The sequence below is a fragment of the Semicossyphus pulcher genome, unplaced genomic scaffold (assembly GCF_022749685.1).
Source record: "Semicossyphus pulcher isolate SPU_LCO1_2020_fin unplaced genomic scaffold, fSemPul1.0.p SCAF_9, whole genome shotgun sequence".
Classification (NCBI taxonomy): Eukaryota; Metazoa; Chordata; class Actinopteri; order Labriformes; family Labridae; genus Semicossyphus; species Semicossyphus pulcher.
This window is the reverse complement of record NW_027211770.1, coordinates 1,942,493-2,074,317: the sequence shown is the minus strand read 5'-3', so window position 1 is coordinate 2,074,317 and position 131,825 is coordinate 1,942,493. Positions and strand designations below refer to the sequence as shown.

At 40.2% G+C, this 131,825-nt stretch overlaps 4 protein-coding genes across 6 annotated transcripts; 2 read left to right on the top strand and 2 right to left on the bottom strand.

Annotated features, from left to right (window-relative positions):
* The first annotated feature begins 25,861 nt into the window (after positions 1–25,861).
* On the top strand, positions 25,862–95,646 carry LOC138583792 (dolichyl-diphosphooligosaccharide--protein glycosyltransferase subunit STT3B-like). The gene is made up of 16 exons (XM_069655788.1): positions 25,862–26,427; positions 64,473–64,581; positions 65,343–65,630; positions 68,431–68,496; positions 70,564–70,663; positions 76,736–76,834; positions 77,762–77,908; positions 79,717–79,765; positions 81,188–81,342; positions 85,156–85,367; positions 87,245–87,432; positions 88,384–88,555; positions 90,070–90,243; positions 90,533–90,646; positions 90,815–91,024; positions 92,199–95,646. Exons 1-16 carry the CDS (start codon positions 26,144–26,146, stop codon positions 92,277–92,279), a joined length of 2,448 nt encoding a protein of 815 aa, XP_069511889.1. The 5' UTR covers positions 25,862–26,143; the 3' UTR covers positions 92,280–95,646.
* Positions 95,647–98,661: 3,015 nt separating this feature from the next.
* kiaa1143 (KIAA1143 ortholog) lies at positions 98,662–101,527 on the bottom strand. Its single transcript, XM_069655491.1, has 3 exons — positions 101,337–101,527; positions 100,472–100,616; positions 98,662–100,385 (listed from the first exon to the last, which is right to left on the bottom strand). The coding sequence occupies exons 1-3, from the start codon at positions 101,448–101,450 to the stop codon at positions 100,156–100,158; spliced, it is 489 nt and encodes a 162-aa protein (XP_069511592.1). The 5' UTR covers positions 101,451–101,527; the 3' UTR covers positions 98,662–100,155.
* Positions 101,528–102,080: 553 nt separating this feature from the next.
* Positions 102,081–106,016, top strand: LOC138583599 (transmembrane protein 42-like). Its single transcript, XM_069655492.1, has 3 exons — positions 102,081–102,244; positions 103,011–103,157; positions 103,307–106,016. The coding sequence occupies exons 1-3, from the start codon at positions 102,083–102,085 to the stop codon at positions 103,448–103,450; spliced, it is 453 nt and encodes a 150-aa protein (XP_069511593.1). The 5' UTR covers positions 102,081–102,082; the 3' UTR covers positions 103,451–106,016.
* Positions 106,017–106,116: 100 nt separating this feature from the next.
* On the bottom strand, positions 106,117–123,957 carry zdhhc3a (zinc finger DHHC-type palmitoyltransferase 3a). Of its 3 annotated transcripts, none has more exons than XM_069655489.1 (7): positions 123,876–123,957; positions 121,700–122,123; positions 121,373–121,497; positions 121,014–121,110; positions 120,470–120,551; positions 119,157–119,287; positions 106,117–108,946 (listed from the first exon to the last, which is right to left on the bottom strand). In XM_069655489.1, the coding sequence occupies exons 2-7, from the start codon at positions 122,042–122,044 to the stop codon at positions 108,740–108,742; spliced, it is 987 nt and encodes a 328-aa protein (XP_069511590.1). In that variant the 5' UTR covers positions 122,045–122,123; positions 123,876–123,957; the 3' UTR covers positions 106,117–108,739. The 3 variants fall into 3 exon arrangements, with proteins under 3 accessions (XP_069511590.1, XP_069511589.1, XP_069511591.1); XM_069655488.1 differs by having other exon boundaries at positions 123,760–123,894; XM_069655490.1 differs by lacking the exon at positions 106,117–108,946 and adding an exon at positions 110,471–114,840 and having other exon boundaries at positions 123,760–123,894.
* Positions 123,958–131,825: the final 7,868 nt, after the last annotated feature.

The window sequence follows — 131,825 nt, the reverse complement described above, 5'->3', positions numbered from 1 at the left end:
TTCAGGTGGTTTTGAAAAGCACTTTGCTGCTGTTTCCTGCCCGAGGATGACGACTAAGAATTCTTCAGTCTAATTATTACTTTCATTAACAAAAAACATAAATTCATCGTTAGTGTTAGTCTGTTTCATTGTTCGATATGATGAATGAAACCTGAACCAAAGACTTTCCCTCACAGGATATACAAAGGGTTTTAGGTTTTTTGGTCTTTATAAAGGTAAAAAGTCACAGGACTGTTAGAGAGGTAAGCAAAAGCTTTTAAAACGAAACATGTTAGCGTATTTAGACAGCATGAAAATAAGGTTCTATTGACAGAACATATAACAAACGATGATTGCCCTGTAGCCCTTTGAGGCGCAAAGAAGTGGTTTGTATCCAGAAAATTCTACATTTGTTTATGTTTGATTATTTTGCATTGACATAATTACTTAAAAGTGTGCTGCCTTTTACTGCCTAGTTATGAGCAAGTGTCTTTTTTAGAAGAATTTAAACTTTAAATCAAAATCCAGATTCATCCAAGTTATTGTTTTCTATCAAACCAGAACATGCAGAGGAGATGAACGTATTGAATCAGCTTCATCAACTGTCTGAATTGTGTAGTGTAATGCCCACATTTATTACACAGCTTTATTGAACACTATTCTGATTCTTTGATGTATCATTTCTGTAAAAGGCCGCCCCTACAGAAACAGTCTATCTGATCACAGACTCGGGGGACTACGTCCAATCATATTAATCCGCAATGAGAAGTTTAGTGAATCAAATCAACTGATATCAGAACTGTACAACAGAGACTGATATAATCACTCAAGTCTCGTACTGGTTGCACTTCTAAGATATGAAAGTCAGCCCGATTACTTAAGATAAGATAAGATAAGATAAGATAAGATAAGGCTTTATTCGTCCCACAAGCGGGACATTTACACTGTTACAGCAACAAAGTGGACAGTGCAACATTACAATAAAGAGCACATAAAAATAAGTAAACAAGTGTATCCTAAAAAATATGTACAGAGCTAATGAGATAATACGGAACAGACCAATGACAAACCAAGTCAGCAAGTGTACAGCATGAATGAATGAACAAAAGGACCACCTGATGTAATAATACTTCTGCATTTGCTTCACTTTTAAACCCAAGAGGTTTGGTCCACTTCTTATATACAGTCTGTGGACTTCATACACTAATCAAGTGTTGCATTTAAGAGAAGCTGGTGTGTCCAAGTTCCTTTGAAATAGTATCTATATGTGTCGGCCCTAAGCTGTCGCAGCACGATGTTCCCTCTGTCTGCTGCAATGACTGTATAAATGGACGATGCGTCTCCGTCTGCTCAATTGATGCCAAAATAGCCCCTGTGATAGGCGCTGCCATCTTGCAATGGTGACGTCATTTAGAGCCAGAGACTCCGCAGTAGAGATCAGCAGGTGGAGCCGACCTAGCTTCTTCCGCTAACCAAAACACACACTTAACTTACCGAAAACCAGCAAGGATGGTAAATGGACTGTACTTACATGTCACATTCACACACACATTCACACACTGATGGCAGAGGCTGCTACGTAAAGTGCCCAACTGTCTGACCGACACTACCACTGAGCCACAGCCGCCCGAGGATCTCGCTCGCCGGTGTGTTTAACAACAGAACAGCTTCTCTGTGTTGGTCTGAGGTTAACGTTCACAGGTATGGAAACTTCAATGACTGTAGTGATTGTTTTAGTTACGTTTCCTCTTGACGATCGTCCTCTACTCTGCTAATCCAGAACTGATCGGCTGCAGGAGCCGTATTGATCAACAGAGCTGTCAATCATCCTTTTTATAGCATCAAATAACTTAAATAAACTTGTCAGAAAAATGAACAATTGAACGTAAATCAGCATGATAAGAACTAACTATAATGACAGAAACCATGTTTGATAAAAATGTATTTGATGTGTATTTTGATTTTATAGTTTGACTCATGTCCCACCTGTTAACATGGAGGAGGCAGGCTTTATGACCTATACTGCAGCCAGTCAGCACGGGGCGATTGGGAGGGTTTGGCTTCACTTTTAGGGAGCTGTCATGTCGTCTATCTTTTTATACAGTCTGTGGTCTGCTGCCATTAAAGTGAGACTGAATCACCGGCAACTTCTGGAGACCCAGCATACACACTGTTTGTGATACGTTCAATGTGTTTCTATTGAGGGAAAAAATCGAATTTGTGTATAAACATCCTGCTTCATCGGTTATCTTGAATGTGAGCGATCATTGAGCGGGTTGAAGACAGCCATGACGATCTTGAATAATTCAAGCAATGAGCACAGGAGAGCGCTTCGTAGTGAAATCTTAATTCATGTGTGTGTGTGCATGTGTATATATGTGCAAGTGTATGCGTATGTGTGTGTGTCTGTGTGTGGTGCAGACATTCCTCTGCAGACCAGAGTTTGTGCCAGAGAAATGTAATGACAGGCCTGGTGGGCCCATGATCCAGCTCTGGTACAAGGAACAGAGGGTACCACATCACATGTTCTTACACACACACACACACACACACACACACACACATGCACGCACTGCCCTTTTCTCCTTCCTCTCCGGTTCCCCTCCTTCTTTCTCTTATTCTTTCCATCTTAAAGCCTCTGTCCTCCTGCTTCTGTCTTTGTTGGTGTATTCCTGGCATCACTGACTCTCCTCGGGGGCAAACATCCCGTGTCCAGAATTAACTCCTGGCCTTGTTCCCTTTCTTTTATAGGCCTCGGTAGCGCAGCAGTGTTTTGTATATATTCCAGAGGCCTCTCCCTGCCCACTCGTTGTGTAAAAACCACCAGTCTGGATCAGTCTGCCTCCCACTGTCACTGTTTTTGCAGATTATTTCCAGGTGTGATGCACCTGCATGGCACAGACAGTGGATATGGGATTACAGCGTCATTTTCCCTCACAGTGTTTAGTAAATGTAGTGAAGGGAACCAAAATAATGAGGGCAGATCCAAGATAGATTTCATGTCTGCCTTCAGGGTGTAATCACTGAAAGATTACCAGCATGGTATTACTTTACTGCAGTCTGCAGGGAAACAAATGTTCTCTCTAAGATGACTTCCCATAGTTTTCCAATACCTCATAACTGCTGTATGAGGGAGAGAACAAGTCTGCCCTCTAGTGGACAAAACACAGCCAACAGTCACAGTCAGGCTTATGTTATTCTCCACAGCACACATTGATTATCATGAAAAAATGCGGCCTCTGTGTGATACAGTCCAAAGCAAGAGTGCTGCCCGCAATTTGATACAGTTTGTGTTAAATATCCAGCATTCAGCTTCAGTCTGCAGCCATTAGAAACACAGGCAAGTAGAAATGCTTGGTCGGTAATTAATATCTAATATTTCAAAATATGCATGCATCAATACTGTCATTTACATATTACTGTGCACATGTCAGTGTTCACAGACATGTAGGTGTAATGCAATTTCCTACCTGTGCTTTTATTTTACAGTTAAACAAGTTACATGAAGTTCTACAAGGTTTTCTCTGTTTTGGCGAACAAGTATTAGTCCATATTGAAGTCTTTTTCCCAAAACTCCTCACACAGTCTGAACAACCAGCATGCATCTGGGCCAGTTCATCGATCTCACCTCCAGAACTCAAACCACCAAAGATCTCTTACATGTTCCTAAATGAGCTCGATGGAGCATCAGAAAGCATCCAGTGGGATTCATGACACTTAAAGTCGAGGTGAAATGAAAAATGTCATTTTAATCCTTTTAGATCACATCCCCGGTAATATTGTGCATCTATTTGACAACATAGGCCAAAAAAAATTCAAATTCAGTCATACTCCACTGCATCGTCCATAATATCCTGCACAGACTCATCCCCGAGTTCCAGAAACAGAGACACATAGTAGGGCAAGATCACAGGAGCATAAATGATGTTAAGAGGGCCACAAACAAACTCCAGCTCGCTTTGTGTGTGGAAAAATCACACCAGAAACTCAAAAGAGAACCAAACCACCACAAACATGGTGCGGCACCTTTGGGAGCATTTACCCTGTGGAGAAAACAAAAGACAAAGCGGGTACGTTTTACAGTCTTTGGTTTCTTTGACTCCCTGGCTGACCCTTTAAAACCCCCTCTCAGGCCCCTGGAGGTGGCTGCTGACTGATGCCTGACCTCCTTCCTGCACCTTTCTTGTCCCAGTAAAGTCCTCATCGTCGCTGGAGTCAGAGTCCAGGTCAGAGCTGCTGTAAATCTTCTGGCTACCGTTAACAATAATTCCTGTGTCAAACTGGCAGCATTACCCATGAGTCCCCCTCTGCCCCCAACGAAAAACAACTTTAATCTCTCGATGGTCCAAAACTCTTGTGCTAGTTAGATGTATACCGTCACACTCCCCCGGTTCTTCCCAGCATCCCAAGCTGCTGAGCTAAGTAGCTAACAGCCACTAAACTTGAAGCAGCACTTACTTTAGAAAAACATCTGTCCATCTGAAACCATTCTCCATGAAGTAAGATCCAGTTTATTCAAAATCAGAGAATACAATTCATTTAAGTAGGTTTTTGCTCAATTTAAAAATGTGTGTTTTTGCACAAAAGTCTGTGAGGCACAGCCCTCAAAAAAACTCTGCTCCGTCTGTCATTCTGTGGTCTAATGATGAGTTAATCAAATCCAGTGCGTGGTCTATCTCTCTCTCTCTCTCTCTCTCTCTCCTATTTAAAAATAGAGCTGTTCGACTAAGCATTCCCCCTAAAGCCTGCAGGCTTCCATTGTGATGGCTACATGTGCTGCTTTTTTCTGTTGTGTTTGTTTTCTGGATTTCTTTGCATCATTTATATATTTGCAGCTTGTTTGCTGTCAGTGCATTTATTATTGCTTTCTGTGGCACGTTTGATCCTTTACAACACCTCTCAGTGTTGGACTTGGTGTATGTGTTTTTGAATTTGTATAGTCGAGTGCAAGTTTAACATACCAGGACATCTTTTCGTCTTTTCTTCTGTTTCAACAAATACTGTTGCCCACATGGATTAAGACATATATGGAGAAGTTAAAAGTTAAAAACATAATCCGGGCAAAAGGCCATACAGTCGCACCTGCTAAATGCAAAAAGAAGCTGGCAAACGATCATTTATCCATTTAGTATCCATTTAAACATTCATTCTGTATGCAAAAGCTCAAGAGATTCTACTTTAAATGTCAAAGAGAAAAGGAATGTTAATGTAATTTCTAAAGGGGCTCAGAATTTCATTAAACACGGCTGACTACAGTAATCATTGGAAACACAGGTTGCTCTGTACTACTGCTACGGTCTGAAATACAGTACAAACATTGCTTTTATACATTCATACCTCTGCTTTATTCTTTTGTATGTCTGGCATGGGGCTGGTGCACAGGTTGACCACAGTGAGCACCACCATGATGACTGACAGGAAGGTAAACACTTTTCTTGCTACTCCTGAGTGAGGGCTCTCCACTGCTTTTGCCAAGAAATTGAGGATGCCCTGAAAGGCCAATGGGTCATGGTCAAAGAAGAACTCATGGTGCATCTCCTCAGTCATCACAGAACTCTGATGTCTCCCTCAGCATGGTGCAGGAGCGCAGATGATTCAGGCGGCTCAGGGGAAAAACCCGCAGGGTGCTCTAGGGGAAGACATACAGGGTCCTAACTATGTTGATGAGGGCCTGCTGGGAAGGATCAAGTTACTTGTGTGATGCCTCTGACCCACGCACCAGAGCATGCTGATAGTACAAACCTTTAGCTGTGGGTTTCTCTGTGTCTGTGAAGAAATGGTTATAGCTGTCGTGACTGCTGAAGGACTGCTCATCAAAGCCAGCACTGCTGATAGCCATGGTGGGAGGATGGTATTTGAGCGAAGGACTGCAGCGTAATTTATATACTTAAAATTTCTGGATAAAAAACGTGTTATTTCTATGAAAGCAGAACAGTGGGAAGGGCATCTGTCCCTGTAACATCCAACATCATAGCACTAACTTTTGTCTAATCTGAGCTAAATAAAATAGAATATTATTTAACGATTCATTAAAAATGTAAACATAGTTGTGGAGAATCAATACAGTAAAAGAAAATATTATATCGCAATATTCAAGTGATTCAGTATTTTCTTCCGCACCTGGTGTATACTAATGCAATAGCACTGTTTATACTAAAACCAGCACTCAAGCGACAAACCATCGATAATTATATCCCAACATCGCTGTTTCCACTACAAACGTTGTTTGAATAAAATGGAAAGAAAATGAAATGTTGAATTGATAAAATATAAATAATAAAGGTTAATGACAGCAGCAACATAACAATGAAAAACAATGATATAGGATGCAATATCAATTAGTAAGAAAAGTAACATGTTAAACAAAATGTGGTGGCAATTCATGGTGGTGAGATCAATAAAGTTCTTTGAGAAACAAAGTTGTCTTTTGATGTCTTTAACTGAAGAATAATAGAAGATGAGTATTTCAATCAGGAGAGACTTCATTTAGATTTGGAAAGTTTGGAAAGAATGAAATGTGTTTTAGCGATTAGACTCCATCGTGATGTCTTCATGTACTTGAAGGGGTAGAGAGACCAAGAGCAGTATAGGATGGAGTCTAGATACTGGTGGTGGTGGTGGTGATGCTGAAGACAGGATGAGCTGAGGAGCTGGACTTGGACATTGATGAGATGGATTGGAGGTGCACGGGGTGGAGGAGGGTCACAATGATCGAGCTGAAACGACAAACTGTTTGCAGAAGAGAGAACAGCTTTAAGATTTGACAGCAGCAGGATGATTGGTCGACAGACGTCGAGGATAACTCTGGATGGTTTAGTACTTAAATAGTAACGCCCATAATCAGCTGATCACCTGGCTGTAGGACAGAGAGGGAGAGAGAGAACGTGAAATGAATGAGAAGAACAGAGCTGTCTAGCTGACAAAGTGCCTTAAAAACTGGATTTTAAAGTGAATATGAAAGCTAACAGGCAGCTAGCACAAATAATTGTTCAAAAAGATGTAAAGCTGCTCTCCTTTTGCTCTTCCTTGGCGCTCGTGCTGTAGAGTTTCGAATTAATGTTAGCTTGTGTGTTGTATTATGTAGGCGTTCAGATACACAATTATTATACCAAGATTTTTGGTAACTTGTATTTCTACAGCGGTTTTGCTTAAGCACTGTCAGTGAATAAAAGTTTAAACTGTAAATGTAATATCTTAGCAACAAGAGTCCATAAAGACAGAATCATTCATGACAAATCACTGACTTTAGTTTATTGTACTGCGCAACTCACCTTAAATTAGTATCAGGTCAAACAACTCCTCTCCGAATAATGTTCAGAACAATCCTCACAGAAGAGCCACAAGCTTCTGCATGAAATTAATATTATAAGGAAGTGTTGGAGAAAGAGGATTGTTCATAAGATCAAACGCAGACATAATATATATGTAACATCAGAAGTTAAAGGAATGCACAGGGCTTCACAGTGGTGTAGTGGTCAGTGCTGTTGCCTTGCTGCTAGAAGGTTCCTGGTTCAGATGTAGGGGGCCTTTCTGTGTGGAGTCTGCATGTTCTCCCCATGCCAGCTCCTGTGTGTATGTGTGCGTGAAAGGTTGTCTGTTCTCGTTGTGTCAGCCCTGTGACTGACTGGCGGTCAGTCCAGGGTGTACCCACCTCTCGCCCAATGACAGCTAGGCTCACCCCAAGTTTTTTCAGGTCTGATCTAAATTGTTTTCACTTATGTCGTTGTAACTTCAGAACAGGTGAAAAAAACGTAAACTTAAATACTCAAGGATTATCCTTTGTTGAAAAACCTTAGACAGATCATACTGAGAGAACTTTATTCATGAGCACAAGAAAGAAAACACGTAGAAATATTAAAGTTCAGTGGCTTTTCTTTACATAAGTAGTATTACACTAAACTTTGAAATGATGGCATTCATACCATCGCACATATCTGGTTTCTTACAGGTACACATATGAGGGGGCTCTAGTGTTTACACCGATGGAGGAGCTGATGGAGATGAACCAAGAGGAAGGAGATGGTAGCTAGAACTACCATCTCGAGCTAACTTGAAACTGAAGTGCAGAGGATGCTATGGATGAGAATACATTTGTAGTGTGGTAACCATCCCAACTCCATAATCAGCCTTTTTGTTTTGTCTTAGATTGATACTGACAACAGAATAAAAAGTCAGAGAATTCTTCAGTTTCATGATGATGCATAAAGTTTCTTTTTGTACTTTAAATAAAATATTTGGAGTGTTCATTCTAGCAACGCCATGAACTCTCTAGTGGTTATTCATAAAGTTACCACTAGAGTGCACTGTCCTCAAGCTAAATCTAATCTACCCCAGGAAGTACATCTGTACTGTACAATACTGTTACTGTATTATAGATGATTTATTTTTCTTTATGTTTAAAGTGTAGTTTAAGTTAAGCATACGAGCTCATTTCAGCCTGTTATAATAATATAACCTTTATTTTATTCAAAATCCAACTTACAAAGTGCTTTACAAAGGCAGCAGAGCAAAACAGACAGGTCATAAAATCATTATCAAAAGGCCAATATAAGAAATAAAAAATAAAAAATAAATATACATATTTGATTCATTTAAAAGAACTCGAAAAGACAATTATATATAATATAATCATATTTTTTTGTTCTGGTTAAAAGCCTGGCAGCTGTATTCCTCAGTCTGCATCTAAAATGATAAATGTTAAGTTGCTTTAAAAAGGACCACTGGCTCTGTAATTTGTTTCTTATAGGGGCTCTGAAATTGGACTGGAAAACTACATTTACCTTCACATCTGAAGAATTCAGCACTCACTGTGGGGTGCCACAAGGGTCAGTTCTAGGTCCACTCTTATCCAGTCTTTACATGATCCCTCTTGGTACCATCATACAGAAACACAACGCTTCATACCATTCCTATGCTGATGATACAGTTTAATGTCTCACTTTCCCCTGATAACCTCAGTCCTATGAGAAAGCTGGTCAGATGCATTGATGACAAAAGCTTATGTCCATTTCATCATTTCATCATCAGCATATAGTGAGCATGTCAGAAACCTGGGTGTTATAATGGCCTCTGTCCACTTATGGAACTTTTTGTGCTGGCAGCGCCTACTTTATACAGAACCAATGTAGTTCAGCGTCCTCAGCGCTAAAACTCCCTCGGAATCAGCTGTTTTTTCTCTCAGCGCTCTGAGTTGAAAATAGTTCAACTTTTGTAACACTGCCACACTTGTCAATGTCACTTCTCCCTCACCAACCAATCAAAATCAAGAAGGGGCGGGACTTCAGATATCAACTTTGTTAACAACAATGGAGGAGGAGAAGTTAATCCTTTCGTTTTTTGTAAGTACAATTTTCAGGTGTAGAGCTGCTGCTAACTCCAGGACACGATTCCTTTCCATTTTTTGTGTTTTCTTTGTAAAAGTTCCTTGTAAAAAAGCAAATTGAGTGCGACTGAACAACTTTTGTAACCTAGCAAGAGTAAGCGCCGGTGAGAAGCTCTCTGAAACTGATGTCGTGTGGGTGCAAAAAAGTGGACACAGGCCCTCATCAATTCCAATCTCAACTTCCACCATCACATAACAGCTATAACAAAAACTGAGATGCTTCATGTCCCAATCCGACTCTGAACAACTAGTCCATGCATTCATCTCCAGCAGACTAGATTACAGTAATGCCTTCTATGCTGGACTTCCCAAGAAGTCAATACACGAGCTGCAGCTCATCCTGAATGCTGCTGCCAGACTGCAGCACCAAGACAATAAAACACATAACACCTGTGTGTGGTGTGTGTGGTGTGTGTGGTGTGTATGGACTTGTGTGGGTTCCTGGCTTAAACCTGTGTGTGTGCGCGCTTTAATAGGGATAGGTCTGGGAGCATAAGACCTGCGCTTTAAGTATATGTGTGTGTTGTATGGGTTGGGTCCTTTTATAAATGCGTTTTGAATTTTATATTTGTGTTTCTGGATTCCTTTGTTTACTTTGTATTTTATTTTATTTGTGTTTGTTTCTTATCTTCTGTAAAGCACAGTGAATTTACATTTGTATGAAATGTGCTATACAAATAGAATTGTACCTCTGTCTGCTGCCCCTCAGACATGATGCTCGCCGTCGCTGACAAATCTCCCTCCTCAGCTCTGCTCAGTCAGCTCAGATGAAAAACTACAGCATGGCTCCAGTGAAGTGTGCCTGTCATGTCTGCCTGAGGTCAAGAATGAGGGTATCTCTCCTTCATCTGACTGAAGAGCACACATGTTGCTCTGTCTAACTGCTTATCGCTCTACATGCATGCACACAAACAAGTCAGACTGGAGATTCATTGTCACTCAGTTCTGAACTTGGTGGTAGTGAGATGATTTATGAAGAGGAATAACCATAATACAATATATAATAGAATAATCCATGTCCTTGACATATTTTATAACTTACACCAGCAGTTTCTGTCTGTTGTTCTGGCTTCCACCGAGGGAAGGGGAAACTGAGTGAATATTCAGAGCACAGAATGTATCATGAGCTTGACTTTAGTCTTTTTGCTGGTTCTTTAACCCTCTTTTCTCCTTAATTATGCGTAAAAAAAGACAACTGACAGACAATTTGTCATGCCTAAGTATGCTTGCTGGCCTTCGGGAGTTTTCTATTATAATGTAGTTCATAGTTTTCTGACAATAAGGGTTAGTTCTGCATAGGTATGATCTCATTTTAGGGCTATATAGGGATAAAAAGTGTAGAAAGAGATTTCATCAGGTGTTCAGTAAGCTTGTCTTACCAGTTTGTATCTGGGCTGTAAAGCACAGATGTCTTCAGCATCTTGTGGGTGTTCCAGTGCACAGAGTTGCTTCTTATCAGGCACAAGCTGTCACGTTCAGACAGACAACAGGACCCAACTGAGCAGACCTGAGACAGAGCAGATTCGTTTAACCGTTTATTGGCAGAGTTCGGTACACAGGAGATCAGTCAATGAGGCAGCAGAACAAAAATCGGAAGGCAAAGTCGTAGTCCAAAAACAGGCAAAAGTCAAAACCAAGGCAGCAAACTAGACAGGCAGAAGCACAAAAGCGCTGGACAAAAAGGAGAACACGAGGAAAACTGATCATACACTGGGAAACCAACACGAGGAATAAACGCCGGAAAACTACTCACGAAGGATGCAGACAATCTGACAAAGACACACTGGGGAAGACTAAGGCTAATATACACAAGAGGGGAAGAGACAACGAGACACAGGTGAAAACAATAAGCAATCACACACACAGGGAGTAAAGAAACCTCAAATGAATGCAAACAGGAAGTGGGAGATTAACAAAATAAAACAGGAAGTACAGACAAAAACATCTAAACACAACGTGGCAAACAGTGACTCTTCATATATTTATACAGCAACAGACATATGAATTATAATATCTTGGAAATATTCCATCCATTCATTATCTATACCGCTTATCCTTTTATCTGCTTATAATGGGGCGAGAGGCAGGGCACACCCTAGACTGATTGCCAGTCAATCACAGGGCTGACACATAGCTCAGACAACCTTTCACACTCCCATTCACACCTACGGACAATTTAGAGTCACCAATGAACCTAACGAGCATGTCTTTGGACTGTGGGAGTTAGCTGGAGTACCCGGAGGGAACCCACGCATGCACGGGGAGAACATGCAAAGTCCACACAGAAGAGCCCCCTACGTTTGAACGGGGATTCTAGCTGTGAGGAGACAGCGCTCACCACGCACCACTGTGCAGCCCTCTTGGGGACAATGTTAAATAAAAATCACTGATTCTTGTTTTAGGTGATGGATCTTAATGTCCTAATGAGAGGAGACGAACACATGCAGATTCTTCTCAGAGGACCGAAGACTGAGGGGGGCCTTAAGTCAAATAGTAGGCGGCTGAGACGGCAAGCATAGCATTTGAAACGACTTCTTATTTTGGGAGTTAGGATGTATAGTTTAGATAATTGGGTAATACTTAACTTTCATGGAGGGCTCTTGGCTTGGTTTGTTCAACATTTCTGTGTCCACTATATGACATAGTTCGTGTTTATCAGAACAACCATTGCACATTTTGTATTTGAAGATTGTGATGTTTAGTTTGTGTTTTGTGATTCACAAAATTAAAAACTGTCAAACATATATATATATAAAACCATTTGGTAAGGAAATTTTGGAGCTAGTTAACTCCTGATTGACTGTTTCAGGAGACCTAGAGGTGTCTCACTGACTCGTTTAATCAGGTGTGTCAAAGATACGGCCAGCGGGCCAGATGCGGCCCGCCAGGAGGTCTCATCAGGCCCGCGAGACATTTTGGGGAAGGGGAAGAAAAAATAAATAAATATATATATATATATATATATATATATATATAGGCCTATGTATATTTTTAAAGAGAGATTTTTATAGATGTATATATAGAGAATTTGATGATCGTTTATCTGATCACGATATTAGGCATGAGCTGCCCTCACACTGAGGTCCGCTGGTTGAGCCGAGGGGCGGTGCTCAGACGCTTCTTTCAATTACGCACAGAGATCGCTCGATTCGTGGCACAGAGAGGAAAGCGAGTGGCAGAGTAAGATAAGCCAGACAGGGTTACAAGTCTTGCTTTTTCAGTGGACATTACAGAACATTTGAATGTGATGAATGTTAACATGCCGGGCCGCAACAAACTCGTCACAGACTACTCCGACAGCGCTGGTGCTTTCCAAATGAAATCTCTGTGGCAGGCGCAGCTGTCCCAGCACAACCCAGCCCACTTCTCCTGTCTAAAATCTGTACCTGTGGATTACGAAAAGATGGACACGTACAGGAACACACTGTTGGGGCTCATAGCCGAGTTTAAAAGTCGATGAACTGTCTTCACTCAGCTGGAGAGGGATTACGCACGTGAGAGAGGAACTCCGAATGGAGCTAATCAAACTGCAGTGTAGCGCACCGTTAAAGTACGAATCTACATCTGATCGTTTGACATTACTTTATAAAAGACAGCATTTGCATCAAAGGTAGTCTGTATGTTTGGGACAACATATTTATGCGAGCAGGTATTAACGTGAGGGATGAAGTCCAAATTGCGCAGTCGGCTGGCGCACGGACATCTGAGGGACATAATGAAAATCGCCACCGCTCAGAAACTAGTTCCTGATGTCGACAGGCTGGTGGAAGTGAAAAAGTGTCAGGTGCCAACCAGCAAGTGCAAATGTGAGTGTTCCTTTTCCTCAGTTTCAGTTTAACATATACTGCCGGCCACAAACCTGACTGGTAAAATCTCTCCCTCTCTCTCTCTCGTCACTACACACTGGATTCCACAGGCCCTGATCCCAGAGCAGCTGGTTTAACCCCGATATCAGGTCGGACTTTCTGGACAACAGGTGGCTGTTTTATAGCCTTAACCAGCAATATTTGAAATTAATAATTAATGAATCACAATGAGATTTAAACACTAAATGTATTGTTGTTTAGAGTAGAGTAAATAGGAAAAAGTTTACTATGCCACTTGTTGTTACACTTCCCTGTTGTACAGTATTATTATGTGCAATTATTATTAACCTATTCTTTCAAATGTAACAACATGAAATGCTCACTGATTGTTAAAAGTATCTGTTGGCTCTTATTGAATGATTTCAAATAATAAAACTGTAGTAGCCGATATATCTGTGTGTTAAGACATCATGATGTTGGCAAAAAATAGTCCGGCCCCTTTGAGGTCTTATCGGAACAAATCCGGCCCACTACCTAATATGAGTTTGACACCCCTGGTCTAAGAGAATGGAGGCAGACTATGGTGAATCTCCCATGACTCGGATGTCCTGAAAGGTGGTGACAGCCAGCCTAGTCAGGAAGGCTCCACTCTGACCTGTCATCCTTCTGGACAGAGAGCTGGACGGGTACTCTGAAAGAGAAAGGCTTTGACCTTCTGATCTAAGATCTGAAACTGACCCAAACATGAAGTCGGGATTCAATGTGCTATAAAGTCTGTTAGACTTGAAGAGTAAAATATGGTCACTTAGTTTACCTGTGCATGACTTTTAGCAAGTGCTTGTTAGACATCAGAGCTGCTCCTCCCCAAAGGGCTTGAGCAACACAAGAGACGAAAGAGGTGTTTATACAGCTATTATGAAACATTATTGGAGAAGAATAAAATAATGAATTTTATTAATTAATCAATAGATAGAATTTACGTCAACATGCACAAATGGCCAAAACTTCTAACAGATGTCTGTGATTTCCTCGATAAGATCAAAAGCTCTTAGCACTACTCCCACCTTATGCTTTTCCAAAGAAGAGGCCACACATGCAAACACACAAAGTTTGCCAGAAGCACTGTTTTCAGTTAATCCATCTATCCATCCGTCCCAGTGTCATTAATGAACTATCTCAGGAACATCTCAGGTGTTTCTTCAAACGTCCTCTTGGACGACAGGACACAATGATTAAAATGTGTCTGTCAAAGGTCAAGGTCTCTGTGACCTCATGTCTGTCCCATTCTTGTGAACATGATGTCTCAACCTGGAGAGAATTTTGTTACACATAGTTTATTTTATTTGTTATTAGTCAGTGAGAACAAGCCTTCCATGATTGATAAGTGAAAAATCTCTGCCCACTCTTCCAAGCGCGTACCTGTTCGTTCTGCTGACGTAAAGAAGGCTTTACTGACATTACATGCTCTGCAGAGAAACACAGTGAGAGAGACAGTGATTGAAAAAGCATGCTCTTATAAATGGTTGTGGTGCATTGTTTTGTTTTCAGGATAATGTATTCTTTCAAATATTCTAAAACACAAATATAAACGTGGTCCAGGCCACAGTTACACGATCATTCTGTGGGAAACACTGATGTACACAAATGTAAACTGCAAATTGACTGGTTGGCAGAGGCACACATTCACAAGGCGGAAATTCTAGGGCTTAATAATGTTGCATTGTTCTTCAAAACATATGCAACTATGTCTATTATCAAATAAAGACCTGAACAGGTGAAACTGCTTCACTTTTTTAGCTGTCAGTATTTGTTCCTCCAGAGCCGAGGGAATTATCTTCCCTCTGATAAACACACAAATAATTCAGTTTTGATAAAAGAAATTGATCACTCAGTTCATATTTAAAGATATAATCTTGAAGTTCTCAGTCTTGTTCTATTTGGCGGCACCTAGTGGCCATAAAAAAGAATTGCTGACGCACATGTCCCAGATAACCAGACGTCCACGGTTGGCTCCGGTTGTAACTCTTGATTTTCCTGGCTGACGGTCGCTTTCCTTTTCAGACTGTTTGCTTCATCTGAGCGTCAAGTTTGTTTCTTTTTCACTTCTTTTTGAAGTTGTATCTGTAGTCATCCATCTTTGTTTGTTCAGCCATAGTAGATTACTGTTTACTTGCAACACTTGCAGAGACCGGAAGAGCAGCCGCTTAGCTCCGCCTACCCTCTCTGGCAGACCAACCACTGCTGGCTGATGTAAAACGCGTCACTAACTGGGCGCCACTTGTGATTTTTTCTGTGAAAGTCACCCCAGACACCCAGTCTGTAATACTTCAAATGCAAAGGCTTTCATCGGTGGGCCAAAGGCTCAATCACCATTGTGTTACCTCATTCGGCGATAGTGACCTAACAGACATTTATTTAAATAAAAATCTTCAAGATTATAATTTTAAATAAATGAAGATGCTACTCTGACACTCAGTGTGTGGGAGTTTTTAAGACTTAGTGTTTAGCTGTAGGTAGGATTATAAAGTGTGTGTGAAAGCAGTTTACCTCTTATCAGATGAAACAACGTAAACATCCTCAGTGCTGATACCCAGTAAAGCTGCTGCTGTGGAAATAAAGAAATAACACTGAAAGGGATTAAACAGAAGTCTGATGAACACAATATGATCCTGAGGTGTTCATTCATTTAAATACAACTAATGCGAATATAATCACATGATTTCTATTTCAATGTGTGGATTACTATTTAAACAGAGATCTGGTAGATTTGTACATTGTGGTTATGCATCCCTCATCGGCTCAATTGGGCAGGTAAATCTTTTGTGTTAAGATTCTTTTGTTGTGAAAACTGTTTTGCAAACGATCTCAGAGGTAGAGCATGAAAACAGACAGCTTATATGTGTATAGCCTACATTTTGAAACAAAAAAAGTCTCATAGTCAGACCAAACACTATCAGTTAGTTTCAGACTGTAGCAGACACGTTGGACATCGAGCTACCTGGAAGAAAAGGATGTTTTTATGTTCAATCAATCAATCAATCAAATTTTATTTGTATAGCGCCAAATCATAACCAGAGTTATCTCGAGACACTTTACAGAAAGAGCAGGTCTAGACCGACTCTTTGTTAAGTTATTTAAAGAGAGGCCCAACATGAATCACCATGAGTAGCACTTAGCAATTCGGCACATTGGCAGAAAAACTTCCTTTTAACAGGCAGAAACCTCGAGCAGAACCAGACTCATGTTGAACAGCCATCTGCCTCGACTGGATGGGCCGAAAATGGGATAGAAGGAGATGCAGGATAGAGACAGGCAAAGAGAGCAACAACAACATATGTTCTTGTTACCACAACAACATATGTCCTTGTTACATGAACAACAACAGACACATACTTATGGTTACAATGCCAATAATAGTGGTAGACTAGGGTGAAGATTGGCTAAATAAATAAATAAATAAATAAATTAGCGAGAGAAGCAGAGTAATGATAAAGGCTGAGGTAATCGTAATTGTAACAGTTGAAGTCAACAGGTCTACTATTAGCATTAGCAGCAACAATAATGATAAAAAAAGTCATTAGGAAACAGACAAGAAATTCTAAAACATCAGCCTGATTTCCTTTTCTGGATTTTTCTCTGTTTGCATTCTTTTTTTGCTGTCTGATTTTTTGTTTAAATAATGGATGATTTGACCTTGACTATTTTTGTAAGTTAGTCAGTCGGTAAGTGCAAAACAATGTTCAGAAAGCACCTTTTAATACAAACTTACTAAATGCTGCTCAGACACAGAAACATAAATATGCAGATAAATAAATGACAAATAATCAAACCCTGTCTGCTGCTACATCTTCTGAAGGCCAGAAGTGTCACAATCAGAATTTTCACAAAATGGGACCCAGATGCAAATAATTGATTTATTGAAGCACTAACAAAAAAAGCAAACAAAAGGCAGATAAAAAAGCTTACAGAGTCCCTAGGTGGCAGCAGAATAAAAAGACAACCAAAATGAGGCGGCAAGGTCCACAAACACATGACAACTCACAAGGAACATCCTCAAAGAGCAGGGTTTGACAAAAGACAAACTGGCACAGAGGTAGGGGACTTTGGCTGCGGTTGAATGTGCTATTTAGTTAGGAAGGTTCCTAACTGAGTGAAACGACCCGGAAGTGTTTAAGTGTCAGCCATGATAAGAGCGGTTCAAATTCTGTAAATGATAAGGAAAGGAGCTTCACTGCTTTCTTTGTCTAGCATTATTTTCAGCAATATGATTCATGTGGATAACTATGAGAGGAGGGTGAGCAATAATCTAAATGTGACAACCTCCATTTAACAATTAATGATTAAAACTGTATTTGTATCGCTACTTTCAGATACTACAGATTAGAGCAGTTCAAAGTTCAAACCTCACTTTCGAAGTACGCTTTCTGCTGTTTTGGCGACGTTAATGACGCTTAAAGCTGAAACGTGGTCGTAGTTTTTCCGATCATTAATAAGAAAAATGAATATTTATCTGTGATGGTGGAGTGTGTTTGTTTGCAGTTCAGAGTGCTTCATACATTGCCTACAATAATCACCAATACCAATAATCTGAACAAAACTACGTTTTTTTACACAGCAGGCCCACGTGACTGCGAGCACCGCAGTTGTCTTTTCTTTACTCAAATGCTGCCTTCCAGACAACTCGGAAGTCGAGTTTTCCAACCTCCAACTAGAAAAATTGCCCTGGAACACCATTTAAAGTCGGAGTTCCTACTTGTCAACTCAGATTCGTCTACCCCGACTTCCCGACAATCCGATTTCTCATGTCACACAACAATTGAAACACCTATGAAGAGGGAAATCGTTAATGGTAAACTATCAACTGAAAAGCAACGCAATTTATATTTTGCTGCATTTAATTTAAATAACTACTACTATCATATAGTAACACATGTTCTGCATGAAAATGTTTATAAGAAATGTGGCCAATATGATAAGGTAGCTGGTTACTTTAAATATCTTCTCTCCACAAAAGTTATTCTGGAAAACGTTAAAAATGCAAAAAACAAGTTAAACTGGCTAAAGACTTGCCAAAGAAACGTTCGTCACGGTCGGCCATGTTTTTATTTAGATTTCACGTCGTGCACCTGGAACTCTCTGAGTTCAGAAGTCGGAAATTTCTACTACTCGTAAACAACAATATAAAACAGGAAAGGTTTTTTGAGCAATGAAATGAATTAAATACAAAACTAAACAACAACAACTCAGGACAAGAGGCCGGAGCTCATTAGTAGAGTTTACATTACCCAGCAACAAAAATATAGTCAGACTTTCAGTATAAGTGCCAGGTGTAAGAAAAAAACCTCTGCAGGCAATACGTAATGTGTCGCCTATCAGGCTGTCACACTGTATGAGTTGAATGTTGTTTTGAATGTGTGTGAGCTGGGGTCCGTTTCAGAAAGCGGGTTTAGTGAAAACCCCGAGTTTGTTAACCCTGAAATGAGGGAAACCTCGGGTTTGCCGTTTCAGAAAGAGAGGTAACTATAAGTCTGAGTTGGTTACTATGGTAACTGAGTCTATGAACCTAACCTGGTCGCGAGCAGGTTTTCTTCAGGAAACTCAGAGTTTCGCTCTGTCTCCTCCCTCTAGAATATAAAACCCTCATTCACTTCCTCATTCATTCAGCCCGTCTCACGCGTGTGTTTGAGCAGTTACAAATTTTTAAAAAACCGTTGCGTCTCTATGCTGCTCTGACCGCTTTGCAAAAGTCTTTTATAATTATGATAAAAAAAATCAAAAGACAAATCTGTGTCAAAGTCATCATTTTTAGATTTTCCACCACCACTGCCGAGAGCACTCAGATAAGACGCTGTTTAAACACAATTCAGTTTAATCATCATGAATTATAATGTATGTGAAGTCAGCATCATGTTAGGGATAAAGCTAATTCACATTAAAACAGCCACTGAATGATATTTCATTAGTTTAATATTTAAAATATGATTGAAGTGCTTCCATGTATGTTTTTTTCTCCCGCTGCATTGCTCCTAAATTAATATACATTTTAGCTTCCGGTCGTGATTAAGTATTAAATAAATAGACCAGTTTAAACTTGCGCATTCACTCGAGCAGCAGTTTCTTCCCACGCCGCTTCTCTCTCTTTTGCAGCTGCAGCCGTGTTACTTTATTTTTCTAAAAACATGCTCGTATTCGCTGAACGTCCGTGTGAGGATTTCGAGCTCCACTGGTGTGACGTAGGAGGACCTCTTTTTGTGTACCGTTGCCATGGTGAATCGTGGTGTCGGGGCTCCATTAATGCTGGCTTTTTATAGTCAACGTGCACGCACTTAACTCTGGCTGAACCTACTCAGAGTTGATTGAACTAACTCTGATCAGCTGTTCTGGAACCGAAAACTCAGAGTTTCCTATCTCAGAGTAGATCAACTCAGAGTTCAGGGTTAGACTCAGAGTTTGTTGAACCTGCTTTGTGAAACGGACCCCTGGTGTAGTGTAATTTACGACTCAGGAGACTCGTCTTCCTCTTGAGGTGATGAACCAGATGGAACCAGTGAAAACACCATGCAGATGATTTACTCATGAAAGTGAAAAAGTTAGTCAGAAGTTAGAAGTCACATTTAGCCAGAAGCAATTTATCTTAAAAACTAAAGTTTACTGGACTGTTGTTAGTCTTTGTTGAGAATTGTGCATATCTCTCGTTTACAACTTCAAGTATTTATCAGACAGTTTTCAGTATATTATGCTATTATATTCTAATGTTGGCACCTTAACACACAAAGGCAAATTAAACACATTTCTACCCTTCAAGTGGGGTTGAAGCAAATATTCAAAATCATATCCAAGCTATTTTATAGTCAGTACAGCTGAGTTTTCCCAATGGAGACAAAGAGATGTGGGTAAGACGGTAGTTCAGTCTGTAGGGACTTGGCTTTGGAGCTGGAGTGTGGCCAGTTCAAGTCCTGGTACAGACCAACCATGGAATTTGGGATGGTAGCTGGAGAGGTGCCAGTTCCCATGCACTGTCGAGGTGCCCTTGAGCAAGGTACCGAATCCCCTAACTGCTCATGGCGCATGTCCATGTGCAGCCCCCTCTCTCTGACATCTCTCCATTACTGCATGTGGTCCTGTTTGTGTCTGTGTTTTGGGTCTATGTGTGTGTGGCATGTTTGTACTTAGAGTGAAAACATTTTCCCTTCAGGATTAAAAAACTTAGGTCTTCTTCTTCTTAGTGCAGGTTAGAGCAATAGGGTTCAGATCAGCAGGTTCCCACATGGTTACACATTAACAAATCAGACATTTATAATATTCTCTTTTTATATCTGCTGAAGCTGAATGCCTCAACTCTGTGAAAAACATTGTTTTAAAACCAGAGGATCTGAGCAAAGCTGCCCATCCATGAAATCTCTCTTTTCAGTGTATATTTATTGAACACTGTAAATTTGCATCTTGCCCACAGCTGTGGTGTATTGTGGTAGAAAGGGAATAACAAAGCACAGGGGTTAAAACAGGTCAGGCGTCACCCACACCTCAGCCTCTTGCAGAGATTAGTTTGCTTAATGATGATCCACCTGTGTGTGCAGCCTTTATGCTGTGATTTGCTACTTTGCACCCTTTCACTGTGCTCTCTGGTAGAATAGAATGGGTAGAATCTTAAAATTGTTCAAATTATAAGAAATACCCTCTATGAGCATTCTGCTGTATCATGCAGATTCAATAGGAAATATGTAGTTTCAGTTCTGATACTACTTTGCCTAAAAGTCTCAAAAACAAAATTCAAAATAAGTTACAGATGTTTTGTATCTGCTTTGCATTGCAGATTTGAAAAGCTGCTGTGTATTTTTCTGTATTTGAAGCTGTGAGGAACTTCCTGTTTGTGTTGATTTTGAAGACCCCTGTGGACAAAGCTGCACCTCTTATCCCTTTGCTGATTTTGTCCTGTACATGCTTAAGTAGTGTTTTTAAAAAAAATATATCATTCAACTTTCTTTTAACAGTCACATGTACCACTCACTACAAATGTTTGCCCTGGAAAATGTAAACAAAGGCATATATAGAAATAATCTATCTTGTCACTGATGGTCTGGTTTGCTTTTGTAGCTCAAATAAAGGCTTCAGAATTATTTTCAGTCTGTTTCATAACCAGCGAAACCCAGGAGCTTTAAGGGTTTTTTTTCAGAAGACTTGACTGACGTGTTCTCTCACACACAGCCACAGCTTTTCCTGTTGTTTCTGCCATGCTGTTATGAGATGAGTCTGAGGCCTTTAAAAGGGGGTCTGGAGACCAAGACTGTTCTTAAGTGATACACCACTAGTGTCTTGGATTTATTTGCACGTGTACCATGCAGATAACCTTTCTGCTGTGACCAACATTAAAACTAGTCCTAAATGAAGATTTTCATCAGGTGGTTAAAATGGTACTGCATTACAAAATTAGGTTGCGTGTACAAGGAATACTGTGTGCAGACACAAACTCTGCAGTGCATATCTGATGTACAAGTGATTGTTTTTTGATTCATTTAATCAACTTTGGGGTGGAAAATCTAGATGTCCTTTTTAAATTAAAACATGATGAGATGGAACCTATTGATGGTTACTTTTTAGGATTTTATTTTATGTAAAGAACATTATTTTTGGCTTTATTGGATAGGATAGCTAAAGAGAGACAGGAAATGTGGGGAGTAGAGTGGGGGATGACATGCACCAATGATCGGCAGATAGGGAGTCGAACCTGTGATCAGTGGAGGACTGTAGCCTCCGTACATGGGGCGCCTGCTCTACCAACTGAGCCAAATCAGCACCCCTTAAAGAACATTTTTTAACTGATTTTCCATCTGTTGTCCAAAGGTCATGTGTAGAAAGGCTACTTGCAACATACTCCTAAAATGGGATCCCAGTCATAAAGCTTAACGTATTAAATAACACATTAGCTGAGTTTGTACAATCAGTGAAGCTGAAAAAGCTGTCAAAATCTGCAGCGAAATCCTGCATCTCTACAGGATACGTGCTCCCACGCAACTGAAACCGTGCATGCTTTATCACACCTTCACTTAAAAGCACACATGATTGGTTTACCACTGCACTGCAGCAGTAACACAGCTCACCACAAACTGCTTCCTTTGTTTCTGATGGTTGGATAGTCACTGGCTCTGCAGCATCCGAGTGCAGGCTGCAGACATGTGAAAAAGGGATTAATTTGTCTCATTATCTGCAAAGGTCACTCTCTCCACCACTTCATTAATTACGGTAATAGCTGCCACTCCTAAAACATGTAAAAGAGCATTAGTACAATGGTGATACATGGCATGCTTATTTAAGTCCGCTATAACTCTTTTCATATGAGCGCTACCAGATGATTTATCATGAATGATAGCCTACTTTGGGTCCAGTGATTTCTTTGTTTACTGTAATAGTCCATTGAGGTTAGTATCAATGGTTTTAATGATTACGAGTAGGATATAAAGTTGTTACAAGTTATGGCCTGCATTCCTGTGATGGCCACAGCCACACAAGGGTAATATCACCCTCGCCTTCACCTACACTCTCACCTCATTGGTTTTCTAACAGAACATGTTCATTTTTATTTTGTAGTTAACCACAAAAACAATTGATGCGCTTAGTTTGGTTTGGTATTAGTTTATTTTTGCATTTGAGCTTACATTGTTTAAATTTAGTGTGCACATTTTTATACTGTAAGATTAGACACACATTTCTGTTATACTAATCATCTTGTCTTCGTCCTTGAGTTACCTGACTGTTGGGGGATGGCACTTCCTGGTTGGAGCAAAAGGTGTGGGCAAGGGTTGTGAACTCTCTTATGCTGGTGCCAGCTCATTGGAAGAAACCAAATGCTCTGATGTCATGGGGGGGATTTGGGTTTAGTTAGTTTAGCTTTGTATTTAGTTTCACTTAGTGTCCATTTTGTTTACCCCTTGTGTTTGAGTTGGTTTGGCCAAACCCCTATATATTTTCCCGTGTTGTCTCATTATGGGAGGTCTGTTTGTTATGTTCACACTTTAGGTCTTCTCAGCTTAAGTAGAGTTATACTAAGTTGACCTCTTTTATAGGCCTAGTTGTTATAAATTTGGTTTATGAATTTTTTTGTTTGGTTCTTTTTGGGTAAAATAAAAACCCAAAGTTTTCTCAAAACTCTCGCTGTCTTGTGCCTTACTGCCTGGTCCCTCCGATGAAAAGGTTTCCGAGAAGATTTGTGACCTCATGCGAGAGATGAAACCAATCTATCTTAGGTGTTATTTTCACTTTTCACATCTACCACATAATGCAAAGTGAGTGAACATATTGGGTCTCAGTCTTCTTCAAATACAGTGTGATCAGTGTGAACTGTTATTTAGATTTGTTTAGTGTTATAGATGTGAAAGCTATAAAGGCAAGACATTTGCAGAAAGTTTATTGAACTACTAAATCACTTCTTCATTTGCTTTGCTTGAGTTAGTTTTGTTGATTCTTGCAGAATTATATGAACAACTTTAACTATGCTACCTTGCATATTATCTGTCGAGCTCAGTTTGACGTATGAGATGATAAAAGATTCAGGTCAACTTTAAAAGTCCTACCTCATCTCTCCTGCAGCTTGTAGCAAGGTGTTTGCAAACACCATAAAGTAAGAAAGGTAATTTAAAAGTTAGTCTACAGGGTACATTCTGCTCAATGAAAAAATGGAGATTTTGTCTTTGTTTGCCACAGAATAGCTGCGTCCCAATTCAGGGGCTGCATCCTTTTAAGCACATATTACAGCAGAGCTTCAAAGGCTGTTCCATTTTGAAGGCTCCTTCAGATACGGGCCAGTTCAATTCAATTCAAAAGAGATGGCGGATTCTGAAGCGGCAGAGGAATACGCTTTTAAATGTAAAAGTTTTTGGTGTCAATTCAATCAAATAGCTAGAGATACAAATGTTTAAAGAAGGGGCCCTGAAACATTACGTGGTGTTAGTTATATTCACCAGTTAGCTAGCTAGCTACCTGTTGCTTGGTGGCAGGAGCAGCACAGCTGGTGACACAAACAATATGAATTAATAATGTAACATAGACATAAAGCTCCTGTAGGTTATTGTCAGTGAAACCTTGGAAAGATTCTTACATGTGCAAATTGCAATTGTTGCCCACAGGGTTAAATCAGGATTCAGTCACTGCTGAGTCTTCTCAACAGTGCCCAACAGTGAACCTTAATACAGTCTCCAAACATTTCTTTTGCTTCAGCGGATAGTTGATATATAATCAAGCTCTGGAGCCCTTCCCAGAGCAGCTCAGCTCTTTCATCTCAACTATCCTTCTCCTGGTTTCGACGTGTGAGGATGGCTCTTAGCAAAATCTCTCTATCTGTCTGTAGCTTGTATCAAAGACATATCTAATGGTCCCAATTTCCCCAAACTGCTGGAAACAGCTTGATTTATGGGTCAGTGGTGATGTTTCCTGGTAGGAAAATAAAGTACCTACTATAGATCTGTTTAACCAATGCTCCAACAGGACACACTGCTTGTTTCAGGGAATGTGCATTAATAGAGTAGTGCAAAATATTATGTGATAGTTTTATTAAATAATTTAAATATTGACCATACCAGAGGGAACCCCTTTCCAGAGTGATTCTTTTACTTATTTAATTTTTTGGGCTAATTTTCACTTTACTTATTGCTGAAAGCCAAAGAGACAGGAAAGGTTGGGGACACATGTTTTTTTTCCGGAATAACATGTAAGGTCTTGAACCATAACGAGACATGTTCTGCCAGGTGAGCTACAAGCGCACTCCTAAATGAGTCTTTCTGATTATCTCAAAATCTAAATTATGGAAACCCCAGGCAGACATGCATCAGTACATTTTATTTACTGTGTTTTCCCGTGACAACGAGTAGCCTGATTTCCAAGTGTTTCCTTGAGGTCTCATCTTCTTTATTTCGTTATCTCCAGATAACAACGCTACACCACTGTAACGTCAGATGAACATAATTCAGCGTTTGAAAAGCACAAAACAAACAGAAATAGACTTAACTTACCTCATCAGTGTGGGCAATGGCAGAATGGCATGTCCTAGTCTGTAATATTACAGTAACCAGCCTGTTGTTTTGTTTTCTAGATCGCCTGAATATGATCCCGTTATCACTGAGAACCAGCTTTGTTATCCTGAGATAATAAGAAAGCACCTGGAAATTACTCGTTATCACAGGAAAATTGAGTAAATTAAATGTTTGGATGCATGTCCACTTATTGCTTCAGTACTTAATGTCCTGCTCCTTACCTAAATGTTAAAAAGGCTTGACTATAAGGAATAGGTATTACTTCCGGTTTGAAAAAGTAACAATAGTCTAATATCTGGGCCTAAAGTTGGATTAAATCCCGGAACCTGTCATAATGGCTCTTGTTTTGTCAAATATTCCACTGTTTCTGTGAACATTAATTTATTTCATTGGCTGGTGTAACTCGTTGTTCACGTGCCATACGCTCTTCCCGCTGTCTGTCACCCGCCGTCTTTCACTTTTCTCTGGCGCTGGAGCATCTTCAACGGTCGGGCTGCTCTTTTTTCATTGGTCGCTTTGATTGTCACTCAAGGGCGCTCTACCGTTGGATTGGGTCTCTCTGGATATGTATCCTTCTTGGCTGTACCTGTCTCGCTGTGAGAGGCTGACAGCTCTTCCTGCTCGACGAGCAGCTCCCGCCCCTCCATCCAGCTCCAAGGAAGGAAGGAGGAACTGCTCGAGCCGCATGTGTCACTTCCAGTATGCTGCAAACCCGTGCTGCTATGTGACTGCCTGGGACTATTTAGCTGGTTCTGCGGTTGGTGGGAAGTAAGGTTTGAAAGTTTGGAATTACAGCCGGTGTTTCAGGGGGTTGCGGGGTGCGTAGGGAAGGTGGTGCAAGTGGTTTCGGAAGTGGAGCGTGGCAGCGAAAAGGAAGAAGGGGGGGTATTCTTTCCCGTGTGATAAAAGATAGCTCGCTTCGCTTGCTCGCCGCGACAGGACTGACGTAGAATATGGCGGAGCATCACCCGGTTTCCGACAACAGACACAAATCCTCACTGAACTCCGGAGCGTCGTACTCGGGGAACGGGCGCAGCAGCACGGCGGTCGCGGAGAGAGGCAGCAACACCGGAGCAGGAGGTGGAGGAGGAGGTCTGTCCGGCGGCCTGTCGCAGCCGGCCGGGTGGCAGTCCTTGCTGTCTTTTACCATACTGTTCCTGGCCTGGCTGGCCGGTTTCAGCTCCAGGCTCTTCGCTGTCATCCGCTTCGAGAGCATCATCCACGAGTTTGACCCCTGGTGAGTTTGTTTCCCCACACACCGAAGTGGTTTGACGTGTTTGTCAAGATAGGCTGAGAAACACAGACAGTGAGCTGCACAGTGAGCAAGTTTCTTTTCATGTCAAGTGAACGGTCTATCATAAAATGTCACGAGCCCCACGATGCCCTCACCTCCTGCTTTGGACACCAAGAACTTCAAAACATGTATTATCGAAGAACATAATGGCCACAAAATGGACCAGTGGTTGAAAAGCAGCTCATTTTTGCTTATTGTGATTAGTCATCAGACTTAACCCTCCAGACAGTCACCTTAGACGTGTGTCTTCTTTGTCTTAACTTACCATTCACGTTATGCTGATAAGTACACCACTTCATTTGGGCTCCCATTTTCACTTCCAATGGAAGCTTGCCTATCTATTGTAGTTCATTATAAAGTCCAACATTGTGACAGCAAATGAGGAAGGAGGAGGAGGGTGTCAGACTAGAGTAATCGAGGACAATGGTGACAGCTTCATCTGACGCGGATTGAACCCGGAAAGAGGCAGTCGCGAGGTAACTGGCTGAAGTCCTTCTGACACAGATTTCTCCTTTGTTTAACCGCAGATCACCTCTGCTCAGATTTCTTGCTTGCTGTAGCACAAGCACTGATTACAGGGTCTTGTATAGTCTGTGTGCCAATACACATACTCCAGTAAGCATATCATGGCTGACTTTACAATGATCATACTGTTCCTTATCCTGCATGTCATTCATACGTGCTTTGCTCTTACATCTGCATTCTGAAGTTAATAAAACCATTGCTGGTCCTTAAATTGTAATTTACTCCTTATTCTGCATGAGAATATTCAGTATTTACATTCATATGGCATTTAAAGTGAAAATGTTTTAATGTACTCTCCTTGAGTACTTTGGCAGCGTTGTGGTGCCAGCTGCTGGTTTTGCTTTGGTTGATAAGGGTTTCCTCACACTTCCTCAGACTTTTGCTGTCCGACAGCAGCTGACAGTTAGACAGTGAGGTTAGCAGACTTTGCTGCAAGACAAGTACCCAAAACTGTGAGATTTTGCACTTTATATACAGATATTGTATTTTTGAGAAGTATGTGTACAAATTTAAAAAAAAAAATAAAAAATGAAACAAATCTCAGATTACTGATATGGCAGCTGAATGTGAAAGTAAATATTTGAGCTGGAATGAGAATAGTGGATTGTGCACTACTATGACTGTGCAAAAGGACCTAATAAACGGAAAGCTAACCTAAACATCATATTTAACATAACATGAGGGTGCTCTGCTGAACAAGCTGCATAATTACATAGTTTCTAAGTTTATTCTTTGCATTATATGTTTGGAATAAAGTTTACACAACAGTGTGTGTCTAAAAAACAATGCATATCTGTCCATGAAAGCTCCATGTTGACTTCCTGTTCTTCTAATACATCTGATTTTCAGAACTTCCCTCAGAGATGTCGAAGCACCTGAGTTTAAAAAAGCTGGTGCTTTGCCTAACCAGAGCGTTTCTCATTTTTGCATCTGCCATCAAATTGTTAGTGTTTCATTTCAAAACCTCTACCGGCTAGGCCTCTGCCAGAAATTGTCCAAGCTTTTTATTTGTACTCTGAGGGACTGTTGCCTGGTCCAAGCCTGCATTGCATCACTGAAAGCATTTAATGATTATTCAGAGACCAGCAGTGTGGATTAAACTGCCAGCTTCATGTCTGTGTGCTGAATGAAAAAGGAGGCTGGAGAGCTTTGCTGGCCGAGAATCCTTCAGTTTCTGTGTGTCGCTGTCTGAAAGTCTAATATGGCATGACATGGAGTGAAATTTATTCATACACTGCTTCATTGTTCTATCATTCAACCTTTTCTATCAGGCTGGCAGCATTATGTAAACTAGATGCTTGGATGGCTGAGGAGGTGTGTGTGTGTGTGTGTGTGTGAATGGGAAGTACCTCGGCTCGCCTAACCGTAGTAAATGTACAACAGGCTGGAGTTTGAACCTGCTTTTTTCTGTCTTTACATGTACAAAAGGAGTCTGTTTCTTTTCTAAAGGTCATACTAAAGAAACTTCAAGGTTGTCAAGCATTAAGGAGGATAAAGCAGCAGGGTTTTACAGCCTTTTCTGATCACTCTTTGATTAAAGTTCCCTCATGTACAAACCCACGACCTCACTGCAAGGGTGCTGTCATTCTGTGGCTTATCTTTTTAGGATTTCTAACAGTCGTATCAACCCACTGCTACTCTGTTTGTTCTCTTTCTCTTTCTCTCCCTCTCTCTCTCTCTTTCCCCTCACACACTCTCTGATGTGGCCTTTTGATGTGGTTAGTTAACTGGCCTTTTCCTTCAGAAGTGCTAGATCTTGCTATTAGATCTGACAGCATAGTGGGTCGGGACTGGCATTAGGAAGCTGGCACATAGACGGTTAGTTATGCTTGGAGGTTGGGTTGTGTGTTAATCATGCAAGTACCAGCATCAGAAAGAAAGAAAAAAAACAGCTCTATTAGTACTTATGTCTCTGTCTGATGCACTAAAGGTCGCCTGCCAGTGAGCGAGACCTCCCCCAGAGCAAGGTCTGGCAAGGAGACGCCATCTGATCCACCTGTCATCTTGTGCTCAAAGCTCCAGCCCTATGAATAATAGCTGGTAGGGAAATTGAGTGCAATTAGTGTCACTTGGCGTCCAGATCTATTACGAAGACTGACAGGTTTGATGTGAAAGCAGACATGAAACCATTATACCATTCAAACAGAGTGCCATCCAGTCAAAACAAACCAGTGTTCTTTTTGTTTGTCATTGTCATCGCATCTTCTTCACAACTGTTGTGTTATCCAAGGATGTTTTTTGTTACTGACCAAAATATTTATGGAGTATTAAAACTTTTAAGTTCCAAATACTGATGTAAATAACATTTTTAGCCAATTGTCAACAGTATTATTCCTTAGAGAAATAAAACCCTGACAAACTCCTTTATCCTCTCCAATACTGTTTAAGTGTCAGGCAAGTCACAGACCAATTGCATGCATTGTAGCTACATCATCTGACATGATGCTACTCAGCCAGTCAAATCTGTGCAGTCTGATAAGGATAGTGACTCAAGTTCTTCAGTGAGATGCAAAATCACACAGGAGTGAAATGAAGGATGACAGTTGGAGAAATGATTGAGCCAGAGAGCTTCAGTGATTAGTTGGATAATTGATTACTCAGTTGGAAGAAAAATAAATGTCGCCAACTATTTTCATAATCAATTATTGTGTCAGTAATTTTTCAATAAAAAATGCAAAATGTTTGCTGGTTCCAGCTTCTCAAATGTAATTGTTGCTTTTCTTTGTTATTTTTGATAGTAAATTAAGTCTTTGGGTTTTGGATTGTAAATTGGACAAATTAAGCAAATTAAAACAAAATATAATATTGTTTAAATACTAGGGGTGGGACAAAATATTGATACAACAATATATCATCGTCTTGATTTGTGCAAAATCGATAGGCTGGCGCCAAATATCGATATTTTAATTTACAAACGGTGATCTTAACACATTTCCCAGTGATTTTGACTCACTGCATCACAAGTTCATGACTCATCGTGAAATTGGAATTAGGGTCATTTTTTAGTCTGCAGTTAATGAGATATTATGATGTTTCATTACATGATTGTGTTGCAATATATAAATTATCGCAGAATCGTTGTATCGTGATATTATCATTATCGTGGGCCACGCATCGGGAATCGTGAGTTAGCCTGTGATTGTTACCCCTATTAAACGCTATTGACTTCATTTAATTTGAGAATCAGTCATTGACGACATTACGATGTAATTTCAGCAACTGAGAGACTCGGCAAAGACTCAGCAACTCAGCTAATTTGAGATTTGGGCAGCTGTGGCTCAGGAGGTAGAGTTGTGCATCATGTATTCAGAGGAACAGGGTTTGACCCTCCAGCTTCTCTAGTCTGCATGTCAAAGAGTCTGTGCAAGACATCCAACCTGAAACTGCTCTAAGTGTGCCGATATATGAGTGTGTGTGTGAATGTGGTGAATGGCCTAAAGCGTGCTTGAATGGTCTGAAGACTAAAAAGGCGCTATACAAGTGCAGACCATTTAACATTTACCTTATATGCTTGAAGAACTTTTCTCTCACTTGAAATTCAAATTAAATACACCAGCAGAATAGCAATGACGCTGTTCAAACAGAACTCAAAAGCACTTACAGACATGCGATTTGCATGATCTTTTAAAAAAAAAATTTGACCTTTAATGCAAGCACACTTTGCATTCAAGGAAACGAGAGTTGAAACTCAGTTTGTTTTAATTCATGTTAGACCCAAAACACACCTGCAGTTCCCTTCATGCTTTGCATCTTACTTTGCTCTAAGAATATGCCCCCTTAAAATGGCAAAAGGTGGGTTGGACACGCCCTCAATGCCCTTGCACCTTACACTATAGAAAGTTTAGAAAGATATTTAAGTGTTGTTTATACTTTGGGTTAAAAAATGGTAGCTGGAACCAAGTTAGATAGGTATACTATTGACACATTACTTGATTCGTATAGAATGAAATACTAACAAACCCCAACCTCAGTGATGAAAGTAGTTTGTACCCAGCCCCAGTGATATCAACGGTTATGTGACTGATTAGCCCTGAAATTAACATTCATGTTTGATGTCTGCAGAGTGAACTGAAAAGGACCTCGTGATCTTTAGCAAACTAAGTGCTCTCACAGTGGATACTGTTCTCTTTGTTCTTACATGCACGAATGGGAGATAATAGGAAATGGTCTTGTGTTTATGAGGACGGAGTTGATGATGTGTGCGTCGTTATTGCGCCCGGGCTGCAGAATGTGTTATCAGTTGTGCCACATTACAAGCACTCAGAGAATGAGAGCAAGAGGTTTTGTGTTCTGTAATGAACAGGTATTCGACCCAGGCTGTGTTGCTGTTGTACATCTGTCTGAAATGATCTACTTCTTGCTCTGTATTTTCTTGAGAGAGTTAATGTGCTTTTGAAGGTTTAAAATGAAAAGGGAGGCAGGCTTGGGAGGAGAAATGAAAAGTGCCTGCTTTAAACAGAATAAGAAAGCAGATCCCACATTAAGCCCCATTGGCGTCATTTATTCTAGCTACCTCTTCAGATCGTTTTCATTCCTCTGCTGAAACATCTCGTCTCTTCACTGCTGTAGAGGTCAACTGATGGAGCAAGTTGGATTCCTTTGTTTTCGTTTTTTGTTTTGAGGTTTAGATGACAGTAAAAAGCTGTTGTCCTTGGCTCACAACATTTTGCGAAACAAAAATTGGATCCAAGTCAGCAGTGCACTGCAGGGCTTTGTCTGGATTTTGGCCGATGATTCATGAGAGCAAGTACAGTCGTGCTGCCTCCTATTAGGTGCCTTCAGCTGTGCACTGTGCTTGCTCACAGGGGTCATGACAGTTTGTGCCTCTGGCCCGCTCTGAGCTCGTCCACCTGAAACCTGATTCTTTAGTGTTGGCTAACATCAGTGCTTTCAATGGGCAGTGAAGCAAGTGCTCTGGCCTGCTGGTGACCAAAAGGCCCTGATAGGCTTTCTGGCTTACACACTCACTGACCCGCTGGGTGGCTGTGACCTTGTGCAGCTTAGACTTTACTCAGTTCAGAAATGGATGCTTTTTAGCCAAGTGCCTCTCTATTACTCAGGTTTTAGGTTTTAGTCTTACACACATCGTCCAGGATATAAAATGAAATACAATTACATTTTTCTTGACCTTAGTTTTGCAGCAACAGCTGTTCAAGAAGCACACTTTGAAATAATGACCTTTTTCCTCTGTTAGCTGTGTGTAGGATTTGAATAGAGTATAATAGGGAAATGTAACTTACCAAAATACGTATTTAGTCAGATATTGCTCAAGTTTCTGTTGTTAGTAAATCAAAGTTTTACTTTAGTCTGTCACTCAATCAATCAATCAATCAATCAAATTTTATTTGTATAGCGCCAAATCATAACCAGAGTTATCTCGAGACACTTTACAGAAAGAGCAGGTCTAGACCGACTCTTTGTTATTTAAAGAGAGGCCCAACATGAATCACCATGAGTAGCACTTAGCAATTCGGCACATTGGCAGAAAAACTTCCTTTTAACAGGCAGAAACCTCGAGCAGAACCAGACTCATGTTGAACAGCCATCTGCCTCGACTGGATGGGCCGAAAATGGGATAGAAGGAGATGCAGGATAGAGACAGGCAAAGAGAGCAACAACAACATATGTTCTTGTTACCACAACAACACATGTCCTTGTTACATGAACAACAACAGACACATACTTATGGTTACAATGCCAATAATAGTGGTAGACTAGGGTGAAGATTGGCTAAATAAATAAATAAATAAATAAATTAGCGAGAGAAGCAGAGTAATGATAAAGGCTGAGGTAATCGTAATTGTAACAGTTGAAGTCAACAGGTCTACTATTAGCATTAGCAGCAACAATAATGATACTATGGGGAAGGCTGATGTTAGTAGTTGTTGTCACTGACTAATGGCATGAAATGCTCCACAAAAATAACTCCATAACGTTATGTTATAGTCCAGTGTCTCTCTGACCGATTTTCAGCTAATTAGCGATAGATTAGTGTCTATGATGAACAAACGCGCAATTACCAGTTAATTTAAACACAATGTGATGGACAGAAATACTCTCCGTCAGTTTTCTCTTCATTTTGTGATGTTTAACGAAGCCGGACATGAGCTTTAGCAAGAGTTACCGTTAAATTACCTTAGCCAGTGGCGTTCACTTACTATAACCTTTACTGCTACGGTATGCTGTCCTCCGCTGCTTTATCAGCGGCCCGGCTATGGGCCCACCACAAAACGGAGAGGAGAGAAAATAGCCTGTTGTAGATAAACCAGTCAGTGCTCTATCTATTTGCCTCAGCCATTGTTTATATTATCAGATGTAGGTTCATAAAACAATCTTTATAAATGATGAGATAATCTTGTAGCTCATTTTAAGAGTGATCTAAATTCAATCATATTGATCAGGCCTGCAATAAATCCTTCCTTATTATTTATGAAGCTTTTAATGTTCAGCTATTGACACTGGTGCTTGGACTGTTGCTGAGTTTCTCCAGTAATATGATTCCTACCACAAATACAGCTCATTACTGTTAACACTGTCATCAATGCTACTGCTTCCAGTAAGTTGTGCTCTCAGTCTTTAACATTTCATGGGAATGACGCATCAAATTATTATGGTATAAACTGTCTGTATTGATCGTCATTGGAAAAGGTAAACCTGGCTATTTTACCTGTTAAGCTACAGATCTGCTGCCCTATCACCAACAAGTGTAAAATCCGAGTCACACGCGTTACTGTGTCAGGTATTAACTTAACTGTATCTTTAATTTTGCAGCAGCATTTAGTGATATTGTTTTTACTGGGATTGTATTATATTAGGATCTTCCTAATGTTTTTCCACCTTTTTACATGCAGTCCATTTTACCTCCACAAACAATGGCCTTAAATTTACCACAGCAGCGTCAGGTCAGAGGCTGTATTTGTTTATGATGCCGTTTAAACAAATACACATGGAGTAATCTGATAAATAATACACTGTGTGGAATCAGCTGCTCATTGGCGTTGGCAAAATTATTCATCTTTACTTTGCATCACCTGAATCTTATTCTGAGCTCTACTCTGTGTCTGTTACACCTGATGCCTGTTTACTGTAAACTGCAGTGAACATTGTCTTATAAAACATGGCATGTATACATTGTAGGGATGTTATGTTGGATTGTATCACAATGCAGAGGGATTTCTTTTCCCCTCAAGTATCCAACATTACTAGCATAAATAAGATTCTACTCACTTAAATTTAATCCCACCTTGAATTGTGTGTGTAGAAGGGGATAAATAATGTTATTTGTTTCTTAGTTTTGCTTTTTATTCTTTTTTTTTTTTTACAAGGTTTAAGTGTTTTAATTTAGTCGCTGTAGACTACAGAGACTAAAGATCTCTTACACATTAAAATGAGCTTTTAGCTCTATCTGGTACATTACATTCATTGTACATTATCCCTGAAGAATAAACAGATATAGTAACTTAACAATGGTTGCTGAGCTGCACATTTGTACCTATAAATTCAAATTAAGTTTAAGAGTTCATTGGTACTTAAAAACTTGTGCAGATTTATATCTTTCAGCTTCACCTCCTCACTTTGCATATTAAAACAACTTGTACTGTGTCCTCATTCAGCTGCACCAGGAGGCCATGAACATTAGTGTCATTAATACTTTTTTTTTTTTCTAAGGTTCGCCCAATTCTGTCACAATAATTTGTTTTCCACCAGGAAGTCCTCCTGACTGTGTGCCTGTGGAAGATCCCAATTATTCAGCTTACATAATTCTAATTCTGGTGTTTCCTTATGCAACATGCAGAATTGGGATAAGTCATTTAAGCTCTGGTTCAGATGGGAGGGTGAAATATGCTGCCACTAGAATAAACAATTGTAACAAAGTGACCAAGCTGCTTTACTACTCTAAACAAATGAATTTGATCAGAGGAACATGACAGACAGAGCGTCTCCATTCATCAACCAACAAGTATTTTGAAACACATTAGATGTGCTGTTGTTTTGTCACATAATCCCTCTGCTAGTCAAAGATTGCAGTCAGAGGAAGTAGATGCAGATATCACAGTCTATCTGTGAACTGTGCTGCGGCATGGCTGCTGCTTGCGCTATGAACAGTTCCTTTTCCACGAATGCTTTTTGATCTTTGACTCCCACCATGGCTACTTTTTTTCTTCTCTGTGATGTCTGTGTGTGTCCGTGTGTGTGGCACATTTGCAAGTTGGGCTGTGATCTGTTGTAAAACTTCCATGAAGGATATTAACCCTACAGCGAGATTTCCTTGTCTAAAATCCTAGTGCTGTAAAAGCTAACTGACAGTTTATTATGATGAAACCTCTGTGCAACAACCCTCGTGTTCTTGTCAGACATCTCCTGATCATGTCCTTCTGTTGGTCTCTTTTGTCTTATTGGTTTATGTGATGTTGGCACAGTTTTATTTGATAGTGTCTTAGCTGTAGTTTCCTGCAGCTTTAAGTGCAAGACCTTAGCATACAGTTTCTAACTCTTTGAGATGCAGTAAAGCTTATCATATGAGATAAGACATTTGCAGATCATTTCTCAAATTTAAGATGAAACAACTTACTTTGAAACCTGAGATGTATAAAATATGTCACTCTTAAACAATTACATATAATATACATTTTTGTTTTGATTAATCATTTAGTCCATAAAGTGTCTGATGGATGTTTTATCTGACTAACAATCCAAAAAAGCAGCAAATCCTCTAAATTGAGAAGCTGGAGATTGTAAATATGTTAACCTACTTTTCTCTGTAAATTACTTAAAAGCTTGTAAATCAAAAAGAGTATCCAGTTTATTCTTTGTCAGTTGATCAATTCTTTGACTAATTGTTGCAGCAGCAGCACTAACAATTATTTAATAATGATTATTTTAATATGTTGATTTTTTTTAACACAATACTAATGCCTCATCCTGTTAACAATAGTACTTACTGCCTAGATGAGCTGAAGCAGGTAGCGGGTAGTGAGCTGAGGTTGTACACATGATGTTGCTCTGCTTGTCTGTGGTGCCTCTGCTGCCTCACCAGGGTGGTAAGCTAGCAGGTGAGTCTGAAGATTTGCTGTTGTTGCCAACTAAGGGAGCTGCTTTGTAAGTGGAATACCTCTATAGCTTAGAACCCAGAATACCTCCAAACTCTGCATCTCAGCTGCTTTGGTTTCACAACTGTCCTCTCAGGCTTGTGTACTTTGACTGCAAACAACATATCATTACTCTGCTGACAGGTCAATAGGGCATGCAAGAGGTCAAGCTAATAGCGTCCTCTGCTGGATCAAAAGGCAAACTATTTCAGACTGTCTGTCGCACTTATCGAGTGTACACTTAAATAATTCAATTAAAAAGTCTCCCCCATGTTTAAACAACTGTTCAAATTTAGAATAAAAAGCGACAGCCCAATGAGGGGGATTTAGTTGCTTTGGGCTCATGATTGAGATGTCAGTTAAACAGCAATGCGTCTAGGACAAAGTGGCTCATGCAGTGTTGAGAAAGAAAAGGTAAAACTTCACAGGAACTGAAGAGTATTTTTTATCCAATAGGACTTTTTTTAATCCAACAGCGCACAGCCAGTTGACGGTTGACCTCTACCTTTGTACCTCTGTAACGTGTGGAAAATGCTCCAGCTTTCTGACACAAACAAACACACACACAGCTCTGAATCGCAGTTAGCTTGTTTTCCATTCACCCCACCACCCTCACCTCATGCAGCTCCCTCTTCTCCTCCTGCCCTGCTGTGTTTTCCCCTGTCAGCAGCTAATTGGCTTCTCTTCACGTCTCTCTGGGAATTGTCTCGGTGTGAGGTGCTGTGTTGGTCTGACCCTGCTAGCATCAAAGAGAATACGGCAGTAGCTTCTTCTCTATGAACTACTCTCAGAGTAGAGGCGAACTTCATGACCTCATAAAGCAGGATAGTTTTCAACTCAGACCAAAGATTTGCTAGAGTTTGTTTACAGTACTGTCAGAAAGGTCCTAGGTGTTAATGATGAATAGAATTATAGAAGTAAAAAAGTGACACTGCAGAGAGCTGTAATGATTCTTCATTTCTCACATAAAAAATAAACCATGGTGACGGTTTCCCAGGGGAGCCGGATGTTGAGCTGTATGGCTGTGTCCATCAGCTCTCTCTGCAGTGCTCCGAGCCTCTAGACATTATTTTGAAGCTGCTGTCTCATGTTAACATGTCTTTTTTATTAATGGAGATGTTGTGCAATACACCATTTCTTTAATAAAAATATGAACTCAATCAAGGTTTAAAGTCTTAGCCCCTTTAATGCTTCAGATACTGTAGTGCATTTTCTGAATTAGCATCTTGGGGAATGCAGACAGAAGCAATAAGATACTGTTGATGATATGACAGTACGTTTGAGCACCAAGCTTTATTGGTGTAAACACAAGCCCTACTTTAAACAGAGATCCTGCAGTAACACTGTTAAGGAGGCCCTTAATTAACCAGGCGTTGCTTTTTCACACTATCCCTGCATATTGCTGACCAAGATTAATTTTCTTCATCTAATTAATCAATTAAACGATTGTGCAGCTCCAGCCATAACATTGCTTTCTTAACTATAGTAGTGGTCCTTTACTTTCTGTTATTTGGTGGTTTATCTCACCCTCTTTTTAAAGAGTAAGCAGGTTTTTGGCCTTATTGTGTCCAAAATTCGCAGACATGTTTAATTGCCATAGGTTAGCGGCTTACTTCATCATTCTGCTACTTGCTGGTGATCGCACACATGGAAAGTCCTCAAAATGTCACATCCCTGCAATTTTACAAAAGGCAGATTTGGAATAAAACCTTCCCAGGCTGTGTTAAGTAGAGCCTCCCCCAAGTGCAATAGTTTGATCCAGGGTGTTGTTGGGGAACCAGGTCCCTATAAGATTTGGCTACACTAAAGTGTGCACAACAGTCTGAGTACTATTTCATCCATTCCATTTCCCTGCGGCTGGACGTTGTTCAGAAGTAGGCTGGCCTTAGGTCCAAGCTCCCGGCTCTCAAACCTCTCTGTCCTGCTCAGGCTGGCTGGCTGGAATTTTACGTGGGCATTGATTGTCCCATAAGGTGTCTTATACAGAGAGAAATGTTCCTCTTTAATCAAGGGTTTCCCAAATATAAACATCCTTAATTACAGACTGTTGCTTTGTATTGAAGAGAGTGAATTGAAATACAGGGCCATGCTGTTTATATTTAGGCAAAGATTAATTTGGCATATTCAGTTAGACATAACAGAGAATAGACTTTCACACTCTGATTTTAATATGAAGCCTAAAATTGTGTGAGTGGCCACTTTAACAAGTTCTTCTGCTTGACTATCATAGCATTTTTCAGTTTTGGCATCCATCCTGCTTTGAATTGATACTTCTGGCAGCGTGCCACCGTACTGTGAACAGTTTGTGCAGTTTTGTAATCACATTATAGAAACACTGACTAGATGCTCTGCTTGTCTCGCAAATTCTCTCCTTATGCAAACGTCACAGATGCATTTAAAATGCAGAGGGCCATATGCTGTGTTTTTCTTCCACCCACAGTTCTAAGACTAGACTAGACTTTATACTCCGTCCCTTGGTTTGCCTTCTACAGTCGGTGAAGGATTTCTGTAGATACTTGCATGAAGAGCGAAGCAGTCAGAACGAGTGTGTTCAAACAATTTATTCTTTTTTATTTCTGCATTTATCTCATAGTTTGAAGTGTCTGAAAACGTCTGTTTTTCTTTTGTGACATTCTTTTGCAGGGATGAATTGACTTTTTGTGTTTGTGAATCTTGTGATACATGACTTTGACTTTTTCCCAAATGATTTTGACAGATTTCAGTATTAAATATAAAAAAGCTCTGCAGCTCATTCAACAGTAACACACTAAACTTTTATCTGGCACATTTTAGAAATATAAGAAACTCCCTCACAGTTGAGGCATCAAATACCTATTTAATGACATTTTGGTCTCAGGCAGGTAAAACAGCCTTAAGACCACTTGGATTCTTGTATAAAAACGCCCTCAAAATCCATGATTAAAAAAACACATCAATATCATAATTGTAATATTCTCACTAAATACAATATGTTACATTTTGATGTCTATTTCTGTGTAGGTATGGGTTAGGGTGCTCTTTTAAATTTTTTTTTTTTTTGGTGTAATCTCTTGTGTGGTAAGGGAGTGGAGAATGTACTTTCTACTCTTTTATTATTATTTTATTTCTTCCTACAATTTCATTGTTTTACCTACCTGCCCAGGGACTACGGCGGAAAATAGCAGTTTGCTAAAACCCGGTTCAATACATCTTTCCTTGTTTTATATGAGGTGAATGTTTTTTTTGCATTGTCCCTGCTCCAATAAAGAAACATAACATAACTGTATCTACCACCCTCAGATGTGGAAAATATGCATATTGAACACTAAATTGAGTTGCTGAAATGTCTTACAGTGGCGGCAGCTTGTAAATCACAGTCTGTAATGACTGTCAGCCATTGATGATGGACGGTGTTATCATCAATTGGCCCAACCTCACACAACCATAATTTAGATAATTCAATTAATATCAATAATGTGCAGAGACTAGTCCACGAATGGCTTTAACTCAGGACTGCTAATCAATTAGGGAAAGCTTTTGTCACAGGGAGAAACATGAAGTTGGCAGCCAACAAATTAGAGCAAATGATACCCTGATAAATCACAGCATCTGTGCACTTGCTAATGCTGATTGGCTGCTGCTATTGGATGCTCAGGTTCACAACACCAACAGCATCAAGGTGGTCAGTTTAAATACTCTGACAAGGTGCTGTTTGTCAGTTTGCTGTAACCTTTGTGAAACAAATTAATTTAAATATATTTTTTCACATAATTATCAGATGCATCTTTCTTTTGCCCAGTTCTCTCTGGCATCTTTTATGCTCAAGTCACATGCCTCAATTTCCTCAAACATCTGCCCATGTATGATCAGTCGTTCTCTTTGTTTAACCAGTGAAGAGAGGCCGATAAGCTCACTAACTACTTTAAACGGGCAGGCAGAAATCAAGCCGCCTGTCTGACTGATCACAATTTTTCCAGCAGCATCAGTTGACTGTGAATGATGTGCAGCACTGGCAGATTGTCCCATTCCATTGGTGAAAATCATTTGTAACCATTTCAGTCCATTTGCTATTTGTCTCGGATCAACTGAGTGTTGTTGCTCCTTGTGTACATAAGAAGTGCAGATTTGTCCTGGTTCATTTGATGAGTAAACGGATGCAGTCTGGCCACAGGCCTCCTCTCATGCTCAGTATTTCTTTATCCGTCCTCCAAAAGGAGTCTTCTATCTGTCTCTACTTGTTCTATTCGTGACAAAGAAACCAGCTCAGATATCCATATCTGGTTTTCATGTAGTATGCTTTAAGTTCAGGATGCTCAAAATCCTGAGTTTGTGTCCTATTTTAATTTCATTTCTAGTCATCAAGGCATCATCTTGGTCAAAATACAGTCTAAGTTGGTTTGATTCACCTGTTATCTTACCAATGTTTAGCGCCCTTACAATTTGTTGTTTTTTTGTTTTTTACATTTTATGTGGTTCAAGTTTAACTGGTTTAAACCCCGGTTTGGGCCAGATGGGCCTTTCTGTGTGGAGTTTGCATGTTCTCCTCTTGCATGCGTGGGTTCCCTCCAGGGTCTCCGGCTTCCTCCCACAGTCCAAAGACATGCTTGTAAGGTTAATTGGTGACTCTAAATTGCCCATAGTGCGAATGGTTGTCTGTCTCTATGTGTCAGCCCTGTGATTGACTGGCGACCAGTCCAGGCTTTACTCTGCCTTTCACCCAATGACAGCTGGGGTAGGCTCCAGCCCCCACAACCCTGAACAGGATAAGCGGTATAAATAATGGATGGATGGATGGTTCAAGTTTACAGAGTCACACCATCATACAGCACTCACAAGATAACCTCTTTGTAAAAGATGACACTATGAGAAGACATACTGTAGTGAGACTGCAGAGCTTAAGTGTCTGAACTTTATAGGCCTTTTTTCCACAGGAGACACTTTGACCCATCATTAAGGATGACTCTGTTCTGACCCCGAAAGTTAAGCAGTAAATGCAATAACATTTTATTAACACCACTTCTTGTCCTGTAAAATGTCAAAATGTTTTTATATGAAAAGTATTTTCTGTGAAATGTTGTGCATTGAAAAGTACAACCCAAAAGACATGTGATTTTTAGATTGGATACAAAAATTACTGAAATAGAAGCTGATGAAGGAAACTGTTGGAATGAAAAAGAACTTTTGCTACCTTGCATGTAAAAGGTACTCAGAGGGCTGATTTTCTAAACAAATCACTTTTATTAAAGAATATATAACATTAATATACATTGTCAAGTCATTTAAATCAAGTACGTTTAGGTTGTTATGTCGGAGTGGAAGAGAGAAAAAGCTGTAGAGGGATTACAACACTGCTATATTTGGTGGGGGTTTAAAAAAATCCACTGCCACTTTTCTTTACATTAATTATTCAATAACAGTTGTTTCAGTGTTTTTGAGAATTGACACAGTATCACAAAACATTATATCACAATACTCTAGTGCACCTATGTTCTCTTCTACACCAACTTATTGAAACTTAAAAACTTTACTGAGGTTAATTGTTTTCATTTCAATAATTTATTCAAAGATGTACTATGTGTTCTCTCACAGCGATACTTTCCATGAATAAGGTTTTGCAGATACATATGAAGCCAATTAGAAATCTGGTTAAGCATATACATGGCCAAGAAATCTGGTCTCTCCGGGGAAATCCAGCCGAGAAAATCGTGTTTCTCTAAACCCTTCCGTGGATTATGGAAACTAAGTTTCTTGACATTGCAGAAATCAGCTTACTGCAGAAAGGCAGCAGAAATCCAGTTACTTAAGTGCATGTAAAGGCACTGATTGGAGGTTCAGCACGGCAGGGGGGGTTACCGAGCAGGAATGTCCACGTACAGACAGCATGATAAGAAATACCAATTTCAAAACATTTTGCAGCGTGTCTGTTGTGCAGTGTTTTGTACACACAGCGGTTACTAAGTTGTGTTGGCAGTTAAAATGAGTCCCTGTGCTGTGGTTGGGGAAAATCTGAGCGTGTGTGATTACTTAACATCATTGTCTGATTACCTATGTGTTGAATGAGCATTGCTTATATAGTGGTGATCACAACAGCAAATTTTCTCAGCGTGGGTTATGTTTCAAAGTGATTATAACGATGTGTGAGACAAAGCAGGTTAATCCAACTTGAAACAACACAAGCAGCAGAGAAATATGAGGAAGCTGTGGTCAGTGCTGCAGTGGAAAACTACAGATGATTTCATCCCCTGCTCCTCTGCTGGGCTTCCTTGATATTCCTCCCCACTGCTCCTCTCCCAAGATCGACTTGAGCAGCGCATTAAAGGGAAATGACTACACAGCTTACTTCCCATCAAAGAAATGTTGTTACCCTCATTAAACCTACAAACAAAGCTAGAATTATCATAATGGCCTCGCCTTCTTTTCACAGCTGATTAATCTTTTAATGTGACAACAAACAGAGTCTCTGTGGCTGTCACTGATAAATATTTATTAGGATTACACGTTCTTTGTCCCAGTTTGATAGCTTACAATAGATAGACAATGGAGCTTCTTTGCTTGTATTAGATAACATTACAATTCGCTGCACAAGATGGTAATGAAACGGGAGAATCTAATTGAAAAATGTCACTTAGTCACTCTTAACTTCAGGCTCGTATATCCTTCCATCCCTTCATCCTCTTTCCTGTCTATGATATCTTTCCCTGGTCTGCACTGTGTCACTGTGCCTTCCCCACTGCTGGTTTCCAGTTAAATTAATCAGCCCAGAGAGTTGTTCTTGCACAGCTTCCCTCTTTGATGTAACCCAGCCGGTCCCTGCACCGTCTCCTTTACTCTCTTGTTTTACTCTCTTTTTCTCTCATAGCCCATATATTACTCAGTGTTGCCTTTTTCTTTCTGTTTTACTTCTATTCCCTGTCAGTGTTGCATGTTAGCCTGGCAGTGACATGAACACAAAGTGACCATATGGAGATTTAAGTGAAGGAGATGGCATTGGTTGTTGTATTTTCCTCTGGTAAAGAGATTAGAGGGGCCCGGATAAGGAGATTGATCTAGATGCTGTCTAGTCCTGGCTGGTGACCTCAGGGACAACAGGTGAGTGACCCATAATATCTCTGGTCAGAGAGTCCGTCTGTACCTACTAGAAGGATTCTGCCTCAGTGAATCCATCTAATGAAATCTTAAAACGCTATTGAAGACAACCTTTCCATTCAGGTGTTTGGTGTCTTTGCAGGACAGGCGGTCAGAGTGCAGAATCCCAATCTTTTAAAATCCCAGTTCACTAGCAGTTCATTGCCTTTTAAGACGCAAGTAAAAAGTGTTTCATTGAGCCGCAGTTGAGGGAGAAGCTTTGTCATGAGCCGGCTGTGAATTTCTCTCTCAGTCTGAGAGCCAAATGACAAATAGGACAGTCTTGCCCCAGAAGCCAGACTCATGGAAACATATTGGCTCCTTCATCATGGGGGCAGGCACACACCAAAGATAGGCTCCTGACCTCTAATTTAAGAAACAAAACTCGAGGCGTCATAGTGACATACTGCAACCGGCCTAGTTCCTCTAAATGTATTTGCATCATTTATCCACAGTTTAACCCAGTGTGGCCACATCAACCAACATGTTCCACTGCAGTCTGTATTAGAAATGGCAATGCCTTTGTTTTATTGATTTTGATGGCAAGTTTGTCAAACAGTAACCTTAGATTAGTATCAGTGGCCTGCTTGTTTGAGGAAACATAGGGGCACTACCTAAAAACATCACATCACTCAGGGACAGTGCTTTCCCCATGCCTGTCCTGCATCACACAGATTGTACTGTGCATGATCTACATTCTTGTTGACTCGCTTTGAATAGTCTGGTCACTTTTTTTAACAGCTAGCAAAGCCATAACCGATAAAATTAGTCATGAACCCAATATTTGGATTAAATAAAAGATTAAAACTACAGATGGTAAATGGACTACATTTATAAAGCACCTTTCTAGTCTTCTGACCACTCAAAGCACACTCATGCTCACAGTTAAGCCCCTTTCCCACTGGTCCAAAAACCCGCTAACACCCAAGGTTACAATCGTCATTCAGACCCGGGTCAAATTACTTTCCAGTAGACCCTTGTAATTATCGCCAATGATGGGAACACAAAACCAGGGTCGACACGCTAATCTCAGCTCCCTTTCCGGCGTGATGCTATGATGCGCACAGCTACAAATTCCACCCTTCTCCATCCAAGCAGCGCTCGAACGTCGTTCCAAATTTGTTGGTGGCGAGTTTGATACATAGACTGAATGAGTAATAGATACAATTAAGACCTAACCACCGTAACATCTTCACCGCCATGGCCGCCATGCTGCTTACCAAAGAGTATAATGTGCGTACTATTGTTTACTAACTCTGTTTCCGGCAAGTTTGTGACGTCAGACGGTGACGCAGCAGAAAAGAGACCAAAAGGAGTATACTCCACTGGCAATGGGTAAAAGAGACCATCGGCTTTTATTAGCAGCTCTTTCCGGATATGGAACGTGCTACTTTTGGTGGGAAAGGGTTATTAAGGTGCAATTTGAGGTTCAGTATCTTGCTCTAGCTCAGTGGTTCCCAACCTGGGGGGCGGCAAAGATCAATGGGGGTGCGTGAGGCTTTGTTTGCACTGAAATTGGCTCCAAGGAAAAAAGGTTGGGAACCACTGCTCTAGCTGATCTTCAGATGAGTGGATGGCCCACTCTATCTCCTAGGGCTGTGATGGTACTTATTTTTCTAACCGCGATGAAACACTAACGCCCCCTTGCAGTTCGGCGATTAACCGCTGTCCCAGCCCGCTGCAGGAGTATGTTTGGTTTTTCCTATATGGCGTGGCCCGCCGATGGTAAAACATCATCGACATGAGTGAACACAGCGGAGTCTACTACTAACCCTGACTAAGTTTGTATCCTTATTGCATCCTTATTGGCTGAAACAGCGGTGCTCTGACATCCAGGTTTCTTGCGGTTACTGTGACAGCCCTACTATCTCCTACAAAGAATCTCACTCATATCTGTAACCTTAAACAGAGATGCATTTTATTTGGGTGGGATTATTGATTTAACAAACATTGTATTTATTCTGATATCAATGTAGTAGACCTATAGATTATTAATTTAGCCCAAACCATGATATCTCCTAAACCTAATCCATTGTGTCCAAACTCAACCAAACTTTTGCTTTGTTTTGCTCAGTGAAACCCTCGCAGTTTGGTTTGGTTTAAGATCCAAAACGACTTCATGACAAAATCATGGTTTGAGATTTAATAATAGTTTTACAATGTCTTGTGGTTTCACAGGGAACATGGAGGTCTCCGGGGTGAGAGAAAGCTTAAGCTAGAGCGTGCACTAACTCCTGCAAACCACACATCCTGGAGAAATGGCCAGATTTTAGTGAGTCCAGGAAACATACAGCAGCAGCCATTAGTTTTGCTATAGCTCTGTTCTTTTTTTCGTCTTTTTATATAAGAATCAGGATATAGGGACAAGACAAACCGACTGGATGAGCGGGTAGTTAATACTGCAAGATTTGTATGGTCTCAGTGAAGTTTGAGAGAGAATATTTTTCTCAGAGGAGTCATCAGTGACATCAGTAATACAGTAAACAAGCAAACCAAGGCCAGCCACCTGCCCCCGCCCTCTATGTTCTGGAGCCTATAGAGCTAGCAGTGCATGATGAGTCTGCCTCCATTTTCCTGGTAGCTTGATTTCATGGTGTGCATTAAATAGCCCACAGCACATATAAACACAAACACACACAGACATACCTGCTGTATTGTCTGTGTCCCTAAGATACCTCATGATTTTACGGTGGTATTGCAGAGGAGATGATGGTCACCAGACAGCAGTCCTCAGGCCAAGGCTGCCCTGATATGACGGAAATGGACTCATTACTCAGTGGACAATATGAAAGCTATCTGCCACCAGAGCAGAGAATATGACTGGCTTAGTAAGGTTTATCATTGACTTCAGAGTTAGATCAGATTTAGTGGATCACATAATGACCCGTATGATTTTGTTTACCATGTTATATTTATAATGCCAATATCTTGCTGGCATTGAAAGCAAATATATTTTATTGTTGTATAACTCGGAAAAGCACTGCCTTGAGCAGCGCTTTATGGCCGGATTGGCTTGGAGATAACTTTAAAGAGAATATTAACACCCCTTGAAAATCTTGTTTTTGCTGACCTCCGGCAGTTTATCTTTTCACCCCGCTGCAGTGATGTACAGTTGTACTCCAGGACCCCATTACATCCCTGTGGGGAGTGGTTTCAGTTGCAACACTGCACACTTCTGACCACAGCCAACAGTAATGCTGGGTGATGTAAAACAGGCTTGGAACATTAAACCAGAGGGCAGCTTTTCAGATGTTACTTATTTTATTACTTCCGTTATTGTTTTCCTCTTCAATGTTAGAGTTCATTGTTCAGACAAAGGAAAGTTTAAGGTACTACATGAAGTAATTTGCATGTATCAATAACATTGTATTGGCAATATACGAACAGATTGTAACGTAACTTAAAAACATTCCGTCCTTTTTGGAATCTGTGACTGCCTATGGACTTCTTTCTTCTTCTTTTTTTTAACTTTATTTATGGAATTTTGCATTTACATAACATATACACAAAGGCACACATGTACAAACATACTGAACTCGTACAGACAATACCCCACATTATACCCGCCCATTGTCCCTCCCTATCTCCCCTGAAACCAAGAGTGCACTCCAAAGGAAAACCAATAAATTAGGCTAATTAGAAAAAATGAATAATACAAATAAATAACATGTAATATAGAGATAAACAACAATAATAATATACATATTATAATATTAATAATATACAAAAAATAATAAAATAATTAAAACAAATTTAAAAAAGGGATCCAATGCATAACCATATTAACAGCAGAAATAACCCAAATAGGTAAACACTGATCAGCTATCATGATACATCAAAGACTCGGCTCTTTTACATATTGAATAAATGGAGACCACACCTTTAGTAAACTTGTCAGGGGACCCACTCAATGTATGTCTAATTTTCTCAAGTTGGATCAAAGACAACAACTCCTGTATCCATCTTCTGAAGGGAGGGGGTCTATTAGATTTCCAATTCATTAGAATAAGTCTGTGTGCTATTAGGCTGCTAAATGCTATTGCTTTCTTTTGTGCATTTGTGGCATGAATCTCCACAGGCAATATTCCAAATACGGAGGTGAGAGGGTTGGGCTCAAGGGATATATTACATAGAACAGAAAGACAGTCAAATACAGAAGACCAGAAACCTATGGACTTATTTCAATGTAAAGCATTAAGGATGTTTTGCTTGAAAAATCCAAAGGATGTGACGTGTATTGTGCACTTGAGTGCCATACCTCTCTTCACTGTTACCCATTTACTGGTCTCTAACAAAAGACAATTTGATTTTATATATTAGTTGGTTAGCATGTCAAATTTCTGCAAAACCTAAATAACATAATGTAATGTATAAAGAAAATGGTGTTGATTTTAGCCAACACTAAATGATGTAGCTAACGTTAAAGGCTAAGCAGAAACTAACAGGATGCTCCCCAATTGCATTCAGTCTCAGTCAGGTCCCTGTTCCGGCTGATGGCCAGGATGCTTTGAGTGTGAGAGCTACTGCAGTTCATTTTACACTCTTTCATAACGATATCCTTAAAATTCTAGATGATGTGTTTTTAAAAGATGTGAGCTTATTTCCATCTTTTTGTCTTCTGGAGGCTTTTTCTGCAGTATCCATGCTGGGCACTAAGCACTTAATAACTGGCTTTGACATGCACGGTGAGTAATGGGACCGAGCCGCCAGCTAAATGGAGGTCAATTTTTGCCATGGCTGGTCAGTTTGTCACGTCTGTCAGCCATGATGGCAAGTAATCGGCCTTTTTATTCAGCCCTAAGACTATATTTTGATTCTTAACTAGAAAAAAACCCTGAGAACTGGCAGATACTGTGGGCAGTACAGACAGAGGTCAGCTCTCTGCCCTGAAGCCACAGCACTGACTGAATAGAGAACTTTAAGAGGCAGCGACTTTGGGCACTCTATGTGCTAATACTTTGTATAATACTGTGTTTGTTGTGGGTAGGTGAATGCACATTATATCAATGCACATTATGTTGATTAAAGTGGACCAATTAAAGTATTTTTTCTTGTCATAGCCTTAATGAGGTATCTGTTGGTGTGTGTATATCTGTCTGTTCTTGTGCATATATGCACTGTTAGAATAATGATTGTGTGATGATTGAATAATGAATGTTTTTAACTAAGGTTAAAAAAGAGTTAAGGCTGGATTTGACATGATTAATCATGGCACCTTGCCGTGTCACATGTGATGTGCCTATTTCCAATCAAGATTTGTAGATAAATATAACATAATATAAATAAATAAAGAAAGGAATATTAAATTGGTTATTGTACAGTTGTTTTAAGTTTTTTTTTAGTCTCTTGAAGTAGCAGGATGGAGCTTTTTTCTCAACGTCTCTTCAGCTGACTTGGTAACAGTCCGTCATTTCATAGGTTTTTCTGCAAAAGGGGAATTACACTGTTGATCAGCTTTTTCCTTCTCCATCAAATAGCTGCCAGACAAATGAGTTCTGGAGCCTAGTTTTTTTGTTTGTTTGTTTGATTACTTTACACAGTGCTTAATGTGTGTATGTAGTGCATGTATCTCTACATTAGGAGTGTGAAAGTCTCAGTTCCAAATCAAAAAGTGATTGAAATTATCGTTCATTTTTCTATCATCAAAATCAAAAGTAGGATCTGAGATTTTCTTAGTACTTGATTTCTCCATATCCTCCTATTTGCACTTGTCCAAAGGGAAAACAAAACACTTGAAAGACGACACAACGTAGATTGCCACTGGCCTGCAGCTGCACTTTTGAGACCACTGTCACTGCCAGAGTCGGATATTAAAAATAAGTCTAATCATAATGGATGAATTGTATCAATTTTTGATGTGGCGAACTGACATGTAGGCCTACAGTAACTGTGCAGATATAAAATCTCTTCGCTTCCCTTGGCCTGTCCTGAAGGCACTCAGTTTGAGATCCGTTGCTCCAGAGTCGCTGTAAGCTGCTTTAAAAGCCCTGCAGGCTGCCGAAGAGGCATCACAAGCCCTTCTCTGGATGAAATAAACCAGTCTGGCGGCTGTAAGCTGTGCTAGGAAGAGTCAACAAAGTTCTAGGCCACGATGTTAAGCTGCAGTGCTAATTTGCTCTATGTGTTATGTGTTTTCAAAGTTAAAGGAAATGTAATTTTGTAGTTTTACAAATATGAGTCAGAGCCTGAGGTGAGCTTGTAGACCTGCACTGTTCTACACACACGGTGTGGTCAGTAGGCTTGCTCAGTGTGCTCTGTGTGTGTGCAATAAATGATAGTTTGCAGAGCTGGGCTGTCTCATCTCCTCTGATCTGCTCCAAAGGCCCTCAGATGTGTTGAGCAGCTGGTTTGAGAAGCAAAGCAACTCCTCATTAAATAATCATCATGACTGCAATGGGCTGAGACAGCGTTGTTGTTCGGCTGTTAGTGCTTCTTACTGACCAACAGCACTGCTGAAAACGAGCTCAAACCATTCCTGTGAACTCTGCTTTCATAAAGACACAGCTAACATGGTAATTTTGTCGTCTATGAATTGTGCTCTCAGATGGAGAATTAAATTGTCTTTATGTTACAACTATGTAAATGTAAATGTCCACTCTGTACTCACATGCCAAATTAGACATCCCCTGAAATTGTCAGAAGTTACGAGTCAGGAGAGTGCAGAACTTTCAGCTTCTCCTCTGCACCCTCACACACACTCTTCCGCCTCTGAGTGCTGCTTCAGGACCTTTTTTAACCTGCTCCAAAACTCCAGAAAGAAATATTTCCTTAATGCATATTTGATAGGGTCTCCATGGAAGAGGCCTTTTCACTGTGTTGTGTCAGGTCTCTAAGCTAACCAGTCAGCAAGGTAAGCACTTCTGGGAGGCTAATGTGTTTCCCTCCCCCTTATCCTAAAACATCATCTAGGCCAAATATATGCCCAGTTAATTCAAACTCAACTGGGAAAAAAAGAACTTGAGGTGTAATTGCATTTAGCTGTCATCATCGCTGGTGTTCGGGGCTGCCTTTGACTTTTAACCAGGTCTGTCTGTTAAAGGACGACAATTCAAATCATCGGTCGAGAAGATCCCAGTTTGATTCATTTCTTCACTTCTGTTTTTCAAGCTTGTTCAATGTGCACAGAGCAGTGAAGGGGCACAGCATGGCAGGCTGTCAACTTTACAATCCAAGTCTCAGAATGATCCTTTGGTTTTCATTGGGAACAAGGTTTTTAACAGGAGCTGAATTATCCACCAAAAAAACCAGACCCTCAGAATAAAACTGCTAAAACACTGAACAAAGCAGTTTCATGTTTGAAACCAGTCTCTCCCTTCAGCAGGGCTTCACCGAGCCTTCATTAGCTTTAGCTCACTAGCTGAATAAAATCCTTTATTTAGTAAAATGATGTAGTTAGTTTGCAAGAAATGTAACTCCAGCTAGGGCTTAACAAAAAACTTTGATAAACATGACATTTAAAGATTAAACATGAGACTAAGGAGTTTGGTGGTGCGCTGAACTGAAAAAGCTAAATAAATAATGGATAGTCAAGGCTTTATTTCGAGCAGCCAAATCTGGTTCGACTGACAAAATTCTGCTTTGGGTACAGCCCTGCTCTTAAGCCTGTTTATTTTTCCAATCTGTTTATCTCTAACTCATTGATCTTAAAATATATTCTCCTCGGGTCTGTCTGTATGGAGCAACTACATTTCTGTTAAGCAGCTGAGGCAGTGCTCCATGCTGAGATCTCTTAAAGTAAGCGAATGCACATAGTGTAGAGAAGAGTAAAAAAATAGGAGGGAGGGCAACCAAACACCACAGGATCTTACTGTTCTGTAGGGCTGTTTATCAGGCCCCTTAGCGCTGTGTTATAAAAGTTTCTCCTCTGTTTGGAACAGTTTTTCAAATAAGCAGCTGCTGAGGTCATGAGGCTAGCTCTGCTCCACGGTACGCGTTCTGTATCCACATAATTTCCCTCCCTCTAAAACTCTTAAATCTTTTACACATATTATCACAGGTCCCTGCTGTGTATGTGTAAATGGTTTCCCCTTTCTAGTAAAGGATGATGTGTGTAATCAATGTGTATGTCGTGCCACTAGTTCAGCTGATAGAGCACAGGCCAAATCTACAAAGGTTCCCGCCACATCGGCTTTTGCTTTTGGCCCTTTGTGGCATGTCATTGCCACTTTGTTCCCCATGTTTCCTGTCTTCACTGTCCAATCTATTAAAGGCAAATGCCAAAAAATATCTTAAAAATAACAATGTCACTGACCTAGATTCCCATTAAGATTATTTCCCATCATGCTCCTAGTGAGCTGGGTTAGCATTACAAGCTAGCGGGCTGCAAAAACATGTCTTCTACCCTGTTACTTCTAACTTTTACTGCTTTAATGGAGCACCCATTTTGTGCTGGATAAAGCACACCTATTGGTTATTGACAATGTTCAAGTCGTTCAACCTCACAATTTGCAGGAGCCCAGACTCTAAACTTCTCATAATATTAAACATGTTCTGATTTTAGCAAAGCCTGAGATGAGAGAACAGCTCAGAGTTTTATCACCACTCCACGCTCAATGATAGAGATGAGGGGAGTGTGCCACAGCTCCAGCAAAACTCCAACAAGACCGGTGCCTCTTGATGGTGCCGTCGATCCACTTTGAAACTACACTGAACTCTCTCTGAAAAGAACACTGATACAAAGTTGAACAAAGCCATAAGGACTGGAGCGGTGTACCATACAGAGTGATGTAAGAAATCAGACTAACATGATGAGACGCACTGCTGACAATCAGACCATGAAATAGGCTACTGACTCAAATGACTTTTTTGAATAGGTTTTTTGAGGTGTGCTTGGTTTTAGGTAAAAAAACCCCAAACATTTGAAAACTCTGTATCAGAACATGGCTACAATAGTTTTCAGTCTGTATCCTGCCAATAATAATCTGGCTCTTCACATAACAAAACCACTTTTTCACAGAGTTGTTTTCATCCTAAATTCTCTAATTTGTTCTACCACATGTTAAACTGCTAATGACAAAGTATCATGTCTGTCTCTTTCCCCACCTTTGCTTGTTAAAGGTGATTTAGAGAATGAATGCGGGTCACCACCTCCTGTTCTAATTACCTCCGTTATGCCTCCAAGGTAAACTGAGCAGAAGGTTTTGAGGTCAATTTGTTTTGTAAATTGTTTGATCTGTTTATATGGCTTGTGGAAAACGAGGGGAATGTTGTGGATGAGTTGTGTCATTTTTGGTTCGCACCCATACTCAACCTGGGGTGCTTTTTTTCAATCAGCCAGTTGTACTCAGGTGCAGTCATCCTCATTGTGTCTCGCTGCCTGCCCCCGCTTACGGCAATATAGGATTTGTTGGAATTTGATGAGACATCATCAGAGTTTAATAAATGCTTTTGTGCGAGGTCCTCCTCCTCCCCTGGGCTCTAAACCAGCTCAGTTTTCACTCTCTAACTTCCACACATCTCTATCTAACCACACAAGATCTGGGAAGTGAAAGAAGGTTAATAATTCACTCTGCTTCGCTCTCTGTGTGTCTTTCTCTCAGCTGCTTTCTTGCCCTATCATGCACATGTTTAAACTCACTCTGCAATCATTTCTTTAAAGCTTTCTTTATATACTATATTCCACCTTGACAAAGGTATTTATACCTCACATGTGGCATGTTCGGCACTTTGGGTGGGCATTAGGGGGGCCAGGCACTGACCTCTGTGCCCCAAGAGTGCTCTCATTACTAAGTTGTCAAACATACGCTTTATCAGAACCCTATGCGTCTCATATGCAAAGGAACCATTTAGCATCTGCACGGGGCTGGGCTTTCAACTAGCTCCAATATGAACACATCAGCTGCAATATAAGACACACAGAGCAAGTGCTACAGCTGCCCAGGACGTGGGAAGTCAGTTGACTTGGTAAAAAGATTAATGAAGAACGCATGGTTGGTGGTCTGTGGTGATGGTTGGGTCAGTTGAACCACCAGCCAACAGGAACCTTTCATACCTTCCTTGGCTGTAGCTTTGTGAGGGCAGAAGCTAAATGACAGATAGTGAAGCAAGCGGCTGGAAAGAGCATGAAAAAGTGATGCAGACGCTGTCGATGCAGAATTATATCTGTATTTATTGATTGTCCAAATTGCCACATCTGCTGGGTATACTCATTATAATCTGTCAGCTCAAAGTAACCCATACAATTTGAAAATTGCATAAAGTGATACTTGGTTATCCATCCCTGAATATCTAATGCCCCCTTTTCCAAATACTCCTGCTGACAGATGTCACAGGTGGCTTCAGATGCTAATGAATCCGAATGTTTGCTCGGCCTATAAGACCTCCTGCATTCTCTGTTCAGTCATTACTGTTTGTCTCAGTGCAGGCTGATCTGTTACTAATCTTTAACCCGCCTTTTTTCTTGTTTTCTTGTGATATTTTTCATTTGATGATTTGTCGTTGCATCTTTTGTTACACTACCTCGACCCCTCTGCATCAAAGGACAGGGCATGTAAATAAGCTAGGAACTTGCTCACCCATCTTTCTGTGTCTTTGTCCTTGTGCTTCTTTCTCTCCATAAAACATTTTGTTCTCTGGGTTTAATTAAAATCTTGAATAGGGGCTTAGCTCCTGGGTCGTTACAGATCAGTTCCAGTTCTCACTTGTGTTGTTTCTATATCGGTACACAGGTGCGAACACTTGTGCTGTAATTGATATTTTTTAATAAGCACCAAAGCCAGATTCTACATTTTTATTGCATTTCCATTTGTTCTTGCTCTGGGGTATTTTGTGCCTTGTTTCATTCCTTCCCTTTCTCCACAGCCTCAGCTCTAACACTCCTTTCTCTAGCGAAAAGACAAACACAAACAAAACCGGTGTGGAAAGAGTCACATTTTAAACCCACAATGAGATTGATATTGAAACCACTCTGCGATACCTTTTTTAATTGATTACTTCACTGTGAACTCATTCATGTGTTCAGCTGGTTTAACAAATCTACCGGAGCAATTCCAAATCTTTTTGCAACAATTAGTTGTTTGGACCCAAAAATATTTTAATATAGTGCCCAGATTTCAAAATACTTAAATTCCCCTTTAATTTAGTGTTTTCATTTACATAACTTAATACATTCCACCATGAATTAGTGCATAATCATTCACTTGAATGCAGGAAGTGAAGTGTTTGGTTAAACACAGTAACACAAGGTTGAATTTTCACTAAAACTAAGCAGAACATTTTGCCCAAATATTTGAACCTTTCTTACAGGCTCGGCCAACCTGATATCAAATTAGTAGATGAGGGCAGGGAAGTAGAAGTATGTGAGGCAAGAAGAGTTTACCAATAATGGTAGGCAGCATTGTCCTCAAAATGATTATCACAAACCCACGCTTCCACACTATCTATTATACCTGGAAGACTTTTACTTATTTCAGTTTGCAGTATCAGTAAGCCCACATTCTTTTGACCTGTTCTGACTGACAATCCTGTGCACAGCAGTAGATACAGACGTATCCAGATGTATAAGTCACAGTTCAAGGTGCAATAAAATAATGAGGTAATATTCCCCAAACTATGTACAGGTACTGTGGTATAAAAAAAGAAAAAGCATGCAATTTTGAAAGCAGGATCTGTGAAGGCAGCGTAACTTTTGTTTTTTAGGGAGGGGCGAAAGCACAACTCTGTAAAGGTGCGCTGGATTTATAATCCAAGACAAAACAAGAGCTTCAAGCTTCTTTACAAGAGCATCACAGCCAGGGCTTACGTTTGCTGGTATCTAGCAGCTTATCGCCCGTATCACTAGATCCGGATAAAACAGCCCTAAAAGCTGCCTCACTGAGGAAAAATGTTGATAACTTGCAAGTTGTCCCAAGTTGGACGGCTTCAACTTTGCAAATGCAGCGGAGCACTTCTGTTTAAGGAAGCCCCGCCACAAACTGACCTGAACGGCAAATTTGGATGGATGACGATTCTTTATTGGCTGTGGCTCAGTGGTAGAGTCGGCCGTCTATCAATCGGAAGGTCGCAGGTTCGAACCCCAGCTCCCTCAGGCTACATGTCGAAGTGTCCTTGGGCAAAACACTGAACTCCAAATATGAATATGAAACAAATATGAATGTGATATCTGATTGACAGTTGGGCACTTTACGTAGGAGCCTCTGCCATCAGTGTGTGAATGTGTGTGTGAATGGGTGAATGTGATATGTAGTGTAAAAGCAGCTTTGAGTGGTTGCAAAGACTAGAAAAGCGCTATATAAGTACAGTCCATTTACCATTTACCATTTGCAGTAGCCAATAACACATGTAACATTTACCTGGTCTCACCTGGCTTTTCTCACTCCTACTCTATTCTTTTCCTCCTTTTATCGCCTGTACTCTTCTTCCTCCTTCTCCTCCCCTCTACATCCATTTCTCCAAATCTTTTGTCTCCTCTTTCCTGTTCTCTCTTGTCTCTTCCTCTTCCTCCTCTTTTTCTCTCTGGAGATCACATCTGAGCCGAGCCTCACAACAATGCAACAGTTCAGAAGAGCCCCCATCTACTGTCTTCATGGAGTGTGAAATTAGGTTTATTTAAAATGAGGCCAGTGGAGTTTAGAGATGATTAGAGTGATTCAGAGGATTGTTGTTTGCCGGCACGGACAGACGGAGAGGCAGGAGAAGAGAGCCGCGTTTCTGTCATGTTGGCTGCTCCCATCTCATCAAGCATTCGGAGAGCCCTGACCAATCGCACAAAATGGCTGCTTATATGCCAGGGAAGGCCAGATAGATGAACAAAAAATGCTATTATAGTTTCTGTCAGTTCTACCACGGGCCTCTGACCCTTGACTTTTCCTCTCTGAACGTGGAGCCAGCACTCCTCATCTTGGTGTGGAGCTTGATTCTAAGTGTGAAGCCTGCTGCCCTGTTAACAGTCTGTTTTACCATCTTGCTCTCAACCACTAAAATGATATCTGGTTTGCTGTCCGCCTCAATCTTAAAGCACTCTACTGCCAATGATGCCGATGTTGCTTAATCTTACAAAATGTCCCATGTAATTGATAACACTGATATCGCAAAGAGTTTATAAACAGAAAATGTCCTCACCGTGGCATCCCTTACACCTTCTGTTAATAATAAGTAAGTAAGGTATCATTTCAAGGAGGTTAAAATATTATGCTACACAGGTAGCTAGTTGACAGGTGTTACACTGACTAGTGTATTGGTTTGTAACAGTGTGTTGACTCTGTTGTCACTCAGTGTTTCAGCTCCCATTGGTGGTCATATTGCTTTCCTGTATTTACATTAGGACAAAAAAAGTTGCAAGCGAGAACGTTTTTTTTTTTTTTGTGGCAACAATGACTAGAACGGGATATGGACTGTATTAACCTAGTCTACTTAGGTCATTGTCATCTACTGCTGTGTAAAGTAAAGGTTTTTTATTTTCATGTCAGTCAAAAACCTTTTTACTTCTCTCTTTAACTTATTTTTTGCATTTTGACTGAATATGATAATGACAAGTCCTGCATCACGCTTTTAAGGTTTTATTTCAGCTATTTAGAAACCGGATTTTGTACACTTTACCTGGCAACATTTCTTGTATTTCCAGGCTTGGATTTGGGCTGAACTGTGAATTGTGCATTTTGTGCAACCGAATATTTTGGACACAGTAGTAGATGTACAATACACATGAAGTAACAGTAAATTCTATGGACTTGTCACACTAATGGCGTCATGGTTTGCCTGAAGAGGGCACTTGTGAAATGTTAATCATTTGAACAATTCTTCTTCTTCTTCTCCGTAGAAGGTTGGAACATTAAAGATAGTTTAGGTATCCTTTCATTTCGGCTTTAGTAACATGTCATGCCTTTACTAAAACCTATAGCATTTTTTGTGACAGTTTCAGGGTTTGGGTGTGTTTTGCTGATTTAATTGTTCTAGTAGTCTGACATAAGGTACTGTGGTGTGTAGGCTGACAGTATCCATTAAAAAAAACCTTCATTTTGAAATATTCCCTAGTGCCCTCTGCCTAAAATGACCTGTTTTCGGGAGCAGTGTTATCAAACAAAACGATATATGACAGAATACACGAGAGTCTTGCTGATTTGCATGACAATGAGACAGCTCTATGAATCGCCTCATTGTTGTTGGAGCTCTGCACACAGTTAGAAAAGGTAACAATTACTATTATAGAGCAAACATCTGTCTGGGCGAGCACTCGTCGGCAGGGTGCAGCTGCAGCTTTGTGTTTGCTCCACGTTATTTAAAATAAATAGTCACTCTCTATCCATTATCCATCGCAATGAAATTAGGGGTTTGAAGGATGGGATGGGGTAAGCAGACTGAGTCTCACTGTGGTACAGAAGCTGGGGAGAAGAGGTAGCACTTCATTTCAATCTCAGTTGTAAATGTGAAGTGAAAGCTTAAAATAAAGTGAAGATTGTCCCACAATCATCTGTGTGATTATCACAAAATGTGTTTGTGTGAGACGCATTTAGTTATTAGTCGATTTGTTCAAAGTTCTGCTATAGGCCTCATTAAGACTCAAACATTATTTGTACAGAACAAGTTTTACCTGGGGAGCTCAAGTGATTTTTTTCAGACAGATTGGCCCGACGTATTTATCACCTGTGTTTGGCGAAATGTAGTAGTTAGGTAATTAACCTTGGGAATTTTAATTTTGTTACATGGCAGATTCAAATCTTAGACATCCTCTGCAAGTATTTCAAATGACGATGGGTTCCTATTGTAACACTAATCCTGTGCAGATAGGGCTTAATCACATAAATAATCATGAGGCGCAGCCTAATTTATTATTGATAATAATTCAAGGAACTTACTTATTGCTTCAGTGTGTCCTTGATTAGGTCAATGAGTAAGAAGTTGCTTTAACAGGTCAAAACAAGGTAACAAGGTGTTTTGGGTATTATCGTTATATTTGGGTTGGAAACAGACGTTCACTGTAATGCTGATGAGTGTTGAGTTTGTGCATCCCTTCCTATGAAGTTTGCCTGTCATAATGCACAGCACTTTTTTTTTTCTATTTATGTTTTGATGTTAATATCTTTGCATGCATGTCTTTTAGTTGTGTCTCTGACAGCCACTGTGTTTACACTGTTTAGCTGTGTGTGTGTGTGTGTGTGTGTGATAGAAGATGCAGTTAGTCTCTTTGATGCCACCTCCTGTCATCTCTCTCAGAGCTGTGTGTTTTTCATCCCTCCCGTGTGGCGCTCCCACACATGCCATCTAGAAGCAGCAGGGAGCTCGATCACCCTGCAGAGGCTGCCCTGTGTGTCCTCAAAAGAGATAGCAGTACAGGTCATTAAAAGGTGATGCCGCCCTGGCTGCTCTTTGGCCGTCCTCCATATTTAAAGATTCAGCAGAGTGCACACGGGAAAAGAAAGGGCTTGTAATCATGAATAATAAAGCAGGGGTAACTGCCAACTCTGCCATCATCCTCTCCTGCACAGACGGCCGCAGACATAAAAATATCTATTTCAAACTCTTAAACCAGAAATAAATTCATGAATGTGTTTATGTTTTTAAGCTTATATGAGACATTAATGATCATCACTTCCACCCCCAACCACGCCACTGCACTGCAGCATTTCACAGTCACCAAAGGGTGATGCTAAAGGGACTCTAACTGTCAAAACAGAGTGATGCGTCAGCCTGCAGGGATTTCTGCAGACATGTAACAACAGAGCTCAGTTTGTTTACTTACTGTATGTTTGAATGTGTTCAGCTCAGAGATATGCATCACACTGTGAATGAGTTTCTAAATGCAGTGGCAGGCCACAAGTGTTGCCATGGTGATTAGTCCAAATGATGCTTGCATTTTTATTTTCCTTCTCTGCTGTGCGCCCCCTGGGGGCCAGGAAAGGCATTACAGTGAGCCCACAGGAGGCCTGTGGTAAAATAGATTTACCTCAGTGCAATAAAGCTTTCAGCTGTGTGTCTGAGTTATTTACAGACTTTAATTTGTAAAGCTAACATTTATTTACCTAATGACAAGTGCCTCAGAGTGATTGGTGTTTTTTTCTGCAGTGCCTGCAGTGTGACATATTCAACACGGGCAGCTGCTGGTAACAGAAGCTTAGTGCTGAGTTTGAGGCAGAATGTTTCATTCACATTGTTTGCCATGTCGGCCATATGTTTAACTTATAAAGCACCTTGTTTTCTCTGGGGTTTTTTTAACAAGTGGCAATCTAAATATATTCTACTCTGCCTACTAAATCTATTACCTGAGAGTGAATAATGCATCAGGCTTACAGCTTTACATCTCATATAATTGTTATTAGTTCATCTTCCAGGTATAGGGAGGTGGCTGACAAAAATAGGACAATATCTGCAGTCCCATGAGAGTATTATATTATGCTCTGAACCTTCCTGATTTGTTTCATACCCCATAGGAATACTTTAAACTGCCTTTTTTGGGACAGTGCTGATCACTGAAGCTGCGCAATATGGACTTTATGAACTTAAATTAAGTTGATGCAGCCAATATAACCTGTTGTCTAGAAGGGTATAGAAGTGTTTGAGATGCTGAAGTAAATACATTATTACATTTATTTGCTACAGAATTGAGATAAACTTTAAAGAGGCCAGTGGTTGACTTGAGGTCGTGGCAAATCTGAACCACTTTCAAACGCCCGAGGAGCCTGTTTGGGAACGAAGCCCTCACCTTTATTAGCTCTAGCGCAAGCTGAAGAAAACTCTGGTGTCAATATGAACTAAGGGAGCTTAGGGAATGAATTGCAGTTACATACCATAATAACATTACCCTAAACCCTGAATTGGAATTAATTGATGAAATTAATTTATCGTCCAGCTCTACTGATCACTTATGCCTGATCCATCACTGAGCTATGGTTCCTGGTCCCCCTCCAAGTCAGGACTAGCCATTCGACCATCTCTATATTCTGTAGCCTAATGCTGGAGAATATTTTGTTGCTGCCAATAAATCCATCTGTTCCCTGAGCTTAAAGACTACAAAAACCTCTCACTTCAATCCAAAAGTTCCAAACCTTGATTGAGGGCCATTGAGCAAGAAATTGTAGCACAGGCTAAGATACTAATTTGTTGCATAACCCTTTGAATATTAAAAACCTTCATTCACAAAGTATTTTCCAAAAGCCAGTTTCCATTTTCTGAAGAACTGTCAGCTCTGTCAGTTTTTGCTTTCAGGCATGCAGACATAGCAGCGACCTGCTTTACTTACTGAGTCAGGAGGCCTGCAGTGGTTAACAGCACGACCTGGATAGACTGGAGAGTCTGAACAGGAGTATAAAGGGCCTCGGATGCCTCTTTGGTGGAGATCAGACAATGAAGCCACTGTTAATAGGAACATTTGTAGTTTTGCATCTGTAATGCTGAAGGGAAAAAGATGCATCTCATTACTGCCCCCTTATTTAAGCATCCCTTATACCAATTATGAATCCTAACAATTTAATGAATGCAGACTATCTGGACAAACACTTGTGTGCCATTTGAGGTTGATTTCATGTCGTTGTCTGGCTCAAGGCTAGTTAGGCTCTTCCTGCTAAATCTGAACATGAGACAGAGCTCATGTTTTAATGAGCTCGGATCCCATGAGCGAGACCGGATTTTGCTTCGACTGAGACCCAGACTGGAAACGTTTAAGTGCCCATCATCCACAGAGTCAAGTGTGGATACTGCAGGCTGTCTGTGACTCTGAATGTATGAGGAAAACGAGAAGCATACTTTCAGTCCAGGCGGTAATCTGAGCACCAAGGACCTAATGGATTGTCTTTTTGTTAGTTGTGTGTGTTGTTGTGTTTGCAGGCACTTTTTCTCTTTCCCTACTTTTTTCAGTCAAATGACTGAGCCTCAAGAAAGCCTGAACACCCGAGCACATACTCTCAATCTAGCACTGACTCCTAAGGGGGCTGAGCAAGCCGTACACTGCAATCCCTCCATCAAGTTCCTGCTTTTCATGGAGGGACAGTTTCTATCGAGCACTTTAATACTTGCAAAAGCTCGGGGGACAAGCAGACTAACTGCTGTGTATCAGCACAGTCTCTGTCTGAAGGCCAGAAGCTAGAAGCAGAATTTGTACAATAGAAGCACTCCATCTACCAGCGCTGTCTAATTATAGACAAAGCTGTAGCTGTATTGTTCCTGTCCTAATGTCTCAGTGGCTGTAAACAACCTAAGGAATAGAAAGCAGACAGATAAGATGAGGAAGAATGTGAAGGTAGAATGTCGTGGAAAAAGGGCAAATACAGCCTTGAGAGAGATTTCTCCTGGGGATTTTTTTTTGCCTAATTTGTGTTATGTGCCAAACAGAAAATGTCAATGAGACTGTGTCTGCTGTGCTGTTATGTGAGATCACAGTCTTAGTCTGATTCTTAACCAAATTTACTGTGTTCAATTATTAGATCGACATGTTATATTTATTTTATAGGATGGAATTATTGTGTTAATGCTTTTAAAACAATATGATCCAATCAGCCTGATGGTGGTACTACACTCAAGTGCCAAAAAAAGTTAGTTCGCTCACACTGATTAAACTTAAACCTCAAACAGATCTACATTACAATGTGCTCGACAAAGACAATGACTCTAAAACTAATTTGGATACACAGCCTCGGGAGCTTAGGTACACGTCTTGTTTGGGGGGAAAGGGTTAAAAAAATACCCAAAACAAATTCTAGCTGTCTTTGCCTTTCTTGTCCTTGCTTTGTTTCAATCCTGACATCTACATTTGAACAATCTTGGTTTTCTATTCAACAATGTGCTCGGCTTCCCTCTTACTTTGGGCCATTAATCTTCTTGGTCTGAAATTCTTCCGAGGCTTGAGCTTTTGTGTACCTGCCTGCAATTATTTTTCTCTTTGCTCGTTTTACAGTAAGAATCTCACAGTTAATTCATACAGATACAAATATCCCACAATTATGAAGCATTCTAAATTATAAACATCCTTCTTGTTGTCATCCATAGTTCCTCCAGCTGCTGCCTGCTGTGGTTTTTCATCAGTTCTTCATGCTGACATTGTTTCATCAGTTTACCTCTGCGGATGGCATGGAAACTCTGAAATCTTTTCATGCCGTGACATCGTCATAATTTCCAACCGTGCCTGTAAACGTGGACTTTGAAGATTCATTTCTTGTATCTTTTCAGTTGTACAACTTTTAAACTCTGTGATTACTGGAAGTTGAAGCTTGTTTGATGTCAGCTTTTCCCAACCCCCCAACAGTGCACAATGTTTGTACTTTTCATACTTGACATTGCAACTTGTAAGGTACAGCTACAGGAATTTGGCCAGTCCACAACAGGTTAGCGGACCTGCTTTGTTCAGGTTCATTATGTTGATACCCAAGAGTAATTATTATGTTGCAAAACATGGTAAAATAAGAAAAAACTCCTTTTCATAAACTCATAAGTCTTCATTGAAAAGGAAATGTCACCATCCCTATATAGCCGACTTTTTTCAAACATTCCCATTGATGTGACTCTGGAAGAAATGGCTGTTTTTGGCACTTTACTTGATCATGACGGAGGCTGGAGAAAAGGGTATTTTTTTCCTTTTAGTTCTGGTCCATGTTTTTTTCAAAACTTTTAAAAATGAACCAAAAGAAATATATTTTAACTTAGTGGTAGTGCAAGGTTACTCATTCATTGGACGGTTAAACTGGGGCTGTAAGTTCAATCGGATGTAGTTGTTCAATATGAAGTCTTAAATAAGGACATACACGATTATGGCCAAAATGATGGTCATGATTATATTGATTTACTGACATCAGGATTATTAATCACTTTTATTTATTACTTTTAGAGACAACATTTTTTATTGTGCCTTTAGACTTAAATAAACAGAACAACGCTTTCAGTTCCATTCTGTGCTGCATTCCAGCTCACGCCTACGCCCCGTACTAATTTTGCATCAGACTAATGCTGTGTTCACATGGATTCAGGCAGACGGAAGACAACACCTTTATGACAGCACGGGAAAAGTAAATAAACACTCCGACGGAAAGGCAGCACGGGCATTGACGAGATGTTGCTATGGTGATGTTAAATAAAGTAAACTATCATCGATACATTTATTTCGTGTCATCATTCTGTGTAATTATTGATTATTATTATTGATATTCTATTGCAAACAAAAAAATATTGTTAGATTTCCCTAAAAATGTAAGCTAATTCTTTCATTTACAATATGGATAGTGAAAGGAGAACTGCACTTGGTGTATCCCTGTTATATCTGCGTCTGAAAAATAGACAACAAAAGCGCATATGGTGATATAAAAATGATAAGCTTCTTGTTGTCCAGATCGCCCATGTTTTCTTGTTGTGATAGGGAGGTACTGAAAAAAGTTAAAACAATTTCAACTTTGCACAGCAATGCCGGCGATCTCTGCCGGCCTCACTCCATTTCACCGTCCTGCCCTCGTCCACTTAAATTATTAATTATATCCAGTTTGCCATCTACCGTCTGCCTGAATCCAATACTATATAATGAATGCAGCATAAGACTTAAAATGAGGTTCTTTACCTGAATTTGGTGCATCCTGGGTAATTTTAGTGTGCCTTTGGGAGTTGGGTGGATAGGGTGTACAGCGTGGCTGTATTGGATGTCTGACTTGACAATGGAAAAGGAAGGGGAGCAGCAACATTATTCCTCTTGGCCTTCAAACACTCATCATGCTATTCCAGACATTTGACTTTTGCTTCTCCCGACCGTCTCTGTTGTTCACTCTTCCACACTAAACTGACGCTGCAAGATAGGCGCTCATGACATGACATGCCAGTTCCCCCAAAAATGAAGCCCACACCTCTCCATCGCCCCCTGGGGGAGTGGCTGTTAGTTTAGGTAGCACTTGATTTGATATGCAGCAGAGTTGTCTATGGGCCGAGCATTTTAACATCAATATCACCGCCATCACCATTATTATTTGATTAACTGTGCAGCACTACCTCAAATATTTGTTCCTTTTGTTTCATGTCCCCACCATACTGCATATCGGTCTACAGGAGTGTCATGTTTTACCTATAAGATTCACGTTAATGGGGGCTTGGCACATGTGCCAGCTCTGGCTACGTTCCATAGTGTTTTAAGTCAAATAACATTGTTTTTAACTACCTCACTTTAGCAGAAAAAGGGTTAGCTAAAGTTAGCATCACCTCCACTGCAGTCTCGGAGAAACACTGATTTTAAACTGCTTTATTGTTTTTGATTTTACTGGAGTGTTGAGGGATGAAAAAAACTAAACCTAATATCCTCTGTAGCTCTGTTTGTGGTGGTGTGCCCTGTTTGACAGCCCCTCTCTCTCTGCTTCTGTCTCTGTGTTGCAGGTTCAACTACAGGTCGACTCACCATCTCACCACCAATGGCTTCTATGAGTTCCTCAACTGGTTTGACGAAAGAGCCTGGTACCCTCTTGGCAGGATAGTCGGGGGGACGGTGAGTGCTGTCTGTGCTCTGTTTGTGTGTGAGCGTTCCACTTGGGAAGTTTGGGGAAGGATTGTACTCTCCCTCGCTCAGCCCCATTTTTTCTTTGTCCTTATATCTCAAGAGTCACATTACTGTGATAAATCATCATCTTAAACTCACTCTCAACTTTAAGTCCTACACACAGACACACACAGACACACTTACTAAGCATGGCTGGGTGGTTAAAGAGCACCTGGGGGAGGGAGGGAGTTTGCAGGGAGCACTCGCACTATACAGAGAGTAGATCCGTCTTCATAACAGCTGAAGGACAGACAGACTGAGGTCACTTTTAACACATCATTATGCTACAACTCATCTCTGAATGCTTATATTCTCTCTACATTTCTACACTTCTGTGATCTCTCCATTAGGGGTGGGTATGAGTTCCTGTGATGTTTTGGATGCCAGTATTCTTCTAACATTGAGCTTCGCATTTAATGATTAATATAAATGAAAAGTGACCCTGTCCTAATAGAAAAGTTCAGTTTTTGGAATAGATCCTTCAAAAACAAATTATCATACTGTCTTTTCTGTTCAGGAATTATCTGCCCAGCAGCTCTGTGAGTGTGCAAGAAGCTATTGATCTGCTCATTGAAATAATTAATGTTGTCATTTTGCTGTCTCAGAAGCATCGAGATGCATGGAGCAACATTTTCTAAAATCTACATTAAAGTTAGGTATGAATAATTTCTGTCCTTTCCTCCCCCTCTGTTTCCCCTCCTCCCCTCCAGGTGTACCCAGGTCTGATGGTCACAGCCGGCCTCATCCACTATGTGCTCAACCTGCTGCACATCACCGTCCATATCCGGGATGTCTGCGTGTTCCTGGCTCCGGTGTTCAGCGGCCTCACCTCTATCTCCACATTTCTGCTGACGAGAGAGCTATGGAACCAGGGGGCGGGGCTCCTGGCTGCCTGCTTCATCGCCATCGTCCCCGGCTACATCTCCCGCTCTGTGGCCGGCTCCTTCGACAACGAAGGCATCGCCATCTTTGCCCTGCAGTTCACCTACTATCTCTGGGTATGCCTGTAGATACTTTATTATTCCTCCCCTGAACTGAAATACATAACTTGATTACCTTGATAAATTAATGAATTAATCAATTAAATGATGTATAACTTGAAAGGATTTAGCTCTTTGTGATGAACCCATGGAAAAATTGCACTCAACATTTTTTTATCCTGATATTCAGGCTGAAATGCCATTTTGTTTCACTGAATGATTTTACTTTGTTAACTTCATAAAGTAAATGTTTTCAGGTATTTTTTTTTTTATTGCCTTACCAATTATTAGTTAGTGAAGCATTTGTCCCTTGAATGTAATTTTTAGCTGGTACAGAAGCTTCAGTCTATCTGGTAAACATTTTTTCTCAAGTTGGTTGAGACCAGAATGAAAATGATGACATTATATGTTCATCACCAACCTTTTTTCCATGACGAAGAGGAGACGCTGATGAGCTAAAAATAGATCTTTAATAATGAAATGGTGACAAAACATTGGTATTATTTTCGTAAACGAGACAGGACAAAAATGTTAGCAGCTTGACAACAACTTGGCGGCATCCACACAAAACAGAGGGCTGTACTACGAAGCAAGTTCAACATACACAGGCTTTCTCAAAGTAAGCTGGCTCAACAAAGCCTCAAGCACCAGTTAGCTAACTAGTGAGAGAACGAGTATCACAACGATGGACATGAACTTTCTCTGTTAACACAAGCTGTTTCAGGCTCAGTTTGCGCTCACAGAAAAACGGGTGTTTTACGCGTCATTTGAGGCTTCTTCTGCACAAGAAGTCTGTAGGGACTTGCCTTGGGAACCAGAGTGTGGCCGGTTCAAGTCCTAGTGCAGACCAAGCACGGAATTGGGGCTGGTAGCTGGAGAGGTGCCAGTTCATGGGCTCCGTCGAGGTGTCCTTGAGCAAGGCACTGAATCCCCCACTGTTCAGGGCGCATGTCTGTGTGCAGCCCCCTCACTTTGACATCTCTCCATTAGTGCATGTCTACTGGATCCTGTTTGTGCATGCGTCTATTTCGGACCTTTGTGTGTGTAGCATGTTTGTAAAAAAACAAAGTGAATAGATTGAATTTCCCCTCGGGGAAAAATAAGGAAAGAGGAATTCTGAAAAAATGTATTGTTTAATACGTAATGTATTTATTTTAGTTTATTTATTTTATTAGTTTATTTCTAATGTAACAACTACACACAGTCCAACTCTTAAACTTTAACAGTGATGCACATGATTTCAGTAGTACAGGCATTAGTTATTTATAGTCATAGTTTAGTTATTTTAGCTTTACAGTCAAATGAACCTGTATTAGGATAATTAAATTAGTTTAATGTGAGAAAATGTGTTGATTAAAAGTTTTGCCAAAATTTGATGACTTTTTATTGACTAAAACAGGTTTTGAGTTGTCTTCGACTAAAACCAGACTTAAACTATAAAGGGTAGAAATGACTGAAATGTGACTCAAACTGTGAAGACGAAATCTTACATAGCTGGAAAACACTAACATAAAACATTAACACTGGTTGAGACCGAACAAGAGAGACACTAAATATTATAATTTTGTCAGGTCTGAAACAAAACTCCAAACAAAAGCTGATGTTTTGTATTTGCTAAGTGTGTAATGAGGAATCTGTTTGCTGACAAGGTAGCCAGAGCAACTGTTGGCGATAATGGTACTGAGGTTTAGCTTGCTTTTGCTGCCCCAAAGCATCTAGAAAACCAGTTTTGAATGGAAATGTTTGTATTTTTGCTGCAGAAAGAATGAAGTTGAACTAGAAAAAATAGATAAATAAATAAAATTAGAAAAGATAATGTTAGGAGAAAGCGCCAAATTAAAGTGCTCTTTAGCAAACACAGGACATCAGGAGGTGCTGTAAATGGAGCTGTCTCCAGCTTATTGGCCAGTGCACAGCTTGTTGCCATCATAGAAATGGCATGAATATTTTTTACATAGACTTTTGTGTTTTAACCCGCATGTAAGCATCTCTATCTGTTTTCCCTGATGTATCCATCACCCTGATCCTGTGCATGTGGCTATATAGGCTGGTGTTATTCTTAGTGAACATAATTCACTGCGACATTTTATCTATACCTCTGAGATTAAAAGGAATCTGCTTTCTCAGCTACGAAAGCCCTGAAGTCACTTTTAATTAGTGGTATGGATAGATGGGGAATCGTCTAACCTGGTTAAGAGATGAATGTTAACCTTTGTTTTTGGGCTCTGGATTTTAGATTTTAAAACACATCCTAAATAAATGAAACATATTTTCAGACACACAGGACTTAAAGCTCTAATTAGATCTGGGCTACAGAAAAATAGAACATTTTAATGATAGTCTCCATTGGAAACATCTTGCCTACCCTTTTCATTCCCTCGTATAGTCTCGCGCCTCCTCTCATTAACTCTCCTTCAACTTTCATTCTGTTGCTTGCCTCCTTTCATCCTCCACATCTCATTGGCTCAGCTCCTCCAATCATCCAATCTCATCCAGCCAATAGCAGCCTCCCACCCCTGCCTTGGTTAAGTCAGGGCTAGTTAGCCTTTCTAAGCCCTCGTTAGCAGCTCTCACGAACTGCAGTGGGGAAGGTAAAGATGTATAGGACATGGTGCTCTGCTTTGTGCAGGTCATTAAAGAGGGAAACATCATGAATAATTCACAAGTCCTGTTGGGTAAGAAGCAACAGAGCAAATCCTACAGGAAAAATTGGTCAACAGTGCAACTCAGTTAAATAAAGCAGGTGATGTAGATATCATTCTGTGTGTAGTTGTTGTTGTTGTTGTTGTTGTTAAATATTCTCCTTTGTTTTCTGCAGGTGAAGTCTGTAAAGACTGGGTCAGTCTTCTGGGCCATCGGATGCTGCCTTTCCTATTTCTACATGGTGAGAGCATTAACAGCAGTTTAAACCAAACCCTAATGTTTAAGTGATAATCTTGAAGATTTTCATTTAAATAAATGTCTGTTAAGTCACTATCTATCGCTGAATGAGGTAACACAACGGTGATTGAGCCTATGGCCCACTGACGAAAGCCTTTGCATTCGCTGTATTATGGACCGGTTGTCTTGTGCGACGTGTTTTCCATCACCCAGCAGTGGTCGGTCTGCCAGAGAGGGTGAGCGGAGCTAAGCGGCTGCTTTTCCGCTCTCTAATCTACTATGGCTGAACAAACAAAGGAAGGACCGATGACTACAGATACAACTTCAAAAATTTGTGAAAATCCAAAGAAAAAGGAACAAATTCAGATGAAGGCAAACAGTCTGAAAAGGAAAGCGACCGTCAGCCAGGAAAACCAAGAGTTACAACCGTGACAAAGGGAGCCAGCCATTGACGTCACACATGCAACACTGTCTGGATAGCTCCCGCAGTTACTGTATATTGACACATGTGCCGCCAAAGAGAACGAAAACTGAGATCTTCAAGATTTGACAACTTTAAGGTCAAAATTATAGACTGTATAGAAGAATTTGACAGAGCCACCATGACGTCAGTCGCGGTTTGTGGACTGCGCTTTTAAGGCTTTAAGCTTGGCGTCTTGATTTTCTGGAGCCAGAAATGACCACATTTAGATTTAACATGCGATTAAAATGTGTTTCATATAAATAGATAAATAAATAAATGTAGCACAAACAAAATACAGGCTTACAAGCCCGCTATGGTGAGCGCAGACACCTCTACCTGCTAGTTAGTGATAACATAAAAATAAAGTCATACTAGAATTTCACTTATCTAAAAACTGGAGCACAGACTTCTGGGAGGGTTTGTTAGTACTATTAACCGCAACTATTAACAGCAAGCCATATAATTTGTTTGATTTTATAATAAAAGCTTCACAACATGTCCAATGTAGGGGCTACAATTAGCTGTATTATATTACTTAACTTGTGATCTGAACACATAGTTGCTTCTGAAGTTGCTAAGTGGACTGTAAACAATGCACCGCACGGAAAAGGAAGTCTGGATTGCTAATATCCATATCGCTAAACGCTGGCTAAACCAGAATGCCCGGCATGTTCACCGTGGCTCCCATAGGCTATATCGTTGTCAGGCTATTGCCAGTGGGTTCTGAGATTGGCATTGGCTTAATTTTACAGTCCAGGAGGTTGCCGATTGGTACAATGTAAACACAAATCTAAATCCTAAATAAGAGGGAGAGCAGTATATGTATCACACACTTACTCTGACACACAAAAGCATTTAAAAGTCACCACCATGCCACTTGAAGCTCCTCTGCAGATGGGTAAACATTGAGCTGTTGTGGATGTCCATCAAAGTTTGTTCGCCTCAAATCACCGGAAAGCCATTTTCATCAGACAAAAACAGATCTGTTGGGGGACCTTTTCCCTTATCCCCCTAACATCCAGCATGACTGATGAATCGGACACTTCATGCTGTAAAATGTGCAGCGTCTCTTCTGGCAGCTGCTAACAGCCTGAGAGTTAGATGACACTTGGAGACAATGAGCACATAGCTTGTAAAGAGGTGCATGTGTGTGTCTGTTGTTCTGAATGTGTGCGTGTGTGTGTGCGTGCTTTTGAGGGTTTGGGGACCAACAGCATAATCTGAACTGCAGTGTTAACGCTCTAGCTCATAATGATTTTACAGCTCTCAGGTGGGCTGTGCAGTGCTGCACCCTCCCTCTTATTGCTACCCATCTCATTATGAGAGTGTGTGTGTGCGTTGTGAAACAGAGGAAACAAACACAGCTCCCAGACTACAAGGACTCATGGGCTGGTTACAATACTGATTATCTACTGCAGTTGAAATCATTGTATAGATTCAGCAGGGATCAAACTTCCACTATAACAACAAGCAGTTAACTAACTGTGTATATGTTGTTGTGTACTTGTGCATGCATAATTTAAATAGTTACACCGATCCAATAATTAACAGAATTATTAATACCAAAATGCTCTTATTTAATAAATTGTACTGTTATTTGTTTCACAGGTTTCAGCTTGGGGCGGTTACGTGTTCATCATCAACCTGATTCCTCTCCATGTATTTGTCCTGCTCCTTATGCAACGCTTCAGTAGGAGAGTCTACATAGGTGAGATGCAGCACACACACACTCTCACACACACACACACACACACACACACACACACACACACACACACGAATACTTTATGGTCACATTCATTCAAGGGCATAAACAGATGACTTTGGGATGATGCTCATTCGACATTCAGTGTAGCACATCCTGGTTAAACAAACAACATAAAGGGCGTCCTATCTGTACAGTCAGCAGCTACAAATACAAACTGTATTTTCTCTACTTTAAAAAGACTCAAAAATAAGCCAAACACCTTGATATAGGGGTAATAAACCGTCTTATCTGCACTGTAAATACACCTTTACTGATAACTGATGCCATCAAGTAGCAGCCAACGTTGTGTCTGTAATGAGACAAATATCATTTTAAACAAATTCCAGAGAACAGTGGAAGGGCTATGTCATAAAAAGTAAAAGAGATGAAGGGGGAAACGCAGGCAGGGAAAAAAGAAGGAAAAAAAAGATGAAAGCTGTCTTCCCTTCAAAGGGTTCGTCTTGTCGCACACCCTGAACCCGTTCTGACCCCTAGCTCAAAGCTCCCTACTGATGCCTCAAAACTATATCATCCAAATCAGTAGCCTACACATACCATACCAGGCCATAATGCTGCAGAAATAATAACACATCAGGACTTATAATGTGTGCACAGGGTGAGGTGACAAGAAAGCTGTTGAATGTGGAATCAAAGAGAACCTGTACTGAGGCTGATAGAAAAGAAGCAGAGAAGGAAGACTAGGAGGAGTGAGGGCGGGAAATGCTACAGGGTGACTGCTGGATTCTATATCCTTCAACAGGATTATTGGCAAAATGAATAATTTAGCATCAAGCAGACTTACCCATATACCTTCCTTACTCTCCTACCTCCTACACCCCCACTCTCACACACCTCCTTCCTCACATCCTGTGTGTGTCTCTCTCTGAAGACCAGTCCTGCAGCCTGCAGCAACACGATAATTGAGTTAGTTCAAAGTTGTAATAGCTCAGTGTGTTCTGTGGCGCACACCTTGTTCTGTGATTTAGAGTCCAGCTTGTGACCTGCTGTCACACACCAGCCTCTTCTCGCTTCATCTTCTCGCTTCATCTTCTCTGACTAATAAAGCATAAATACCAAGATGAAATCCAACTGAAATGAAATTTTCTCATGAGCAGCATCTGGTCTGCTGCAGAAAAGAAAACTAAGGAAGCTCCTGATGGATGTAACGGGTATCAGCCTGGCTACTGGTTCCTGGTTCCATCATATTACTCAGCATCTAGAGGGCTACGGCCAGGTTCTTGGACACTTGTCTTCTTGGACTGTCAATGACAGGGCTTAAAAAAAAGATAGTACATTGTCCATTTTGAATGCATTTCATACCAAAGCGCTCATCTGGTACCTGCTTAAACTGCAGAGATAACCAGACCGTGCTGTTTTTTGAACAGCTTTTACATCTTACCAACAAAGTTGAGTTGTCAGAAACCAATGGAATGTAGCTGCTGTGGGTCACCAATGGTCCAAGCACACGTCTTGAGGGTATAAGCTATTCCTCCTCCTTATTGTCAGCAAAGTGCATGAAAGTTACTAAAACCACCATTGAAGTGTTCTTCTAAATGACCACTGTTTCATATCACAAACCATTTATCTTAACTTTTTTACCAAGTTCTTGCTCATTGTGGATTTAGTTGTTTACAGTATTACTACAAAGAGATTTTGGTTTGAATTGGCACTATGTTAATAAAAATAAGTTAAAATGAGTTGCTTTTTACAGCTGCAACCCAGCACCGTTTTAACAGTTTGCTCAGTTTTCATGGAGATAGACTTGAGGCAAGACAATTTTGTCAAAGAAAAATATAATTGAGGCCTTAACTTTTCGTTGGACCTCCATGGATTAAACTGTAAAAATGTCCAAATGTAAGTGTTCAAGCCCTAAAGGTGTTTTTTTAATCTCTATTAGTTCAAGGTTTAATTTAACATTTGTAGGCTTGGTACACTGATGAGAGCTTCATTGTTAAAACTTGTACATCACGTCTCAGTAACTGACAATGTTATTTTTTAGATTGTCCTGGTGTCTCTAACCATTCAAGAAGTTTCCTCTTTCGGTTTATTTGATCACCTCAACTGTGTTTGGACACAGTTTGACTGTGGAGTAATCTCTGAATGGCAGAGGTGGCAAAAGTACACACATTCTATACTTAAGTAGAAGTACAGATAATTGTGTAAAAGTAGAAGTACTGATTCAACTCCTCTACTCAAGTAAAAGTAAGAAAGTACAGGCCCTGAAATGTACTAAAGTACAAAAGTAAAAAGTATTCCTGCAAAGCTAACTAAACCTCACAATAATAATAATAATAACGATAAAAATAATTCAAAGGCGATTAAGCTATATACTGCCAATAATGAGCATAAACTTTGTTCTCGAGTTGTAACAACACCAGAATTTTGAACTTCAGAAATACACAATGCCCCTTTTGATAACTGGGCAAAACGAAAAAAGTCCTCAGCACACTAGGAAAGTTTTCTTTGTTTATTATCACTGGACACTTTCTGGTTTTGCTGCAAGCCAAATTTCAGACAGAATAATAAAGACTGAAACGAACTGAGGTCCCAAATGAGCACCTGGATCATTTTTTACAGCTTTGAAATCGGTCTTGATGTTGGGAAGGCAGCGTGCAGAGACCACAATAAAAAAACTGATAATTCCCCTCACATCTATTAAAACTCAAGTTACGAGCCTGTTTTGAGAATGTAAGGAGTCGAAAGTACAGATTTTTGTGTTCAAATGTCGGGAGTAAAAGTAAAAAGTTGTCAGAAAAATAAATACTCAAGTACAGATACCTGAAAAATCTGCTTAAGTACAGCAACAAAGTATTTGTACTTGGTTACTTTCCACCTCTGCTGAGAGGTGCACTGCAAGGAATGTACAATTTACCTTGTTCACCAACAGAATTATTATTTTTTTGACAGCACAGTACAGGCATTCACAATACAACAATGACTTAGTGAAATACACTGATTTCTTAAAATACCAGTGAAACAGTGGTGAGCCAGCCCCACAATAAATCATATCTCCAGTTTGATGCTATACAACACCACCAGTTGTGATAATTATGGTGTCACTGAGGGTCCAAACACAAAAAACCTCATAAAACTGAATGACATTTAAAAAACCATAGCACATCACAATGAGCACATTGAGCAGTGCTGGAAGGAGCATGAGGTTTTAGAATTTCATGTCAATAACTTGAATCATTTTACAAAGCTCAACATTTTGTAAAAACATGACATTTCTCAAACCACAGCATCATTTAACAAACAGGGCATCTCACAAAATCAACATTTCAGAAAAGGTTGCGTGTTGTGAAATATATATATATATATTTTAAAATGTTATTTTGTTATACGATGTGTTTATGTGTTTTCACAAATGTGCTTTGTGAAATGTGTTTTGGTTTTGTGGTAGTTGTGATTGGTAACATGTTGTGTTTTGGTTATGGCTGTCGAAATTGCACGTTTATTTCGATAAATAAATTACAGTAAAAATAATGCCTCGAAAACATTCACGCAGATTAATCGCACTCCGTTATATCCCCTGACCTCATACGCCACTGATCACACAACTGTATATGGCAGCTTTGAAAACATGACGGAAACAAGTGACACAAAATTACCTGGCCTTACATTTTTTATTATTTTATCATCGGAGATCAATCAATAAGTGGACAATCAGACCTCACTCTCTCCCCCTCCTGTAGCCTTCCTGTTACGAGCAGGGTCTATACACACACGCGCTCTGTAGAGAAACACGCACAAACAGAGACATCCTCTGGTACGTCCCTACTGTGAACTCATTGATCAACCTATCTGTCGCTGTTTAAAAGCTTGTAAAATCTGCCCATGTCATTTGATCGATCGTTTTAAAATGCCAAGTCATAAATAACATCCCTTGTTCACACGTAAAAACTGAATTGCGAGAGAAAATATTTGACTCTTGTGACTTAATGAAAGACTGCTGATGAGTACAGTCTCTCTCCTTCTGCTATAGTGACTGACAGAAAAAGGGGGGTGGGGCAAGCAGCTGTGTTCAGAGGTGCAGGATTAGGAGACTGAAGGGATCAGATTAAAGTAGTTTGTGAATTAACACTTAATAAGGTGAAGAATAGAGCACAATTAAAGTGTGGAAGTCCGATATAACCATCTTGAAACAGGGTAATCCAGACAGTAAGTCTACATGTGATGTGATGCTTCTCACAGAAATCATTGATATATGCGATTCATTGCCATTAGTTTAAAGCCTGTAATTAATTAGAAAAGAAAATGTGAATCGCCTAATCGCACTAGTTTTGTGAAACACTAAACCTGAAACACTCTCTCTAAGTTTCACAAGGGTGCATTTTATTACAGAGCTAATTGTATTTGATTTCATGAGATTGTGCAGCGTATCTAAATTGAGAATTAGTGCATTAGGGTCAGTGAAGAAAGGTTTCTTGGTTCCTTCAGTTACAATACCTGTACACATTTTATAAAGCAGTTTGTGATACAGTCTGGGTCAGCAGCATACTTCTTTTCATTTTCCTGTCCTCTGGAATTCCTGTAAATGTTGTCATCATCAGAAGACAGACATGAAAGTGATCAGTAACAGGGCAGCCTTGGATCTGATCCTTTAAATGTAAATCTAACAGTCTGGTCTGTGGGCCTTTGGAAATATAATCTAAACTGCAGACGAATGAGTTGCATATTTCTTGGCTGGGAACCAAAATACTCAAACTTATATTTTTCCTTTGGTGTCTTGTCAAAGTGATGAGATAATCATGATACAAAATGAAAGTTGCTCAGAGAGAACAGCAGAACAGTTTTGATAGCAAGACACACGCCTTTGGTGTAAGTCCAATAATCAAGTGTGTCATAATCAAGTCTACTAGTGAACACAGCAGTCGGGAGGATTGAGGTTTGATTTTATGCCCAGACACAAATTGGCAAAGACCCCCAACCAATCACATGCGCTCACACGCGCACACACGATTCCCTTTTGTATAACTGGTGTAAAAGCAGCCACAGAAGCAAAGCCTTTAGATTTAGATTAGAGATGTTGGTTTTGTCGCAAAGTGATGACCAGATCATCATTCATCTCTTTTCACGGCATGGATCGATAATTCCATTTAATGTTATGTTGTACATGTTATACATGTTATTCATCAGATACTTAAAAATAAGACTGTGTAACACTAAAAATCAAATGTTCAAGTGCAAATTTCAGCTGTTAAATAACAAGAAAGAAGAACAACCTTTAACTTCATGATTTTGCCTCAATTTTTCCCTCCTTCCTATTTCCCTGTTATGAAAGATTAGATCACTAAAGACACCATGATAAACTCTAAAGTTGTCATTCCTGTTGCAGACCTAAAGTTACGGAAGGCGAATTTGCTAAATTAAATATAACTCACCTTTTTTCACAGTTCTCCTGCAGCAGTATCTGACCAGTAGAACTTGTTTGGGGGGTTTTCTCAGTGAAGCTTTGTCTCAGTGTTTCAGACCTCTGAGGGCTTGTTTGAAACAGTTCTCAGGTTTAGTTGCAGAGCTCACAGCCAGTCTGTTGTCTTGCTGTGCTGCTGACTCCCCAATTGTGTAAATGGTTTGAACTCTGAAGCTTAATCGCTCTTAGACTGTCAGTCTTGACTTAAGCTCAAAAGGGGTTTCGCTCTTGTTTACTGCGTCAAAGACTCTGTGTTTTGGGGGAATGGATGCCATCAAACTATTCTGTCAGTAAGGTAAAATATTTAAACAGAGAACAGGTCATCGTGGAAAGTATTTTCATTAATTTTGTCCAGCCCTAACTTTTGTTAGTCTTTATATATTTTATGGGTATGATTCTATTAGTGTGGGAAACATTCTTGTGTTAAACCTGCAAAGTGACATTGTTGCTTAGTGAAATAATTTAAAGAGGAAGGCTGGCAATACTCTCTATTCTGTTATAAATACAGAGAAAAATACAGACAACTCACAATAATGAAATAATGAAGGTTAGTGAGTGAATAGAGTCAATTCATGTGCTCCCATGTAGACTTGTCTTTAACTGGTTGTTTCTCTCTCCAGCCTACAGCACCTTCTACATCATCGGCCTGGTCCTGTCCATGCAGATCCCCTTTGTGGGCTTCCAGCCGATCAGGACCAGTGAACACATGGCTGCTGCAGGTCAGTAACCAGGGACGTTTGGTCTCAGGGGGGAGTAGGGAAAAATGCACTAGAAGCCAAATAGAAGGGGTCAGTGTTAATTTTGAAATTAAAAAAATATTTAACCTGAACTAGTCTCACTGTAGGACATTAATATACCAGTGTATTGTTTTTACATTTGCAATTAGCCCATTTCGTCTTCTAATTTCGATCCTTGAATATTAATCTTGGACCATCTGCTTCATAATATAAGCTTGAAGAGCAGCTTGGCTATACCAGTGTTTCCAGAGAGGACAATAAGAATACAGTCAAGTAAAAAAAAAAAAAAAAAGTACAGACTCTGATATAACCTGCAGGGATTCCTTTAGTCATTCAGAAGTCAATGAAAGTATGTAGGTTCAGCCAAAATGATGCCTTAAATTGTTTTTAAATTCTAATATCTTTGTTTAAAATGATTGACATTTATATAACATAGAACACCTAGATATAACCCTTTTTATCACCTTTTTTATATAAGCTTTTATGGTCTTTCATTGCTTTTATTTCTTTATTTATCTCTTAATTTGCATTGCTTATTGCTCTAACTGCCTTTGTTTCTGTTTGATCACTTTTAATCTTTTTACTTGCATTGATTCTTGTTGACCTTGGGTGTTTGACTTGAGTTCTTGCCTTTTGTTCAAATACTCTCTGTTTGGCCTTATTGTTGAAAGTTATTTTCAACTGTTTTGTATTTTGTAATCTTCCTGAGTTCCTGCCTTTGCTTTGTCTGTCAAAGCACTGTAAACATTCTGTTTTTAAAGGTGCTATATAAATAAATAAAGTAAAAGTTTTACTTACAATTAATACAAAGTTTTAGATCACGTGATCGAGTGTGGGTTTTATGTACAACTTGAACAAAGAGAATAGTTCATATGTTTACCTTAGTCTGACTGTGCTGTCTGTGTGCAGGTGTGTTTGTGCTGCTGCAGGTCTATGCCTTCCTGCAGTACCTGAAGGACAGACTGACCAGGCAGGAGTTCCAGACTCTGTTCTTCCTGGGAGTGTCTGTGGCTGCCGGAGTGGTTTTTCTCTCTGTCATCTATCTGACTTACACAGGTGGGTCCATGTTCTCCATCTAAAGTACTTTATTTGCAATATGGAAAAAATATTTTAAACTTGAAAAAGAAACACATTACCCTTTGTGGCAACATAAACTCAATTACACGTCAAGTGGTTCTATTACACATGTGCATGCATACCACTCTGAAGTTTTGCTCAGTGTTTGCAGTAAAATTGCAGCATGCAGATTAAAACATGTAGTGTGAGTTGACAGTATTTGCACAGCTCAACACAGATTAAGTTTACTAAATCAGCCTTTTTTAACACATCAGTGGTAAGGCATATTATGTTTTTAGTTCAGGATGTATTTAATATGTTTTCTAACTTTCAACAAATCACACTAGAAGACCAAAACAAACAGTTGTTTTGGAGTATTTAAACAAAAGGGTCATAAAATGCACGGCTGATGTTTTTTTCCGTAAAATCCTGGGTTTATAACGCACATTTTAAGAGTAGGAAAAAGTGCATTTGCTGGGGATTGATACACATTTGGTGCTACAGTGAGTGTATGGGTCAGCAGGGAAGTGTGTGTCGGAATAATTCTAAATAAACCACACTGCATGTGTTCAGAGTAAAGAAAAAAATATATTCAGTGCAACGCATAATACTTATTGATTGGACACATTGTTGCTTTTCTTCATTTGCCTTAGCTATAAGGTCTTGATGTAGCATTTTGTAGCATCATTGTTTACAGTATAATTTTCTACTGTGTACCATTACTGGCTTGAAACCATGATATTGCTGGGGTCCACATTACAGACGACATACATCAAGGGCTATACCAGACTGTCTTTTTGAATGAATACGAAGGTTTGATGAAGGATTTAAGTCATCTACTAAGCTTAAATTAGCACCACCTCAGCTCGGTTGAAGAGACATAGATTTTTAACATGAAACTATCTAAGACTGTTTTAATCGACGGGTGCGTTTGTTTTAAAGAGGAGGAGACGTCAGCGGATAATTTGGATCCTGGTAAAAAACGCAGAAACAATGAACGGTGAAGGAATCTTAACCTCTGAACAAGATGAGCATTGACAAATAAACTAGCAACAGCTAATTTTGCAGCCCTTCCTAACAGCCTGTGGCTGTCAGAAGTGTTGGAGAAACAATAGTTTTTTTACTCTCCTTGTTAAATCCTTGTGAATATCCACACTGAGGTCATTTTGAGAGTTGTAGTGTTCTCAGCCTGCCATGCTGTTGCTCCTGCAGTGAACTGTGTCCAATCAATAATGCAGCCAAAGAAAATACATCAGCCAAAATGCAAGACTTTGGGTATTATTGACTGATGATTTGAATCAACTTCTTTGGGGGGCAGCCCTACATTTGACGGCATTGATGAGTGTGGTCACAGTAATTGAAACCCTCATTTATAGCCCAACGGCTTTATGATAGATAAAATGAAACATCCCATAATGATTAGCCAGTCACTGAGATCACACATGTGTCATCTGTGTGTGGTCAGACCCCCTTTGGCTATCTTACACAGACGATTAGTTTCTGTGTTCTCATTTATCATTGCACTGCAGAGCTGAGCGGACAGCAGGCCAGAGAGAGCTCATTACAGCCGCTCATCATGTCTGCAACACACAACAACACGTGCTTAATGCAGAGTAATTATATGATCAATACATGCACAAGAAATGTTTAAAGTAATTATGTGTTCCACTGAAGCGTGACCGAATCCACAGATCACTGAATGGTCCACACAGGTGTGTGTACACACAGGTAACTGGTGGTTAGATGTGTGTTTGTTTAATCTGAAGTACATACTGAGTCCATAGGGTTTATGTGTGTTTCACCTTCAGGGTACATTGCTCCATGGAGTGGGCGCTTCTATTCTCTCTGGGATACTGGGTAAGTCCTCTCAATGTGTTTTACTTCACAATTTGATTTAAAATATCAGACGGCTGTGGTAAAAAGAATTAGGTTTAAAGGATGTACAGTACTAACAAATGTACCTCCACAGCTGTACGAGACAGAAAGTGGTGGGATGGGAGTTTTTTTACAAAGATTTATTCCTCCTTGTTTACTAGTTCATTTACTATGACGTCCACCTTTCTGAGCGCATGTTAAATTATTTTTCTAGTGCACAGGTAAGGGTTCTTACCTACTGTCATCCCTCTGCACCAGCAACAGCAAGATTGGACGCATTGTTTTCTGGTTAAACTTAATTTTGACATCAAAATGTCGTGGAAAAATGCTTCACTGGCCATTATTCTGCAATTCTTGTAAATGGAATATCTCGGGAACACCAAGAAGAAATAACTTGAAATTTGGAACAACAGTTGAAAAGGATGATCTGATTATTATAATCTTATTAGCTCAGTACATATTTTTCAGGATACACTTGTTTACTTATTATATGCTCTTTAATGTAATGTTGCACTATCCACTTTGCTGCTGTAACACTGTAAATTTCCCCGTTATGGGACGAATAAAAGCTTATCTTATCTCATTAGGTTTGGGTTGTTAAAGGTCAGAGGTCAAGCGGACGGTGACCTCACGTTCGTCCCATTCTTGTGAACACAATATCTCAGCAAAGCCAGACTGGAATTTTATTACATTCGGTTTATTGGTTTGTTTTTTTAATCCGTCCAGGAGAACAAAGCAACCGATGATTCATTAGTTCACAATCTCCTCTCGCTCAGCCCAGCTTGTACCTCTTTGTTCTTCTGTAGTGAGAAAGGACTTTGTTTCATTCGTATATTTTTTCCAGATCTAACAAAATCAACTGCTAACAAAGTCCTACAGCTTTGGCTTTGCTTCTCTGTAGCTGCAAGAAATGTTTTTATGGCCAAACAGTGAGTCAGTCAGCCGGCCACTCAGGCCCGTCATAAAACACAGAACAGATAAAGCTCCCTTTCTCCTCTCACTGAACTGGGCTTGCAGAGAACTGTCAGACCGCAGAATCACCTGTGAAACTCGCAGTGCCTGTGTGTTTGTGCACACGCCAGAGTATTTGAATAGAAATGAACTTTTGCTGCAGTGCAGTTAAAGTAATGAGGTCATCCTTGGATCCATGAGAACTGAAATCAGCCAAACTTTGATTTTCCTGTTCATTCCACTCTGAATAATAATCACAGCTATCAATTAGAGTTGTTCATTTTATAATGACTCAAATGGAAATGAATGGGAATAAAATGAACTATTAACTAAGTAAAGAAGTTTTTACACTAAAATACATTAAAGATGTAATACTGTCATTATGAAGACCTTTTTGTCTCCCTTTGCCTAACCATTCTTTTTATTCTATGCCTCCTTTCTCTCTATTCACAGCTATGCTAAGATCCACATTCCCATTATAGCATCAGTATCTGAGCACCAGCCCACTACCTGGGTGTCCTTCTTCTTTGACCTTCACATCCTCGTGTGCACCTTCCCAGCAGGCCTCTGGTTCTGCATTAAGAACATCAATGATGAACGTGTCTTTGGTAAGAGCCTTGAACATAATAAGCACTCTTTATTTATAGATAAGAACACCAGATATAGGTCAAAGGTCAAGGGTCATGAAACTTCCCATTTGCCCTTTAAATACAATCGATACAAAACTGTGTTCCAGTATTGGATGATTCATAATCAAAGAAGCCGTTGTTGATAAGTGTTGATGGAATTGTTGCTGTGGAGATGCAGACAATTAGCTTTACTAACACAGTGGCCACAATGGTAAATGGTAACTGGGCCATACTTGTGTTCTCTTCTGACCACTCAAAGCGCTTTCACACTACATTTCACATTCACCCTTTCACACACACTTTCACACACTGATGGAAAAGGCTACTATGCAAACCCAATCTCAAATCAGGACCTGACCACGTGGGAGTCATTTGGGGTTCAGTGTCTTTTCCAAGAACACTTCAACATGTAGACCTTTGCAGTCAGGGATCGAACCACCAACCTTCTACCCTACAGCTCTACCACTAAGCCACAATAACAAAGACAAAGGCTCACACCCGTATTGTGGTTTTTATGTCTGTCGTTGCCCCCAAGTGCAACCTTGGCATTAGGTGACATTATGTATTCTTTGACAACATAGAGAACATAATGACATTTCATTATTGATTGTTGAAACCCACGGCAATAACACATAAAGTGACAAAAATAAATGATCAAGTCAGTGACCTTAATGTCATGTCCTGCTAATGTTTGTGTGAACCACTTTGATTTCTTGAAAATACCTCTCAAAAATAGAACCACAGCAGAGAGTAACAGAAGTTCAAAGCTGGTAAAATAATAACTGCCTTTCTTTCAGATTACGTTACTTGGTTGACTGTTTTATGTGAAGTTGTTTGGATTCTAAGTAGGTTTATAACCGTTCTGAAACTGAAACGGAGCCTTGAGGCACAGTTCTGTTTTCTGTGTTAGTAATAAGATCCCTAACAGTAACCTTTGAACAGTAAAATTATCTTTGCTTCCAATTACGGCTCTACCCTACTAAGCATCAGTAGAACAGGATTCAGCTGTTCAATTAGAAAGTTTCAACATATCACCTTATTACCTTCAAGATGCATCATCAGAGTGTTCCATAGGTACCAGCTGTCAGCCAGACATAAAACATTTTCAGCTGACTGCTTTCTCAATGGTTCAATCAAATTATTGTCATTTGTAATTTTATCATTTAACTGGATGAAGGATGTTAATGACATTAATCCACTTTATTCAGTGTTTTTACTCGTGTTAATTACCCGCTGAGTTTGTTTGGGAGATAAGGAGATCCCTTCGGATCATTGGGCTTAAGGTAAAATCCTCCTAAACATTTAACTGTGGAGGAATCCTTACCTTAAACAAGCTCAGCGTCCACAAATACCAGCAGCTAGGCTCCCAGCTCCTCCTGATGTCCTGTGTCTGCAGAAAAAGGGCGTCAGAGAATCACAGATTTTTAACATGAAGCTACTTTACTCAGTATTTTATTGGTTTTATTTATGAAGAGACCTATGTGGATGATTGGGCTTTTAAACAATGAACATTCAAGAGTCGATTTTGAAATGAAGAAGTTTGCAGCCTGAAGTTTAATATTTCCAAATAAAGTTTGCAGAAAAAAACATCTCCAAACTTTTTAGCATTGTTTCAGAAGTATCCCCATAAATACTGACACTCTTGAAAAACACATGAGCATTCAGGTATACTGGGCTCGCACCACAAAACAGGCACTGGTTTTCTCTCGCTAAACAGAATTCAAAATCCTTTCCATTAGATAGTGCTGGGTTTTTTTCAGTTCTGTTTGTCAGGTGCATGAGGTCAGCAGAGCTTGTCAGTTAGTTTTAAACAAAGATTATCTAAGTTAGTTATATATAGTTATAGTAAGGATTCCATTCATACAGAGAGCAATTCAAAGTGCTTCACACAGTAAAAATCTGAGCATTAAGAACATTAAGAGCTTTAAATGAAATATGATATTAGGGAAAAATAAAACATATATATGCCAACAATGCAACAGTATATGCTTAGACTGTAACACAAGTTCAGTTTGTAGGGTGCATGCAACATTTACTGCAGAAACAGAAACAAACGATTGACGTGAAAGCTTATCTCTTCACATATTACAGATCAAAGTTTTCTTTTGGGGTCAAAAATTGCTGTAAAAAAGTTATCAATCAGTATGTTATTTTAGTATTCAGCAGATCCCTAAATGTTTAAAATTTCAACATGTATCGTGATGACAACGTGTCATTGGAGCTCTGGTGATTCTTTGTATTCTTTGTAATTTTGTGTTCGACACATTTACACTGATATGACAAATCAACATCCAACTAAATGAACCGTACTTATACAGTGCTTTTCTAGTCTTTCAACCACTGAAAGCTGCTTTTACACTACATGTTGCATTCACCCATTCAAACACAGATGGCAATGACCTAAGTGCCAATCTCCAATCAGATCTATGCACATTCATACCCGATGGCTGTGCCTTCAGGAGCAATTTGACTGTAGCAGACATGTGATTGTAGCAGTCAGGAATCGAACCCCCAACTTTCAAATTGAGAGACGACCGACTCTACCACTGAGCCACAGCCGCCCACAACTAATGAGCCAACTAAATTGTTTAATAATATCAGGGATGGCTTTAATTGCCAACATAAAGTGCAGCCTTCTGCTGCCCTTTCTTGGCAAGATGTGGGAAAGAACTAAGTACAAATTGTTAATTTCTGTACTTTTGAGTTTTCAAGTATCTGTACTTTTACTTCCTACATTTTAATACAAATATCTGTACTTTTTACTCCTTACATTTTCAAAACCAACTGGTTACATTAGCAATCATACATTTGAGGGGGAATTATTGTTGGCCACATTCCCAACATTGAGAATGATTTCAACCTAAATGAATGGTAAAATAACACATAGAAATGACATTGCATATCACAGAAAGATGGATCATGATGAAAATGACATAACAGACGTATAAGGACAAAACAGACCAGAGACAGGTGTTGGTGAATTGGCGTCTAATGGATGCCAACATTGCTGACTGAGGAGCAGATTCACAGCCGCTAAACATTGCTCACATTTGCTATTTAATCAAAGTTAATGTTCTTTATTTTCTGTTTCAATTTTATTCTTTTATGTAATTTGAAGTAAGAAAGATTTTAAATAGTTTCCTAAATATGTTGTGAGGGTCAGTTAGCTTTGCACAGAAACAGCTGGTAGAAATCATACTGTGATTTCAGAGCCTTTTTCACTTTCACTTCAGCAAAGAAGTTGAGTCAGTTCTTCTTCTTTTACTCCAATATCTGTACTTCTACTTGAGTGGGGAATGTGTGTACTTCTACCACCTGAATGCACCTTCTCCCTGTCTCCCTCCTCTTTTGCCTCAATGATTTCTTGTTTACTCGCTTATTCTGCTCCACTTTATCTCTGTCAGTTTTTTGTTAATCTCTTACCTGTTGCCTCCTCCTTACTTCACCAAGACTCTTTGATCTCTGTTCAGCTGAAAATGCTCCATTAATGCAGCCACACATGCAGAGAAAATCTTTAGGTTTGTGTGGTGTGCCGTTCCCTCTGCTGCTACATTGTCTGTTTCTACTCCAAGCAGTGTGAGGGAAAGAAATGCATGAAACACAGAGAAGAGAAGCAGCGCTTCTTTAATAAGAATCGACAGCATTAAAGTCATTTGAATAAATTCAATTACTTTCTTATATATAATGAAGTCAGTCTCATCAAGCTGTGATAACATCCTGGTCACCTGTAACCTTCTCTCTCTCTCTCTCTCTCTCCCCCTCTCTCTCTCTCTCCCTGCTTTCTCTCCCCAGTGGCCTTGTATGCCATCAGCGCTGTGTATTTTGCTGGCGTAATGGTTCGTTTGATGCTGACTTTAACCCCAGTGGTGTGCATGCTGTCGGCGGTGGCCTTCTCCAGCGTCTTTGAACACTACCTGGGCGACGACATGAAGAGGCAGAGCCCCCCTGCAGAGGACAGCAGCGACGAGGACGACAGGAAGAACGCCGGAAACCTCTATGACAAGGTCAGCAGTAAGAATGTCAGTGTGTTGTTCCTCATGGGTCACATCTGTCTCGCCCTCTTTCCTCGTCCCTGAACAGGATCGTCTGTTGAAAAATATAAGTACTGTCCCAAACTTGGAATGACATTGATGTCTGCTGGATGCAAAAAAAACAAAAAATTATTTGTTAGCAAATTAGCCACAACTGCTTTCAATATAAAGCTACTGGGTCTGCTTACAGTTTTATGTCTTAAGTCACTCGTGTTTGACACTCTTTTCTACACCGACTGATACGCCGATCAGCCATAACATTACGCCCACTTACAGGTAAAGTGAAGAACATTAATTATCTTAAAACAATGGCCCCTGTCAATGGGTGGGATATGTTAGGCAGTAGTTCATGTGTTGGAAACAAAAGGATTTATATGACTTTGACAAGAGCCTAATAGTGATGGCTAGACCACTGGGTCAGAGCATCTCCAAAACTGCAGCTCTTGTGTTGTTCCCGGTCTGTAGTGGTCAGTATCTACCAAAAGAGGTCCAAGGAAGGAAAACCTGTGAACCAGCGACAGGGTCATGCGCGTGGTGAGCGAAGGCTGGCCCGTGTGATCTGTTCCAACAGAAGAGCTACTGTAGCTCAAACTGCTGAAAAAAGTTAATGCTGGTTCTGATAGAAAGGTGTCAGAAACCACAGTGCATCACAGTTTGTTGCGAATGGGGCTGCATAGCTGCAGAGTGGTCAGGATGCCCCCCACCACTGAAAGCGCCTAAAATGGGTCCGGTCTGATGAATCATGTCTTCTCTTACATCATGTGGATGGTCGAGTGTGTGTGCACGTAGCTTACCTGGGGAAGACATGGCACCAGGTGCACTATGCTGGGAAACCTTGGGTCCTGCCATTCATGTGGCGTTACTTTGATACGTGCAATCTACCTAAACATTGTTGCAGACCAAGTACACCCCTTCATGGAAACTGTATCCCCTAATGGCAGTGGCCTCTCTCAGCAGGATAATGCGCCCTGCCACACAGCAAACATGGTTCAGGAATGGTTTGAGGAACGAGAAGTTGACTTGGCCTCCAAATTCCCCAGATCTCAATCCAATGGAGCATCTGTGTACTGGACAAACAGGTCTGATCCATGGAGGCCCCACCTCACAACTTGCAGGACTTAAAGGATCTGCTGCTAGCGTCTTGATGCCAGATACCTCAGCACACCTCCAGAGGTCTAGTCTAGTCCACGCCTTGACCCTTCAAGGCTGCTTTGGCAGCAGAAGGGGGTCTTACACAATATTAGGCAGGTGGTCATAATGTTATGGCTGAACAGTTCTGGTTAGGAAATATTAAGCGTTAAAGGGCCTTGCTGTTGTTTGTGGATACATGGTCACTTAAATCTAACACAAAGCTAGCCATCTCATCATATCTAGAAAAAAGACAAAACTTGAGGACAATCACTCCCCAACATCACCAGTACACAAACATTTTGCTTTGTCTAGACCCATCTGTGAAGCACTTGATGGATCTTATGGTAAAAAAATGCACTGTAAATGTGTTTTGGTATCTGTGATAAAAGAAAGAAAAGCTGTATCCTCATTACTTGCTTCTTCCTCCTTCCTCAGGGAACCAAAATAGCCCTGATGTCCAATGTTTTTTCATCCCTTTGTTGCTCTTCTTCCTAATCGATACAGCGGGACTAATGCATTACAAACCCATCACAGGCCCCCTTAAAGGCCACCATAAAACTGCTACAACAGTTAATTGTCTGTCTGAGACTTCTCTCAGCGGGGGCAATTAACAGTCTTCTGGTTTGTTATCAGCTCATTTTTACAGCGCTCTTGTCTTGTTAGAGTTTCAGTAACCTTTACAAACGGTGTCCTGTGGCTGTGTGTTTTGTCCCCTGCAGGCTGGTAAGGTGCGGAAACACGTGTCCGAACAGGAGAAGGCCGAGGAGGGCCTGGGCCCAAACATCAAGTCCATAGTCACCATGCTTATGTTGATGCTGCTCATGATGTTTGCTGTTCACTGCACCTGGGTCACCAGCAACGCCTACTCCAGCCCCAGTGTAGTACTGGCATCGTACAACCATGACGGGTAAGAACAGCACAAAACCATGCGCTTTTTTCCCTTTACCAGTGTGCTGATTTGACAATACTAGAGCTGCAAGGATTAATCGATTGAAAGAAAATTAAGACGTTTAAGTACTACGCTTGTAGTCCAAATAATAAAATAATAAAATCCCGTATCAGCAGGCTGCGGCGTATGCAGGAAAAAGCAGGCAGAACGTAAAGCGCCGTAATGACATCCCGGCTCCCATCAGCATCATCTGACGATGATTTAGCTTCTTGTTAATCTCTATAAAAAGACATCTGCATGCTAACAGCTAACAATCTTTTCTCGATCTAAAATTCAACTTAAGATAAATTCCCTTGACGCTGTCACGAAAACTGTTCAGCATTCAGATTTCCTGACTTCCTTGAATGCATCAGAAATGATCGATCTGACCTCCGTTCAACAAACGAGCATTTTAAAAGTAGTTTTCTTCTCCTCTTGAGGCCAGACCTGACAAAGTTTCATTTTGATATTTTTACTAATCTGCATCATGATGTTGAAATTTCGGCAAAGGTAAGACCTGGTAATTAAAGTCAATCCCAAGAAAAACGGTTTCTTTTTCTGTAAACAATGCCGCACGCAGAAAAAAAAATCCTTGACTGGAAGTCGTTTATCTCTAACTGCTGGCTACACGCCCGGCATGTTCACTGTTGTCCCCAGAGGATACATTGTCATCAGGCTATAGCTGATGGGATCCGAGATTGAGTTTGTGGAAATCAAGTTGATTTCTATATTAATATAACACAGTGAGAAAATCAACCATTTTCAAGCTTTCATTCATTCAACTTAGTTCTGAATAGAAGGTCCAAACTCAGCCTGCACTTTCTCAACCACTCTCTCAAGTTAGTAAAATCATGGAGCCAAGTCTCATACTTGTGACTCTCCGTTTACCGCTGTGTCATAACCCCACCCATCTCCATCTTTCTACACCAGCTCCCGTAACATCCTCGATGACTTCAGGGAGGCCTACTATTGGCTGAGGCAGAACACGGACGAGCATGCCAGAGTGATGTCATGGTGGGACTATGGCTACCAGATAGCTGGCATGGCAAACAGAACCACGCTGGTCGACAACAACACGTGGAACAACAGTCACATAGCACTGGTGAGAGCTGCTGTACCTGTTACACTGTTAAAACCAACATTTAAATAAAGGGACACTCCCATTTTTCATATCAGGAACAGGTAACCTACACGACTCGATGAGTGTCATGTTTGAAAAACTAATTTAAGGTGGATTTTTTGATTGGGTAGAAAATCTAGCTTAGTTTTTTAATAAAAAACAACAACAAAAACAATCTAACATTTTTTTGGCCAATTTTGGGTGAGAAATAAAAGTTGTGAATAAGACATTGACATAGCACCTTTTAACTTGATGCAGTGAACCTGTTTTAGAATATTTTATTTGGGTGGCACCACTGACCTGAGGCATACGGACAGGTGCTTCACAGCTGATGGTTGGTTTTCCTCCGAGCACTCCTAGTACCAAACCAGGCCCAACTTGACCTAACTAACAGGATATAGATTTTGGAGCAGGTCAGCAGCAAGTAGCTGGAAGTGGCAGTAAAGTTCATCCAGACACATTTCCCGGAAAAATACAAGAAATTAACTGGTTGGTGTGCCTCCTGGGGATGTTATGAACCAAGACACCATTGCCTTTCGACGTTTCTGGAAGGATGAAAATATAGCATAAACATAGCATGAACAAGCATAAACAAAAAATCTCAGGGTCAAACTTCCCTTGCTTTTTGCTTTTTGCTTCAACACAGCTTCATATTCACTTTCCTTTCCCTCTGTTTTTGATGTCTGCCAACTGCAAAGGGAAGTATCTGGCTCTTCAACAGCTGAACTCCCCTTTATGTTTACCAGCTGATTGTGTCAGCCCTGTTGTTTAATGCTGAGCTGATTTGGATTTTTGTAGGTTTTTGGCTGAACACAGCTTCATGGTTGTGTCCCGTGAAGCAAAAATGAGCTGAAACAATAAAGCTCCATACAGCAGAGGGGAAGTGCCGGTGCTCTGTAGGTTCATCACTCCTTTAAACATCACGTCACTTTGTTTTCACACTGACATTTGGTAGTTATTTTGAAAATGCAAGCAATAGAATATAAAAATTAATTAAAATATCCACATGAAGATCAGTGACTGTAACTTTATATTAACTTGTCTTTGCCCTCATTCTCCATGGTTACATCGTTTTAACAGCTGCCTTGATGTATAGCACCTCTGAGTGGACATATTGTGTCACTACAATACACTTCACATGAATATAAGTGAGTTCTCAAATTCCTGGCAGTGAACACTCTGTGTGCCTTACACTGTATGTGTTTCAGGGGTGATTTTGTTCCACATGTTTATTAGTTCAAGACTCTTATTAGACATATTACAAAAGCAGCAGCAAATACAGAGATTTCCTCACTTTTAGCCGCTAACACCAAAAACACTAAAACAACACACTAACTTCTATTTGTGAGACCTTTTCCTGTCCACTGCTCAGCTGTTTTCACAGGCTGAGCAGCAACAACCTGTCCCTTTTTTAATGTGCTTGTAGTTTGATACACAAATGCCACTGAATGGAAATAAATTGTAAAACTGCCATGTTTGTCTTCGTGTTTGTGCAGGTGGGCAAAGCCATGTCATCCAATGAGACTGCAGCCTATGAAATCATGAGGTCACTGGATGTAGACTACGTCCTGATCATCTTTGGAGGGGTGATTGGCTACTCAGGCGATGACATCAACAAGTTCCTGTGGATGGTGCGCATTGCAGAGGGGGAGCACCCCAGGGACATCAGGGTGAGAGAGACGTCACACGAACTGTATTTTGGTTACTTTAGTGGGTCACTTTTCTCAGCAGAAACACACAGCATGAGCTGTTTTTAAATATTTTACTGCAGAGATGGCGGATGTCTGTAAAGTGGAATTTACATGAATGTTTGATGTGCTCTCTGAGTGGAATCAGCAATCAGTTACTATGTGTGCTTTAGGTTGTTCCCTGCAAAATAAACTAAACCCTAGATCACAGTGTTTGCAAATTCACATATTTCTCCCTCCATCTGTCTCCATATCTCACCTGTCCTCCCAGGAGAGTGACTACTTCACCCCGCAGGGAGAGTTCAGGGTGGACAAAGCTGGCTCCCCCACCCTCCTCAACTGCCTTATGTACAAAATGTCTTACTACCGCTTTGGAGAAATGCAGGTAGGTCATCATTTGGAATGAGTTAACAGTGTAATGAGTTAACAGTATTGCACTGTATACTAAGCTAAGTGAAAAAATAATTGATTTCAATGACCACTTTTTGTTACAATGAGGTTGACAAACTAGTTTAAAGCTAATATACCTTCACCCTTTTTCATTTCTGTGAAGTTGGACTTCAGGACGCCACCAGGCTTTGACCGAACACGCAACGCTGAGATTGGTAACAAGGACATAAAGCTGAAGCACCTGGAGGAGGCCTTCACTTCCGAGCACTGGCTGGTCAGGATTTATAAGGTCAAAAAGCTGGAGAACAGGGACCGTGTAGAGCACAAGATGCGAAGCACCGACACCACTAAGCAGAAGTACACGTCCAAAAAGGTAAGCTGGGATCCTCTGCAGCCCAGTGACTGTAGCTGGTCGAACACTGGCTGTAAACTCCAAAGCTAAGTCGTTTAAAACTTTAAAGTCACAGAAACTTTCTAATGCATCCAACCAGATCAAAGGGGCTTATTAGGTCAGTAAAGTGAAAAGCCTAAAACTCATCCTATGACCAGCAAGCTGACATCTGCAAAGCCAGCTCTGGGGTTCGTGGTATTTTTCCTTCAAGACCAGACTTCAAATCCTGGCGTCATACAAGCTAAAGTTAGGGACCTCTGAATAGTGCAAAATGGCCAAGAGAGCTTTTCAGATTTATCAGATTAATTGCAATCATCTGATGCAATTTTGACTTCCCAACTGATAAAACTTACTTACTTACTTTCATTCCCATTAATATCCGCTGACATCTGCAAAGCCAGTTCAGATTTACTTTTTCTTTATTTGAAGGAGTTTTAAATATAAATCATTCTGCATTACCATAAAATCCGGAAATCGCACCGGAACATAAGACGCAGTCTGTTTTGGGGGGCATGCCAGAGGGGAACGGACTGGGTAAAATACTGTAACACAATAAAATACCTCTCTCTGCACTTTATACTGTTATACTGGTTGCACTGGTATATAGGACGCAGGCCCCTTTTTAGATGAAAAAAAAATGTGCGTCTTATACGCCATTTTACGGTACTTGACAGAGGGAGGTACATGGTTTAAATATTTTATCAATAGAAAGTTCAGAATATAAATTGGTGTCTATGGTGCTGTTAGATAACTTGGTAACACATAATACACAGTATATAGTTACTTGGTGTCTAAAGTGCATGGATAAATGAATACTTACTGGGAAGGACACATCACTGCTTATACAGCATAGGAGTGGTGCACTTCAGCCTCTTGTGGCTGTGCTTGAGTAAATCCTTTTTCAAAAAGCAAAACTTTTCCAGTTTTCCAGCATATTCTTAAGTCTTAAACGCTAGAGAGAAAACAATTTAGATCTGACTTAGAAACGGATCAACAGATTGGTTTTCTCACTCACATAATGTTCAGTGTCCATCACATACAGTCACTGTCTTGTTGTATAACTAAAGATGTAATTGAAAAAGATGGATCTAGTAATCTTGATAAAACTAGGCTTGATTTGAACTCAAATGTGTTTTTGTCCTTTCTCCGTCTGCAGACAGCAAAGAGGAAGCGTGGATACATCAAGAACAAGCTTTCCCTAAAAAAGGGCAAGAAACTGACCAAGAAATCTTTATAGAGAGTCCGGCACCAACAGAGGCACATTGTGGACGCGAGGGGGGAAAAAAACACAAAACTTTCAAGAAAAACAAGCAGCAACAGTAAATCCACCAATCAAGACGAGAAAGGAACACCGCAGGTCCCCTGTCATCCTGCCAACCTCACCTGGAGGTCCTGGCTGGAAGTGTTATCATCAACCAGGAGAACCTCTGCTGACCTTTGACCTGATAAGCGAGTCAAAGAGACAGTGAGCAGGAGATGTTGGTTATTCTGAGATCCTCTCACACTGGTCTCAACCTGAGGAACTGTGACCTTTGACCCGCTTTTCTTTTTGTACTTGAATGTGATGAGAGACGGGGAGAGCAAGAGAGATTAGCTGTGCTTGATCCAGGGGCTCAGTTTGGGACTGCTCTATGCATTGCATCATTCAGATAGAAAATGACACCGTTTGGGGGCCCTAAAAAACTAGACCACTGTCCTACCATGTCCCCAATGCAGCGCTGAAACCCTAAACCTACTCAGATTGAAATAAAGAGCGATGTCAGGATGACTGTGATGGTGTTTTCCCTTTGTTGGAGTTTATTCACTTCATAATATTAAATGTAATGGAAAAAGCAGAGACACAGAAAATGTACCTGCCCATCACCCTGCTTCTTTAGTCTTTGATGCTCTTTGCTCAGATGTTTTGGAAAGTTTGGTTGTTGTAACATACTTCATTGACTCCCTCCTTAGATCCGACTCATTACAGTAGTGCGCAAGTACACATGCTGTATGTACCAACATGGAGAAGCCATCACTCTACATACAGCCTCAACCTGTTGGCTGACAGGACAATTCATTAAGAACCAAACTGCGCACGCTACTTAAAGGATAATTCTTGTACTGAAACCTTAAAAACTGAGCAACGTCCCTAAAAAGAACTCCGAACAGCCAATTCAGAGGAAGTCTGGCTTTTAACAAACCTCCAAATTAGACATTAGACACATAACACACACCATACACTGTATAAAAAGATGGACGACGCGTCTCCACCACTTCTCATTGTACTTATTTGAAGCCAAAGTACCCCTCCAGGTGTGCGCTGCCATCTTGCGTTGACGGCGTTATTTGGAGCCAGAGACTGTGCAGTAGAGCAGAGATCAGCGGGAGGAGCTGCGGTAACGATGTCCCTCTCCTTCCGCTAACCAAATCGCATTTAACTTACTGAAAAAACAGCAAAGATCTGGCACGTCGGCGTATTTAACGGCTTCTTGTGTTGGCCTGAAGCGGTTATGGAAAGTTCAATGATTGTTGTGTTAGTGTTAGTTACGTCTCCTCTCACCGTTCCTCCTCTACTCTGCTACTCGGGAACAGAACGCTGCAGAAGCCCCATTTGACAAGAGAGCTGTCAATCATGAGGTCACACCCTCTTTTTACAGCATCAAATAACGAATTAAACTTTTAGGGAGCTGTGATATTGTCCATCTTTTTATACAGTCTATGGCACACATGGTTGTTTTTTTCCCCCTAATGAAGTACGTTTTGTGACTGGCAACATCAATAAGACAAAGACAGGACTTTCAGGGAGACCACTGTACGTGTTCTGTGTCATAGACTTCATATTTTACCCCAAACCATGACTGCTTCCTAAAATTATCCAAGAACATGTGGTGCATAAACCTCACCAATGTTTGGTTAACTTTATGAAGCATTCCCGGTTTGTTTAGGTTACGGTATAAAAAACGACTGTGTTACTTGGTTTAGGAAAAGCCATCAATATTTTATGGTTTGTTCTGCCATAGTAACTGTTTCCTCACGAGTGCAAAGCCAGTGAAAAAGAAATAAGACCTGCTCAGATTAGAAAAACACTGTAATCACCAGTTATTGACAGAAGTGTCACCAAAGAGAATAATACAGATCTTCAGGAGTGCTACTTTAAACAACGAAAATAAGACCCAAGTTTTACCAAACAGAATTATCCTTTAAGCTGTGTGTGTTATTCTTATCTGTATTATTCAAACATTATTGAACCGCACTGAACTCAGAATAGAGCAGACCTGTGAGGGATCTGTTGCAGCGCAGTGGCTGTCACTTATTAACATATCTTTGTTTTAAGATGCTTCAGGGAAGCCAGGCCATGAACCCAGGTCTCCAACGATTACAGAAGTATGAATGTTTTGCTCACACTGTCCATCTCAGTCTTAAAGCAGCATTAAATACACATCAGTGACACTGTAGAATACAGGCGTGTTCCCACCTGAGCACATCCATGTGAATATCTGAGCTTCAGGTTAAGAAACTTAATGTTGAGACAGGAAGCAGCATTTAATGATCACCTGGCTGCAGCATTACTGATCCTGGGTAAGACTGTGGCCGCTGGATGTGAGTAGAAATGCAAACCATTTGGGATTCACTACCACTTACGTAAAAAGGCCCCTGTAGTTGCTTTTTGTTGCTAATTGCTCATGCTAACACAGGATGTCTTCCAGTGTGATTATTAAAAAGCCGTTTGAAGTGAAGCATTAATTTGGTCAAATTTGAAACCCTTTGAGCTTGATTCTTTAAAACACAGTAGAAAACAATGTGAATTCAAAGCATCAAGAGAGGCAGTATGTGTTGAGTTCATCCACACAACCTTCAGTCAGTCCTTGCTGTGTCCACCTGGTTCCCTTTGATCTGCCGTCAAATGTTCCACTGCACTGTGTAGATAAGAGATTGCTTCCTCCTGCACAGGTACAATAACCACATCAAACTCTCTGCGTCCAACATTCACTCCCTCGTGGATTCAGAGACAATGTTCTGAAGTCCTCTGAGCTGTCACCAGGAGGAGGCTTTGTGTTTCCACACATGGGAAAGGGACTTTCACAGGGTTCAAACATTAAACTGTAGTGCGTCCTTCTAATTGGCTGAAACTACCTTTACATTTGTGTTAAGCAACCAGTGGCATAGAAGTGGCTACTTCTTACAACAATGTGATTTAAGAGTTTAATTTGCTCCCTCTGTGAACCAAACCTTTGTTCCATGATTGAATTTGCTTTATTCTTGTTTCCTGAAGAGATTCAAAGAAACATGTCCTGTGTGAGCCAGCTTTGATTCTGTTGTGACGTTTTATTAGAACACAAACTAAAGCAAATCCAGGTGGAGAGGGTAGCATTGGCCTTAACCGAGAGAAAAAAAAAAAAAAAAAAAGAAAAAAGAATATGGTTTTCCAGAGCTTGACAGAGTCGATGAGTGTATTTATTACATGGACGATGGAGGCTGTGATGCATCCTATCAGGAAATGCAAGGATTTTATTTGGTTTTGATTTTCTAAGTCAAGATTTCTTCCATCAATTGTAATGATCTGATCTGGATGCAGGTGTGAGAATGAAACATGCCTTTTTGAATAAAGAGGTGTTGAAATAACACTCAGTGTTTTTATTCTTTTTATGCACAATGTATATGTCACTAATAACATCTCCTTACTGTATACTTATAATATATGTTTCCCCCACTGTTGGTTATCCATGCCAGTTCAGACGCACCGTAAACAACAATTAGCTTTATGTAAAGTTTCCAAAAGGTCTGCAGCTTCACCTGTGCAGCTGATGTGTAACTTAGTTTATGTCATGATACTGAGATGCAGGTATTTCTCAATTTAAGGTATGGAAATTATTTTTGGGACATGCTCTTTTTAGATGAGGGGATTGATACCACTCTCATATCTGTAAGGTAAATATGACGCTACAGCCAGCTGCTATTCAACGTAGCATAAAGATGATGGACACAGCCGGGTGATTCTCTTTATTCGATGCCCTATAAGTCCCCCAGACTATATTTCAATTTCAATTGACAGAAACCACAAAACGTATTCTGAAGTGTCCATTTAACAGAGCTCGATGTTTTATAATACAGTTCAACATTTATGATTTAAATATTTCATAAAAAATAGATTGATGAAGCAGCTAAAGACACACATGAGTCCATGTCCTTACTGACAAACATTTTAATTTCATATCAAACACATGGAAATTGCAATTATTCCAAAATATTATTGCTAACAAAAGTGCGTTTGTCCTTTTTAACTGAGCATATTTTTCTCTGAAAAAAATGATGAATTTTTATATTTATGAAAAAGTGAAATTGAAACCATTTGTTTTCAACCCTCTCACAGCACTATTTACCCCCTATACAAATGTATGACATGTATGACATCAGCATGGAGGAAGTGACATCAGAATGTTATGATAAACATGCAAGAATAAAAGCAAAGTTTCAGAATCTTTCTCACATACATTTAATTTTCTTTATTATCAGACTGATATTGTCAGACTCGACCTTTCCGCCCTGTTATATGAATAAGTGATAGTAAACAACAGTTCAGTAAAAATTAAACAGTGTTGCAAAATATAACAGTTTTATGTCCAACTGCTATGTGGTGCTATAACCTCAGCTAATATTAGTTCTAACTGCTATTAACCTAAAACTTCAAACCTGTTTGATTTGGAGGAATGCAAAACAAGACACCAGAAATGTTCAGTGAATCATTTATAATGCATTTCAAAGACGAAAATGCCCATTACATAGTTCTAATTCAGTCTATTTAACCCTGTTATTGTTTTCATCCCTGTTAGCCTTTTTAATAGTTTTTAATAGATTTTTTGATGATCATTAGAAATATATGGTTAATTGTTGTTGTTCTGTGTGTACAGGATAATTAGAGAATTCATGATGTTGTACTGGAGGAGGCCTTTTGTGCTTTGTTAGCCCAGGGGTCTCCAGAAGCGGCAGACAGGTACCGGGTGGCTAGGAGGGCTGTGGCTTCGATGGTTGCTGAAGCAAAAACCCGGATGTTGGAAGAGTTTGGGGAGGCTATGGAGAAGGACTTTTGGTTGGCCTGAATGAAGTTTTGGCAAAGCGTGGGACGACTCAGGAGGGAAAAGCAGGCCATGGCTCAGGCTGTTAACAAAAAGGGTGGAGAACTGCTGACCTGAAATATGGATATTGTTAAGTGGTGGAAGGAACACGTTGAAGGAACTCCTGAACCCAACCAACATGTCCTGATGTGAATGCAGTGACAGACGGGGGTGGTGGTTCCTATTTTTGAAAAGAGGGTCATGTAAGTTTGCTCATCCAGTCCACATGTGGTTTATTGACTTGGAGAAGGCCTACAATCATGCCCCCCATGTGGGGGGTACTGTGGAAATATGGGGTGCTGGGCCATTGCTATGAGCCATGAGGTCTCAGTATGACCTTAGTGACAGCTGTGTCCGTATACTCGGCACAAAGTCGAACACGTTTCCAGTGGCTGTTGCCCTCAGCCAGGGCTGTCCCTTGTCACCAACCCTGTTTGTGATTTTCATGGACAGGATCTCAAGCTGCAGCCGGAGGGGGGACAGTGTCCGGTTTGGGGACCTTAGAATTGCATCTCTGCTTTTTGTAGATGATGTGGTTGTTTTGGCTTTTTTAAGCTGTCACCACCCGCAAGAACTGGGGCGGTTTGCAGTCGAGTCTGAGGCAATGATACTCTGCCTGAAAGCAGTGGATTGCTCCCTCCAGGTATCTGGGAGTCTTGTTCACGAGTGAGGGTAGAATGGCTCGTGAGACTGACAGAGAGGTTTAGTGCAACATTAATGCAGGTGTTGCTCTAGTCTGTCATGGTGAAGAGGGAGCGGAGCCGTGATGCAAAGCTTTTGATTTATCAGTCGATCTACATTTCAACCCTTATGGTCATGAGCTTTGGGTAGTGACACAAAGAATGACACCGCAGGGTGTCTGGGCTCAGCCGTAGAGATAGGGTAAGGAGACCAGACATCGGGGAAAGGCTCTGAGTAGAGCCACTACTCATTTGCATTGAAAGGAGCCAGTTGATGTGGGTCTTCCAACTGTGAGGAGACCCCGGGGCAAACCCAGAGCTCGCTGGAGGGATTACATATCCCATCTAGCCTGGGAACGCCTTAGGATCCCCCAGAAGGAGCTAGAAAATGTTGCTGGGGAGAAGGACGACTGGGTTGGCTTGCTTAGCCTGCTGCCATCATTACCCAGCCCCAGATAAGCAGAAGAAAATGGACTGATGGAAGGACTTATAGACGTGCAGTTAAGGATTGTGTTCAATTACACTAACTCAATTTAAAGAAGACTCATGAGCATAAAGGGATTTTTACAAGAATCAGCCTATAAGAACCTGTAAACCTCACAGATTAACATTTTCCACCTTGTTATTATAGCTTAATTTCCCAAAATGTTGAACCTCAACTGTTAAGCAAAATGTGAAGAGGAAATACTTAATCTCCTTCTGCGTGAAGAAAAATAAAATTACCTTCACCACTAGTTCTCTGAGGCTGACTGACAGCGTGTAAGCATGCCAACACCGGGTATTTAGAACTAACCAGTGTGCAGTACAGCAGAGACACACACACAGAGAAACAATAGATCTTATGATGCAGGATGTTGGACAGTTGATTTAATGTTTTATATTTCAAATGTTACAGCCACAAACGTTCTCTAAAAATACACACAATAAAAACAATTTCACATTTTAAAAATCATACAACTGCATTGACAAGAATGCATTGTTTCTACATAAACATACAGCTCCTTTTCCGAAGCTAGAATATATTCATACATCCAATACACCATTGAATGTATTAAAATTCTATAATAAGCACTTCCACATAACTTGCAAACACACTTACAGATCTGATGACATCATGGAGAAATACACAAGAACAGGAGTAAATGATTCAAACTAAAGCATCTCAATATGTATGAGAGGCTAATGACAAGCTTCTTAAAATGTGTTCATCTATGAAGGAGTTGGAGAGTCTTTAGCAATATCAAGACGCCTACATGGACTAGGGGTTCGATGATCTACAACTGTTTATTTTTTTTGATGGAAAAGATTGCTTTATTGTTTCCGTAACTGGAAGGCACCAAGAACATAGGAAGACCAGTCATAAAAAGTTTGTCACTGTTTGGATTTCACCAGAAGAGATTTTGTAATTATCACAAACTTAAAAAGGAAAAAAGTGTAAATTATTTTCTTATTATAAAAAGATAGCCGATTTAATTTTAATCACCAAGATGAAAGTTTTCACTGGTCAGTCTATGACCAATGATTTCAGTATCAATAATCGATCAATTGTTTTTGTACCTGGCATTGCCTGATTTACATTTATCAGATTAAGTTGCATAGTTTGCTTGGAACTGAACACCAAGCAAATGTTTTGAGGAGCACCTTGAGAAGTTCAGCTTGAGCCTCACTTCAGTGAGCAGCACAATGACTTCTTAACTCTGTCTCACTTAAAACTGCTGAATTATGAAAAAGGACATAAAATCACACGTGATTTCCCAGTTTTTAGCCCATTCACTCAAAGTTGTCTACATTTCACATTACTGACACCATTTACACATGGTCACAAAAGTTCTTCATTCCAGGTATAAATTAAATCCAAGTGAACTAACATATTTTCTTATGGATGTTTCAATATTTTAAAATATGTCTCTTTACAAGCTCCCTATTTGCAGATACTTAAAGTTAATTTGAGGTAGGTCATCGATCAAAGTGAACTCTACTGCTTTACAAACAAAAGGGAACTTAGACATAAAAGTTTATTGTGATGGATTTCTTATTTAACCAACTTGAATCTGTGCAGGTTGATTTTTACAGTGAAATAAAATTAATCAAACAGTCATCAGTAAAATAAGTACAGACTTTCTGTAGTGAGTGGGCTAAGACGTGCAGAAATACTGGCACTGTCCTTTGAAATTAATTACAGGATGGATGGGCTTTACACTGTGATGAACTCCAGACAGTATTCTGTTAGGCCGTCTGTTCCTATTTATCAATATAATTAACTTGATACCATGAATGTTCAGATGTCACTTGGATTCCTCTCTGTCAGAGGTTAATGAGTCTTACATTTCACCAGTAACATTTAATCCTCCTCGTCCTCCTCATCTCCTCCGAATGACAGAAGGCTGTTATTTTTTACTTTCTTTCCAGACTTCACCTCTTTCTTCTTCTCCTCATCCTCCTCCTCTTTCTCCCCTCCATCACTCTTCTTCTTTTTGCTGGAGCTGGCAGTGATGCCCTGGAATTTGTCTGAGGAGGAGCGCTTTGCTGGTTTCTTGAACAGAATTTTACCATCAGGAGGCGGTTCGTCGTCTGTGGACAAATATATGTGTTGATCATTAAAAAACACGTCTTAAAGTGTAAAGTGTATGTGACAGCAAAATTCAACCAATTCTTACCTTTATCTGCTCCTCCGCGCATTTCACCCTTGATCTTCTTCACTTCATCTGCTGTCAGGTCTCCACCTTTTAGGACCACGACTTGAGGTAATTCATCCTCTCGATCACTCCCACTGTCATCATCCAGTGTTGGCATCTCCTGGCGCTGACGTGCGAAACAAAGACAGAGTTGGTTTTTGAGTACATTTACCTACTTATTGTAAACAGTACATTTTAATAATCATTTCACCAAATCTGTCATATAAACCTGTCAATATTTTAAACATAGCACTTCAGAAAAACCCATCATAGCCGAGTAAAAATGTAATGAGTCTTCTTGGTTTGTTCTTGTAAAAAATAATAAAATTCTGATATGACGTTCACACATTGTATAAATATATATCATTGAATCCAATATAGGAAAACAGCTGATTTCTAACAGGACTGTGATAATGAGGCTTCAAGAACAACAAGCCCTTTCTAACTGAATTCCTTTATCATTTTTAGAAATTTATAAGAAATAATTTTACGGGAAACAAAATTCCTGTATGACTTTTTCAGACCATAGCCTCGGATAGAAATAACTCCGTCTAAACCGGTTGTACTCAGTCCGCTGGGTGACCATCAGTCGGAGAAGTAGTTAGGGGAATGCAGTGTTGTGTGGTCTGAATGGACGGATCGGGGTCCAACACGGAGGTTATATCTAGTTTCAACGACTAATAATGCATAAATAAACTCACAGTCAATTAAACACTATTTAAAGCATCATAAACCTGGCCAATGGATAGGTAGCATCAAGATTTCATACCCAAAAATGAGCTAACGTTACTCGGGTCTGGGCTGCAAGCTAACACAATAGCCGAACTAGCAAATTTATAATACAAACCTTAGTGTCAACAGTCGGTCCTTCTTTGTAACCGACATCATTTTTAAACTTCTTTAGAAAAGACGGTTCCGCTGGTTTCACCCATGACACGCCACTTGCCTTGTTTTTATTCATCGCAAAAGAGTATACAGAATGAACAAATGAATTATAGGCCTATACAGACGTTACGATAAGCACCAAGCACACCAAAACACAACACACGTCATTAAGATGTGCCGCTGCAAGTCACGTGGCCTCAAAAGCTATTGCAATAGGTGGACATCAGAAACGTGAGCGGAAAATAGATTTTGCTTTCAAAATAAAATCCTTAAGTTAATTGGCGTCAAGAACAAATTATTTTTTGTTTCACCATGTTAATTCTTTTAGCCAACATCGACATTTCTGTAAGAATCCACATACACCACCATATAAGGTTGATTTGATTTTGAGATTATTTCGATGTTAGACTTAATGGACTTGTATGTATTTGGGAACTTGCAGGTATCAGCAGTTAAGCTACATCGATGGTGAAATTTTCAGGGGGTAGCGAAAGAAATGACAAAAATAATAATTAACTGATTAAATAACATGAATTAAAGTTCTTTGTAGCCATTTTGCCTGCTGCAATTGATGTTTATGGATTACAATCTTAAAGCAGGCTTTTGTTCTGAAGATTTCTACAATGGACCATATCCTTTAACATAAACTTGACAGTCAGTGGGGCTTCCTGACTCCTCTCATTGTGATTTGTTTCATACTCTTCAGATATGATATCAGGGTCTCTTTACGCGTTATCGGCGGGGTTTTTGGGTGCCGCAGCTTCTTTGTCTGCCAAGCTGTCTCTCGGTTCAGACTACATGAGAGACATGTGTGAGTCCAGGCTCAGCGGCTGGACTGACACACACGGAGGAACTTCAGTTTGTGACTGGGTGAGATGAACCTAATATAGCATACATCTCCCTCTACCTCGCGCTCTCTCTCTCTCTCTCTCTCTCTCTCTGAACATTTGGTATTGTTTATTGTTTCTGTCAAAGATTGGGAAGTTGTCTGATAATAAAAAACCAACCGGTTAATTAAGCCAGAAGACAGTTTTTGTAGCCTAGTAGTTAAGTCAGTAGCTGTGGGAAATATTTAGATATTTCATGTAGAGACGGGTAGTTAAAAAAATCCTTGAACCTGAGAGGTGATATTTTATTTTCTTGTGTGCACAAGGTAATACCTTACTGATAATATAACATATAGAAATATGTTTTTGTTGTTGTTGTTGTTGTTGAAGTTCTTTACACTGGGTGATTAAATAGTTCCCTCCGTAATAATTTTAAATTTTGGTTAACATTTTTTATGTCATCAATTTAACATCTTATAAACATGCTGCAAATATATTTTCTCACTTCATCAAATCATCAGTTTGTTTTGTTGTAAAGAGTTAAAGGGGTTGAATAAATCTGTAGTTTTTTTAGGAAGACAAATAGCTTTTTATGTTTTTATATAACAGGAAAATTAAAGTGTTCATAACCTTAATGACATAAGTTAACACCTTTGCAAAGACATGGTTTGATGGTAAGGAATTACTGTTTTCCTGTGCACCTGTGGATGTTTTTGGTTTTTCCTTTAATACAATATGTCACCCACCTTTAGCTACATATCCAACTGCTACCTTCTCATCACATTCTCGCCACCTGTGTGTGTCTACAGCTCCACATCCCCCTGCGTCTGCTGTGTGCTGGCCTGCTGTTCACCTGTAATGCCGTCATGTGGACCTTTTTCTCCAAGGCTCTCCGGCACTGCTCCTCTTCAGCCAGGGCCACAGTCACAACTACTGCATCCAACTTCATCTCCTCAGTAGGCTCTCAGCATCGCCCTGTGGTGCTTTTATTTTCACCTGACATTGTTTTACTTTAAACCACGCTGAGCCTGGAAAAAAATGACTTAGTAGCAAATCTGATTTATGTTTTGTCTTTGTTTTACTGTGAGGCTGTTTGTGTGTCCAGGCCGTCTTGGGGAGGCTGATTTTTGGAGAGACCCATGCAGTTTTGTGGTGGGTGGGCATCTCTCTCACTCTGTGCGGACTTCTGGTGCTTCATGGATCAACATCTCAGACACTCCCACAAGAAGAGGACAAAAAGGACACATGATGTAGCTTTGGTTCAACACAAGCATGCTGCTACTCCTCTTCAGCCACAGTCACAACAACCTGTAGTGAGACTTTGGGGCACATTATAGAACTTCTCTGACATTTTAAAGTGGATATGTTTCCTATAGAAAAAGGTTATGCAGGCTCTTAATATTACGCACCTGATTTTTTATGGGTTTTCAACTGAATTTTGACACTGCACTAATAAACCTACAATGAGTAGTTTTTCAATGGAGATGACACAGTCTCATTAAATTGTGATGTCTCTATATGACCTACAAAAAGACACCAGACCATCAGCCGAAAGACTTTTCTGACTATATAGTTCATCTGTGTTGTGACCTGTGTTTCTGTCCGTTTACTTGCAAAATCGGACAGAAATGTTTTACAGCCAGTAAACCAAAGAGCCTGTGTTTCCATTTCCCAGGCAATGTTTTGCAGAAAGTAGAATTTTAGGTTGTTAAAAGGAAAAGGAATACATCACACAAACATACAGAGCAGGATCAGAAAAGACCTTAAAAAAAATGACTGAAGGAAGAACCAGGCATAGAGACCCTAGAATAAGAATAGACTCATCTGTAAAGGAATGAGGTAAATACAGGTTTTAAAGTACCTAAAAGCTTGGTATACCGCCCAGATCCCCGGAGAAAGGGAATAAGGTCGGGTCCCCGCTGTACATCCTGAAGTCGAGAGAAGACGCCCTTACCGAGGTGATTCAGGGAGGCAGCACAACCTCCATACCAAACTGATAAACGTACGCAGAACTAAAAAGCGAGCATAAGATAAGCCCGGATAAGATGTCCCAAAATGAGGGATTAAGACAAAACCTACCCCAGCCCCTCCAACCCCCTGCACCCCAGCCAGAAGAACCAGTTCCCCCACTTCAGCTCCCCCAGGGAACAGGAAGAACCCCATCAGGCAGAACACCACAGCTGCTTTTGATTCATTCACCTCCTCCTCCACCACTGCTTATGGTCCAGACATGGGCCCGTGGGCCTGCCCCGCCTGGGGCACCTACTTGCTGAGCCCCAAAGGATGGTATCACATCTCGGCAGTATCTCTCAGCAGGTGCACCCACCCATTAACCAAGGCCCCTGACCGAGAGCTGACCGACTGGATGCACCTGTCTAAAGTCATATGGGTGTCCATGCTGCCATCTGAGCGCCTGTGACAAGGTGCTTTCCTCTCAAGGGTGACAGCCTATGAGCACCCACTGGGTAAATGGGACTACGCTACGTGGAAGCAGTGGACATTGACGAGGGAATCCAAGTAAGATCCTATATCATCTTGGAGAAAGCCTAAACCTGAGGAGTTATGAGAGGAGTGTAAAGTCGGGACATTTTCAAGAGAGGGGTGTTGAACATCTGTAAGAGAGACTGAAAATGGACTTTACAGCAGTAAAACTGGTGCTTTTTGTGCAAAACTTAATGCAGCTCTTAACAATATAGGGTTAATATGAAGCTCACTCAGTACATAAGTCCATATTTGGTCTAAACTGTTGCAGAGTAGTGGAGAACAGGACAGGCTGCACTGCTGTAGCTTATTTTCACATTCCAAAAACAAAGTTTCACAATCATCATATATATTTTTTTTGTTATTAATCCTACATAACTACAAATAGATACATTACCTCATCACTATGCATCTTGCAACAAATGTTTTTTTATATATATATATAAAAATAAAATGAATAGAATCTTTCTTACAAAACAAACAGCTGCGACAGAAGATAAAGATCTGTATCCCTGCTGCATGTGTGCAGCGTGTACCCTGCTGCATGTGTGCAGTGTGTACCCTGCTGCATGCCCTCCGGATTGTTTTTTGCAGCTTTATCTGGCTGCTCTCACAAGCAACAGGAATACTCTTAAGTGTCCATGATGAACAGAGTGTGATCATTTACATATTATTATAAAAGTTGGCTGAGTTTAGCTGATGTGACTTGAACTGTTTTCAGAAATGTTATATGATGTCACACTGACAGTGGAGTATTTAAGTAAGGGATAATGTATAGTGAGCAGGTTGTTATCGGGGAATTGAACCCTGACAGTGTGAGCAGCGACTTGTTTCACTGTGAAGGGTTCCTCCGCGATAACCTGCTCACTATACATGATCCCGCTTATTGCACGGCTATTTACGCAAGTAATCAATAATTTGACACAAAATATTGATTTGGAAATGATTGTATTAATTTAAAAATGAGTGGCCTAAATTTATAGTCCTATAGCTAAAAAAAAAAAAAAAGTCTGCGCTTCCATAGCAACAATATATTCTTAACAGCCTACTTGCGGGTCAAATTCAACATTAAACTTTAAAGAGCAGTCATGACCCTGCCCATCTGTTTTTCAAATCAAGTTAAATTGAACATTTGCATTTACTGTAAAGTGAGAATATAGCCTGCCTATCTGTTGTAATTCACATTAAATTGAACGTTTCCATTTTATGGTGAAGTAAGACAAGGTGAACAGGACTTCTTTAGGAATATTGAAGTTGATATATAGTCTTACTACTTGAAGACAGCAGGCAGAATGATTAATTTTAGTGTAAAAAACATTTGTATATAATGTAAAACCGTGCAGATTATGTTGTAAAAACTCACTCATTCAATGGTGTTTCTCTGATTATTTTCATCAAAAATCTGAAAGAAAATACGGTTCATACAGTGCAGTTATAAAATGCATTTATTTTAGAATTTAAAAATGGAACCCACACAATGATAGAACAGTTCAGTTAAAATAATGTAAACATGAAACATGAGTGGTCCCATGACATCCTGCTCCCATTAAACAGTAAAAAGCCCTTATCCAGCAGCTTTCCATTACCGTCTACGTCCCATATGTTCAACAGAGGAATAAAGATGAAAATGAAAACTGCAGACAGACGCCTGAATAGGAGGTTTGAGTAGTTGAATACACAGTATAATACACAGTGTTTTTCCCCACACTGAAACATTTGCTTGTCAGGACAGATAAGGCACAATGTGAATTCAAATCCTCAAAAAAAAAAGGCATCAGAGACAGCAAAGTGGTTAAAAGCAAAAATAGCTGCTGCTTCAAGTGCCACACTTGTGCTATAGTTAGTGGTGTTCGCCTGAGACAGCTCAATGACACGCAGTAAGATTCATCATCTTCTCTACTTGTGTCAGAAACACTTTGGTTGTGCTCACAGGAGCTTTGAGTCCTTCAAGCTCCTTCAGTTTGTTAGTTTGTTAACACAATTATTTCAGGAAAATCATTTACACATTGCTTTATAAGACTACTATGTAATGTTTGTGCAGCAGCCGAACATTTATAAAGGGCCAAGTATTCACTTAATGTAAGTTCACTGCCCCGTACACTATCGCCTGACCAATATCATGGTGTGGAAATAGGCCTGTCACAGATATCGGCATCGCTGTATATTTCTTTCTTATACATGCCAAAATGTAGCTCCAATTCCATAATCAACGACTAGGGATGCAAGTATACAGATTCTTATATTGGCTGAATACTTACTGAAATGGTTTGATCGGATATCAGTAATGACGCCAATCCAGAGCAGATATTATTAAATCCAATTCTATGTTTAAGTCTTTTGCTGTGTTCCAAATGCCATACTATACTAGCAGTAGGTACTGATTTGGCCAAAATGTAGTATGTAGTAAGCAAACAAAAGAATGTTCATAGAATGTGCAGTATGCCAAAAATTCCCGGATGTCGTACTGATTGGATCGCCAGTATGCATCAGACCAGTCTACCTCGCCTACTGTATCCCACAATGCAAAGCGCTGGAACGTCACAGCAGCAGTTGAAATGACGGACAGCAGCAGCATTCCAGCAGAAGGGGGCGCTATAGCTAAAGAGTCGACGATTATTGTTTACTTCCGCCTGGCGTAGCATACTGCAAAATTAATTTGAAAAGCTCCTCTATACTACACACTACCACCGAACACAGTATGCAGTATATAGCATGTAGTATATAGTATGTAGTATGTAGTATATAGTACAGCATTTCGAACACAGCGATAGTATGTGTACTTCCTCATGGTTCATCAGCGCAGCAGGCGGCCATTTTGCTTGCCTGCATGGAGGGAGCTGAAGTGTCAGCTGTTTGGAGATATTTCACATTTGCTACACCAACAAGTTATGGATACTTAGGTTAAAGTAATGATCTCAAAAATTTTCATTTAAATAAATGTCTGTTCAGTCACTATCTATCACCGACTGAGGTAACACAACGGTGATTGAGCCGAAGGTCCACTGATAAAAGCCTTTGTATTTACAGAATTACAGACTCGGTGTTTGATGCGACTTTAGCAAAAAAAATCACAAGCGGCACCCAGTTAGTGTCGTGTTTTCCATCAGCCAGCAGTGGTTGGTCTGCCAGAGAGGGTAGGCGGAGCTAAAAGGCTGCTTTTCCAGTCTCTATAGTAAACAATAATCCACTATGGCTGAACAAAGAAAGAAAAGATGGATGACTACAGATACAACTTCAACAATAAGTGAAAATACAAAGAAAAAGAAACAAATTGGACGCTCAGATGAAGCAAACAGTCTGAAAAGGAAAGCGACCGTCAGAAAATCAAGAGTTACAACCGGAGCCAACCGTGGACATCACACATGCAGCACTGTCTGGATATCTGGGAAGTGTGCTCCTGCAATTACCGTTTATCGCCATAGGAACCACCAAAGAGAAATCTTGGAGATTACCACTTTAAGTTGTGATATTTTGTTCTAAAAGGTAAGGAAAGAAATGCTTAAGTCAAGCCAGATGTTGCTTTACACATAAAAGAATGATCCCAGTCTCTTCCACAGTGTGGGGCCTATAGTTAGTAAGTAAACACTGGTGGCAGATCAGGACTTGGTACAGGCCGATACCCAAAGCCAAGATATTTGTATCTGGACTGATAAAGTCCGACCGGTCCATTACTATACTCTAATACTCTCAGCACTGTCGGCTGCACATGATGGTGGTCCGGTCTAAAAGTGATAAAAAATGTATAACAATGTCAAGAATTCTTTAATAAAGTTATTTGTATAAGAAGGCAGCCTTCTGAGTGCCTTTGCATAGTCACATCTCTGCACAATCCTCATGGAAAAGGTCTATTATCATTCCAGCCAAAAAATCTGTACCGATCCAGCTCAACCAAACACCCCCTGACACTGGGAGACAAAGAAGACGTTTGTTACTTAGAGAAAGTCTCAGAGATTAAAAAATGTACATCAAAAATAAAGTTTCTCGGTATTTGGAGAGCTTTGATCAAATCTTGTGTCAACAACAAGAGATCTTTTGTTTCTTGTTAAAAAAAAAGAGACTACTCTAGTGGTATCTCTATGACGTCCTCCTCGATGATCTCCCCCTGTGGGACAATGACATGCTCTGGGGGGCTCTTTCTGCAGCTCAGCCCTGCAAAGGGGCTGCACCATGACAGAGAGAAGGGGCCGCCAAACGCCATCTGCATTGCCTCCCAACATGGCACCTTCCCCCACTTCCCCGTCTCTCCCTTCAAACGCTCGATACCCTGAGGAAGAAACAAAGAGGGTCAGAGATGAAAGGGGCTGAGCCACACTGGACTGGATGTCTGTTGTCTTTTCCATGCATTGTCAATCGCAACTCATGACACAAAAGTTAAAGACTCAAACTGCAACAACACACTATGAATCAGGACTCTGGGACTGTTTCTCAGACACAAATCAGACTTAAGATGTCTAGACTAAAAACTGATTTCAGGAAAGGTTTTTTTCAAGTTTGTCTTGTGAAATACTCAGTCACATAATGTATGTGGAAGGAGTTACTGAATTCATTTCTCCTGATCACATTAGCCATGAACATGCCCATTAAAATGCATTACCTGACAACCCGAGAACTGTACAGGTAGGGAGGGGGATATTCATGTCACTCACCTGTTTTAATTATATTAGCTGGCTTAAAGTTCTGCATAATTAAAGGCTAGACTGCTTTGATCGACAGGTAGGTGCTGCTTGATGTCACAGCTTGATGTCTCATCTAATTCAGTCAGTGAACTCAAACTGTGTTTGATGTTGATGCCTTTTGGGGTTTTTTTTCATGCAAATATCAGCCAGTGGTTTATTGTACTAACAAGCTGTCCAAGAAGTCAGTGCTCCAGCATTGTCTATGCTCCACATACCTGGCTTGTTAGCCTATTCAATGTTTGTTCATGTATTTGTGGCAGCCTGTGCATAGAAGGCTGCACTCAGGTGAGTGGGCAGCCAGTCTGCTACGTTTCACAGGCTCTTTTAGCTTCTTAAGTCTATCAAATAAACAAGTCCACTCAGCTAACACCACAAATAGAGTCTCATTCTGTGGGAAAAACAATGGTCAACTAGTTCATTCACGTGTGAATAACTAAACTATGGGTACAGACTGTATAGCTTTGATAAATTGTCGTTTTCCAACCCCTCACTTCTCTCCAGCGCCACCTTCACATCCATATCCACCAATGTCAAATGGCACCAGAAACTAACATGGCGGTAGTGAAAATGCCTAACTTGAGGCGTCAAAAAGATACTGACATAAAGGTGGCTATGTCCATTATATACACAGTCCATGTATAGAGCTCGCATTAACCATGCAAACTGAGGACATCAGGAGAATCTCAGTGCTTTCAGGGCACAGCAAAATGCAATGTTAACAAATCAAGTGTGTACCTTTGTCATAGAAACCTAAGCCGAGTTACAGGCCTATTTTTCTTTAGGTCCCTTTCCAACAGCGTTTCCTGCACACTCGTTTCTGGCTGGGATAAGTTCAGGTTTAGGAACATTCAGGTTTCTGTTTCACAGGAGGTGTGTTTCCAGCAACCAATTACTCTTTCAATACACTGAAATACTGTCCTTTAAATACTTTTGTACACATTTTCTACTGAGAAACATGCCCAGAATGTGATCAAACACTGTGTGAAATGACTCACATGCACTCTAAAAATAAAGACTGAACCCCTGTGGAAGAAGCTCACATGATCTAATGATCAAAACAGTGCATGCTTCCAGCTCCACACAGAACTCACTCATTCATTCATTATGTTTGGTTGAATCTGAAACAGCAAATAAAGACATGAAGCGCAGGTTGGCCTTCAGATTGAAATCTGCATGCGTGTGATGTGTTAAGCTGAATGTGAGGGCTAATGTGACCTTTGATACGGCTTACCTCTCCTTAAGTTTATAAAGAGTTGTCTGCTTCAGAAAGCTTTTGGCAGAGTGAGTTATCAACCAAAGCAAATGCATGAGTGTGGAGAGAACATTTCATGGCAGAAGGCAGATTACAGACAGTAAAGTGGGAACAGAATGAAAGACGATGACGGAGTGTAAATTCAACAATGCGGGGTGTGAGAGGACAGAATGCAGGGAAAGTAGAAACAGTTTGTTTCACATTATTTGAACATACAAACCACAGGTACAAACAGGTGTTTGGGAGTGAAATGTCCCCCACAATCAAGAGAAATGAAAACAATCAAAAACACAGTTTTTGCATTGCAACTGAGAAGTATTTATTCTCTGCGCATGTGCTGAAATATCTTCAGAATATTTAGAAAGAATTAAAATTTCTGTAAAAAACAAATCATCTCCTTTATCACGCTCACCAGCAAGACTTGGCACCATCATACCAGCAGTGTCTCACATACATAACTAAACTAGCCTTCACTTGTACCATGCATTCAGATAACAAAGGATACATACAATATCATGTAAACAAAGAAAAGAAGAATAAAATGCACACTTTAGTACAGAGCAGAAAAATCTTAAATGATAAATACAAAGTGTGAATCAAGCTTTTAGTAATCATGTAGATGTGATTGATGATGTGATTGGTGAAGTTAATACTTTGTTAAATGCTTTGAAGTAATCTGCAATAGTGCAGAAATACAGTCCAGCGTATTCCCCACTGTAAAGTTCTACATGTTTATATAGTGGTTCCCTGTGTCCTCACCAGCAGAGACCATTTTAAAGCAAAGCTTGAGTCCCTTTTTTGAGGAATTCCATTTCAAAGCTTACCCAATCATCATGAAATTGTTGGGTTTATTGAACCCAAAATGCAAAACATCAAAACAGCACGTAGCTTAGAGCACAGGAGCCGTTTCACCATGCACAAACAAGCAGTGTTTGTGATCGTGTGGGCAGCCAAACCTATCCTCAAAAAAGGGAGAAGAGCATGTTAGAGTGCTGTTGACAGCCTGATAACTCTACCAACAGCATTCTAACAACCATGTTTGCTGCTGAAAGACAAGCTGAGACTGAAACTAACCACAACCATTTCATTTCCTCTTTGAGCCCTGAAAGAATCATCCTGCAAAACTTCCCGTGGTCACAGAAAGGTGGCACTTTGATTCTGTTTGGTGGAACAAACAGAAACGTCCTGCCTTGTTTTGGTAAAGAAACAATAATACAACTCTGCCCTCCAGCAAAGGCTTTGTTTGTGTCAAGCATGTATCAGAGAGGAATCAGGGAGGATGTTTTTCTCTTGGGCAACATGTACTGTACCTATAGAGTCATTTAAAACACTTGATTAAACTCCCTTTTTACCCTGTAACTCAGAGAGATACTTCAGTCATGTGATGCTCAAATACACCACAACTTTAAAGGACCACTTTTCTTCTTGGATTGTAAGAGGGGATGCATCGTAAAAATGATCCCAATGATTTTAACGCAATGTAGTGTACTGAATCTTAGTAAGGGAAACACAGAGCATGGGTATTTCATTACGAATCAATATCAGCAGACACCCTGGGCTGCAGGTATCACATCTCTATCAGGTGAAATACATTGATCAGTAAATCGTTAATTGTGAGAATAGTTTTAGGTTTGGTTTTTTTTGCCCAACAGGGTTTAATCAAATTATTTCTCACAACTGATCAAATATCCGCAATTATGCTCAAAACCTTTATGTGCTGTATTTGGCACCATTTTAAAGGGTCAGCCTTAGAATGGATCTGTTTGCAGAACTCTCCAACAAGGGATGTGATTGTAGAAACTGTTAACCCTGAACTTACTGGAACCCAACTAATCTATTCACATGGAGACCAGATTACAAGGTTCTTTTGTTTACAACCGGAACACACTATTGAGGACTGTCTGACCATAGACTTATAAAAGTGGACCTAGCCATTGACATGAAGAATACTGTTTTGAAGCCTTGATTTTAGCATTTTGGCTGTGGCAATATCCGTTCTTTGGAGCAAGAAGTGACCATATTTGGGCGAGAGATCAGAGCTTCAGAGGATATGTGTTGTCTGTTTCCTGACAGAGGTATGCATGGAAGTGACTTGTCAATCACAGGTAGCCATACCCTAAAGCATGCTGTTCTTTATCTTATATTTTTACTCTACGGAGGACAAACACGGACTTTCAGACTACTGTACTAAACAATTGGACCAGTTGAGTAGCCACCTCCTGGCCACTGGAAATAATGCAGGCAGAAGGCACTTCTGCATTGGCCTTACTTTTTAGACCCAGAGGCTATGTCCACTTTATATATGCAGTCTATGTGTCTGACAGCAGGAAGATTTAAAGGGTCAATACATCCAAATACCAAAAAGACACATTTTTTTCACTTACATCTTTGTACCACGTAGCCATGCTGACAGATCTGGTTACAGTTAACACAATGCAGGTGAAAGGGATCTTGGTTGAGGTGCTTCTATGTCCTGAAAACTGACAACTGAAAAACTCAGCAGCAAACTGTACACCCAGAAAGAAAGTTTACTCTGGATGACCCAAAGATCTCACTGTAAAAAGATTTAGCTTGGAATAGCTACAATGGAAAGAAAGAAGTTTTTTGAAAGAAAACCAGGTCGGATTTTTTAAAACCGAACCATGGGACACAGATGGGAGCCGTCATGAAGGCTGGACGAGAAGGTAAGTATTTCTTTCTGCTGTACAGTGTGTGGTAGCCTTTAGTTCAGGGCCAGCCCTTTTTTCATAAGGGATTTAAATTGGATACTTTAGAAGCAAATTCTGCATGTTTGGGGCTGCTGAGGCTCGGGAGGTACAGTGGGTCATCCACTCATTAGAAGATTTGTGGCAAAACACTGAATGCGGAATGTGACGGGCAGATTGGCATGTTGCATGATCATGTGTGTAAAAACAGTGAATGGTCATTAAGTGTAAGGTTGTTTGAGTTGCAGGAAGATAAGAAAGGCTCTGTATAAGTGTAGTTATTATCATGTATTAACTGATTTACTGATTAAAATAGCTAGATTGTTTTAACTACAGAATCATAAATACACATTGATTTGATTTGTTTATTTTAATCATCAATGTACACATCAAAAATTATCAACCGGCAAGGTTGCTCTGCAGCGTGGTATTGCCTCTGGTAAGATGAGGTCCTTATTGTAATCATTTATAATCATTTTAAACTGTTGGAGGGAGGAAAGGTTGCATGTGGGGAATACAAATTAACCAGACGCAATAAATTGTCTTTACCATGGTCAGTGTAGAAGCTTCTGCTGATTATAAAGGAATTGTATCATCGAAACATGCAGTGTCAGTCCTGGTCCTTGTCCTGTGTATTTCGTCCATTACGACAAAGATTTGAATAATGCAAAGTGAAATTGTCAACTAGTTTCTCGAATGTCAATACCATTTAGATCTGAAATGATTCGCTGATGTATTGATAAGTGACAAAGGAAAACCTTTTAAAGTTCCAGCTCCTCAAATGGGAATAATTGTTGTTTATTTCTTACTGCTCTTTGATAGTGAAGAGAATATTTTTGGGTTTTTTTTTTTTTACTTATCTGTGACATTTTATAGATTCAATGGACTATTTGGTTCAATGGGTGGCTACGTCAGAACCTCGGGAAAAAAACTAAATCTATCCTCATGGTCAGATACCACCAGAGATAAGAGAGAAAATGTGTTTTTTTGGACTTTGTCTGAACTTGAACCTATAAGGGATGTAAGACTAAACAGAGGAGAAGAAGAGAGAAGGCTTCTGATACAACAACAGAAACAGAAATAGCAAAAACAGGTTTATCACAGTGGTTTGCAAACAGGATTCACAAACTGAAAGTGTTTTCTTTTTCTCTGCAACTCAACTCACCCAAGGCAACACAAAAATAAATGTATAGCGCACTTAGTTGGCAACACAAAAAGCAGATGGAAAGCGGTCCATGGCTAGCGTGGGAGATTAATCATGTTCAGCACTGAGAGCAACAGACTGCCACAGCTGAGCTCTGTGTGGCTGAGCAGGGCTTCCCACTTTGGTTCTGACACGGCCGCCTCGATTCCCTGCGCTGAGCTCTCACACCACATACTGGTAGGTCTCAGCCTTCCCATGGTCAGGGGTGGAGAAGGGACTAAACCACAATAAGGAGAAAGGGTGTCCAAATACCGCCCTCATGTTCATCCACTTAGTTTTTTTAGCCCATCTTCTCTCTTCCTTTTTCAACTGCTCTATGCCCTGAAAACGAGAGACAACCACACTTCAGTTGGTGGGCTTTTGTCAACCAGTCAGTGATCACAAACACCGATTTTTTTCAACCCACTAAATACAAAAAAGAAAGAAAAAAATCTGATGTTATTGAAAATGTACCTGGTCTAAAAGCCTAGCATTTAAGTGAGATCTGTACAGGCATAATGTGGCAGCTTGTGTCCTGTTTAGAGGTCTTCACAGATCAAACATTACAGACCTGAATCTTAATATCTCTCTGGTCAAAAATCTAACCTACCTGTAATCCTTGTTTAATCCTGAAGGATGGAAATCACAAACTTGTACGTTTTTTTCTTTTTCATGGATCAATCTACAGACTGATCCTAAATTTTGAGATATTGTTCCTCTTAATGTTTTTAAATATTTGGTGAGTCCTTACTTTATCAGTTTGCTTATTTGTTGTTGAAACTATGTGTAGCTGCTATTCTGGGCAAAAGGCCTGCACTATGACGCGAGATCATCATACCCAGAGTATCTTCTGGTTATCTTGCTTCAGTAACCCTCAAGTGATCGCCATAAGCGGTCACAAGTCGCGGGTAACAACTTGATAAGTTAACGCTGGGTTTCTATCAGCATGTTCACATAAAGGGGGGGATGTTTGAAGCATTTGACCAATCTCAACAAAGTGTTCTGTGACCAGAGCGTCATATCTAACAAACTTGAAACAAAGTATAACGTTAGAAAATATGAAATTAAAATACATTTATAAATCATTATCACAGCTGCAGCTTTCAAACATTCCATGAAAGAAGGAAGGCTCACAAAAAATCATGGCTGACTATGTCAATGTGAAAATTAAGGCTTTTTATATCACTGCTCCATCATTAGCGCATGAGATCTGACTGTGATTACACGAGTGCATTACTTTACTTTATTGCTCAGATGTATTCTTATTGAATGTATGAGATTTAGACTGTACTACATACCATAAATCACACAGCTCGCACTATCAGAGGGACTTATGAAGAAAATAGAAAGTTAAATGAAATCATAATTCAAAGCAGTAAGCAGACTTACTTTCATATCTTATACACACAGTAAGTACAAGGCATTAGTACTGTGAGTCTACATAGTCAGTAAAGAACAATTAATATCTTTCATTATTATCTTTTATATGAAAATCCATCAGGGAGAGACAAAGCGTTTTGCCGGTCTTTGAGCACTGTTGTCCTTCTCCTTCTCATGATCTTCTCACTGAGTTTAAGGAAATTGAGATCAAGGTACCTGATTGGTCAGTAGGCAGAGCGCCTAGGCCGAATGATCGTAAAAAGGCAAACAACGGTGTGCGTTCTATCTGCTGACGGGTGTTTTTATGAAGACCGCAGTTTTCCAACAAGGACAGCACTTGATAAAAAGTAATTTCTAACATTTTCTGAAATTCCGGCATTATGCCGATGTGGTAGCAGCGCTGTGTCATAATCAGTTCAGTGCAGCGAAAAAGGCGCCGACAAAACTGCCAAAGAAGAAGAAAAGTGAAAGAAGGAGTGAAGGAGTAAGTACAACGCTCCTCATGCATGATTTGGGGTTTTGTTAGGTCAAGACACCCCTAACGGATTAAAGGCAAGGCACTTGGATGTGTCTCGCAAGGTTGCCATCGATGGACCAGACCAGGAGGCCTTGGACTACAAGAACAGGGTGCTGAAATGCTCTGCCACTGGTTTTGACCAATGTAGATGAAAACTATTTTATTTTATTTTTTATTTTTATTTTAAATAACTTTGACTTTAACTGTGGAAATGTAGCTCTTATGTTGTATTTAAGTTAAATTTGAAAAGTGCATTGCACATTTATTTGTTTTTAATAAGATGATGTTAGATGAGCACCATAAGATATCATGACTAATGTACCTGGGTAAGAGGTGAACCACCTTCGTAGTATTGAAAACCCAGAGTTAATCCTTAAGTTACCTCTTTAACCGAAAATCCTACTTCGTAGCTACAGGCCCTAGGTGTCCCTTGTAAAACGGGGGGCGATAAAAGGCAATTGCTGGAGCATACGTCCCAGAACACCAGACGTCCACGGTTGGCTCCGGTTGTAACTCTTGATTTTCCTGGCTGACGGTCGCTTTCCTTTTCAGACTGTTTGCTTCATCTGAGCATCGAATTTCTTTCTTTTTCTTTGGATTTTCACTTCTTTTTGAAGTTGTATCTGTAGTCATCCATCTTTTCTTTGTTTGTTCAGCCATAGTAGATTACTGTTTACTCGCAACACTTGCAGAGACCGGGAAAAGCAGCCGCTTAGCTCCACCTACCCTCTCTGGCAGACCAACCACTGCTGGCTGATGGAAAACGCGTCACTAACTGGGCGCTGCTTGTGATTTTTCCACTAATGTCCCCTCAGACACTCAGTCCATAATAATACTATATACTGCAAATGCAAAGGCTTTCATCAGTGGGCCATCGGCTCAATCACCATTGTGTTAACTCATTCGGTGATAGATAGTGACTGAACAGACTTTGATTTAATGAAAATCTTTGAGATTATATCTTTAACTATGGGGTATGAGTGTGTTTTGATGGACAAACTAAACAATGACACCTTTCTGAAGTCACCCCAAGAATTGTTCTTTAATGGTTCAGAAAACGTTTCGCAGTGGAGCATATCATAAAAAAACAATCCAATATTGATATATCTGTTGGCTTATGTTGGCCTAATAACATGGGCTGACAGATAAATCGGTCAGGCTCTGCTAATCATCTGCAAGTTACACACAGAGTGCTCATGAGTTTCTCTCATGGTCACTGCTGATCATGGGTGTTCACATAAATATAAACAGACCTGGGATCCGTTGTAAAAAAAAACGGACCCCAGCGAGACCCGATAGACCAAAGTAAAATGTGGACTCCATACTGTATGGATGTCTGTTAGGGTCTCAGATTCCAAGGTCCAGGTAGACCTGTGAAGACCTCTAGTCCTGTTGCCTTTTCATCTGTGTGCTGTACAGTCCCCTACCTTGATTAAATGATCAAATGTCGCATTTATCTGAGTTGCAGACAAAAAGAAGTTCAAAGCAGGAAATGGGGTTTGGTTTGGTGAGCTCCAAAACACTGGCACACCAACAGGCTGAGTGATTTTAGGATGGCACCAAACTACATAGAGGGGATACTGATTCCTTCACCCACTGATACATGGACAAATTGACCTTTCTATGAAAATGTGTTTGGTTTCACACACTAACTCCTGCAGGACGAAGTATTAGGGCCATGGTAAAAAAAAAGCAGGAGAAGATAATATTCTGGAAATAAAACTAGAAAATTCCAAGATTAAAGTCGTAAATATGCCAGAAAAACTCAGATATCGCTGAGATTAAAGAGGTAAGACGTAAAGTAGTTTTGTATATTTTTTGTCCATAATGCAAGGTTTGTTTACTTTATGTAGCCGTCATGAGTGCGTAGGGTAACCGTCATGTGTGACCGTAACCCAAAAAACAGGGAGCATAGAAATGCGTGGTTTTGCAGCAGAGGGTCGCTCAGTCTTTCTCCTCTATGAAGTCTGCTTCTTGTGGGCAGAGAAAACAGGCTAAATATGCACCTAGCTCTATGCCATGTATGCCTGTGTTAGCAGCAGTGCCAAAAGGGCAGGGCGCCGAAGAGAAACAGGTGGTTTGATAGGGAGGGGGCCGTGAACACCAGCCTACGTTTTAGGGGGGGGGGGGGGGGGGGTCGCAGCTCAAAAAGGTTCCTATAAACACTATTTTCCTAGTTTTTGTTCGTTGCAAATTAAGACTTTATAATGTCATAACTTTAAAAAATCCCATTTTTTTCTTGCAGATTTACCACTTTAATCTCAGAGATATCTGAGCTTTTTTCTGGCATATTTACGACTTTAATGTCTGAATTTTCTAGTATACGACATACTCTTCTCCTCCAACTTTTCTTTCTTTGCAATGGCTCTAATACGCCGTCGTACTCCTTAGTCTTTGGCTGCAGCAAAAAGGGAAACTTAGTTATTTCACAAGCAGAAGTAAGACATAAAGAGGTTTGATGTACCACCAGGCATTAGTGTGTTTTCTACACGAATAGTACTCAATAGAGATGTTTCTTTTTTGCAGTTACTCACTTGTAACAGTGTTTGAAATCAAGGTACAGACTTGAATTTGTTATTCTACATCAGGCTGCAGAATGACTGATGTCACTTAGCCGTTAACAGTTTGAATCAGACGTGGAGGGTCAAAGGTGTTAAAGATGTTAAAACGGCAGAGGCTGGAAGCAGCAGGAAGAAGAGCAGGAGGAAGAAGTGAGATAAGGACAGGAGGAGGACTTTTGGTCAATACATGGATCACTTACGGTCTCGTCGGTACAGATGGAGTGGACTTGGGTGCCGAACATCACAGAGGTGAAGATGAGGAAGAGGAGACCCTCAAAGCACAGGAGTATGAGGAGGATGACTGTAGCTGGAGGAGAGAAGGTACTGCACTCTGGGGGATGGAGGGACATGGAGGAAGAGATGTGAAGGGGCATGTGAGGAACTGCTATACACTAAGATCAAGGAAACATCCACATTCTACAGGGAACTCAGCAGCACCACAGTGAGATCTTTAATGCAGTGGTATGGTATGGTATATCCACATGTCAACTGCTGAGGGGGCTTTAGTAAAAGGGGAAGGCAGGTGAGTGTTCAGGAACAAGATGATTCAGTTGGATTGTTGAGTAGGTATGGGAAAGCCTGAAATTGTACTGAAGTCAAGCTTTGCCTATTTACACAAAAGGGATTATAATGTGTTTAAGCAACTTTCTAAGCTTAATGTTGGATTTATTTAAAAAATACGTAAATGTGGTACGTAAATGTTTACAGAAACAGACTATAAGAATTATGCCTCTCACAAATTAATGAGTATTGTTTTTTAGACAAATAAGATTTGTCCGTTCAAAGCTTCAACTACTTGTTGCTTCTTTACAGTTCAGCTCCACGCCAAGCTATATCAGCCTACATGAGTCCCATGTTTTACCTTTGAGATGATCAGTTTCTATAGGCACTACATCATAAGAGAAACGAGGTAAAGTGAGTAACAGCACTGCTCCCAAACCTGAAGAGCTCAGGAGGGCCACTGATTTTGATCTTGAAAGTTAAAATTGTTTTTATTGTTTAATGACTTGGTCTATTTGTTTTGGAGAGAAGGAGACCTCTGTAAATTATTTATCTCACTGTAAGGGCATTTTGAACAAGGTAGGGCCAAAACAAGTTAGTGGCAGCTTAGCTTGCAGTGACATTATATGGGTCACTTTCTCTTTTCACCAGATTTTCTAATTACTGGATGGGTTTGTTCCAGAGGGGAGACATGACTTTTCTCCTGCATTGCCCTGTGTACAATTAATGACACAGCTACAAGTGCAGAGATTTGACTGACAAAATGCGGGTTGACTCTGAGTCGTCTTGATTGAAGATTTTAATTGTCCACTTTTAGGAGGCAGACCTTTAAGTTTACATAAAATGAGCTAAAAATATATTATTTTACTCAGCTGATATAAAAAGGGCATCCCAATAAATACATTTCACAGGAAGATTGTTGAGAACTCTACTTTTGAATACATAAAGAAAGTTGTTTTTGTCAGTGAAGAAAGTTTAATGCTACCTAAAATAGAAAAGGAAAAACACTCACTTGTCCAATCGTCTTCAAAGCAGTTGAGGAAATGGAAGCCAACCATGACCAGAGAGTGGAGAGAGATGAGTGCAATGTACATCTAGGTTAAAAAAATAACACTTTTTAATAACTGCAAACAAATTCACTGAGGAATCCCTCTGATCTGCATTTCAACAGCAACGACGAATGATTTTGCATCCAACACCTCCTTCAAGGGGCAGTTCGATGTTTGGAAGTGGGCTTGTATTAGGTGCTTATCAATATCCAAATACATGAGGGATGCTAGGCTTCTAAATATTTTATATCAGCTTAGCTTGTTTGTTCTCTGGCCAGCTTCTCCAAACTGGTACTGTGCTGAGCGCCATCAGCTGTAAGTAATACGACTTTTGAAAAGAATATCATCCAATACAAAGTTTAAAAACAATTGAACAATCCCTTTAAGAGGATCTCAACAGTGTTAGAAATGTATTCAAAGTTATCTGAAATGTGAAGGCAACTTGTTACCATCAAAGGCTGAAAACTCAGATTTTCAGTTTCAGACTCATTCTTGAAGTGAACTTACTGTGAAAAGCACAAAGTACTTTTGGTTGTTCTCCCCAACACAGTTATTGACCCAGGGACAGTGGTGGTCCATCTTCCTTATGCAGCGTTTGCAAACACTGTGAGAGATACAGCAAGGTAAGGCTAAGATTCAAATAAAGTCAACTCCCTACTATATCAAGCCTCTGAAGCCAAAATAATGGTTTGCAAAGACAACATTAGTAAAACTAAGAGGACATTTTAAATTCACAAATAAACCATATGGAATTTATGATAACAGTCTGACTTCTTTACTGCACCAAAACACTGCAGCTGTAAGCGTAGGACTGGGTTTGTGAATGCCAATGCAGCAGTACGAGTTTCATGTCCTGTTTGCCCTACCTGCAGTGGTGTGCTCGGTCAGGCTTGATGCTGCAGCACTTGGGACATTTGTAGACCACCTGCCCTGGTTTCAGCTGAAGGCTCTCTATGTATTCCTTTGTAGCATTTCCTTTTGGCACCGCCCCCTAACAACGAACATGAGCACAATGTGTGATGCATAGTTTGAAGCTCATTATTCATGATGATTACATACACTGTAGGTCCCTTTTCCCTTATCAGAACTGCATTAAAAACTTGTCTGCATGCCATTGAGACGTAAAGGCTTGACAGCCTGTCACATCATTTTAAATTTGTGTGTATAAATAACACTTAACTAGTCCCACTTACAGGATCAGTGCACATGGCTCTAAGGTGTGAAGCAAGGGCAAGGAAGGCCAGAGTGTTGAACAGGGTCCCGTTCACAATGCTGTATGTCAGATTCTTGGAGGGGAGCAGCATCACAAAAAGCACCACGAACTCTGCGTAAAACACCAGCAGCCAGGTGATGACGGCACATATGATGCCGCAGGCGTCCCTGATGAACCACATGGCGGAGGCAGAGGAGGAAGTGATGACGTCTTTGGAGATGGGGATGCGCTGCTCGGCCTGTAGGCAGGTGGTGGTTCCTGTCCCGACCCCTCCCAGCCCACGCCCATGCTCCACATCCCTGCATCTGTGCACCGGGCTCTTCATCCTTCATCTAAGCTAGTCCCCTGCTCTTGCAGCCACCAGACCCGATGCGCATTCAGGATTCAGTCTCAGTCACCGCATGCTGGAGAAGAGGAGCAGGAGAATCGCATGTTAGAGGCGAGTAAAAGTTTGGTTCTAGTAAAGAGTTGTATCAACAGTTGGTTTCCCCTGTTGTGTAACAGTGGAGATCAGGGGCCTAACCTGAAACTGAGACTCCCTCAATTACAATCATAAAACCCATTAGCCTAGACTATGATCGAACAAGACATTAAGCTTCAAGGAGAACAGATAAACCATTTCACACGGCAAATATATCTCAGAGTCTGGCTATTGTTTCGGAGGGGTCACACATTTATTATTATATTGTATATTTTTTTCCCGGCAAAATCCAATACAGTAATAATTTCTAACTCCTATTGGCTGATTGACTATGCTGACACCAATATTAGGATAGCTTTTTTCCCCACCTAAATGCAGAAACAAGCAGGTCTTGCCTATAATGGAATGAATATTGTTATGCCTTCTCTTAAGCGACAATGGAACAGATGCAGACATAAAATACAATGCTCTTCATAAAGAAACAATCACAGAGTGCGCAATGAATACATTAGCAATCAACGGGATAGTCAGCATCTCGCGTCACATGATTATTATTGATAATTTTATCGGCCTCTCATATTGACAGAAATGTTCATTAGTGGCCAATGTATAAATTTAAAGCATTTATTCACCAATGCATGCATCCCCATCTTTAAGACTATGCATCCATCATGAACACACAGGTACAATACACGAAACAAAAGAAAAAACTTTGTGCAGCTCCGTCCATATCAAATGTTACACCTGACATTAAGTATATGACACAGCAGATTTGTGTTTGCAGATGAAACCATTAACAGGAAGTGCTGACTAAAAGTAACCTTTCCTGTTCTACAATAAAACGTGTCAGTGTTAGTGGGCAAACAAAGCCTCCTCAGATCGATCATAAATGTAAAAAGACATCTCTAATAAATGCCTGCATCTCTCAAAGTTAGGACCTCAGAAAAAAAACATTTTAATTAAGTTAAGTTAAAATACAACCGACAGCACTTTCCAAACTTCAATAAGGTGAAAGCTGGTGAGTTGTGTGACCTGCAGAGCTTTGTCAAACACTGCTCTGTTCAACACAGTGCTGTGAGCGTCTGTACTCTGACTCTGTGCCACATAACCTGCTGCTGTTTGAGAGATCTCTACATGGAGAGGTCACTGAAAGGAGGTTAAAAGGGACCTGTCGTCCATTCTCACCATAACCTTGCGCATAGCATCAACACCATTTACCACTTTAAAACCTTTTAAAACGATATCCTCTTATAGAATACAATATTTAATGACAATCTATGACATGATTTCAAATACATTCTTGTTTGTGTCAGTTCAAACAGGGCACTGATTGCCTTTTCTATTAAATATATGGGTCGTTTGTTTCCAGCTCAACCTATTCCGGCCAGTCTACCTCATTGCTAGGTAACCAGGCTAGCAGGGTTATCTTTATTCAGGTAAAACTTCTTTAGACGGCTTTTCTGTTAGGGTTTAAAAGTTTATTGGTTTATATGGTATTGAAACCTGACTGAATCGTACACGAGCCGACACACATCAATTAGGTAACGTTCATGTTAACGTCAGTCCATTTTAGCACAGGCTAGCAGCCTGGCTACCGTCAGATTGAGCGTTTTACTAACCTGTTAGTATGTTCTTGTCAGCGTCATTCTCTTTGGATGTAAAGGTATCAGAAGGCCGTGAATGTCTGTCTGCCTTCTCTCTAGACTAATTATCATTATATTCTGCTGAATCTCACCTGAAAAGCAAGCATCCTTTGGACGCTTTCGCAGATGCTGCGAACCACCCGGTTGGTAGCTGCCAGTCGATGCCGTGCTCACGCCCCTTCAACAACAACACGACGTCATGACGCAGGGAATTGAGCCAATTGGATTATCAGAAAGGCTTCAAACCTTTCACGTCAGAGGACATGCCCAGACACACCTACCTGTTTCCAGATCTATCTATCTATCTATCTGTATTGTAGTATAGTAACTTATACTATACTATTGTAGTATAGTATAAGTTGTAGATTGCATAGAAGATTCCTCAGCAGTGGCAATTCTATTACAGCTTTATCGGTTTGAAATCAAATGACAAATTGCCATTAAATGCAAAACGTAACATAATACTGAATTTATTTCTTCAGAAAATGGCAATAAAGTTTAATACATTTAAAAGCATATTTAAATTTGTATAGAGAATATTTTGAATCACTATCCTACAATGCAGTAGGCTTGTATGCAGTATATATGAATCTCAATTTGTCCACATTCAGAAACATCTTTTCTGTCCTGATGATTTTCTAGTTATTAAAACCTTTAGGTCAGCTTGTCAGAAATATGGCTAACTCATGTAAAAGTCTCTCTAAAATAATGTTTTGCACTCCAATTAGATTCAATGTAAGATACAGGGACAAAACATACAACACTAATTGTTTATCAAACCTGGATCCAAAGCATAGCCTAAGCTAACTGACAACAAACCAAGGGTGTTTCACATATGTGTTTCAAATATATAATGAATATAATGAATAAATGAAGTTTATTAAATATAGAAATAAAGAAGGAAGAAATTCAAAGAAAGTTTAGGTTGTTCTCTAACATGGAAAGGATTTGTATATTCAACAATATAATAGCCTAATAATGTGTATTTTTAAACATCAAGACATTGTTCAATAAAGCATTAATAAGGGAGGAGCACTTAGACCTATTAAACTTTATAATCATCACTAGAGGGCAGTGACAGACAGACAACTATTTCTGTGACTGGATGACTCATTGCTACCTAAATACTGTTCAGCCGCCCACATTTAGTAATGCTAATGTTGCAGTGCCTTCAGATTCACAACACATTCATTGATTAAAAATGTCACATGAAGGGAGCATGTGTCATATGTACAAAGGCTGAGTCCCCACGTTCAATTCCAGCCCTTAGTCTTTAGCTGTACATCATCCCCATCTCGTCCCTGTATTATTTTTCTCACTTCAGCTGGTTGTCACAGGAAGTGGACACAGGAGTTTTGCTCTATCATTTCTTCCTTTTCTGTATTTTCTTCACAGCATTTACACTATAAAACATCAAGGCAGAGTTCTGCTTACATACAGTATTCATGACAATAACGCATGAGAGCAGGAGAATCTTGAATCTTCATCCACCTTCACGTCAAACATCCAGCTGTACGTTTCAGTGTTAGTTCTATTAATATTCAGAAATCACATAATGTGAACTTTAAAGGAGTCTGTAGAGAGCTGAATCCTGTGTTTGGGTCTTCATATGGATTCTCAGGTCTGCTATGCTATACACCCCTAAGGCTTGTAAAACATTTTATGACACATTATCATGAAGAATTGTTATTATAACATATGAAAAACATTAATTTCCATCCTTTGTTCACACTGCAGCGGTTTCCGTATATGGCATTAACTATACATATATATAAAATTCAATGTTAACCTTAGTTTGGTGCATGCTTAACAGGATTTCAGATTTTTCCAGAAGCTCTGAGGTTTATACAACGTATTTTCTCTTCATCCTAAACTGCACCTCAGATCAAGAATGCTCAGATTAATCTGCATTCAAAGATATATGTGTGCAATGACTTCCTAATACACACACATACACACACACACACACACACACACACACACACACACACACAGCTGGAACATGCATTTCTTCTGGTTTTGGTCCCTGAGGATGTACAGAAACACACAACCCCTTTATCACAGAAAAGAACACGGAAAGAATGACCTGACTGTCAGTTTCTTTCAAAAACATCATTTAGTTGCAACCCTGTGAGACAGTGTCCGCCTCAGGAGACACATTTTAGATCATCTCTTCAAAACCAGATCAGCTTCCTCTAATACATAACTTCACAGCACAGCTTATGAATGACTGATGTCCTTTTCTATGAATGTATTTTAATATATAAGATAAGACAATATATGCGTTTTAGTCCCCAAATGGACATTTTTGCCATGGAAAACACTGCTTCACACAGTTGCGTTTACTTTATACAATATGTAACTAAAAAGCATGTCAATAGAACAACAAGATATAATCAAATAACTTACAACATAATAGAAAATCATTTATAAAATATGACTCAGTCCCTGTGTAATAAAAGGAATAAAGCACAGTATAAAAAAATTATTTTGAATAAATTCATGGGTTAGGTCTGAACAAGTAATTCTAACTCCATCAGAGATGCAACATTGCAGCTGGCAATCGCAGGTTGTACACAAGAGCATAAAAAGTACAAAGCACCAGTCAAACTTAATGTTGTTAAACAACAGATCTGTTTCTCACACAGATAACAAACCAGCAACAGAAACGGCTCCTGCCTACCTGAACGCCCTCATCCAGGTTTACACTCCGTCCTGCCCACTACGCTCTGCCAATGAAAGGCGCCTGGTACTCCCATCACAACAGGGCCCTAAGTCGCTAACTAGACTCTTCTCCTCAGTAGTCCCCCGGTGGTGGAACGAGCTACCAAACTCCCTTTCACCTTTAAGAACAAGCTAAAGATGCTTAATGATATTGCTGTTGATGATGAAGATTATTATTATGAAAAAAAAAAAAAAGAAAAACGCCCTATACACTGCCTGTTTTTTTGGCACTTACTGACTTCGTTCCCTCATGTCTTGATCGTTGCTGTACGACGCTTTTGGACAAAAGTATCTGCCGAATGAAATTGTAACATTGTAACAGGCATTGTATAGAGGTAATGCATAGGGTGTAAAGAAACATGTTGTCCTGTTTTTTTTCTTCATCATCAACAACATCATCAACGTCAACAATGTTGCCATTATCATCATTATGATGAATATCCTAATCAACATCAACAACGTCCTCAATATCATCATCATCAATATCATCATCATCATGATCATTAGCATCGATATCATTAAGTGCGAAGGTATTCATGGAGTCTTGTTTTGCTTGTTAGCATAACTGACGGTGTGTGTTTTTGTCATTGATAATATCCATCCATCCATCCATTATCTATACCTCTTACCCTGTTCTGGGTCGCGGGGGGCTGGAGCCTATCCCAGCTGTCATTGGGCGAAGGGCGGGGTACACCCTGGACTGGTCGCCAGTCAATCACAGGGCTGACACATAGAGACAGACAACCTTTCGCACTCACACCCACACCTATGGGCAATTTAGAGTCACCAATGAACCTAACGAGCATGTCTTTGGACTGTGGGAGGAAGCCGGAGACCCTGGAGGGAACCCACACATGCACGAGGAGGTCATTGATAATATGAAAAATACAAATAAAATATAATTTTAAAAAAAGGCCATTTGAGGGAAAATTATATATTATTTACATTTTGTGTCATTGCTCGCTGCCTTCCCAACATCAAGGCTGATTTCAACCTAAAGGGATGGGACACTTACACATAGAGAAGATGATTCCTTGCTGCCCATCAGTGTAACCACCAACAAACAATAAAGACGTAACATAAAGACAGACACACAGGATGAAACCTGACCGCAGAAGAGAGGTGTCTGGTGAATGTGATGTCGATATTGAGAACTTGTAGCGACATGGATAAGAATAAACCAGCCACCATTGCTGACAACACCTTTCAACCAACCTGCAGTTCGAGCAATGTTAAAGTCCCCTATATTCAGTATATATAAAATTCAAGAAATAGTCCCTCATGACTTCTCTCAATTAGCTTCAAACAGAAACAGGCAATACTTTTACTGTAACTTCAGTAAAAAAGTTAAGTCAGTACTTTACTTTTACTGGAGTCTTTTTTACACAAGGATATACTTCAGTAAAGAATGTGTGTACTCTTGCCATCTCTGAAAGAAACTCTTGACAACAGCAACTATGTCTCTTTGACATCGTTTAGCACTATTATAGAGCAAAGCATGAGATGCCTCCTTTCTTATAAATCATCAGTACGCAGTGATCGGATTGTTTACTGAGTAATGGTATTATTGAGTAGAGGGTGAGAGAAAAGTTGGAAGCTGGATTCCCCCCCTCCCTTACTTAAGTTAGGATGAGGCTAACTTCTGTTGAATCAACAGAGGACGTTGTGTCTGCAGGAAATAAGAAAGGTCAGCACCTTAAATCAAACCCCCTTAGATTCTGCTGCTCAGAAGCATCCCTTCATTCACAGTCTGGTTCCTCTCTGCCCTTTTTCCTCTTGACCAAACAGCTTTCCTCTGGGAAATACCACTGACCCATTAAGAGCAGAGGATTGAAGTCAAAGAGGTGCTCTAACACTAATCACGTTCTCACAAAGAAGCATTGGGAAGGTGTTACAGGGTCTCTCAAGTGCAGTTCCTAAATATTCTCCCAAGACTTGTTTCACTTCTTGCAAAGTACTCCAGATTTTATATCTAATAGCCTCAGTCATTGATTTTGGTGGCCCCTGTTGATAAAGCATGAGGTCCTATCTCTTTGCTGACCCTGTCCTGTATGCGTGTGTAGTTTTAACTAAAGATAAACAGCTACCATACTACTGTAGAAACATAATTATTATTAACACGACTCACTGTGAAACTTTGCCAAGGAAAATGCAAGCAAAGGCTCTCTTTGTCTGCATGTTGTAAACTGCTTCTTTATAACAACAGTTAGTTCTGACCAAGTAATATGATTGGACAAGAGGCATTCCATGACTGGCGATATAGAGAACAACATCACTGGGTTTAGTATAGGGTTCATCACTCCGCCTCAGCCACGTGTTCTGTATACTGTTAATTAACATTTCAGCAGATGTATGTCTACATTAATCAAGCTGGTACGTCAGAATCACACAGCAGACTCTTATTTTACTGGTTGCTTTATAAATTAAATCAAACAGATAAATATAAAATCATACAAAGTAGCTGATCTGTGGTAACTTGTAGAGACAGAGTGCAGGAGAATGTTTGTGTTGCTTGGCAACAACAGTCCAGTTTCAGTTAAGTTGTGGGACTAGTAGAGTTGGTGGAGCAAAAAACAATCTGTTGTTGATTATTACTGTTTACCACTATTTGCCGCTTGTTTAACTGTTGTATAAAAACAATATCACATGAGAGGGAGTGATGTACTGAATATCATCACGGCTGTGATTCGGTCGCAGATAATCACAATTTATTAGAATCCGACCCAGTGACAGACAAAATAACTAACATCTTCCGCATGATGTTTAAATGGTTACTAGTTTGATTTCTATGAAATTCATGCAAAATTAATTCACTCACTCAGCATATTAGTCAGGATATAAAAATGTACCTACACCACCCGAAGCAAGCTAAATTCCTGCACCTCATGGCACTAAGTTAATATGTGATCAATTAGGATTGAACAATTGGAGAAGTGCGCTTTCAAATAAACTTCTGGGCTGTGTGAGAGTTGAGGCCATTTTTAATAGAGCGAGAGTGATGATTTAGCGTCTAATTTATCTCTATAAAAAGAACACCTGCATGCAGGTTCCGTGAACAAATCCATTCAAAATAAAAAATGACACTTGAGACAAATCAGCTTGACACTGTGTCTTGAAAGCCTCTCAGCATTTAGATTTCCCAACTTCCTCGAATGTATCAGAAATGATCGATCTGACCTCTGTTCAACAAACAAGCATTTTAAAGTAATTTTCTTCTCCTCTTGAGGACAGACCTGACAAAGCTTCATTTTGCCTTTTTACTAATCTGCATCATGATGTTATTTCAGCAAACCTATTTTTGGCAACTAAAACAAAGCAGCGCACGGAAAAGAAGTCTCGGCTGGAAGTCCTTAACGCTAAATGCATGGCTCAAACGGAATGCCAGTGTTTGCCATTGCTCCCAGACGCTATATCGTTGTCAAACTATAGCCAATGGGTTCTGTGACCTCTTGCCACTTTAACAGGTTATTACAGCAACACAGAGGGAGAATGTTATTATTCTGGCTTATTTAAAAAAAAATGACACTACTATTCAGTCAATTTATAACCTCAGTAAACATTTTCCTAAAGAGCTAGTAGTGCTAGTTTCACTTCTTCTTTTATACAGCATGATGTTCATTTTGTCATTTATGGTTCCACTTAGATCTAAAGACACGAGCTTGGGCATGCTCTTGGGCATGGTTACCTGTGATGACAAGTAACTGTGGTGGTCTGTCAACTAGGATTACAACGTTGCAGTGCATATCCACCCACCCACTAGCTCCAAAGAAACAAGATAGCAAGGCAAAACTACCGACTCTGAGGTTGACAAATTAGGTTCTCAAGCAAATGGGTGGCTATGTCTGTGCAGATAGCACGGAGAGAGAGGGACGAAGATGTTCTCTTGTATTGTGTCCCTCTTGTAAATGATTATGGTGCATTGTCTCCTGTTTCTAACTGCAACCTGACCAGTAATCTTAGCTCATTTAAGTGAGGGTCTTTAATGTAGCAACATTCTCTAATTCTCCTGGGGTCCCGAGGTTTAAAGCAAATGCCTGTCTGGTTCCATTACATTATGACTACAGGCCAGATTTCTTTGGTCTCTAAATGAATGCAAAAAGAAAAGTGAGTGGTTTCATATGAGATGAAAACCTTTCAAACACCTACGTACAGCTTCAAACTGACATTCAGTGCAGAAATATGACACCAAGCAATTTTCATTCACCTGTCGGTCTGAAGTTTCTTACTGTGCCCAGAAAAGCAGAGAGCGATCAAGATGTTCATATACCAGTGTTTCTTTGAGGTACCTGTGATTCAACACCTCTGCTGAAACTCACTAAGGATAATGAGGGGTCAAAGGTGCTGAAGGCAGCTGAGGATTTGGACTAAGTGTACATCTAATGAAAGAAGATGCCTGGTTGGTAACTCACCAAATGTCATACTCAAACATTTTCTGCCTTCCATCTCACCCTCACTGCTCACATGCTTCTATTATGAGTGTCACTGTATATCTGCTGCTGTCTCTCTCTGCCTGCTTCCACCTGTTTGTTGTTCGTCCCTGGATAACTGTCTCTCAGCCTTTCTGTCCCACCTCCCAAACAAGGATAGACATTTTTCTCTCTTACTAGATTCTCTTTTTCTCTCAGCCCGATGAGGCTATTTGGGGGCGGGGGAGTCGGGGGGAATTCTGGGGATAGGGAAGAGGCTTACAAATTTCACTTTAGAGCAGAAGAAACCTCATCGCATTGTTTCTGAGATAAGTGCTTGATTATCGACGTTGTCGTTGATCCACACAAAAGTGAGATGTTTCAGTGAGTGAAATCGCAACATGATGATCTGAAAGAGGCTTTGATTTTTAAGCTCTCAATACTGCACCTCAGGAGTATTCTGTAATTATGACAAATGTTTTTACAACTTTTTTCTACTTTGATTTTTTTCTGTTGACTGTCGAGTTACATTTGCTCAGCCTTTTAAAGGGGACAGATTTTAGCTGTGCAATCAATCTATTATTCTAATGTGTTTTTGAATTTGAATGGCATATTCTAATTTAATTATTTTTTTGGAGCCTCTCCTTCCTCCTGAAACGATCAAGCCGTTTTGTCATTCAAAGGTCAGACCTTAGCCACGATTGGCCGACAGTATTTGGAGTGACCACGTAGCCCCTCCCCCACGTGTGATAACACATGGGGGGCGGCCACTCTGCACTGTCACTCTAAAGTTGTAGAAAACATGGCTGCTCTAGGATCAGTTATTCAGCCTTATATGCACGAGCCAGAATCTCCAGGAGGTATCAGAATGGTATGTTGAAACCTTGACAACGACTTGATCACAGGCTAGTG

Coding starts and splice junctions, on each gene's coding strand:
- kiaa1143 (XM_069655491.1), bottom strand. CDS start 101,450: ATGAATAAAAACAAGGCAAGTGGCGTGTCATGGGTGAAACCAGCGGAA. Junction 100,617..101,336: donor GACCGACTGTTGACACTAAG/GTTTGTATTATA, acceptor TTCGCACGTCAG/CGCCAGGAGATGCCAACACT. Junction 100,386..100,471: donor GCGCGGAGGAGCAGATAAAG/GTAAGAATTGGT, acceptor ATTTGTCCACAG/ACGACGAACCGCCTCCTGAT.
- LOC138583792 (XM_069655788.1), top strand. CDS start 26,144: ATGGCGGAGCATCACCCGGTTTCCGACAACAGACACAAATCCTCACTG. Junction 76,835..77,761: donor TGAACACATGGCTGCTGCAG/GTCAGTAACCAG, acceptor GTCTGTGTGCAG/GTGTGTTTGTGCTGCTGCAG. Junction 77,909..79,716: donor CATCTATCTGACTTACACAG/GTGGGTCCATGT, acceptor TTTCACCTTCAG/GGTACATTGCTCCATGGAGT.
- LOC138583599 (XM_069655492.1), top strand. CDS start 102,083: ATGATATCAGGGTCTCTTTACGCGTTATCGGCGGGGTTTTTGGGTGCC. Junction 102,245..103,010: donor GAACTTCAGTTTGTGACTGG/GTGAGATGAACC, acceptor GTGTGTCTACAG/CTCCACATCCCCCTGCGTCT. Junction 103,158..103,306: donor CATCCAACTTCATCTCCTCA/GTAGGCTCTCAG, acceptor TTGTGTGTCCAG/GCCGTCTTGGGGAGGCTGAT.
- zdhhc3a (XM_069655489.1), bottom strand. CDS start 122,044: ATGAAGAGCCCGGTGCACAGATGCAGGGATGTGGAGCATGGGCGTGGG. Junction 121,498..121,699: donor GAGCCATGTGCACTGATCCT/GTAAGTGGGACT, acceptor GTTCGTTGTTAG/GGGGCGGTGCCAAAAGGAAA. Junction 120,552..121,013: donor AGTACTTTGTGCTTTTCACA/GTAAGTTCACTT, acceptor TTTTTAACCTAG/ATGTACATTGCACTCATCTC.